Genomic DNA, 140,551 nt, shown 5'->3' on the forward strand with positions numbered 1-140,551 from the left:
CAGCTGCCTTGCCCTTCCTGAAACTTACATCAAGATTTCAAGAGAGTACCCATAGCTCTCTCTGTTTTTCAATACAAAATTGAGTTTTAAGTAGTTAAATTAGAGATGTAGTGGGGGCTTTAATTCCAATTGCACCATTAGTCCCGCCTACATTATTCGTCATACTTCAGTTGTCATATATACGTTGCAAAACCTAAAGCGTGCAGGGAACAAATCCAGCCATTGAAGTTACAAAGCATGTAGTGATGTTGCTCTAGGCTGTGGGCATGGGGAAAAACAAAACATACCCTTCGGAAAACCATCTGCAAGTGCAAAGAAACAACAGATTAAGCATGAGGAATGTATTCTAGGAAGGTATTGTAGGAAGAACTAGTGAGGAAAACCATCTGCCCCCTTTTTAGGTGAGATTGATTTCAGATAACTGGGCTGCAGAGTGTAAAAAGCTCAACTGTCAGCTTTGAGTTTTACAGTGTTTATGGTAGGAGGAAGATGAGAAGTGCTAAGAGATTTTTTGAGGTTGATTAAACACATCAACAAAGTGGAAAAGAAGCGTGCAAAATCCACACGAGTGCAAACATAGCATTACAAGGTTGTGTTATTAGATAAAGCAATAAACAAAAGTAATTTTGGGTCTGCATCCTGGCTACTAAAACTGCACTTAGTTTCCATTTACAATACTGTGGTTTAGGGACATAAAGGCTTATATTTTAAGGAGGGTGAAGCTGGATGCAACAGGAAATCAAGCATTAAATACTTCTAATGCCATATTTTTTAGAAAAAGAGGAACTAAATAGTGTAGCAGAAATGCTAAGTCACAGCTTGAACCAGTGATGGAGCACCTGGTGGGAAGGCAGGGCCAACCCAGGGGAGCTCAGGTGCCTGCAATGCCCCTGAGTGACTGCAAAGAGTGGAGCCAGGACCCACCCCTTCCCAGCCCTCATTTAAGGGTTGGCAGTGGAGGCAAGGGTATCTTGCTGGAGATCCCTGGGTACCTGAGGTCTTCTCCAGGTAAGCAGCTCCTTTCCTTTGTTTCTGTGTCCACAGCAGTTGCATTTGAGCAAGTCCTCCCTTACTGCAGCCTAGGACTTTGCTACTCTGCTGTCATTGTCGCATCTGCCTTCGCGTTACGAGTTCATGTACAGATTTTAAGTGTCGTTGAATTTTAGGTAAGCTTAGCTCACTTTATTTCTAGCCAAAAGGAAATATAAAGGCTGAATAAATATCTAAGCGAAATCAACTTCAGTCTATACAAAACAGATATAAATTACTGAGACAAATTGCTGTTGGATTAAACTTCTCTTGGACAAAAATCTTCTGAGTAACTCATTAAGAATACCTTATGGGTAAATTTCCTGTTAAAACCAATATCCTTCAGAGAGAAACTGAAGTAGTAAGCACTCGAAGATTCTGTTTTTCCTGTCCAGTACAAGTTTAGTCCTGATTCTCAGAGGCAGAACTTGCACCTCTGTCTATTTGGCTGAATTTCTGTTTTTATTTAGTCTGCTATGAGGAAAAAAAAAATGTTGACTGAACTGCTGTGTGTACTGTAGAAGCACCTGAGGATGTTGCCTGCCTCTTTCTAATGCCTTTAAACTTATGTTTTTCTCTCTGCAATGAAAGCAGGTTACAAAACAGGTATTGAAACAATGCCTGCAACAAAGGGGAACCACCTGGCTATCATCTAGCAACGATTGCTGTCAGCAGGCTGACATCCCTCGTCTCTTCTACAGACAAAGTGTTTTAACAACATGGTTACTTAGGGCTTACAAAGCAAACACATGGGCTTCTTTCTGCATGTACTTTCTGAACATCCCATTGTTTTGCCCTGCAGCCTTTTTGAAAATCAGAGTTGTCCCATTTGTGCTCCCAGCTGAAATTAATACTAGACCTCATCTGAATACCTAAACGTAATTGTTCTCTTACACACCCTGCCTTGGAAACAGTTCTTACTTGTTATCGTACGTTATTTGCACAGAGGGCATAGTATGCATTTATGAAAGTTAATCTCAGTTATTAACAAAACTTTCTCCTGTCATCTACTAAGTTTTCCTGAACTCTCCTTGACACAGTTGAGCAGAGGTCAGTAGAGATCAAGGTCAGCTGAGAATCTTCTGACAAAATACCTCTGCATGTGAAGAGGTGTGTACTTGTAGTATGGGAATTTTAACCAATGGAGCCAAGTCAGTAAAACTGCACTCACTCAGTTTGTTCCTCTTCTTATCTTAACTCTTGTTTGGAGTCTTTCTGAAGCCTCATGGTGTCTTAAACAAGTCTTTAGAAACTTGTGGTTTCTCTGAGGAATTGTGTCAATGACCCTTGCTAGCTCCTTTTGCACAACCAGCTGTCTGTCCCATGAGAGGGACAAAATTATTCTCTGGACTTGTACATTCTTCCAGAATATCTTCCAGCGCTATCTGTTCAGCCTGTATTTATGAGAGTGAATATGGTGTCTTATGCTATTATTTATATGCAATTATTTGGATATGGTGTTTCTGCATCTGTGAAGATGGTGATAACCTTTGCTGAAGGTTTCCTGTGACTTATAACTGATAACCAAAGAGCCTGCAAGGGGAAGGGACTCTCCTTACCACTGGTCCCACAGAGAAGTTGTTCATCAAAGATAAGGGTGAGGGTAAATCTTGGCCACCTTGAGCTCAAACTAAGTGGTTATTTACAGGAAACAAGCTGACCTAATTTGTGTCATGGTTAAAGGTACTCAAATGAAAATAGAAGGTCAACACAATTCAGAAGTAACAAACCAGGGGGTTCCGGAAAAGCAGTGTTGGAAAAATGTACTCTCTTATTTCCAGCAGCTGTAAACTACCAGAAGCTTAGAGACAGTTTGGTGTGCTCATTTCAATGGGAAAGTAAATGCTCCTCCAACCTCCCACTCCAGGGAAGAAAGGAAGGAAAAAAATTCTGGAGTTGCTACTGTTCTTAAGAAGAATGAATGGATAATAATGGAACTTGACTGTTTTCCTGTGTTTGGTGCAAAGATGAAGTTTTATGTCTAGAGAAAGAAGGGCATTCTAACTGTGTTAGAATTAGTTAGAACTGATTGCTGCTTAATATTAGTTTTACATGATTCACTACTTACCAGGTATCTTCACCAAAGCTGTCAATGTTAACTTCTGGATGTGTCAGAAGAGATAGGGATAAATTGAAGGCAAATAAGGAGAGCAGATTTCTAACAATCTGTTGAATGCATTAGTATATGCTTGTGCTGTGAATGTACAAGGCTGGCAAGCAGATGGCATGGGGAAAAAGAAGCTGTTTATGTGAAAATAGCAAAGGCGGTGCACTACTGGTGACTTGTAGTGACATATTAAGATACAGCAAAGTGATTATTAAAATGCCATCATAAACCTAGAAGAAATGTGATTTTAAACTTCTGATGTTATGGTTTTTTGTTCTCTTGAGAAAAGATGAAGCAAAGCTTGTGTTTATTTGACTACCTGGCATTAGGGGGAAAAAAAGGAGTTAAATTTAGAGGTCTGATATTTGTAATCTTAATGTTTGATGATGATCAAAAAGCCTTAGAAGCAACTGGTTTGACATTCTTATTTCTCTTCAAAGTGTACCATACATCCTTCTAAATTGCTTGTAACGTAATCAGAAAGCACTGACCCATAGCCTAAACAAACACTGTAAGTAATAGATTCCAGCTTAGTGAGTCTTGTTCTAGAGACAAGCTGGAGTGATAATGCATGAATTAGCTTATTCTGTCTTCTCTGAGATCTGGTTTGTAGATGTGGCAAAGTAGTACAGTTCTTCACAGCTTCAAAGCATTACATGCACAGTATAGATACAGATATCCTTGGTGTTTCAAATATTCACCTCATTCAGCAAACCAGTGTCCATCATGTATATTTAAGAATTTAAATAAGCACTGTTCAAAATACTTATGAACTAGTGTGGGACATTCTTTGTGAAAATAGAGCAGTTTTCTAACATTTCAATTTTAGTTTTTCCATTTAACAGAAAGATGCCTTGTTAATGGAAGTCATTAGAATAACTCCATATACAGCATAAGTCTCCTTTCTGCCATTTATTTTTTCCCCAGTTCTCATTTTAGTATACTTCAGACTTCAGCGTGACTTCTACAGGGCTAACAAATGTGTGAAAGTGACAGTGTGATGAAGAATGTAGCAAAATCCAACGAAATCCAGATATAACAAAACAGTTAGTAACTTTGCTGCATTGTATCATGAAAATACTATTTCAGAATAAGAAAGCCATGAAAAGTGTTACTATTCTTCCAAGCAAAAAAAGGAATCTTTTTTTTTTTAATGTACTGTATCCCCTGTCTGCAGCATATATAGAAAGGTATGTTACTTTTATCATAGCTCTTCACAAAGTGCTTGCCCTAGGGGAAAAAAAAAGTCATTCCTGTGACAGATAACAAGAATTATTTTTAAAAATATGCTTACGTAGCTTTGAAGTGGGGAAAAATACGTGTACATATATTTCACTTTCACCAAAAAATTAATAAAATTTTCAAAGATATACAGAACAGTATTTAATTATGGTGCCTCTGGGTTTTTAAAATACTGTAGTTTTCTAATTACAGAGCCTCCAGAGTCCTATTCTGACTTGCATTCAGAGGGAGGGATATAACTTTGCTAAGGTTAAGAGAGGTGACAGATAACTCTGGGAGAGGGAAAATATATCCTGAAAGACTTTCACGTCACACGCATAACGGATAATAACACCTAATAGAGTAAAAAGCACATCAACTTTTATGGTAGGTACAGGAAAGAAATATTACATACTTTCTGTCTAGACTTTGGAGAAATCTCTAGTGAATACATCTGAGGATGGAAAAAGAAAAGGACAAAGAGGGTTAAAATGTGACTACCCATCCAAAATGGATTAAACGTGTGTTTTTTTTTTTTCAAGGCAGGGCTGAGTACAGACCATGTTTATCTAGTGATGTAGTACACAACAGTTCAGTGGTTTGAAAAGAGGATCTGTTTATTGGAAGTAACTGGGATTTCTTTTTCCCTCTTTCTGATCCCTCCCCCCCCACACACATTCCCTCCAAGCTTATCTCAAACCAATTGACATGATCCAAGAAGGTAAGTAGAGCTTTTCAAAATTTGACATTAGAACACTTAGCTTCTCACCATCTGCTCATCAATAAAGGATAACAAAGTATGTGTTTCATACTGTGTTTCTTTTTACAAGGCATGAATAACATAAACATCGTAGAGTAGGCAATAGGAAGGTTAGGAGCAATAGAAATCTTCATCTTCTTCCAGAAGATCTTGAAAAATTGTAGGAAATATGGTGCCTCCTATAGAAACTTTGCTGGTAATTCCACCATTCGTGATGTGATTCTAGTTTTAGAAGTCGTGCTCGATTTGATTCTCAACTGTGTTTCAGATGAGGAACTGCAGTTTATGAAGTTCTGTGAATGAGAGGAAGGTGTGTTTACAAATGAAGTTCATTAATTGTTCGTTAACAGAGCTGAGCTGGTCCAACACCCAACAAATCTGTCTATTTTTTTGTTTGTTTCTTTCTTTCAAAGGAACTTTTTGGTTCAAGTGTAGTAAATCTGTACTGTAGCCCAAGTAAAATTCCACAGAACAGAGATAATATCCAATTTCTTGATCTGAATATGAATTCTGAATGAGTATGCTAATTAAAAGTCAGTATGGTTACTGTATGTATATTCTTGAGAGGAGCCTGACAGCTCTATGAATTATTGTCCATAGACATTTCTACTTCTTGCCCATCTCTGCCTGCTTTGTGTACCATTCAAGGACCAGAAAACATTAGCAAGTTATATTAATGAGATATAACACGAAAGAATGATCAAATTATTCTTCTCAAAAAAGTGAAAATATATGGAACTTATGTGCAATGATGAGGTAGGGTAGAAGCTGTGTAGAATCTGCTGCTTTAAATTAAATGGGTCTGAAACAATTACTGTTCGCCTCGGCATTTTGAGAGTGGAAAGGTGGAAAAAAACATGTACACGTTCAGTGTCTGTAAAGCATGGATCACTTAAATAAATGTGACTGAAAAACATTGTATCTGAACAAGGGGGGGGAAAAACCAACTTGTATTGTAATGTAGCAGTAAGTGGATAAACATTCAGTTGTCTCCAATGTTGATACCTGGTTTCCCATGGTACCAAAAGGTTACATTGGGCATGTGTTTAGTTCCTACCTTTACTGTACTGCTACTGATTTCTATTGGACATACAATATCACTTCTGATAGTGTACACATATCTGACAATTTAAAAGCCAATATTTAAAAAGAAGTACTCCATGGCGTGAATATGTGAAACTCCATTTCAGGAAAAAAAGCGATTGGATCATTGAACTTAATAGTGAATGTGTTTTCACCATCTTTCATATGTTTAAGTTTGCAGAAAAGTGTAAGAGATGGAGAGGGGAAAAAAATAAAGAATTAGGTCTTTCAGTTTTTAACTAGGTGTTTAAAGGGATCTTTTGGAAATGGGTTGATGGTGGGGTTTTATTCAATTATTTTGGTTGGCTTTTTTTTTTCTGGCATGCAGCTTCAAAGATTTCCTTTAGTTTTGTCCTTGACTATGTTGAATTGCTGGTGAATTTTCTGCCTTGTTACAGCCTTGTTGTACGAAGTGCTTCTTACAGTGCTCAAAAAGGGGATGGCCTTTTCAAATGCAGGCCGTCCTGCTTTCTGAGGAGGAGGGTAAAATGTAATTCTCAATGCCTCTGAAATTCAGTTGGAGCCATAGTTTTTTTTTTTTTTTTTTTTTTTTGCAGTGTTCCTGCAAGCATGGAGCACTGCTGTGTAACCACTAATGCTGAGCAGTTGCAAGTCACTACCAATCAAACTCTACTTCCATCCTTGTAATGCTAAGGTGATGTTCTTTTCAGTGTTTATATATAGTTCTGTGTTTTATGACACTTGGGTCTTGTTTCAAGCAAATTTTTAATTAAGAGCGCTTTATCGATGATGAAATATTTGCGTGTTTGACTATTCCTTTCATCTTTCTGTAATAGTCTTGCTTAGGCAAAGCTATGATCTCGGTCTCTGCAGGCACTGGAATATGTGAAAGAAAGATATTGTGTGGATTCCAACAGCAGGAAAAGATTGAAGACTTTCATTCACTTTGCAACTTAGCAAAGAAGTATTGAGCTGCAAGGCACAACTCCATGGGAATTAGAGAACTATATCTGGATCTTCAGAAATCATCAAGTCCATCTTCCCATCCGAAAGCATGACGATGTAAATCGATTCCACTTTTTTTCTATCAATGTTTGTTTAAATATTTGCACATTGAAAGACCTGCAAGAATGGTAACATCCTTCAGTGCTTCCCTATTTCTAGAATGCCAAAAACTGTTTATTGCTCAGGCACCATTGCTTCTGTTGCTGATAGAGCCTCATATTGCTTCAATAGGTCCTGACAAACTTGCGTGCGATGTTACTTTAGAGTGCAATGAAAAGTAATAAAGGCTTCTACAGGTACATTAGCCAGGAAAAGAACGTTCAAGAAGGCATACCACAGCCTAGTGAGCAGTACAGGCAGGCTGATAATAACAGAAGAGGAGAAGGCTGAGGTACTTGACAACATTTTTGCCTCAGTCTTCGTTGTCAGCTGCTCTTCACCCAGCCCTTGAGTGGATTGGTTGGAAGGTGAGGACTGTATGTAAGCGAAGATCAGGTTTCCAACCACCTGAGGAACCTGATAGGTCCTGGAGAGATGCATTCCAGAGTTCTGAGGGAACTGGCTGATACAGTTGCCAAGCCACTCTTGATATTTGAAAAGTTGTGGCAGTCAAGTGACTGAGTCCATGGTGACTGGGAAAAGGTGATGTCACATCCCTTTTTAGGAAGGGCAGAAAGGATGACTCGGGAACTACCGACCTGTCAGCCTTGCATTTGTGCTGGAGCATACTGCGGAACAGATCCTCCTGGAAGCTACGCTATGACACGTGGAAGAGAGGGAGTGATATGAGACAACTAGCATGGCTTCACCTAGGGCAGATCGTGTCTGAACGACCCACTGGCCTTTCTTTCTAAGGTGGCATAAATGGACAGGAGAAGAGTCACTGATGTCAACTATGCGGACTTCAGTAAGGCTTTTAACATGGTCCCCCACAATATCCTTCCCTCCAAATTGCAAAGATATGGATTTGATGGCTGGACTGTTTGATGAATGAGGAAAATGAGTCAATGTCTGGAAGCAAATCAGTGAGTGGTGTCCATCAAGGGTCAGTACTGGGACCAATGCTCTTCAATATCTTCATCAATCCCATCAACAGTGGGATCAAGTGTACCCCCTGCAAGTTTGTGGACAACACCATGCTGTCTGATGTGGTCAACGTGTTTGAGGGACAGGATGCGATCCAAAGAGATCTAGACTAGCTCAAGCAACGGGCCATGTAGAATCTCAACAAATCCAATGGCAAGATCTTGCACCTGAGTCCCCCGGTTCAGCAATTTCTGCTGTCAAAACAAGCTGGTGGATGAAAGGATTGAGTGCAGCCCTCCCAAAAAAGACTTGGTGGTACTGGTGTTTGGGAAGCTGGACACGAGCCAGCAATGTGCCCTCACAGCCCAGAAAGACAACTGTATCCTGGGCTGCATCAAAACAAGTGTGGTCGGCAGTGTGAGGGAGGTGATCCTGCTCCTCTGCTCTGTGTTGAGGAGGCCTCCCCTGGAGTATTGCGTCTAGATGTGGAGTCCTCAGTACAGGAGGGACATGGGCCTGTTGGAGCATATCCAGAGGAGGGCCACACAAATGATCCCAGGGATGGAATGCCTCTACAATGACAGACTGAGAGCTGGGGCTGTTCAGCCTGGAGAAGAAAAGGCTGTGAGGAGACCTGATATTGGCCTTTCAGTATCTAAAGGGAGGCTGTAAGAAAGCAGAGGGCAGATTCTTTTTCTTTAGCAGGGTCTTTCCTCTGAAAGGAAAAGGGGAAAGTGTTTCAAACCATGAAGGAATTCAATGACAGAACCTTGTTTCATACACACTTCCATATCAGATGCTAATTTGTAAGACTGCCCTTCTGCTCCCATCTATCATGTGACAAAAAAGTGTAATGAAATATTGTCAGAAAGGTTCAGGCTTTACTGTCATACCACCAACATCCACCTCTGATGTTGTGGGCCTACACAATACAATAGGAGGCATTACTTCTGGAGCAGCTGTTGTATGTTACTATTATCTAGTTATTTCACAATACCTTTGAAAAACTACTAGCTGAGCTCGGTGTTGTACTGTATATATTTATGTATATAGTAATTAAGCTTTAGCTACTTTTTTCTCTGTTAGAATGTGCTACCGGGGACTGTCTTTTCATTGTGAACATTTGACATGTAGCAGCAATTGCGATCTCTTGTTATTACCCAAGCCATGCATGGTCAAGGTGTATAGGAAATACCATAGCCATTTTATATGCAGGGAGCTGAAAATGCCAAATGCAGTGAAAAGAACAATCAAATTTCTGTCTTTCTTTTTACACTGCAGTGAATCACTTTTAGCACAGGGCCAGTCTTTGCCTCGATGGAAACTACGTAAACATTCAGAGCGATTCATTATCACTTTGTTAAGTATCCATATCCACATATGAATCTTGTTGCAAATGAGACAAGAAATAAAGATGTTCTGTAGTGAGCTTATTTAATGCTTTTGCTGTGACATTGTGCCAGTCGTGCTTTGAATATATATTTTCCAGGTGTTTCATACTTTTGTCTCTTTACACTTGAGGAGAGGGAAATCGTGCTGTCAGACTTACGGGCTGCTCTTGAAAATTCTATGGGAAATTCAGCCTAGCAAGAATGGGTGCATTTTAAAGATCTAAGGCAATAAAGGAAGTTTGCTTAACTCCAGATATAACTTACTGTCCGTTCCCTCTGTACCTCCAGCTCAATTTCCATTCTCTTCTGTTTCAAACTCTTGGTCGTCTTCATAATTTTTCAGGTATTGGACTCTTCTCTCAAAGTAATCGAGTATGTTGACCTGCTGTTAGCACAGTAACAAATCTTGTTACAAATCTAGGGACCTAGAATTATTGCTGAGGATCTGAATGATATTAACTGTTTTTCTTTTTTAGGATTACAAATCCCTTCATATTCATCCAAATAATTTTCAGTAAGATGACACGCACATTTAGATTGATTTAACCTTATGTATATTTGTACCCAAAATTAGTTTGTTTCATTTTTGTTACACTGACTCTGAACTGGTCATCCTTCAGGCACCTGAAGAGTCAGAGAGTTAGAGTCAGTTGAAGAACAATAAGCCCGTCCTGACCCATGGCATGAAGAAGACAAAAAATATCATTCTTCAGTATTATAATATGCATGTATCTCTCTGTGTCAGGCTCTGTTAGCCATTTCAACAACCCAGTATTCTAAGGTGAATACTTCAGCTAGAATGGCTGTAATCTAAATGTTAGTGATTGTTCCTGGCTTAGTAACTCTGTGCCCTAGATTGTGTAGGACCAAAACACACACAATTTGGGCAGAAGCAATGTTTTTCCTCATGCTATTGCACTTTGTTTGCTCCTACCTTACTTTTGAGAGGGTTTTACTAAACTGTGACTGCACACCTGGTGTTTCACTTATACCTCTGTGCATTGTATGTAACGATGCAAACATGGAAGATTTAGAATAAGGATAAAAGGAGAATGTTTTGGGGTGTAAAAATAACAAACTAGGCAGAAGACTAGACTTGATGAGATGAAGATCTTAGCGTGTTCTTTGGCTGGGAGGTGGGAAGAGAAAAACAACTGAAAATGATGTGGAAATAAGGAGAAATGAAAACTCTTTCCATTGTTTTCACGGCCCTTTGGTTCAGATAGTTTCAGTTTCAAAAGAGGATGAATGAGTGGTAATGTTAGTAATAGTTGGCAAAATGTACTTTAATTAACCTGGAACCAGATATTCAGATTTGTGAATAAAAGTGCCAAATTTACAGGAAAAAAAAAAAAAGCTAATATTGTCAAGAAGATAAAAAGAGGGAGAAACTCAGAGTGCTTACATTACTGTGCATTGAAAAATATTATTTTCCTGTATGAAACCAGGTATTATTTTATGCACAGGGCAAAAAATGTTGAACTCTTTATTGCGTTTTCAAGTAGGTAGTTTAGAACCCTGGGATTCTGCCAGCTGTCACTTAGGTTTTCTTTAGGTGCCTCTTAGGGGATCTGGGCAGAGTCAGGTTTCCTGTGAGTGATCTTTGGACAATGTGGCGTATCAGTCTCAAATTCATCAGCACCCATTGGATGGGAAGTTTTTTCCTGCTTCTATTTTGGAGTTTTCAGGATAATGTGTCAGAGAGATAAATGAAAACTGTTACCAACCTCATCACTGGAAGGGTGACTTAATGTCCGACAGATTTCTAAAATGTGCAGTACTCCAGAATCATCGGAAACAGCTAAAAATTGCTGCTTTGCTGAAAGGTATTTAACAAAAATGTATTAAAAAATCTAAATTCCAACAGTAATACATTGTGCTTAAGCGTGAAATGTCTTTGTTCTGATATGAGATCTGACTGTCTCTCTTCATATGGATAGCACAGAGAGCTACAAAGGGTTTTGTTGGGGTCTTTTTAGTTTATTGTTGACTGCAGCAAAAAGCTTTGTTGCTCTCGTACTTTCTTAACAATTGAAATTCTCTTTAAGTTTTATACTTTTTCAAATTCTTTTTTAATTTTAAAAAAAGTTTTCAGTTGCTTTATTCCTTACTAGTAAATTTAATATAGTTAGAATGTGATGCATGAGCCTTTCTATATAGTGCAGTGCTAAAGCAGTAGAACATACCTATCTTTTACATAAGATAGCATGCAGCAAGATCAGTGAGAATTGCAGAAATGGGCCATTTTACAAACAAAGTAAAGCATAGTGAAGCGTGATCACCATCAACTTACGTGAGGCGATCCAGGGGCTGATGCAAGTAATTGCTGATTTAGAGATGTTCTGTATATGAGATGGTTTATGAGTTTCCTTCAGTAAGTCCCAAATTTCTACTTTTCCTTCATCTGTGCCAATGTAGAAAACTCCTGGTCTTGTTAAGGACCAATGTCCTGCTGTGTATCTTTCTGCTGTGTGGTTTGACTGGAGGATTGGTCCATTCTTAATACAGATATATATTTGAAAACCAAGAAAAGACAAAACAATCAAGCAGTAATATTCATTCACTGCTTCCAATTTTCTATTTGTGAACATTCACTATTTAAACAATCCCATTATAAAGTAGTATTGGTTGTAGGCTCAGTATCACCTTCTGCATTTAGGAGCATCAGGGGGCTTAAAAACAACCCTGATATCTCACTTCCAGTCTATAAAGGTAATCTATCTGCTGTTAAAATCTCTGGCCTTGAGATTTTGAGATGTGCAGCTAACCTGGATCCCTACAAAACAGGAACTGAAACAAAAACAAACAAACAAAAAACCCCTATGTATTTAAGTCTTCAGCTATTGAAAAGATTGCATCCTAAGTAAGAGTTCTTCAGACCTGCTTAGCACACATTGCCTTTGTTCCTCAGTTTCCCTATCGGCAGAAACAATTTGATGAGAAACAGTGGCTTTTATAAAGATGGTACTAAAGAAGGTTGTGCCATTCTTTCTGCAAGCTGCAAGTTTACAAAGCCATTTCTAAAACAGCTTTTCTGATGTGAAGAAAGTTTTTTTATACTTAATTTATTTCTAAGCTGTCAAGCTTTGTGATTTACAAACAGTTCTGAAAAATACTGTGAAGCTACTATTGTAGCTATCTCATTTATCCTTACTAATTATTTTACAGATGTTTTAAAGTAACTTACTGTAACACCTTCTTTCCAAATGGCAAAATTCCAGCCTCCAACACTGAGAATGATATCTTTAAAAAATGGAGATCTCTGGACAGTGTTCACAGCTTCTTTGTGGATGGTGTATTTCTCACCTAGCAAAAAGAAAAAAGACAGTTGCTTGTAACTACTTCTTTCAGTGGGTATCTTCACAATGGGAGATACACAGAGGGAAATAGAGGGGTAGTATTCAAAGATACCAGACTCTTTTGCTTGCAAGGTGTTGGAATTGCTGCAAATCTAGTTACCATGAAGCATGACTTCCATGCTTTGTGCCAATATGTACACAGTGATGCATCTATGGTACTGGAGACCTTGCTGCTCTGCCATGAGGGCTGAACTGCATGCTACATTGAGCATGTACTGCTGAATCCACGTGTCATCAGTGAGATAGACTTACTAGAACAGATCAGCAAGAACCTTAAAAATACAGGGTATAGTTGCAAATGTTTTAAAATTAGCGGTATATTATGGTTTAAACAGGCATTGAGAAACTTGAACTTACTAGCTATTTTTTCCATGTTAGTATTGTTCTTCATTTCCCAGTCAGAATAAATAATTTCTCCATCCTGTGATGCCAGAAAAATCATGTAAATGTTAACATTAGAGTCTGATGGTGTACAGCAACGTGGCTTATTTTAAAGCTGTGACTTAATTATAACCTTTATTAAATTTGTCCTGGGTAAATTAAAACAAAATTTTGCAACCCATGACTGAAAAAGCACAATGATTTTGGATCACCATCACAGTTTTTTATTGCCAAAACGGCTTTACTTATCCTGATGTACATAGGCAGCCTTTCCTGTGGAACTGGGTACCCAAGTATCTGGCGAAAGGGTGACAGAAACAAGAAAAGCAGCTAGAAGACAAATATTCATTTTTGTACATACTCAAAACTGGGAAAGATTTTTGAATTTTTAGTGTGTAGGATACATATAGGGCTATGAGTAGCTGGGATTATCTTAGTATAAATAGTTGTGGATGAAATTGTAGTGTAATCTTCACCTGACATTTGTGGAAACACTGAAAAATATGGCTCTTCTTGCAATAAGGCAGTACTGTCTGGTTTCTGATGGCAGGTAGATAAGTTCAAGATATTTTGGAAGTGTCTTCTAACTACTCTTGAAGTAAGGGTTGTAGTTTACTAAATACAGTCTTTTATTATTATTTGAAGCACATTGCTAAATGCATTAAAATTGGATTAAATTACAGCATGTCCAGAATGATCTCTTTAGTTAACACCCAAAGAAAACATGTAAGCGCACACATTTTTGGAAAGTATATGATTTAATTGTTCAGCTTTTCAGAGATCTTTGATTAACATTTTCATAGTAACCTATCATTTTAACTTACTTCAGTTCCAACAAAAAAGTTGTTGGAGATGTTCTCTCGCAAATTCAGAGTTTTATTTGAAGAAACACCCATCTGTGTATATGGGCTGTCTTTGATGAGCACTTGCAATTTGTTCAGAGATAGCGCCGTATCTGGGAAACAATATAGATTTGTTTTTATATTACACCAAAGATTACCAAATTAAACAACTGCTTTGTGTGAAGGGGAGTTTCAAGAGCAGAGATGAAGAAAGACTGCCAAAAAAGCTGAGTCCTGTGGGGTAACTGCTTCCCTGGGCAATCTTCCCCTGCTTCTGGGGCTGTAGCTGACATGAATCCTGGAATGGGTCAGTTCCCTCAGTTAGAACAGGAGCGGCCCAGCCATTGGAAAGGTGCTGGCTGCTGTGTGCAACCTCTCCAACAGGTGGTTGCTCTCAGGTAGTGTGTCAGCATGCCAGCTTTGGAGAGGGATTGGTAGCGTGTCCCTACCACAAAGAAACTGTGGATATAGAACAGCTCTTTTTGTATTGTTGTATTCAGTATTTCTATATTGCACTTTGAGTACTGGTATATTTAAGAAACTTTCTTCTCCAGCTGTGTTCAGCTATGGATATTTTGTTGCTTAGCTTTCAGTATATATATACTGAAGTATAAACATATTAAAAACATTTTTCCCAATGGGGTGTAATAAAAATATTACCTGTGATTTTATAATGATAATGCTGTTCCTGTAGACTAATTTTGGTGGGACTGCATTTCACAATGTGTTCTTTTTCCTTGTCACACAGGCTTATCTGTTCAGAAAAAAATGTATCTGATAACTTATTTTCTCAGATCTTTGTTTGATCTTTTGTACCTACAAGACTACACTACTTTCTGCTGTAATGGAAGAGGTCTTTTCAGTCTACAGAATGTTTGTAATACTCCACAAAAAACATTTGCTGCTTGCTCTGTAAGTGCAGAGATGCGTAAATTTGTAGTTCCTCATGTTAACTTCTCCCTATATGACTTTTGCTGTGTTTCTAACAACAACAACAAACAGTTCCAGTGGTCATGCTTTTTCAACATCTGCACCAGCTGCAGCTATTCTGGGCAGAACAGGTCAACAGGTCTTTTTTTTTTTTTTAACTTCATCTTCAGCCCCTTTCTCCTTTCCCACTCCCTGCTGCAAAAACAAATTAAAAAAAAAAAAACAACCCACAAAAAAACCCAACCAAATGCATCCTATGACTACTTCATTTAGACTGACTGTTGGATTGCCAATAATTCTGTTGATTATGGCTGTTTCACAGTTTGGGACAGTGAGATAGACAGGATGAAAAGGCTGACAACAACATACAATATTACTATATCTGCTTTTGCAATGCTGCAGTTTTTAAAAAGCAGTCATTCTGCTTCTTATGAGCTAGCTTCTCAAAATACATTTCATAGAACTTTCAGAGGAACTTTAAGGTGTTTCATCATTAAGAGGAAATCTATAGGAAAATTGCAGTTCTATGGGAAAATTAAAGGGCTGGGAAGCAGAAGAACAAGTTCTTGTGGGGCTCCAGCCATATTTATGATTTGATTTGGTCCTTCTGTTCCATATTTGTGTGCAGTACCTTCATGAGAGGTTTCCAGATGAGATCTGGATCCTTAGAAGTATCTGAAACTTCAGGGAGCATATTGAAAATGTTTTCCTTTTTTACTTTCTCAGATGAAAGACGGATGGGAAGTTTGGTGTCTCGAATATCCCAAAATAATATTAAGCTGCAAAATAACTGCATGTTATTATTCCCTGTTTTACTTTCTAAGTCAGACGCAATTTTTGTTCCCTTTTAAAAATATTTTCTTACCCCCTCATCTTCAAACTTTACGTAGCAATAGAACTCTCAAATACAGGCAAATGATAGGTACGTAATTGCTTCTTTTGTAAATGATGACTTACATTCATTTATTCATCATTTTATCAGTTATAACTCTACCAAAGCAGCCAAACAGCATTCACAGCTTGCTTATGAGAAGTTACTGGTACTGTCTGGATGAAATTTTCTTGTCTGTGACCTGCATGATTATGTGCAAACTTACTGACAATTCTATTTGCAACAAATCATTCTTTTAACTTAATTCTTTGAAGTCTTCTCTGATTTTGATTGGGAAAAATAACTTTGTATTACTAACAGATTTTGCTCTCTCAGTACTGACCTCCTTTTGAAGTAACTATCAAATACTAGGCATAAAACTTTTGCCATCATAAAAGCTAAGCATGTATTTCCACTTTTTGCATTGTGTCTCCTTGCCCATCTCTCACACATTTCTTCATGACCTTCATGATTATTTATTCCCCAAGAAATTCATGCATAATAAATTTGCCAGCTAAGTCTCTGAGCTTAAATATATTTCAAAATATTTCTGTGGCCTAAAAATCTTTAACAGCATTTGTCTGAGATTCTCATACTCCTAGGTGACTCACACATAAAAGATATAATTGTGGTGGTGTGGCTCTCCAGGCCTCTGTATTTGTGTGACCAGCACTACTTAAGGTATATGCAGAATGTATAAGTGTACGTGTGAGGCCATTCAGTTAATGAGCTCTAAATATCACCACTGGAAAAAGCTTAACTGGTTGAGAACTTGATGTGCCTGTTTTCTGTGTACAGAATTTCAGCTCTGCAGGCCAGGCTGATGGGAATCCATGGGGTATGCGTCACAAAGCTTTCCAAAGGAAGTTGGAAGGCGTCTTGTAAATCATGTATTGCATATACCTGTCAGGGGAACAGGTTACAAACTGCGCACAAATCCCAGATCTGTTTGCAGAAGTCTCACCCATTTGGCTGACCTAAAAATAAGAACAATAACAGGGGAGAGGAAAATGAGAGGATGAAAATCATGCTCTAATTAAATGATTCAACACATAAAATGGTCTTTTAGAAATTAAGTCACTGCTTTGGCTTGGGAAAGGTTTGACAATTAGGACTTAGGAACTTGCAGTTATAATAATAGCTAAGGAGTTTTACAAATGTATTTCAAGTGAAATGATATCATCTCTCCCTTGTAAACACCTGAAATTCCACACAATTTAAATACAGAAATCTTATTAAGATTCTGAACTCAATTTGGAGTAAAACCACAGATTTCTTTCCCCAATAATAACAGTATCATATCAGAGTGAGAATACAGCACAGTTGTAAAGCACAAAGAACAGAAAAGGTAACAGGTTAATTAACATTTACAAATAATTGAACTTTTAACATTTTATCTTGAGTTTACACAATGATTTCTGAAGTAGTAGATTAGGAACACAGTAAAAAGAGGGAAAAAAATTAAAGTCACCTCAAAATAATCTGGCAGCCAGTGTATATCTGTTATCTTTTTTTCATGGCTATGGTTCATGGAGGAGGATGTGCAATATCTCACTAAAATTTGTCCTTTATCACTCTCGTAATCTTCAATAAATAATAGCTAGAAATTTTTAAAAAATAGATATCTTAGTGTATTTCCAAAATTAAATTGTAAATTTGTCCAAGAAAAAAGATTATATACTGATAATGCTTCTTCACATATTTCAGAACAGCCTATAAAATTTCACTGATGTCTAATATAGAACCTTCTGAAAATGGAAAGCCTTGAGTCAGGTCTTTGGATATGAACTCTGGAAAGAATTCCAACATGCCTCCAGGGACACGCATCCAGTTAAGTTATTAGTTCCTTCTCTGCTTTTATGTCTCTCCCTTCTGTAGTTTATTTCTACTGAAGTCTACTTTTCATCTTCCAAGCTACCATTTTTATATCCGCACATTTCCAGAATCATTTTTTAGTATTATATTTAACAACAAATACTATACACTATTTGATAGACTTCGTATGGCAAGAGTTGAATAAATGTTGATGCCCATTCGTATTGAAGCCAAAGTCTGCACAAAATACAATTAAGCTATTAAGCTGTACTAATCAAGTAGAAATGTTGCTGTGATAATGGATTTATTTCGTGAACTCATCAGGTTTCTTATCCTACCCAGTCTCTCAGTGCAGAGAGCCAGGGTACCTTCACCCCATTTTTGGCTCTAACCTATATTCTACGTTTCCCTTTCTTTACCTCAGACATATCATCATCCTCCAGTAGATTTAGGACAGAAGCACTATCCATATTAACAACTGTCTTTTTGATTCCAACAGCAACACTTAAAGCATTTTGCAGTTTTTCTTCATATTTAGAAACATCCCACATTACAACCTACAGTGAGAAAGGAGTATATTATGAATTATTTCATTCTTTGTATTAATATTCATTTTTCAAACATTTTTTTTTGGGGGGGGAGGTGGGAGGGAATAAGAAATTCACTATCAGTACTAGAACTTATGAAGACTTTTAAAGCATTACCTCTTCAATGTGATGCCATAAGTTGAAAGGCTATACTTAAGTCAACAGCAACAAAAAGAAAAAAGAGTTTGACATACTTATCTGATTTTTAGAGTATTTTATTGATGTACTGCAAACAGCTATCTTGAAGTAATGGCTCAATTTTTGAATAATCAGAACATAGCAGAATTTCTATAATCCATTTCACAAGAAAAATACAGGGAACTATAAATTCTCTGTCAGCTGCAAAACTGGAGAGAAAACTTCCCTACTCATAGAAATGACTAATTCTCTTATTTGAGTTCTGAATTCTTGAGACTCTGTGATATTTTTTGTGACAGTTATTATAGATGTTGAGTACATCTTTTCAACCCTATTTTCATACAGTAAAAAATACAGAAATATCTAATTTTATTCTTAAACAGAAAATTAATACCTGTCCACTGATGCAACCGCCAGCAATAATATTCGGATCACTTGGACTGAACTGAAAGCAGGAAATTTCGTCAAGACACTCTAATATTAACTAAGAAGAAGGAAAAACCAATAGTTAAGAAATACAGTCACATTTATTTTCTCTTGTTGTATGAACATTTGGAGCATGTAAAAGTCTTGATTATATACCTGAGGGTGGATAGGGTCAAAAATGCTCCAAAAAATAATTACTGAGTCATGCTGTAGCTTAGTTCTTTCTTCTTCAGAGGGCTGCGTTGTTGCTGACTCTGCTATAATCCCTGATTGAGAGAGAGAACAAACTTTCTCAGTGACGAATCAAATTTCAGTGTGCTATTACTTACGCTGGGTAATTTATTTATCACTGAGAATCCAACGCAAAAACAAACAAACAAAAGAACCCATGTATTTATATTTTTGTTGTCACTGATCAGCTTTGAGGAGATTACTTCTATTAAGCTTCTGTCGATGTATTGTAGAAGCTAAGGATCAGGATAAAACTGAACTTTTTTCCTTCTACTCCTAAATGGTGTAATATTGAACCCAAAATCATATGGCAGGCATACTGTCTTGACCACCCATCATGAAATCAAATATTTTGTAGTCAAATTAATTTCCTACACAGGCAGCAATGCTGGCTGTAAGTATGCTGTGCAGTGTAGACAGACATACTGAATACGTTTTCTTTTTTTTAATTAGTATTATTACTATTTATATCCTGATGATTTTATGAAATATGCATGTTTTATAACTATCATATAACACGTCATTAAAGACTCAATCATTACCATAGATGGTTGGATGCCAACAAACGCAGCTAATGCTTTTGTCCTTGAGATAGTGTAGATCTGTAAATGTTTGGTATGCTTTAAGATAAACGTCTGACTTGCCACCAGCACTGCTTTTGTCTTCTAGGGCTTTCCAGTCATCAAAAAAAGCATTCATAATTTCATTCTGCTGCAACGCAATTTCCATTCTGTTTTGTGAAAGAACAGTTAACATTTTCAAGAATCCAGATATGACTACTTGGGTGTAGAATCACAAAATATTTCTGTAAAGACAGAGCTTTTGTTTTACAAAATATTAGGATCATGTTATTGAAAAAATAATGAAATCCTCTGTGATACATCACCATTGTAAGAAATTCTTTCCCATTTAAAATATGGGAAGAATTTTGGAAGAATTTAACTCCAGTTCTGTGTATATCAAGTACAGTAAAATTGTCCAATACTTGTGCAAAAGTCATGACTGCATGGGACTTGTCCCATGACTAAGGGTTGTAGGACAGCACCTTTGCTCTTCTGCATAAGCTTCTGCTTGAGTGAGCAGTGTTTGAAAGACTGGCTTTGCAGTTTGTTTGAAAAGATTTATTGCTACCAACTGTAACAGGTCTAAGCTATACTTAAGCCACCATTCAAATGAATGTGGTATAGATTTCATGTTCATTTTAATAGAAACAAATATCAAGTTAATATTTGATAATAGTAAGATAATAATTGAGAGAAAGTACATAGGTAAAAAATATTCAGTATTTGACCAGACCGATGGTCCACACGCTAACATTCTATAGTATTTCATATTCATAATATGCCTTTGAAGCGTATAGCCGCAGTAATGTTACCTTAAACATACTGATGTGAGAAACTGTTTCAGCACCTCAGATGACAGAATCTGTTCTTCCTCTCCGTTTGACAGCTGTCTAGGAAAATACTGTGTGGCTGCATTTTTTGGATAGGTCCTAACCAATTGGAATAAGTTTGAATATAAGTATGTATACGCTTATTTTAAAGACAGACATTTTAAAGACAGAAACCCATGTAATGTGTAAAATTAAAAGCAAAGTATATTCAGTTTTTCTAGAATGTCTTCAAAAAAGTGAAAGAAGAGCAAACAGCATTCAATTCTGTTCTCTTAATTTATAACTGAGCAAATCCAGAGGTGTTAATTTGCATAACTTTAGGTGAAATCAGAAACAGTTAATAGCTTAATAAATAAGCTGATAAATATTTCTCGCACTTACCATTCTGTCTGAGTACTAGCTTCTCTTACTTTGGGAACCATTTGTACACCCACATCCTTTTCAAGCACTTTAATAGTAAAAGTTTTGTCTTGGTAGGAAGTGCATTCAACATAACTGTCTTTTAAATGTGAAGCATTCCTGTCGGTAAATCCAGTCGGTGCACCAAACTCCCTGTGTGCTCGAGAAAACATGTACTTAATCTGGAAAAAAACATTTCCGAAGTTACCAGAGGAGAGAGTTTTTTAAGGTCCATTCTGTAAACTGGCAGCATTCGCATAATTGTAGAACCGGTTCAGCTGATGGTTTCTGTGCTGGGTTACTTACATTTATGCATTGTGAAATCTTGAAGCACTCTTTGCAAGTCAGCTACATACATAATAGATGACGTATTTGTATTTCCAAAACAAAGAGGTTGCCTTTAGGGAATGTTTTGGATTACTGCTAGCTGGATAAGAGAATTACATTTTCTAATTCAGGCAATATCAAAACTGCACCTTTAAAGGATTGAGGAGAAACTTCCTGCTAAAACTCCCCCCAAAAATGTAGTCTTCTGAAGTGAGTTGTATGACAGTTCTAAAAATAGAGGCCACACAACTCTAGGTGGAATTACACTCCAGATTAAGTTTGCAGGGAGACCCCTGTAACACTGAGTTGGACTTCTAGGACCTAACTTTCCAGCTCATCTTTCAAAGTGCAGTTCTTCACTGAAGTATTTCAGCCTCACTTGCAGTACCTAAGGAGAGGAAAGTAACCCAAGGACCATCCACAAAAACAAACATGTTGAGTGAGGAGCTTCCTTAGTGACAACTAGAAAAGGAGGAGTGATGTGACTTGAGTTCCACTCTCAGAGAAAGTAAGGCACTTGATTTCAGACAGCAGAGGGGTATTTCTTTGTCTTGGATCCATATTCAAGATAATTTTCCCAGCATTTCATGGAGAACTGGAAAGAAATGTGGACTAGTATTTCCATTTTGTTCAACAGCCTGCTATTATAAATCTGAGAATTTTCTACTTAGGAAAAATTAGGCACTATGTATTATGTTGTAGTAGGAAGTAAAATTGAAGACTTCACGCTTTCTCCTCTGCCTGCCCCCACACCGGTAGGCTACAGTGTTAATTCCTCACCAGCCTTTGGAAATGTGCAAAATAATGGCCGGACAGGGGCACGGGCTGGGGAGTCAAGGCAGAGATGGAGAAGCTAAGACAACTGTGAGGGGGAGGAAGACAATGGCCAAATGTCAAGAATAATGCAAGACTGAGTGCAGCTGAAAATAGTCAGCAGAACTCTGGAGGGAGGGTCTGGCAAGAGGGTGGTGTTGGTTGTGCAGAGGTTCATTTCAACTGGGTACCTAAGATTCTTCAAACAGCAGGAAAAAAATCTACTTCCTACTGAGTTATTTAACTGCAGGATTTTCATATGAAAGAGTATCACCACTGCCTCAAGCCCCATTTTGTACAAAGCCTTGGTGATTAAGCATGCTCTGAGAATACTTCTGAGCAGGCCTTGCCATAGCGGTAGAATACAGAATATTGGAAACTAAACAAGGTTCTTAGAATGTAATTACAATGATTCGTAATCTGGGCAGACAGTAAATTGAGGAAAAAGTGGCAGAGATGCTAACAACCAAAGAGGATTAGGACTTTTGAAAATACAGTTTAAAAAATAAATAAGCTCAGTGCAGCCTCATGTACTTTATTTCCAGACTTAAATTGAACAGAGTTTTCCTGCAGCACTTCATTTTCATTGATGTTTGATAGTTCTCTCTCTCTCTTTTTTTTAAAGAATTCAAGCAAATCAGCTTTCAATTTTCTGACTTTTGCTTTTTAAGGGACTTAAGATAAATTTGTTTTTGTGATATTTGATGTAGGTAGATCTGTTAATTCTCACCTTTTTAACACGATCTTTAACAGATTCTTCTTCAACTTCCTTTTCACTGCCAAGAGAAACCCATGGTTTGGAGACAGGATGTTTGTAAGTACTGACTTCCAGAGTTTCCTCTTTTTCTTCTTCACTATCTATTTCTTCCGCAGTTTCTGGAGGCTGTGACACCAAACAGGGAAAAACAGTGTTTTTTCAGATTTTGTTGCTGAAATGTAAGTATGAACTAGAAACTCAAATTTCAGTTTTCATTCACACATTCTTTTGTCTCAGCACAATGAATTTGGCTTTAATGTGTCCCTGCATTCAATGCAGTTAGGACCCATTCATCCATTTGTGCATTAGAATTTGACAATAAATGTTACATATTTTAATACTAAAAGAGCATTATGTTATATTCGAGAATTGTCTTTGAAGCAAATCACTGTTCTATAAAAAGAATGTATAGTGATTTTCTGCAGTAAGCCTTCCTGTCTGGAACTGCAATTTGCTTTTCTGTTAATTGTTACTTCTCCTGCTGGGTGAGAAATTCATGTTGTAGAATGATATAATCTGTCAATGCAATGCACAAGGGGAAGTGTATATATATGCAGTTATCTAGAACTAAAAAACAAAGTATTATTTGAAGAATATATAAAAATGCATATTGTGAAAAATAAATACAATATTTATTTGAAGGTATCTAGTATATTACAATTTCTTAAATGTATGTCTTAATCAAAAACGTGGATGTTGGAAGAGAAAATTAACAAAAATGCAGCAATGGATTATGCTAGCCCTTGAAGTAGAACGCAAAATTTAATTCAGTCTTTCTCACCATAGAAGGTATATTTACAGCAATAGATCTGTTTTTCATGATTAGGTTATCCTTCAGAGAAACGTTCTGGCTTGCAAAGCACATCAGATATTAATGAACACAATAGTAATCCTGAAATATTTTTGAGACAAGATTCTGAAATGTTCATAGATGGAATAACACTATGGTACTTTTTTTTTTTTTTTTTACCTTCAGAAAGTTTTCTTTGGCTTCCTCAGAAGCAACAAGGTAAAAGTTCTGTCCATACTGGAAATTTGCATCAAAAACAATCAGAAGTTCTTCCCCTGGATATTCCTATTTCAATTAAAACAATTAGTGGAAGACTGAAAAAAAAAAAACATTCAAAAAAGACATAAGCTTATGACTGGCAAAAAAATGACTAACAATGTTGTGTAAAATCAGTATCTTTGTTAATCTCACAATCTTAGCAGAGAAAATCATCTGCTAATTGAACAGAAGAGATGAATTTTATTTTGTAATCAAAATGTGTGGCACAGAACTAATCTTTTCATATCCAGAATTAAACAAAAAAACTGTTTCAATGATTCTCGATAAGTAGGCAGTGTATCAGGGAAAGTGAAATACATGCAGCTCTGTCTGTTCACAGAATCAAACCTGGTAACATACATGTTACTTCTAGTATATTTCCAATTTAAACGTAGTTTTAAAGAAAAGTGCATGATGAGCTATGAGAAACTTCTAGAGTTGACTGTGGTCTGTGACCTTTGGCTATTACAGTATTGGTGTATTTTTGGAGTCAAACAAGGACAGACCTTACCTTTAAAAGACTATATGCTCTGAGAATAAAAGTCTTAAAGTGAGAACAAAAGAAGCTACGTACTAGGATAATGTTTTTGACAGGGTGGAAATCAGAAATAGCAGCTCTTGTTTTTAGGTCCTGAATGATGTCATCTTTTTTAATAAGCTTGAAACAATTTTCTTCAGTGACGTCCTCATCCACTCGGCAATTAAAAATTTCTTGGGTCCTGGTAGTGAAAACTAAGGGAAAGATTTCTGGATGGCCTATGAAAGAAAGAAAAAATGCATGCTAAAATAGTTTAGAGTGTTTAAGTATAAATGTATCCTTTAATAACTCTAGGACTTTACTGTTTCCTAGCAGAATGTCTTTGAATCTTTCAGCTTTGTTTTTGGTACTCTGGGAGGTGTGGAATACAAATTATATTACATTTGGCTGATCTTGGAAAAGACTCTACCTAATATTTTTTACTTAATGAGTATATGTTATTACTAGTATGAGAGATTTTTTCTCTTGATTAACAGGTTGTTATGAACTTTATTGAAAAGTGATTAGTGGACTAATTTAATAAATTAAGGACTCAGCTGCATGGATTTTATTTAAAACAGCCCTTGAATTCATACTCTCGTTCTTCTGTGTAAAGCTGCGCCATGTTAAGCCAATGTTTAATCGAAATATGGCTTCAACACCATCTCAAATGAGGATACTTTTCTGATTTTGTACTTACATGCTTTTCTCATCAGTTCAGAGTGTCACTGAGCATATTTTTGAACTAATTGGTGAGACTAAAGCAAGGTCACTAAGATTCAAACCAGATGCAAGACCTCATTTTCAGGTTTGCTGGAGAATACATAGTTTTTGGTTGCTATGCAGATGACCTCTGTTAGGTTTAGTTGTATCCATTCTGAACGAGACAACTATTCCTTACTCGAACTCTGACACTGTTATCTTCAGTATTCTTAGACAGACTGGGTGCAGTTAGGTAACCTGGGGATTGCGCTTTGCAAACACTCACAAACTGAAGATAATATATTATGCTTCTTGTTAGCCATATGTACACAACACTGCTCCTGCACAAACTGCTTTACATAATAGATAGAAGTGATTAAGATCAGTAAAGACCTGGCTAACTGAATCTTCTCTTGCTATGAGACTCTTCTTTCTTGGCAATACTACCCTATCAAAAATTAAGTATATTCTTCATGAAGACCCCTACACTTACATATGAGAAGGCAAGCAGATGTTTATTTTGAATGTTCAACTTCTTGATAAACAGGAAAATAGTAAAGATCTGCAGACATGTATATGTGAGATTTTTATTGTCTACTAAAATGGGCTTATCTGCTAATATGGGCTGACTTCCGTGAGAAGTCCTGATACTTTTGATCTTCTGAGTTTCATTCTATTTACTTTCTTTGAAATACTTAATATGTTACCTTAATTTCCAGCACTTGGGTGTTTTTTCTTTTTGTTTGTTTATTTTTTCTTCTGTGTGCTTTAAATTGGAGTTGGTACATATCTAAAATGATTGTGCTGATCAGCAGGCTCAATGTGTATTTGAGAAGCTGTCTCTAATATAAGCCGACAAGGACTGATAAAACAATAAGTCCTTCTTTATGTCTGTCAGCTGGGAAAATGAATCTCTGCATAAGCCTGTCACAGAATATGTGATGTTTGATGAATCTGACATTTATCCTTTAAACTCTTTCAGTGCCACTCTGTGCCCGTTCTCCTGTAATCATCTGCAGCAAGTAACACAATGTATGACAAGTCTGGTACACCCTGCATATACCAGGTATGATTTTCTTGGCATTCACTGTTTTGTAGCACACACAATAGGCACGTACAGTCCACTAGGTCACTTTCATCACAATTGTAGTCAATATTGCATGGCTTTCCTCTCAATATCCCAGAGATTTCCAAGATGTCAGTGCAGATGCTCCCAAAAGTTGCAAAATTATAGGCAAGTTGATTGGGAAAGACCTCTGAAGGTCATCACTATGAGTAACCCCAGACCAAATCCGCTCTCTGTCTACTCTCTGTGGCTAATGAGGCCAAGACTTAGATTCTTCTTTTGCTTATCAATTTGTCTATGAGAAAAGGTAGAAAAAAGTGTTTATTTCAGGGTGACTGAAAAGATTTAATCCTTCCAAGAAACTGTGAAAACTGGTCTGTAAGAATCCCAGGTCACCGTAGTCAAAGGTCTTATTAGAGAATACACTGAAATCCTACTACAACCCACCATAGTACAGTTAGACTTTACATTTTCTTATACATCGGAGCAAAAAATTAGGCCTCCTCTTGCAAACTGCATTTCTTAAAGCATACCTGATAAACCTGTTAAAAGGAGTGTGGGGAAAAAAACCCAAAAACCCACTAAAAAACAAACCACAAAAACAGTATTGGGGGTAAACCAGTCCCCTCTTGCTTGCAGTAAGAAACTTTCCACCTGGATGTACAACTAAGAGGGTATCCCTATGATGTGCTGTTGTGGTTTAACTGGCAGGTGGCTAAGCACCACACACTCCCTCCCCTTCCCAGTGGAATGAGGGAGAGAATCAGGGGGAAAAAAAGCAAATAAGAACTTGAGGGTTGAGATAAAACTACTTACTAAGATAGAGAAGAGGAAAAGGTTAATAGTTATGACTATATGTATATAGTAAAAAATATATAACAAGTGATGCACAAGAAGTTGCACACCACCCACTGACTGATGCCCAGTTAGCCCCCAAGCAGCAGAAGGAAGATGAACTCCCACCTCTTTCAAAACTTTCCTTCCGCATGATGTCATGTGGTATGGAATATCCCTTTAGCCAGTTTAAGTCAGCTGTCCTGATTCTGTTCCTTCACAGCTCTGTGTGCCCCTCCTCGTTAGTAAAATGGTAAGAGAAATTAAGAAAACCAAAGTATCTTTGGCTCTGTAAAGCGCTGCTCAGCAACAGCTGCAGTGTGTTACCAACATTTTTTTTTCCCTGAAACCAAAACATAGCATCATACCAGACATTATGAAGGAAAATAACTCTGTCCCAGCTGAAACTAAGATGTGCACTTTCATAAACCAGGAGGATAGAAACCTAGAGTTGCACAACGAAAAGGAATGCAGTTTCCATCCTCTGCCATGCACAACTGGCTCAGGACAGAATGGACAGGAAAGGCAAAGGAATTGCAAATCTGTACATATCACAGTCTTCAGAGTTGGCTGTGCAGCTAATGCAATTAAGAGGGGTAGAACATAAAGGAAGTTTATAAACATAATTTACTGATTCTTATGTGTAATTTTTGCATAAGATTATTCCCATGGATCGAAGCAAATGAAATTCTTCAATTATCTTTTTTTTTCAATAAATAAAAAATGCCAAGTTACAAATATAGGTTGTTTTTGCAAGAAGTTTCCATGACACCTTATTTTTAAAAAATGCTGAATCAGATGCATACCGTCTTGTCCACAAATGCTAACGCTAAAGAAAACTCAAAGAGATGTAGGTTTCAATGTCAAATTGAACAATTCAAGCATACATTAAAGTTAAGCAAAAAGCAATAGCATTATGAGAGAGGGCAGAGCAGGACAGGTAATGTAAGTGGTGTTTTCTTCGCTGCTCAATTGCTGTATGTCCAAGTTAAAAGCAAAGTAATCACCAGATTAAAAATACATACATATTTTAGTCTAAAGTATTAATATTCTATACTATGGAATTGTATCCCAGAGCATTCTATGTTGTAGGTAGGACCTGCATTGTAGATTCTTGGATCTGTATATAAATCTATATTATAGATTCATAAGGAACTGCTATTGAGTAGCAGTCTATATATTTAGAGTGCTGCTTTCTGGTAAAAAGTATGTAGCATCTAAAAAGAAACTTCATATTGTGTTCCAATAGTAAACTGTATTTATGTAATTCATTAAAATCTGTAGTTCTACCAGCACTTCACGAAGGGCAAAAAACGCCAGTAGAAGTAAAGAACATTTGTAAACCTTACACAAAGGAGATAGCACACAGACAGTTTAAAGCCAGCAGAGACAGTGAGTACACAGCAGTATTTTTTCCTGCTTCTAGAAACAGGTTAGATACTGCAGATCTAACCCAACTTGCCACCAGGTGAAGTTAAAATTCTCTCCTAGTGACAAAATTAATTATTTCAAGGAACACTATGTTTAGCATTTTTAAAGTAATGGTTTCATCATCTGGATAATCACTTGCTGTCCATTTTCATTAATTTCCCATTTTCATGAAGCTAATCAGAGCACAAATTTCACTTTCACGCATATTTGCACAGGGTTGTGTAGGAAAGCAAGTGATATATGATGTCTTTAAAAATTACCTAGTTTTTGTGTTCCTAGTTTGCCCCATCATATCTTAGCTTTTAGCAATAAAAACCATACTGTTAAAAACTAACTGAGAAAATAACCCTTTGGGCTGTTTCTGTAAACCATAAATCTTACATAGATAACAGTTTAAGTTATATCCAAGGAAGAATTGCACAAAAATGATCAGAAGAAAAATCTAACCAGAGATGTTAAAAGACATTAAAAGATGACTTGGTGTTATAAAATAGATAAAATATAAAATAGATTTTTAATAAAAGTTGTATATTTTCATATTTTAACTTGCAACTATGTCTGCCCTTAAAACTGCACAAAACTTCATTTTTCTTGCTCAAAACCCAAGGGAAGTGCTTAATATCTCGTGACTTCTAAGTGGCAGATGGTATTTCGTTCTGTTAAGCAAAAGACATCAGTCAAAGTCAATTGAGATCTACGGTTAAAAACAAAGATGATCTGCTAAAATAATCTCCTCAGTGGATTTAATAATTATTTGACTAAATCAAAGATTAAAAAATGATAAAAACGTCAAGTTTTTCTTTCAATTGTGTAGCTATTATGAAATGCAAACATTTTTTATCCTGTAATTCTGTTTTAATGCTCTTTATTTCTCCTGATCCCTGCTCCTCTCAACCCAAGAGACAAACATCTACAAAGCCGTACCTGCTTCAGCTTTCCTGATGCACAGCCTGCTACTCAGAGTGATACTGTCTGCAATCACTACTGTAAGAGATGTACTTAGTTTCTAATTTTCCCATTCATAATTTTTTTTCCTTTTTTGTTCCATAACATTATTAGTGTGGAAGCTTCAAAATGTTTAAAATATTCCAAAACCATTACTTCACAGCCCAGTCATCATAGCACTTACCTATACCAACCATAGAAAGATCAGCTTCATCTTCTTTCTCTGAAATATAACAAGATGTTATGAGAATTTGTTTCCCTAACAAAATAACTATGAACATTCAGTCCTTTCCTTGATAAGGCAATACTTAAAATCCTTATATACATTTAAAACTAAACTGTGAAGAGGAAATAGAAAATAAATTCCACTCAGCTCAAACTTAACATGAGAAATGAGGGAAGCCTTTTAAAATAGATCTGTATCTTAAGGAGCCGTTAGCATTTTTTTTAACTTTGGAGATTTAAAGCTCATTTTTATTTTGAGCAGGTGCTCTACATTAGAGAGAAGCCATAAGAAATCTGTCATCTTTTGTACACTGCAAGATTCCATGCACTGAAAACTTCCCGTACCATTACCTGCTAGCACCTGCTTGGGGCAGTTAACATTCAAATCATGTCATGTGCAGAGATGAAAAATGGACAAAGCTCACTCATGCTGTATGGTAGCAGAGCTGGCAGGTGTGTGGGTAGGAACGGATGTTACTCCTTTCTAATGTGGTGAAGTGGGCTGCATTGCTCTGGATGGCAGGGTGCTATAGGAGTTGGGCATTCATCAGCTCCTCAGAGAGTACATGAACTCCACAGAGGTGTAGGATAGGAAGAGATTGGTACTGATGAGCAGAATATTCTGTGCAGCACAACAGCCGTTAAATAAATGGGATAAAAATGTCATTACAAGGGCAGAACTGACTTTGGGAAATTGGCTGTCATCGCAAAAACAAATTTTCACCAACAAACTGTTTACTTGTAGCTAAGTCGCATTAACTGTGTGCTATGTATGACACAAATGAGAGTCTTTCATTGCATCCCAGAAAAACACAATAAAACAGGCTGCAATTAAATTGTGAGACTTTGGTATACTTTCAGACTCTTTCATTGTAACTTTACAGTTTAATCCTGAGCACCTAAACTCATGCTCTGGAGGAACCTCTTTCTGCCTGATGCTCTGTCCCTGGACTAAGTTTAGCTCTTACATCTCTCTCTACTTCTATGCATTAAGTCTCCCAGTTTCCCAGTCAGTACTATTGTTATAACACCAAAAACTACTAAATTTAATCAACCAGGACAAGGTATAAATACTGCAATGTTACTTTGTTATATACCACATTTTGGTTATGGAAACATAACCAGTAATCACAAATCACTCAGTCATTTATATAAAATACCATGTTCTGATTTATCTCGTGTTTACTTAAATGCTTGGGCCCAAAGTAATTAATGTATCTGTTGCGCAAGATCAGATTACTGCATTCTTCATATCTGCAGTACTTTACGTACCGGGCTGGTTTTGTTTTCCTTTTGAGGCTTGCTCAGCTTTTCCACCTCTCTGTTTCTTTCCTGGAGTTTTTGGACCTTTCGAGGTGGTCTTGCTGGATTTGAGATTTTTTGGCATGTTTTCAGACTCTCTAGAGAAAATGCGTATCATCAATAAATAGTAAACAAACAGTGGAATGTACTGTGCAGGAGTGAAAATTTCACACTTGACTTTATATAGTTTATTACCATAGTTTAATTTTCACCCACAGCCAAAGCTCCAGAATTAAAATCATAAATTATATTTTGACATGGTACATAGGAGTTGGAAATTCACCTGTCCAGGGTCGCTAAATACACAAGCTGATTATCAAGAACTGTGAAAGGTTAAGTTAGAACATGCATTACCCTTGAAGAAAGCTGAAGAACCTGAGCTAGGTGTGTAAAGCGTAGGTGAAGATTCCACAGCTGTACATATTTGTCCCAACCTCCTTAAAGTGTAAATCATTACACAGCTGCGCAAAGCATTTTTGTGCTTTTGCATTTCCGTTTAATTTTTCAGTGTAGCTCTGTGGAGGACAGATTTGGAAAGAAATGATGCATAATTACATGCAACAATTACACAGCTGGAGACTATACTGTGCAGAAAGCTACTTCTCTTTCATTTACTCCCCTCCTTCCCAATATCCAGTAGAAGGATAAGAACAGCAGTGTAATGAAGTCTCATTTCCATTGCAAAGCAGAAGAAACCCAGCCTGTCCACTGTACAGACCGGGCAGCACGCCACCAGCAAATACAGTCCCAGCACCACCATGTGGATGAAGTGCACATAGCACCCGGTAAAACTAAACCACAATGGTCCGCAAACTGTAATGAAAAGTACTGAAACTTGTTTGATGCTACTGTTGAACAGCTAGAGATATTCAACTGAGATAAGGACTGTGGGACTCCCAGTGTTTGTGCTACAGCTACACTTAGCGACAGGAAAGAAACATGAAGCCTCCCTCCCTCCATTGCATTTCACCACTTTTCTTAGGACTGAAAGATGACTGGCAGAGGAACTGTTTTTATTAATGTGTACAAAACACCTACAGAATTTGGGTGCTACTACACAGGTACCAATGGATTAACATCTCAGAATTCTGAAACTTTTGCCTTGCAAGAGTTGATGATTTTAGAAGATTCAAAAAAAAAAAAAAAAACATAAATCAACACAAGTAAATCATGTGCTATAAGGACATGTCTGTAAGGAGGAAGTTAGTTTTTTTGCTGCTCTCATTCGCGGTCATTTTGTGAAGTACAGGACTACAAACATTGACGATATATTTTGTATGTTTAACATTCAATGTTTTCCCAATTATTATCTTTCAAAGGTGCCTCTAAGCTGAGTAATGCCTAGTTTACAGTTCTGAAATACTTACGGCTACCTTAACTTACTGTACATCTTACTTCAGATAGGTCAAAAAAAGCCAATTTTCTCTCTTTTTTTGTCTTTTTTTTTTTTTTTAAGGTATTTGCTATCCATCTCTTTGTATGCTTTAAGTAAAATTTGTGACCAGCATTGCTGCCTCTGAATAAAGGGGACTGTGGCACCGGTGGTTAGGAGAGCCCAGATGTTTCAGAAGTTAGCTGAAGGACGGCATGAACCGTGTTCTGCATGTTACAGTCACATTGTCTTACTTGGCCATTTCATAATTATACACTGCGATAAAGCCAGTTTGGAAAATGAGTTCTGCTGAGTAACTGAAACCCTAAGTCACATGAACAGAGGAAACACTGAAAGGGCTGAGATAAATCACGTGTCTATTTTTAGCAGGATAACTTGCAAATAAAAACAACCTTTCTCCTTTGACTGACTTCAAGAATATTATACCTATAAAAACAATTAAAAATTTGTCTCCAGTAATGTGGTTCTTCCTCTAACTGGGAGAATCAGCTGTACTACACAGATGGGGAGTGCTGGTGAAGGTAGAGGGCGTGAGTGCGTCTGTGGGCAAATGCTCATACAAGAAGTGTCCCTGTTTAAGTGTTACAAATGAATAATACAGCAATCAGTGAGGACTGTTTATGGTTCCACCTGTGATGCACAGAACCTCACTGACTGGAAAGGTGATATATCCAGAACAGTCCGAAAGCACAAAGTAACTACCTCCTTTCACAATATCCCTAATAATATATTGCATCTGCCCGCTTGTCATCCAGCGGGCACGTGATTGTCAGTTGCCAGGAAACGTTTAAGGCCTCCAAAGAAAGCAAAAGCAGGACTTTTAAAAGACTTATTTGAAGGATAACTGAGCCCACATCCATTTACAGACTATGTATACAAATGTTTGGGTTCACTTTTTGTTGTTTAAACAGGATCATGCTACTAACTAACCTCTAGGTGCTCCCTGCAGGAAGCTGGCACCTGCTGAGAACTTTAAAACATGAGCTGGACACCAATCTTCCACTTGCCACCTCTTCTTAAAAAAAAAAGAAACAACAGTTGCAGTAACATAATTTTAAAAAATTATGCAAAAAATGTGAAAAAAATTAAAGTACAAAAAAATAGTGAAAATCCATTATGTATACACCACCTGATATTTTTTTGTAAGCAGCAATGTGTTACGTTCAATTTTTCAGTAAATATGCTCAGTCTAATTTCTCAGCAAATTTTCAGTGGGACACAGCGTTATGGTATTTAATTGCAGAGGCCCATGGGAAGCTGTGGGTGTTTGACACCGTGCAGCCTCGTTTAGCTGTAGCTGCATGTAACAGTCTGAATTTTAGAATATCGTAAAGAGTAAAATGAAGATCAGAATGTTCTCCTCCCTGGTTAATGGACCCAGACATTGACAGCTGTAGAACAGAGGCGTGATATTGCTAGGTGCTTCCAGACGGAGGGCACAGCAGCTGTCAGCGATGCAGCTGTTGCTGTCTGAACAGAGGACACGGAGTGATTCATTACTTGCTTAATTTATTGATTTAGATTTTAGTTTGTGTGCATTACTAATTTAAGACTAATTTACTCCAGTTTTAAGTGACAAAAATGGGGTTCATTTAACCGAAGGACTACAAGGAAATTATTAAAAACATGCTGTGCTTTTTTTTTTTCTTTTGGTGGTGTCACTGCCTAGCCCGCATTTCTGTCAGTAAACATTTAGAACATACTGAAAATACCATCTCAGTAAAGACCCACTTGCTACAAAAGTTCATGTAGAGCGTTCACTTTAATTTACTTTGCTCCACACAAAAAGCAAGCAAGACACCTCAGGTTTGTACTGCAACGAATGGTTGCACGTACTTGAATGCAGCTTCACTCTGTGAGCCTGGGCAGTAAAGCTGAAGCTTTGGCAACTGCCACATCTGCTCTGCAAGTGGGTGGACCTTATTGCGCACACACAGACCTTGAAGGAACTGAGCCTACTAGAGCCAGGTGCAGATTTCGTTACTTGGTAGGAATCCGCAGAGGTTTTTGTTTGCAGCGAAGGCGAGGAAGAATGAGCTCAGCCTTCCAACACGGAGCCGCCCGGCAGCCCGCATGAAGCCCTGCTTACCTGCTCGGCGTGCGGTTGTTATGGCAACGGGGCGGGATTGACGTTTCCGACAGGCAATAAGCGCGCTGCTTTTCGAGCCCGCCCCCCTCTGGGGGAAGTTGCTATTGGTTGATCTGCGTAGGGGCAGGAAAGCTGCGCGTCCCAGCGTGCGGTGCGTGAGGGGCTACCGGCAGCTGGTGGGGTTGTGCTGGGCGCCTGTCTGCCGGGGCGAGTTCTGGGTGGCTCGGTGCCGTCTGGTCCCCTGAGGAGCTGTGTTCCTCTGTCCGGTGCGCGGCGATAACCCAGTTTGCCCCAGCGTCATCCCCTGTGCCCGCTGCGCACCCAGATCACCGCGTGCCCCGTCCCGCCGCCTGCCCTTTGCAACTGCAATTCCGTAACCAGAAGGGTCTGTTGCACTGCGCTGTGTTTTGCTTTGTTTTGTTTAATTAAAAATTTGGCGCAGCAAATTGTAGGACGAGTGACTCGGCCTTCCCTCCCGCCGCGGCAGCCCGGACCAAAGCCGGGCAGGGCGGTGCCGAGCCGCGGGCGGTGCCTGCAGGCGGCGGTAGGGGTCGGGAGGCCGCCGTGCCGCTGCACCCCGCCGGGTGCCGGAGCGCGGTGCCCGCAGCGGGAGCATAGCGCAGGTATTTGCGTCAAAGCCTCCGCCCTGGGCTGCGGGGCGGGAAGTGGGGGCCGAGTTCGGCGAGCCCTGCGCTTTTCTCCCGGTTGAGTACGGGGAGGGCTGCGGGGAGGAGCTCCCGTGGTGCTCAGCCGGCTGCGGGGCGCGGGGAGAGGGCGAGGCGCGATGCAGTGCGGTGCTGCGCTGCGCGGTGCTGCAAGGAGGGGACAGGCTGTGTGCGGCGATATCCCCGTGGGATCGGAGCCCGCGATCGGAGCCCGCGTTGTCTCGGTGTGCCGGCTGGGTGGAAAACGTGCGTTGCGTTTGTCTTGGGTGTCTTCTGCAGCTGATACCGTGAGGTCAAGAAGTACTTTCTGGTTATCAAGCGCATGCACTGACAGCAGCGCAGCGGTGGCAGTGTGTAAAGGCCCGATGTGCTGAGAGGAAGGTGCCCGGCAGCCCCGCTGTGCTGGATCCCCCGGGCGGTACAGCCCTGGGGAACCGGAGCGGGGCTGTGCGGGGCTCACCCGTCCCCGGGTCTGCTTGTGGCGTCCTACCGCGGGTTCTGAACTTGTCGCCCCTCGACAGCTGAGCTCCTCGTGATGCTTACCGTTACCTTCGGTCTTATTGCCAGGTTCATGATTACCAATGGTTTGCATTCGGGCTTTTATGGCTGTAGCGATAGATAAAGTGGCGCTAAGTGCCGGTTGGTTGCTCAGGTAATGTCCCTGAATTGCACTTGGCACCCTGCGGCTCCGCTTCCAGCGGAGAATGATGCTAACACTGACGCCTGAGAAAAGTGCTGTTTGTCTTGAAAGCTGCATTTCTTTCGGGTACTGGACAGCTCAGGGGTAGCTGTGGGGAACGCCAGCTACAGAAGGAGATAAGTGCTCAGAGCACTACAGAGCAGCTCTGGTGCTCTTCTAGACAGGAGGAAGTGAGTCACAGTGTCCTGCGTATGTGGTGCTGGTGTTGGGAAGTGAGAGGGGACGAGGTTTTCCGCAAGTGACTGCATTATTCCAAAGGCACAGAAATCCCATTTGTAATTGAAAGTCAAGTTACCTGCATGGGTTCTGCCTCTAGAGCGTGTGCAGTATTACAGGTCAGCTCTTAAGTCAGTGTAACATGTGGGTACCTTCACAGAAGACAAACAGTTCTGGGGCCCAGGTTGTCAGTGCAGGCTGAACTGATGCTGCTGTATTGATGCTTGCACATTTTCCATCTGCCACAGACTTTTGTGATTTCAGCAATGGAGACTCCCGAAGTGGCTGTAAGCAGCTGCAGTGCTCTGGATGACGAAGGGCTCTGCAGCTACAGACGACACCCGTCGCTGCCACAGGAGCTGCTGGTGGAAGACCAGCTCAGGAGGAAGCTAAAGTTCTTCTTCATGAACCCATGTGAAAAATTCTGGGCCCGGGGCAGAAAACCTTGGAAACTTGGGATTCAGCTACTCAAAATAGCAATGGTTACCATTCAGGTGAGTACTGTGGAAGCAGAGACTCTTCTTAATTCAGTGAATTCAAATGAGGGGTGCAGATGACAAAGGCTTTTCCTTGGCCTAGTGTGGAGATTGAAGGAGGACAGACTGCAGAACTGTCTTAGTCACACAGATGTAGTGTAGATCTCAGGATCTTGGATGACATAGTTTTATCGTAAATTACTGACTGAAGAATAGATTTCCTGAGAGTGGAGATGTGGAGATGAAAGGAACCATCTTTAAGGAATTTCCCTCCTTTTTTTTTTTTTTTTTTTTTAACTTTTCCCCTCTGGTTGTCATCTGTCCCATTTTACAATTAGAAATAAAATTTTACAGTGGAAGAATCTAAATAAGATTTAGACTTTTCAGAGAAAATCTGCCAATAGGTAATTAAATCTTTGTGCTATTGATTTGTTAGTGTATTCCTGTGTGTCTTCAACATCCAGCCTGCCCACAGACTGCTTTAGTGTCTTTGTAACAGCTGGGTTACCCTTATCAAAAACTAAATATCCAGTTTGCCTCCTGGCTATAAAGCTGATCCATAGGCTTCTGGTTCAAACTTATCTCTGATGAGTTTCTTCACAATACTGCCGACACTAGCTGTGAAACAATAGGCACTGGAGAGAATTGTGAGCTCCTGCAAACAACAGAGCGCATTCTTCTGGAAACCTTTCCCAGCCTGGATAGCAGCTAGCAGAGTTTTATGCTAACTTCATGAGCTGTTGCAATATGTGATAGCTCCGAAGTTATCCTGTTACAAGCACAGTTTTCATCCATTACTCGCAAGGCACCTTTTACTCAAATCTGAGAGAAAGACATTTGCAGTTTTTTTGAGTTGTCCTCAATTTGCCTTTTCTGCACTGGAGTCAGGACTTCAAAGTGAGGTCTGGTTATGTCTTGTCCTGCCTTTTTCACTGAGGAACACTGATGTTTCCTAAGGCAAGTTGTATTAGTGTCACATTGAAGTAACAATTGCATGTAACAGTATATAGGTAGATTGAATTTGAGATAGTATCCTTTTCTTTGTGAAAATGCAAGTCCTTAGCCAAGAAGCTGGTCATTGTGTTAAAGGACCATTCTGAAAACCCACTGTTTCCTTAAAGTCAAGCTTTCTTTTGACCAGCTCTGAAATGGAATAGCCTGCATGTAAGTGCTGTGTTTCCCAGCATGATGAGAGTAACTAGCTGTTTGTAGGACAGAATTTGTCTGTTAATGCAGAAGCCAAATTTGAATTGGAACAGGAAATATAAATGTCTTTTTCAGCTGGTGCTTTTCGGATTGAGCAATCAAATGGTGGTTGCCTTCAAAGAAGAGAACACTATTGCATTCAAACATCTCTTTTTGAAAGGGTACATGGACAGAATGGATGATACTTATGCGGTATACACACAGACAGATGTCTATGACCAAATATTCTTTGCCATCAACCAGGTAAGGGTTTTCACTGCAATGTATACAATATACATGCTCTTTAACCGGGTGGATTTTCTTCCTCTTCTTTCCTGGATTATGTCTGAGTTTGAATGCATGTACCTGTTGCTTAATACTAGAATACTGACTTGCTTACATAGTTGGTTGTTTTGTTGTTGTTGTTTATGGTTGTGGTGTTTGTTTGTTTTGGTAGAGTGAAAAGCTTCTATCCCATCTATTGAATGAAAAATATAATGTGACATACAACAAGTAACACATTTTGAGTTAATGTTGCCCTGGAGTCCTACGTTTCATGAAAAGATGAGGTTCCAAACACTGCTTTTCCTATGCCATTTACAGGACTTTATGTTGAGGTAACAAATTGGGATTGCTGAGTATTTAAGATTTTTTATTGAGTGGCAGACTTCTCTGCTAGATTTTCCTAAACATGAAGCCCTAGACCTGTCACTTTTTAAAAATTATTATTTGTAATGGTTTCAATAACTGTTTTTGGGGAAAAAAAAAGAAAAAAAAAAAGAAGGAAAAAGAAAACTGTACCCAAGCATACTGAAGTAAATGCTGCACACGGTGCTGGTCACCAGAAAATCTCTGAAGAGGACTGGCTCTTTGGCACATCCATGACTTTGAGTCTTGCATAAAGGGCAAGTGTCTGAGGCAGTCGCTCAAACATAGTTGTACCTTAGTACTTACAAGGTGAACTTTCACGGGTCAGTCCCCATCCAGAATCAATGTACTTCTGCTCTTCAATTTTTCTTGCTGTGGGAGGCATATTCCCATACTGGCATTAAACTGACATGGAGTTAAATGGAGTAGGTACAGAAGACTAGGAAAAACCTGAAGATACTCAGATCTTACTGCTCTTCCTATACCATAAGTCATTAAGAAAAAAAGCGTTGCTAGATTAATTGAATAGCGTTAACACCTTAAGTAAAGCCATTTCTGGAATGAACTGGTGGAGAAATCTGCTGATTTTTCAGGAAAAGAAACAGACTACCTCTCATTGCCAGAGCACTGGACTTGCGCAGACATCCCTAGAGCTAATCAGTAGATTTTGTTCTCAATGAGCTGCTTGGATTTCAGCCAGAGTGCTTTGCAAATAATGAATTATGCTTTTAATAAGGACTGTAGAAAGAAAAATAATACAAAGCAAAAAGGCATTTAGAACCAAATCCTGCACTTCTTGCTTTTGTCAAATACCTTAAAGCAGACATGTCCAACTCTTGGCCCTTGGGCTGCATGCAGCCAGGCACAGCTGGCACTGCTGTGGCACAAGGTCAAATATCCCATTAGTTTTATATTTTTGTTGCTTTACTTATATACATTAACTATATTATATATTTTATGGGGGCTGCTCTTCAAGTAATGCCTCCTGTTTTATTATGTTGGCCCACAGCATCAGAGGCAGATTTTAGTGGGACAGCAGTAGAGGCTGAACCTTCCCACCAATTTCCCGTTACATGCTGTTGCTGTGTGACAGCTGGCAGCAGAGGGGCAGTCTGACAGAATGGTGTCTGGCATGGAAGTGTGTATGAAGGAAAGATGTGTCATTTAATTCCTCCATGCAGAAAAATGCAAGATCTTGCACCCGGGTCGAGGCAACCCTCACTACCGATACAAGCTGGAGGATGTAAGGATTGAGTGCAGCCTTGCCAAAAAAGATGTGAGGGTACTGGTGGGTGGGAAGCTGGACATGAGCCAGCAGTGTTCCCTTGCAGCCCAGAAAGCCAACAGTATCCTGGGCTGCATTAAAAGGAACATGACCAGCAGGTCAAGGAAGGGGATCCTGCTCCTGTGCTCTGCAGTGGTGAGGCCTCACCTGGAGTACTGTGTCCAGATGTGGAGACCTCAGTACAGGAGAGATGTGGACCTGTTGGAGCGCATGCAGAAGAGAGCCACAGAAATGATCCCAGGGATGGAACATCTCTCCTACAAGGACAGACTGAGAGCTGGGGCTGTTCAGCCTGGAGAAGAGAAGGCTGCAAGGTGACCTGATAGCAGCCTGTCAGTACCCGAAGGGTAGCTACAGGAAAGAAAGGGACAGACTCTTTAGCAGGGTCTATGGTGATAGAACAAGGGGAAATGGCTGCAAGCTCAGAGAGGGTAGATTTAGGTTGGATATAAGGGAAAAGACTTTTACAGTGAGGGTAGTGAGGCACTGGAACAGATTGTCTAGAGATGTGGTTGATGCCCCGTCCCTGGCAACTTTCAAGCTGAGGCTGGATCAGGCCCTGGGTGACCTGATTTAGCTGTGCATGTCCCTGTCCATTGCAGGGGATTTGGACTAGATGACCTTTAATTGTCCATTCCAACTCTAAAGATTTTATGATTCTATAAAAAACACCACCCACTGAACACTTATGGAGACCAAACAGTGGATGTGAGCACAGTGAGGTGTTGGGTTGTGCATTTCAGCAGTGGCAAAGGTGACAGTGGATCACCTCCGCTGGCACGGATTTTTATAAGCATGGCATGCAGACTCCTGCTCATTGCTGGTGAAAATACACGGATAATGGTGGTGACTGTACTGAAAGAAAGTATTTTATAGCTGAGAATGTGCTCTATTCCATAATGTTATTGTGCTCTTTGTATCAGTTTTAGTTTCCGTGGAAATAATTAAGAGAGATTACTTTTGGAGTGACCTTTATAGATGCAGCCCTATACAATTACTCTTCACTCAACACAGCCCAGGCAAGCCAAAAGGTTGGACACCCATTAAAAGTATTTGAAGACTCAGCTGTAGTATGGTGAACATTTCCAAGTTCTTTAGGTGACGTTTTAAATAAAAAGAAGGCTTACAGCACAGATCTAAACACTTGTTATCTTTTTTTTTTTTATGCTTGTTAGTTTGTTTTTCAAGAGGCCAATAGTTTTGGTGTCATCTAACTTGGTTAACCTCTTTGTTCTGAACTTTAGTACTTACAGTTGCCCAACATTTCTGTTGGAAACCATGCTTATGAGAAGAGAGGAGCAGAAGAGACAGCTCTGGCTGTATGTCAGCAGTTCTACAAGCAAGGAACCATCTGTCCTGGAAATGACACCTTTGATATAGACCCAGAGATTGTGACTGGTGATGAATCTAATCTATTGTATCATTTCTTTGGGAGGAGGGACCCTACACTTAAGATACATTCTTAATGAGTATCTGGTGTTGTATAGTTATATTAAATGATCTGTACTGAACTTGCTACTAGCCAAAACTGGTAAGAAAACTGTTGTGTAACTAAACTCTCTTCAAGGGAAACAGTCCTTTATATCTACTGCACAAAAAGTGATGGTGTTTGCATGATGATCATCTAATAAAAGGCTTATTTCAGGAGCCTTCCCAGTGAATTCATGATGAATAACTTGGCTGGTGTTCAGAAAGCCAACGTATTTGTAACCAGGACTCCAAAGTGACTCATCACTTAAGTGTGCTATCTTGACTACTCTAGTCAACCGCACTTCACAGCCTTGGGAGTGGGAAGGGCAGATTACAGTTAAAGAGCATGATAACCTCTGAGATATTATTGTGAGTACTTATCCATTGCAGACTGCTTATACATTGAGCCAACGATGTCTTTAGACAACAGAACAGTGGGAAAACACAATTTGAATTTCTCTCTGGATTTCCACAGGTAAGGAGGAGTAAGTACTTCCTGCATTGGTGTTTTTGTACATTTTCCTTTCAAAAAACTAATGTGAGACCCTGTTCCAGGCTAGTGGCAGTGCAACTCACGTTCAATCTGAAGGCAATCAACCTCCAGACCGTTCGTCACCATGAGCTCCCTGACTGTTATGATTTCACCCTGACGGTACATGGATGTCTGCCCTGTGTCTTTCAGTTCAAAAATGAGAAACCATTCATGCTTATTTACTACGTGCAGTCAGTGCAGATGTTTTCTGAGGAGTGCTGGGCACCATTCAGTGTCCTCAGTGGAGTCTGGATTACTCTGCCATGAATTAGTACCCTGTAAACTGCTGTCAGGTGTTACTGTAGGTTAAGCTTTGAGTACATCTGATACAGTACTCATGTGCGTATTCAGTTTACAGCTTTTGTAATCTAATCCTGTTGAAGTATGGGAAGAACATGAACATGTCTTTAGAGAGATGCTTCTAGGAATGTGTTGTGGTTTTTTTTTTTTTCAGATCACGGGGATGTGAGGCTGTACTTAAAAGAATTCCACCTGTATTTCAGTATCTACTTTATCAAGCAATACTAGATTTTGTCCAGAGTTTACTTGAATAAACAGGAATTACTTTAATCTTAAACAATTTTCATAACTTCTGCCTGAGGAGAATTACTCTGAATTATTGTGCATACTTAGCAGTACAATATACTAAATATATCTAATGTTTTAACAGTCACTTTTAATTAATTTTTTGTTACTACAGATAGTGTTTGATAATAAAGCCCACAGTGGAAGAATTAAAATAAGTCTAGACAATGACATAGAGATCAGGGAATGTAAAGACTGGCATGTTTCTGGATCAAGTAAGTGATATAACTTCAAATTTTCATGTTAAACTAGCATAATGTTTGTTAACCTTTCTTTATTTAAAGATGAGGCACTATTGACATACATTGTCTAATAGGTACACTCTAAATCCTGTTGTTTTTTTTTTTGTTTTTTTTTTTTTTTTTTTTTTTTTCCTGAAGAATTGTTCTTAAACAACTGTGAAATCTTGTACAATCGATACTGTTGCACTGAAATGTTTTCATCATTCTGGTTTTGGATACTGAGCTGAAGCTGCTCGCTGGTTACGGCAGGCTGTGAAGCATTGCTCTAGCACCAGGCAACAGAAGGACATGCGATAGTGGTGGAAAGTTGAAATTGATTTACTCTTATTTCAGGACTTAACAGCAGGCAGATAAGGAAGCACTGTTGCTAAGGGCCGCTAGAGTGCAATAGCTAGAACTACTTTTGACTGCTGCTTAAACGTAGTTTGGCGTGTATCTGAGTGTAACTGAGATGTTCCGTATGGTTGAATATCTATCTTAAATAGCTGCTAAAAGGAGTGCCCTTTGTTGGAAGCTACTATCTCCAGTCAAAACTTTGCCAGAGATCTTTGTAGATTAAAGAATCTCTTTGAACACTGGAAGCTTTGCAGAACTTCAAATTCCACTTTTTTTTTTTTTTTCTGATGAAAGAGATCTATTTTCTATTTCGTTGCTTTCTGTTTTGCTATACCTGCATTACGAAATTCCCTTGTGAACAGCTGGCATTAAGAAAAGGAGAGTTTTTTTTTTAAGATCCTGACTGGAATTAATTTTGTGAATTAAATGAAATGCATCACAGAGGATGAAACACACTGTTTAAGCAAACACATAATCTGCTAAACAGCCTATCAGCAAGATTTGCTGGATGCCATGTTATAAATGTACACCAGATGGCAAGCTACCTCTAACAGATTAATTGTGCAGTAAGATAAGGTTTTGATAGCAGGCCTCTATGATATTCCACATTTGACATTGATGTAGATTGCCTCTGTTACAGTTTTCAGCATCATCCCCTGATGTATCCTATATTACTTTTTGAAAGCCAAGGAAAAATACGAAAGCAGTGATGGCAAATGCTGCTGTTCTGAACTAGACTGCAGAACCATCTTAAATGGCACCAGTACATGTGTTAGAGGCTTCTAAACAAGAAGAATGTGGACCTTTTCTAAATAGTTGGTATCTTTGTGATGCCAACTAGAATATCAGCATCCCATTTTGGAGACTTGCTGCTTGCTCTTTCAACTTTAGCATAAATTTGCTTCAATTTTTTTCTCAAATGTAGGTACTCTTTTAGCATTAAAAATCAAATCCTTACACTAACTCCTTCTAGATTCTGCTGTTTGATAAGGATAAAAAGGAAAAAGTTGACTAGCAGTAGTTTTGGTACAAAAATTGGCCTTAATTGATCAAGAATGTTATTTTTAGTAACAAGATATGGAGAGCTCATGTCTAGTGCAGTGCTGGTCATAGCTATCTGAGCAATAGTGCAAGTTAACTGCATTACTCGAGCACAGAAGAGCCATCTGATAGTCAAATTCTGTTCTGGAAGAGAAGATGCATATTGTAAAATTCCTGAGATTGTTTTTTTATATAAATGTTGTGGCTCAAAGGGCCATTCCAGTGATTGCAAAATAGACAAGTCCTACCTCCCGTTCTGCAGCCTTGTAAGACACATTCACACTCTGATATATGACATTTTTGATGTGGCGTCAACCTTTATAAATTAACTGAAGTGGTATTGGTAGTTCAGATATACTTGTGTGTCTCTTGAAAATGTCAGACCAGCTTTTGTGGGAAAAATGCTAGGATTTGTCTTAATTCACATAAACATCACAAACACCAAAAATTGATTCTTACTTCAATACTCAAGATGAAATGCATCTGATTATAATCGCGTGTGTTTTTGTTCCTGCAGTACAGAAGAATACTCATTACATGATGATCTTCGATGCTTTTATCATTCTGATCTGTCTGAGCTCTTTGATCCTTTGCACACGATCAGTAGTAAAAGGAATTCGGCTCCAAAGGGTGGGTAGTACTCTTCCTTTGGAAAGTCTTCATGTTTTGCATAAGTCTAGTGAACTTTTCCCTCTCTTCTTTTCCCCTAGGAATTTGTAAGCTTTTTCCTATATTATTATAAGAAAGAAGTATCCTACAATGATCAGATGGAATTTGTCAATGGCTGGTATATCCTCATTATGGTTAGTGATGTCCTAACTATCGTTGGATCAACTCTCAAAATGGAGATACAGGCCAAGGTAAGATACTTACACTGTTCAGTGGAAACAATGCTGACTATTTCTGTCTCACCTAGGTTTAAATCTCCGAGGACTCTAGGCTGGCTATACTTGATTCCAACTAGCACAAAATTTTAAAACTCTGTCTTCTTGTCTGGAATTATAACTCAGGTGTATTGTTCCAAATATCACTATATATTATAGTTCTAATTCTCTTTGTTCCTTTCAGGTGTCTCAAAGGAATAAAATTATTTTATCTCTGAATGTTTAAAACTGTTGACTTCCTCTCTGCCCCATTTAGGACCAGTTATATTTGCTTATTTATTTACTTTTTTAAATTTAGCATTTAACTTTCTATACCACATTTAAAAACTAACTTAACTGGCATAGAGATTTTCTTCTTAAGCATTTGTTCGCTGCTTTCCCAGCTTCTGGTTTCCAGCATGTACATAACAGTCAGCCACAGCCAGGTTTTAAGTCTTCAATTGCTAAAATAAAGTTACTATGGAAAATAAATAAATAAATATTAAATGTTGGGCAACAAAAGTTGCAATATGTTATGCCGAAGCACTCCAGTATTCAGATTGTGCTGTTTTTTTTACTGAATCTGTATCAGACTTTGAAGCATGGCATTGCAACACAACAGACTTTGGATGGTAGTGATGGAAGGACAGAGCTGAAATCAATCTGGTGACAGCTTGATTATCACACATTGCTCTGTCTTACTTTAGGAGCTGTAAACGTAGAAGTAGAAAGGAGCTAAGATGGGAGAGAGGTCCATGCTCACTTAGAAGAGGTCCATTCTCTCACAGAAAATAATGAATGGTTTTTATTCAAGTCAGCTGTCCAGATGTGAGCATTTCAGAGAAGAGTTGCAGTTCAAGGGACAGAATGTAGGATAACACGGATGAAAATGGGCCAGTATGTATAGATGGAAAAAAGAAAAAAAAGCCAAGTGTTGATAAAATATTTATGAAGCTCTAGTTAGAACTAATTAAAAGCTAATTATACTTTTCCTTGACAACTTCCTACACCTCACATGTCCTTGCTACGTAGCAAAATCCTCCTTCGTATTTATCTGAACTCTGATGACGCCTCACAATATTTTAAAATAAAGCTTTACCTACATACTGGAGGAGCTGTTTTTACTTTGCAGATCTAAAATCAGGTTTACGCAGTATGTTGGGATGTGGCAGAGATTCCCGAGCCGGTATGGGGAATCTGCTGATGCAGTTGCTGCAGATTGTAGCAGCAGTGGCTGCAGGTCTGGGAGCAGCACTAGTTGTTGTCAGGGCCACGCAGCAAGACCTGTCGAGTTACACATTGAGAGGAGGTCTCTGCAGCTGCAGTCCAGCTGTGCTGTTGGCCTAGCAAATAAAGCTTAGCTCGTGGTGAAAATCTGTTTTATAAACAGTCATATTTAAAGGCATGTGGAATGAGTAAAGCTTGAAAGTTCCCTTACTCTTTGGTGACACTTCTGCTCTTTATGACATACTGCCCCAAACTAATTTCTACTGGGAGAGATTTCTAAGGAAAACCAAGTTTCTTAATAGATCTTTGTAGTAATGAGAGTTGCAATTTAAGACCTGTCATTTGTTATAATACTTGATTCCTTTTTATCTTTTTTTCCTTTAGAGTCTGACAAGTTATGATGTCTGTAGCATACTCCTAGGAACATCCACTATGCTAGTGTGGCTTGGAGTCATTCGCTACCTAGGTTTCTTTCAGAAGTATAATGTAAGGATCTCCTGAGATCTTCGTGCTGTTGGTATTTATTCTGCTTGCTGCTATAAGACAAAAAGAAGAAATGCCTGGTTGAATTCTTACTGTTTGCATTGCTTTCTGCAGCTTCTCATTCTAACGCTGCGAGCAGCATTACCCAACGTCATGAGGTTCTGCTGTTGTGCTGCTATGATCTATCTAGGCTATTGTTTCTGTGGATGGATTGTACTGGGGCCATACCACGTGAAGGTAATATAGTCAAGATAAAAAATACAACTTGAATAATAGATTCTAAATAAATGAGAGTTTACTACTGTTGTCTTCTAATTTTCCATGTCAAGGCTTCTCTTAATATAAAAATCATTCATCTTCAACATGATGCTACTGTTTGAGCAGCCTGACTGTCACATCATGGTCAGACTTCCCTCTGGTTGTGAAAGCTCTGAGTCAGGAGTGGAAGCTGCTGTGACTCCTAGTCATATGTTGGGAGTCCCGCGTGGTATTTTGAGAAACAATTTTGGTCTCACAGAACACTGCTATCAGACTAAAGCTTTGGAGATGTTATCCTTTTTCAAAGTAAAATTGGCTTATCAAATAGCAAGAGTTTACAGGAGAACAAATTGAATGCTTATGTGTATAGGAGGGGACAAACTTTGCTCATTCCTCAGGTGCATTACAGTTAGCACTGCATGTTGTCATGCTCTGGGCGTACAAAATGTTCAGAGGAGCCAGTCAACAGCCGTATATGTCCTTCAGGTTATGTGTAGTCTAAGGCCCCAAATAAAGTGGCAACGGATGTCCTTGTCTTTTTCCAGTTCCGTTCTCTGAACGTGGTTTCTGAATGCCTCTTTTCATTGATAAATGGAGATGACATGTTTGCCACTTTTGCAAAAATGCAGCAGAAAAGTTACTTGGTTTGGTTATTCAGTAGGATCTACCTCTACTCCTTCATCAGTCTGTTCATCTACATGGTGCTAAGTCTCTTCATTGCACTCATTACAGATACATACGAAACTATCAAGGTAAGAATGAACTCTTACAATTTGTTTGGAATAAAAAAGACAAGACTGGCGCTATCCTGACTCTCATCTCCCTTGATATCTTGACTTGCAGTGCAAGCCAGTTTTATGAATGAATGTAATAGCTATTTTTGAGGACATGGAGTGATTGCAAGAGATTTTTAATTCTTCCCTACTTTGATTTTCTTGTAAGTCTATCTGATTTCTTCTCCCAGTGGAAGCTTATTATCAACTAAAAAGTAGAAATTTCATATTCAGTTCTCTGAATCTTCTAATTTCATGCTTGAATAATGCCTGAAAAGTGGTCTGGGGAGGCAAGCCTTACTTTATGTTCTTATTATATTGCTTCAGGCTATTTTGTGCTTTAGCCTTGTTAAAGGTTTAACTAAATATCAATTTTTAGCACTACCAACGAGATGGCTTTCCAGAGACAGAACTTCAGAGATTTATATCACAGTGCAAAGACTTACCAAACTCTGGAAGGTACAGATTAGAGGAGGAGGGTTCTGTATCTCTCTTCTGTTGTTGTAGTGGTAAGTACCTACATTAAAACTATACATTAATGTATATGCAAATGCAACACACCACAAAATATCCCTGGTGTAATGTTTATGAAGCATACCTGATTTGGGGGGGACAAGTTAAAAATAAAACACTGCAAAAATAAGAAACTATTTGTACTGCTCTGTAATGAAACGCTTAAGTGAAAAGTCTGTCACTGTTGCCACTGCTGAAATACACCACCCACTGCCTCACTGTGCTCACATCCACTGTTTGGTCCCCGTAAAAGTTCAGCCAGCATCGATTAATATCAATGGGTGCCATTTTTTCTGCGTGGAGGAATTCAGTGACACACATTTGCTTCATACACACTTCCATATCAGATGCCATTCTGCCAGACCGCCCCTCTGCTGCCATCTGTCACACAGAAACAAAATGTAATGGCATTCTGGTGGGAGGGTTCAACCTCTACTGCCATCCCACTGACATCTGCCTGACACTGTGGGCCAACATCATAAAATAGGAGGCATTACTTTTGGAGCAGCCCTTGTAAATATGCACGGTAACTTGGGAACCCTGTACGTGTAATTTGCAAACATTAATCCTTTCTGTACCACCAGTCAGGACTTACTGAACTCACACTGTGTCTTCTTATCCACTTTTCAGTTATACTTTATCCAGAGGTTTCCAAATTTAGATGGTAGCAGGCCTGAAACTTTTGGAAAAAATCAGCTTGCAAAGGTTTTAAAATATCACACAGCTTAAGTATTATTATCACAGCACTTAGAGAAGGACTGCCTAACTTCCACTATGGAGAGCGTAATGCTTCAGTTACTTAACGCTTCGTTTCTTCAGGACTACCGATTGCAGGATATGTAGTTTATATTTAACCCGGCTGGCTGCAGCTCTGCACCTTGCTTGCAGAAGGGCCCCTTGGTGTGGGAGCCTTAAACACTTGCAGCTTCCTAAAAATATCCAAGACATTTGCATCTCCTTGTTATGGGATTTTCTGGGTGTGATGTGTTGTTAATTGTCACATATCTATGAAGGAGAGGAGATGGGCACATATTTTGGAGCCAGGACAGAGCAGAGCCTGCAGTGACACCACCCAGAGCTGAGAGCCCTTGTTCTGACTGGTTGCCTTGCTTGGGATGAAAGTGTGGGATGAAGCAGAGCAGGCCTTCTTGTTCCTGGATAAAGGGTGCTGATATTAGCATTTCCTTTTCTGTGCATACCTCTCAGCATAGTCAGGCAAGAGACTCAACATGAGGCAGGGATCAGGGTTCTAGAAAAGCATTGGAAAGTGAAAACCTGATTGCTCTCAAGCAACTTGTTCTTCAGGAGGACTGAGCAGCCAGCAAAGCCCTGGACGCAAGTGGAGCTGCAGGCACTGAAGTGCCTGGTTTTGGAGTCTTATTTCCTAACTGATTATTTAATTATTTTATTGTGGTGGCAAATGTGATCTGCAAGTGCTCCTCGTGCTCTGCGTGTTAAGGCTCCAAACTGATTATATCTGGACGTAGCACGATTCTGTCCCTAGAAGCTAGACCAGGGACCAACTTTGCAGGTGCCTAGAATTAGTGAACATTGCTCCTTCAGCTCAATGCTGTGTCCTTCTGGTTTTACTTTGAAACAAATGACCTGTAGGAATAAACAAGTATCTTAAGTGTTAAAGATGATATGGCTTTTGCTCCTTCAATAGTCATGTAGTCCTGCAATGCACATGTGGCTCCTCCTAAGTCTTTCACATGTTAAAAATATTTTAAGGTGGTTCATGGTAGTTTCTTATCAGCCAGATACATAATTAGATAGATCAGATGCATTTTTAAGGCTTCTTGTACAATTGAACTGTTATTTTGGTGTGTGCACCTGATGTTTTTTCCCCCTCTCCTGTACAGGTCCTAGTGAACATATCTGATGGTCTGTGAGAGCATACCATGGAGGCTCTGAAGCAGCACATTTTACAGGAAGTCGGTAGTAGAGTTGGTGGAAAATCTTACACCCTAAGTCTAAATGCTTTTCTCTAATACCAGTGTAAACCTGTGTCAAAATCTTGTGATACACTTACAGTCTTTCTAGTTAGGCGCTCTCACTTCTAGCTCAGGTTTGTTTGTTTTTTAGATTTGTTCTATTTGTTTCCTTAGTTAAAATTTGCTAGACTGCAAAGGGCATTAACAAGCTGTCTGTGTTCAGACTTGGCTAGACTATACGGGTTGACTAGGAAGGCAGTAACTTTCAACAAGAAGAAATGGTGCCAGACAACAGTGACTTTGAGCATCGAGCTAGCCCTCGGTACTGCAGGTATTCTCTCTCATGCACTGAGTGAATAAAGCAGGCTGGTGCCCTCAGCAGTTTTCTTTATAATAATAATAATAATGTAATAGTGAAAATAAACTAAAACTATGAAATTTGGTGGAACTTGTTTCTGCAGACAGTACAGTGGGTTGATGTACAAGCCATTCAAATATGGCTCTGAACATCAACTAAATATTTGTATGAAGAGAAGCACCACGTGAGGAATGTGTCAGTCTCCTCTCAGGGAGGCCTGGACATGAAAGGCTGGAAATGAAGTCGGAGGGGTGAGGCGAGTGGAGAGACATGGATGTCCTACATCCAGCTGTGTCCCTTGCAGCATTCAGCTGAGCAGTGTTCTGATCTTACATTTTTTAAGGAATAGTCAGGCAGAAGCACTTTGAAAATACATATTTTTAAGTAGAGAACTTCCTTTAGTGTGGCAGTCTGTAAACCTGGACTAAGGTAAAGACAGACTCTGAGAGTCACATCTCACCTCACGTTAGAAACTCTTGTTTCCTACAAACCTATATGACCTGGTACTGTCTGTGGCTATCTAAAACATTAGATCTTACACAAGTTCAGTTTTGTCAGCTTAGTTTATTTAGTTTGTTCTTTGTGCTACCGTGTAATGGATGCCTTATTTCCTATAGTCTCTTCATTCTGGGAGTAGAATAGAAAGACAAAGGAAAGTATATTTTAGACAACTTGCATTTTAAGCCACAATCCCATAGGTGTGTGTGAAATCATGTAATGAAATTCTGTATATGTGCTCCAACACAGAGGACACTAAACATCTTTTGTCTGTAAGTTTACATATTGCAAATGCACTACAATAAACAGCTGCAGTTGCGATAACTATTCTGTGTGTGGGTGTTCATTTCAAGAGTAAATATTTTGCCAGGTTAATATATAAGATCAAAAAAAAAAAAAAAAAAAAAAAAAAAAGATGTACTGTTGTACCTTATATTATTTCTGAAGCAGTACGAACAGTGTGCAGATGTGCACTGCCTGGAACCGGGCTCTTTCTTGGGGACTGCAGTGAAGAGCTGGTCTCCACTGGATCTTGGAAACAGCTGTGCAGGGTATTATGGAAAGCAGTAAGTGAGTGCAAAGCCTTACATTAAGCATGCTTCTGTGCCTAGAACTTCTCTGACAGCCACTGGAGGTTGCAGACTTCTGAATCTTTTCAAGGAGGTTCATGGCATCCTGGCCTTGAAAAGCAAACATTAAGCTACCGTGCATTCTGTTGACACATTCAACTGCTTATGGATTTTTGACAACACACAATGTAATAATGTGCTTGCATAAAAGCTGGTGTGGGTGGTGGGGCTTTTTAATCTTATTTCTCCTCAACACATCGTGTGCTGGCTGTCATCTCATCAAGCTAAGAGCTGTGACACTCTCCAAGGCTTTGCGGTGCCCGGGCACTGAGGAGAGTTCGTCGAAGCCGCTCCCGGCGGGCAATCGCTGCTCGGGTCGTTAGGGCCCGGCCTATGACGCGCCCTCCTCCGCCCGTGCCCTTTAAGGGGCAGGCGCGGCCGCGGCTCGGTGGGATGGGGTTGTGTGGTTGGGGTTGTTTCGTAGCAGTTGTTGTCCGTCTCGTGGTGAGCAGCGCGACCCGCGCTGCATGGAGATCTCCCTCAAGTGCCTGCCCGCTGGGCGGGCCCCCAGCTGCGGGTGAGCGGGGTCAGCGTGGCCCTGGGGTTGGGGGGTGGGGGGCGATGGCGGTGTGTGCTGTGCTGGAGTGCTGCTGTTCTGGAGTGCTGCTGTTCTGCTGGGGGCTTCCCCAGCTGTTCTGCGGAGGGAGCTGAGAGCAGCAGCGGCGGTGGTTCTCAGCTGTGCGCTGCGTGAAGCTGTGCAGAAGTGAAAGTCTATTGTTTGTCAAACTGTGAGAGTAGCTGCAGGGGCTTGAGGGTCGGCTTTGGAAAATCCCACTGTATTTTTAGGGTGTGTATGTGAATCTCTAAGGAAATAGCCCGTGTCAGAAGGCTCGTCGTTTGAGTTAAGGGCTGTCCTTTCAGATATGCCTTGACTGTAAGTTTAGGGGGAGGATTTTTAAGTCTTTGAGAAGTTTTGTCATACTTGTTTTAAATATAAATCAGACCCAGCTTAAGCCTGCATCCTCTTTCCTTCCCACCTGCTCCTGTTGCTTCTAGCCTGGGTCAGAACTTCATTGTTCATCATGTATGCGCAGCAGTGCTGCTTCTGCCTGTTGAGGAGAATCTGGCACAGGGGCAGCTGTTGCGGGGTGTCAGGGCTGGGTTACAATGCAAATATGCCTTGTTCCCTAGAGAGCAGTCCCAGCTATAATTATGGTATGTTTTTCTGTCAGATGTTTTTTTTTTTTTTTCCTTCCAAGTTTCTCTCTTATACTGGGCTAGCTTTAATAATGTTTATTTTTTTCTTAAAAGTCTAAGTAGGGCTGTACTCTTCAAGTTTTCTTTTTAAAAACCTTCCTGTGTTTCCCCTGCTTCAAAATCAAAAGCAGCCTGCCTCCTGTCATCTTTGTGAATGATTGATTTAAGGTGTAATAAAGATAACCTTTGAGGTCCGAATGTTAAATTAAATTTTTACTTCCTCCTGTGGAGGAATGGCACCATGCTGCCTTAGCTGTGTTCAGCTCATTCTCTTGCTGGGGGACTGCTGGTCCTGGCAAACCGCGTGTGCCTCGTGGCCTGCAGCTCAGGCAGTAACATTCAGGCAGGTGAGAACAAAGATGTAAAAATGCATTTGAAAACTTAGAATGATATTTTTGGTTTTGAGCTAGAGAGAAAGTGGTCACTCTTACAAAGTTCAGAACACAGGGAGTAGGCGGATGGCTAATGGGGCTGATAACCAGCATGCATGGCCGCTTCTGATGCAATTGCTCTGCTTTAACTTCTCCCTCCCTCCAAACGTTAACTGTTTGGTTCTGACCTTTGTGTGAAGTGGTGAAATTCTGACAACTCCAGCCTTGGAAAAGGGGTTGGAAACCTGGGAGAGGGGGAAAGCTTTCAATGTGGCATTTGGTTGGGAGGGAAAAAATTTCCAGTGATTCTAGGCTTTTACAACATCCTCTGTGCTTGTTCCTCTGATGTGTGTGTGTGTGTATATAACATGCCTAAGTATTTAAACAAATAAAAGTCTGTGACTTTAACCCTTTAAACTGTGTGTTTGTAACTCCAGTGTGCTGTGCTCGGCTTTTTCCAACGCCTGTTTCTTGTGGTGGAATGTGGGTTGTTCAGAGAGGCACTAACAGCAGCCTCTACTTGTCCCAAGCCTTCAGCTTTAAGAAACAGATAATAGCAGTAGCAAGTCTACTCTTAAGTGCTCTATTTAATGACTGCTTACTGAGAAATATCTGTTTAAACATTGCTACAATTGAATTATTTTAATGATGTGATTGAAGGGAAATGCTTCTTAAGTTTTGCGGTTTTAAAACAGAACACTGAAAACTCCACAGATTTTTAATGTCATGTGAATACCTAAAGTGAAACTGCAATGTGAAGGAATTATTTCCTGAAGCATTCTGCTGATTTCTAATTAACGTATTATTTATGTGGCAGAAATATGATGGCTCAGTCAGATTTAGATCTAAAAGAGACGGCTCTAAAAGAGGATTTGAAGTTTTACTTCATGAACCCCTGTGACAAATACAGAGCAAGACATCAGATACCATGGAAGCTGGCTTTGCAGATTTTGAAGATAGTTATGGTGACCTCACAGGTAATCTTTACCCTGTTGTTACTCTTAGAAAGCATAGTGGTGGCATGCAGGAGAAGCAGGTCTGTGGTCCTGTGCTCTGCCATCCCTGGGTTAGTCCTCACTGCCTTGGGCTTGCTGCTCTAGTCCTGAAAGAAAAAAGTGCTGTGGATGGTATGTGTTGAAGGGGAAGAATAACATAAACTAAATTACAAATGCCTCATGAAGGTTTTGGAGCAGTGTTTGACCAGATAATTTGCTGTTTCTAAGGTAATGCTTTAAAGCAAATGACTCATCTTTTCCGCTAGATCCAGCATGACCTTACCAAGTGCTTGCTGCCACAGTGCTGCTGCATGTTCTGCTTCCTATTTCATTCATATATAATTGCTTCTCTGGGCCATTTCAAAAGGGATGATTTTCAAAATGCAGTCAGTAACATCAAGCGTAAGTGTTCGATGTGAAAATGCTACAGTCTGCCTGGCGACGTTTGGGCAGTTGAAATCAGACGTGCCTCTTGCTTCTGTGTTTCAAACAGTCTGTGGACAGTGTAAGTAGAGGCAAAGAAGAGCAGGTATTTGAACAACACTGCTATTATGGTGTGGTTGGTTATCTTGCAGTCCACTGAGAAATGCTGACTGGAGGGTGAGGGTAGCAAGTCAGGACAAATGTGTGAGTAGAAAAATCTATCAGTAGGTTTTTTCTGGACCTTTGAAACATAGGACACTGTTGCCTGACACTTTGCAAGTATAGGTAAATATACAACTCCTTAAAACTCACTGAGTTAGAGGATTTCAGGTTGGTGTTTGGCTTACCTGATAGGACAAAGCCTTACCCTGCTTATGTGACCCTGCCTTCTGCTGTATGCTTCCACCCTGCAGATCCCTGCTGGAAAGATGGGATGTAGTCTCTGGCCTCACTGCTGTGGGCCTGGTGTCCCAGTGCAGCTCTGGCTGGAGGTTGGAAAGGTGGTTGGTCCTTCTAGATATGACCAGCTGAAATATAAGACTTGTGCCTGTTGAAATACGAGACATCACAGCTCCACAGGACCCGTCAGCGTTAGTAGACCTGTCCTAGCCTACAGGCTTAGTCCTGGGGAAGGCGCTGAAGGTGCTGTCCCAGCCACTCATGGCCATCTGTGAGCAGAACTCTGTTACTTCTGTCCCAGTGTGGAGAATGAGCTTTACTAAAAGCTGTGCTGAAATCCCCTGGGTAGTCCTCTGAGTAAACCCTGCTGTATATGCGTGTTTTCTGTTATACAGTTGGAAGACCCCTGATCCTTTTCCTGTTACCTTAAGTAGAGTACTGCAGACTCATTTGTAGCACTCAGATAGTAATTTCACAGTCAACTGAAGATGTAATTAATTTAAAAATAGGCTAGAAGTGTGAAGATTCCGTTCTTAATCTAAAGAGTATGTATACCAGGCACTGCTGGCATCCCCTTTTCTTTGTCCTGGCCATGGCTTTGCTGTGCAACTAGAAGGCCTTGCTCTAAACAGTACAGCTGGATGTATCCCTTTAGCCTGGCCCCAGTCTAAGCAATTACTGCCCAAGACAAAAGATGAAGAATCCCAGTGAAGGATGTTCAATTTCCATTCCCTTGAGTGCAGACATCTGAACGTTAGTGGAGCCTGCTTGCCTGCTTTGGGGGAATTCTGAGTTCATGGTCCCTTGCTTGCAGCTGCTCTTACTTCTCTGCTTCTTGGAAACTCCATGCAGTAATGTGCCAGTTTCACTTCCATTAGTAAGTGATTTAAGCCTGGGATTCAAATTAGCTTTTCGGAGCCTGGATATCCTCCAGATGCTACGTTCATGGAGAAACTCTTGTTTCTTGTTTGATTTCAGCTTCTAGACTATTTATTTTCCATGGTGGATGGAACTGGGGCATCCATACAGTTGGTCAACGCAAATCCTGAGGAGTAACTGCTGTCTGCTGCTGCCTCTTATTATAGCTTCCTTAAGCAGTGCCAGGTTCAGGGAGGCGATGCTTTTTGTTGCTCTGGGGTCCCATAAAGCTTTCCTCTAGCTATGTGCCATGCTAAGGAGCTGCTGCAGCTTGTCCTGTAGCAAAGCAGGGCATTTCTGGACTAGAAGGCTGCTCTTCTGCCCTTTGCACCATCCACAAAAATTGTGGCAGATTCCAGTTCGAGCTGCTGGTCGTGGATGCGTAAAACAGAGCAGTGACTTAGCTCTCTGTTTAGTTGCTGCACTGTAAGTTTTGGAATCAGTAGATCTTGTCGATTTCTGTTTTTCTTGCTCAGCATGTGGTAAGCTTGACTTTATTAGCCTTGTGACGTTAATCAGTATTTTAAATAGGTAGATTCTCTGTTCCCGTTGTAGCAGGATCGCATTAACGCATACCCTTCTATTTCATATTTATTATACTTCAAAGTTGCTCCCAAAATGTTGCTGCTTGAACAGCATTCAAAACTTCAATTTGTGTTTCTCTTGTCAGCTTGTCTTCTTTGGTTTGAGTAACCAGTTGGTGGTTTCATTCAAAGAGGAGAACACTGTTGCTTTTAAACACCTATTCCTGAAAGGCTATTCTGGTGTTGACGAGGATGACTACAGCTGCAGCATATATACCCAACAGGATGCTTATGACAGCATTTTTTATGTTATTGATCAGGTAAGTGTATTTGTTTATAATGAAGAGTATTAAAGCTGATTATAAAGCTAGTAGATTTTTTACTAAGCTTCTATTTCTCAGTTTCTGTTTGAATTTTAAGTTTGATATTTTGGTGAATCCCCTTAGGTGGGTGTTACAAAATTTATGTGTAGATGTCTGCATTTTTGTCTTCTGGAGATGAGTCCAGGACAAAACTTCATTCATTTAGTGCTGAAATCCAGAAAGCTTGAATATCAGTCATCTTCCATGAACTGCAACCTTTGTTTAGGTCTTACTTTGAAGAGCTATGGGCCTGGGTATACCTATGCATGGTATTCCAAAAATTTTCTGCTTACAGCCACGCTGAATCACAGCTTTGTAGCAAGTGCCAGAGGCCTTAAAGTGGGGAATATGGTACTTTCAGGAATGTAAGGGGTCTGGCCCTGGTTATGGATAGTATTTTGAAGAACAGCTACTTTACAATTGTGAGAAGAAGGTGAATAAATTTAGGGTGAAAATTCAGTGAATATTTTTATATTCATTTTGAGTTCATCCAAGAGTCATGAGATGAAAGATGTTGTCTGTGTGTAAAATGAGACCAGTCTCCTGCATTTGGGATGGTCATAGGCCCAGTTCAAATGGCGTGAACACTAAGTAGCTTCCATGACCTCATGTGAGGGGGTGCTGTGTGTGAAGGCTGTGCCTCCTTGTTAAATGTCCTCTCATGTGAGGGCTTGCAGCTTCTCGGGCATCTGTAGGCTACAGCAGAGCCATCAACAGGTGCAAGGTATTTCTGCCATGCTGGGCAAGGATAAAACACTTTCTCCTGATATATTAAAATGAGTGTTGAAGTAGTTTTCTCAATCCTCCTTTGAATTCTCAATATTGCTTCTATTTCTACTGTAAACTGTTCTTACTTCCTTGCTTGCTTTCTTTTACTTTCCTTCTTTTGTAGGCACTAAAGCTGAGATGAAGTCCAGGTAGAAGACAATAGAGAAAGAATAGCTTTATATCCTCAAGGATGAGTCAGTGTGTGATACAGGCATCAGAAAAAGGTCCCTTCATAATATGTCTATGTTGTATAAATGTAGACGAGTTGTTTAAGTAGCTTAAAAATTGTGTGATCTGGGTTATTTAGTGGCTTGTACAGTTCCCAAAGCTTAGTATTATGTATAAGTCTTTAAAAACTATCTTCAAATTAAAATTGAATGGGGAAGGGCAAGTAGAAGGATGTGGTATTATAGAAGATTATAATAACACACAGCTATTTACAACTGGAGTTGTAAAAATTCAGTGAATGATAGGCTTTAGCATGTATTACTGGGATATTTTCATACTTGATAGGGATAAGAAAAAAAAAAAACCAGACATCTGCACTTGGAAGAGTGCACAGCTTTCCACACTCCTGTGTTTGGACCGGTTTGGAAGCTTCTGCAATGAAGAAGCCAGTGGAGTCGTTGTGCACATGCAGTTGCACAGTGAGTCTGGAGGACCAGGGTACCCTGCTCGTTGCTCTGTCCTGGCTGCTTAGAAATGTATCAGTGGGAATTTTACTTACACTGTTCTATAGCGCTTATTGAAAGCGGTGTGTATGTGCAACTCAGAGCCAGGTGTTTCCCTGTCAAAGAGACAGGACCTGAGAACAGATGTGAACAGAATGACAGCTGCTAGATACAGTGATTCGGGGATGCCATGAGAGGGATGTGAAGCAGTGGTTAATGGCTGTTTCCGTTCACTGGACCTGTCTTAGTCAGATTTGGCTTCCTCAGTTTGAGTTATGGTCATGTTCTGACTGGGTACGGAGGGTGGCTTTTCCTCCTGACTATCCAAATGTATTGGGAATTGGAAGCAGCAGTGCAAAGCAGAGCTCTGTATGAGAGCAGTCCTTGGACATGCCGTATGCAGTTGTTAGTGACCACTGAGTGGTACTATGTGATGGGCCAGTGGGGAAAAAATGCCCATGGGAAGGAGGAAAAAGTGCAGCAGCAAGTGATGCATATTAACAAAATCGGTGTTTAAGGGGGAAAAAATATAATTTGTATCAAAACCTGCTGAACAAAATTCTTAAGGGAAGCGTTGTCTGACTTCCCATGCTTATTTATCATGAGCCTCATGAGAAGCTGAATGTGTCTTTTCGAGCTAACCAGTGCTTTGTGCTGCCCTGAGCTCTTTTGCTGGGCGAGGAAATTATTAAAATCTAATGAATTACTAGATTTTTATGCCGCCTTCTTTGAAGGGCTCCTGGTCCAACTGGCTCCTCTTGCATATGCCAGCTGGTGCTGGGATAGGCTGGCACATGGGCCTGTCCCTGAGCTGCTCTGTTCTGGGCTTCCAAAGTGGTTTTTGTTGTTTTTCAGCGGATCCATGCATGGCGAATGCTTGACTTGACACTGCTGCATTTGCTTGCATTTCTAGTCCTTGTTTTTAAGCTCATATGAAGAAACTAGCACAGTAATGCTTTCCAGTTGACTTGAGCTGTATTTAGAGTAAGGGAGAAAGAAAGAAAGAATCTTCTTCACAGACATGCTTTGAGTTGCCTCTGTGCCTGTGTAAAGTGGGCAGGTTAAATTGTTTTTGGAGGCTGCCCAAGCTCTGTGCACGCTCCATGGTTGCAAGCTGTACGGTGAAGGCTTCACTCTTCTGTAGTCATGCAGGGCATAGCCTTGACTTTGCTCCTGGAGTGGATTTTTATGGACTAAAATAAAAACTGAATTGGGTTGTATGTGCTTCCAATCCTAGCCTCTTCATAGAGGCAGTCATAATTAGGATACGCTAATCTTCTGCCTACTGTAAGATGGTTGCTTTAGCAGAGGGATTACTGTGGAGAAGGAGTGGAGCTCTGCAGATTACTTACTGGTTATTTAGGCCTTAACGCTGAACCTATGATCACGTGAGTCTTAAAATTTCTTAGTGTTGTACTTTTAACTGGCTGTCACACTGACATCTGGGTTGAAGATAGAAAAATAATTTAATTTCTACAGCACCAGATTTCTTAAAATATGTTGAATTTTGAACTAAGGATATTTAAGTTCCAAGTGATGTGAAAATGAACAACTTCATGAGCTTAATTCGTAAGATATCCCTGGTGTCTGCATGGTTAGTAGCAGGACTGCACTGAAGTCCCTACCAGACATATTAATAAAACTTGTCTGGTAAATGGCCAGCAGACAAGGGGTAGTCTTTTTTTTTTTTTTTTTCTTTTTTTTTTTGCAGGCAGCCTGGTGGGTACGGGGTGCCTAGCCACTGTGTAACCAGGATACGAAGCATTACTTGTTAGTGGCCAGCAATCTTAGTTTCCAAAAATCCATTCTGTCACATAAGTCTTTTACTTTAGAGTTTTTTTTTTTCTATGCAAAAATTACATTGGTACAAGTAACTGGAAGTTATTTTCTTTTGCAAAAGGGCACGCATCTCTGTTAACTTCTGGTACTGTGTTACTTTTAAACTAGTACAGACAATTGAAGAACATATCCCTGGGGACACTTGGTTATGAACATGATGGATCAGGCTTAAAAATTTGTAAACAACAATACAGGAAAGGTGGGATGCTTCCTTCCAATGACAAGCCGAACATAGATGTTTCTACAGAAACAGGTATGATACTGTTGTAATAACAAATGTCTTATTGTGAAGTATTTAAATTCTAATGCTATTCTAATAGCTCTCTTTTTGCATGAAAATGGCAGGAAAATTAACATGTTTTTTCATCCTTCCTTCTTGCTTTCTAGGAAGCTGTTCAGCTATCATCATTAGTAGGTTGTGGGTTTTTTTTCCCGTGTTTGTGGGATATTGTTTGTTTTGTTTTTTAAATTTCCATCCCATGTGAAAGGTTCAAATACAGATTTCTGGACACAGGTAAGGCTGTAACTTCAGTGGGTGAGTGTCTCTACCACCTCATGGTGCAGGGGCCACAATGAAGCTTCTCTCCAGCTGCTGTGCGATGCCCTGAGCTAGGGCTCTGTATGAGTATTTGTTTGATTAGGACTTGTGACTGAATCTGACTGTCTCAGTTTTATGCTTCTTTCTAGGTGATGTTTTTAACGCTACAGCTTTTCCTCTTTTCCTCACAGACTGTATTATCTTAAAACCCCAGGAGCTAGCTAGTAAGAACACTGAAGTAAAGTTGAACTCTTCATTCTTCAACCTTGAATTTTACAGGTAAACTAGTTTGGAGGGGAGGAGAGGAGGGGGATGTTTTGAGGGTTTTTTTTTTTTTTTTCACTTTTATATGACTGTGATGGATTTGGAATTTTTTTGCAGTTTCTGTGCTTTGTTCATATATATATATATGTATGTGTGTATGTATATATATATATATTTGTGTGTACATTTATACACTTCTTAAAAACATTCAGGCTTATACAGGTTAAAATCTCCTTCAAGCTGAAAGGTGTTGCCCTACAAACAATCCATGCCCGTGAATTGCCTGACTGCTATGCATTTCAAAACACTGTGAGTATGGAGTATGACACTTCGAACAGTATGTATAATCAGAATCTAGGGGCCCACAAGCATCATTATCATATCTAGACTGCAAGGGAAAAGCAGTTGAGCATGTCCTGGTCCTTACTTCTTCTTACCAAAGGCTCCTCAAGGTGTTTCCATGGTCCAATGCTGTTTCCAGCTGGTAATTTCATAGCCTGAGAAGAGGGTAAGTAGTTGTTAGACTTCTAAAGGTTAAATCTAATGTTTGACTTCTTGTAATACTGCTTTTGTCCTGTACAGTACATACTCTCAAATTGTCTACACAGCTGTCTTAAAACCTACCTGACTAGAAAGTACTGATGTATATTATGTCAAAGCACTTAGCAAGATTTGTTTTATTTATAAAATTTTGCTAGTTTTCTTTCTGATATACTTTTGTGTTTCCAGATCACTTTCAACAATAGAGCTCACAGTGGAAAAATCAAAATCTATTTTAACAGTGATACTGATATTCAAGAATGCAAAGACTGGCACATACTTGGTTCTGGTAAGTATGGTGCATGCTTGTGTGTGATGGCAGTGTTATGCGTCTTTTCCCATCATTTTCCCTGCTCTGAAAGAGTCAGGCTAACAAGACTTTCCCTATACTGTTTGTCCTGCCCACCCCCTGCCCCTACAAGAAAAAGCCTTGCCTAATACGACTCATTACCTCTCTGTAATTAGGTCTTGGAAAGTAATTAATTTCTGTAAGGGTATTGAGATAACAGTTATCTATGTATAGTGGTGTGTGTCAGCAGCAGGCTCTGTCTGGAAGGAGGATTTTAATTGTTCTGTTGCTCTGAGATTACTTGAATAATTCGCTTTAATGTACTAACAATGGTAAATTCCCAACTGAAACCTCTTACAGTTTTCAAAAGTATTTCTCTTTGAGTAATTGAAGCATGCTATTTCTGAAAGTATTTACTTCTTTTTTTTTTTTTTTTCTCCTCTGCTGTGGTTAAATTTAATGATGTATGTTGGCAAGGATGGTATTTACATAGTATTTCTATTGTTAAGGCTTTATTTGATGGCTGAGACTTGGGTATTAAAGCCTTCTTCACAGGAATAGTCTGTACTGTACATTATGCAGCTACTTTGCCTACAAACTTGCTGTAAAGGGCTGTGGCAGAGTAGTAGTTTTTCTATGTCCTATATAGGATCTCAGTTAATGGCAACGTCAAATAGCTTGCTTTTTGCTTGGCCAAAGCCAATGTTTCTCTGATAACAGCATGTTGAACTGATATTAGAGTAGTATCTTGTAGTATGTTCTGAATAACCACCAAATGTTCTACTGTGCATCTATGTACTTGGCAGCTCTCTTTCAGCTAGCTGTCTAGTTTATTTACATCTGATAACCAACTGAAGGACCATGCGTAATTCAGTAATAAAGTCAATCTAAAACACTATTTACAATGATTAAAAGTAAACTTTTTTACTGTATCTTGTCTAGTTTAACATCTGTGTTGTGAAACTAGTAGGAACAACTGAGTGTAAACCAAGGGGAACACGTGTCTTGGAAGCCACAAAATGGCTTCTAAACCCGTGCATAGAAAGAACACAATGCAGAAAGTCAAACAAGTTTCTGATTGCAGGTCAGGGAATGAGAAATGAGGCAGGATTTTTTTGTTTGTTTGATTGGCTTTTAAGGATGTTGAGATGTGTTTACCCAATGAAAACGCTTGGCACACAGATGGACAGATGACCTTAATGGAAAAAGAGGATGTCTGTATTAATATAATTTTTATTATACTTTTTTAATTTTGAAAAACAAAAACATGCTTTTCATTCTTGTGACCCATGTAATTCTCTGGTGAATTGTGCTACAGACATAGTTGCTCAGGAAGGAATATCTTTAAACCACATTGCTTCATGGGATGAGTGTTTAAATGCAAAATAAGTTATGTTTTGCAACATCTCTTTGAGCATATATTGTTAAAAAACAAAATCTATTTTATTTCCTTGACTTTTTACAGTTCTCCAGAAAAACAGTCTGTATATTCTAGTTTTTGACGGATTTGTCATCTTAAATTGCTTAGCATCTCTTATCCTCTGCTCACGATCTGTTGTTCTTGCCTTGAGACTACGACAAGTAAGTATAGTACTCATAATCTCAATGTTCATTTTTTCTCTATCATGTTAGCTAGTTTTGTGAAGTAATGTTTTGAAGTATCAGCTAGCATATCTGTTGCAAAACCTTGCTCTTACTGTATCTGCCTCTAGAAAGGATGTGTAAGTGCATATGATGAACAGTTAATGTCAGAAAGGGGTTTTACTTCAGGCTGTGTAGTACTGTAATATGAACTATTTCATTGCCTCTCTTGAGGGCATTTATTCTTGAGCAAAAAGAACAAGTGACTGCAGGTAGTATGGTGCAGAAGGTGAGACTGTTGGCTCTACTGGAAATGAGAACTCTTGCCTTATAGCTGTATTTGAGCTACAGTTAAGAATTATTATTTCACTCCTCTTGGGGGTACATGGAAACTGCTTGTGAAGGAGGTTGAGAAGGAGATAACAAGCCATGGCTAAGTTAGTAAGGACGAGTTAAAAAGTCAGCAGTTCTGTGGAAAGCTGGTTTTCACTGGTCTCAACCAACTTTAATATTTTTCTCTCTTGTTCATTTCTCTTGCTATTGCTGATGATTTTTAGGGTATTATTCCCACAAATACTGTGGGCAAAAAGTGGGTATGTGAATATTGAGCATTGCTACAGTACTGGGGCATCTGTACATATTTCTCTTCCAAGGAGACCTGTAACTGAACACCTAAATGCTTCTCAACAGAGGTTTGTTAACTTCTTCTTGGAGAAGTACAACCGTCCTGTCAGTTACACTGATCGCATGGAGTTCATAAATGGATGGTATGTCCTGGTAATTATCAGCGATGTGATGACAATCATTGGGTCAATCCTAAAAATGGAAATAAAAGCCAAGGTGAGAGGTGCTTTAGGTGAAGTACTAGACTCGTTAGAATCAAGCGTAACATGTTTGAACTTGGAGACAAATGAAAGTGAGCTGCAGTAGTCGCTTGTCATCTTGTTTACTTTTTGTTAGCTCTTATTTTTCTTACATCTTTGACAGCTGTACCGGAATACAGGCAGCCTTCTGGGGCCTTGTGTGTTTATCACTTGAGACTTATTTTGTATGCAGCATCAAACTCTTGGACTTACTCTTTTTTCTGAGCACCTCTTTTATGGGTGATGGGGGGATTCTTGCATCCACCAAAGTGGGTATGTGAGCGTTAACCATTAAAACGAATGCTGTGCTGGGCTGTTCTGACTAATAACTGGTTTCAGTTCCCTTTCCCTAAAGTCTTTCAGTAAGACTGTGTAAGCTGTCTAAACATTTTATTTCCACAATGCTAAATCCCCTAATCCCTGGTTTAAAACTTGTGGGTAGGCAGTGTGTAACTAAAAGCCTTGCATTATCTTATTCCTATAAGAATCATAGGATGGCTTAGGTTGGAGGGGACCTTAAAGGTCATTTAGTTCCCACCCTCTGCCGTGGGCAGGGTTGGCACTCACTAGATCAGGCTGCCCAGGGCCCCATCCAACCTGGTGTTCAGTGCCTCCCTTCAGGGATGAGACATCCACATAAAATCATAGAAGTAGTTATGCATATTGCACAGGGAAGGCAGGAGTCACCCCCTCAGATAAAACGGGTCTGTTTCCTGGGGCTAGAAATGTGGCTATTACAGCCTGTGGTCCTGGCCTGCCCAAACTACAGACACAGCCACTGTCAGCCGCTAGTCCTTGACCTCCTGGTCTGAGCTTGCTGATACTGTGTTTTGTCCAGCTAGCAGCTCCTAGCTTTATTAGAAAAAATGTGTGTCAACAATTCATATGTTTACAAAACTTTGTATTCTGGGAAAAACAGGGGAGGTTATGTGCTGTTACTGCTTCGTGTGTACTAATGCTCAAAGGGCAAATGCTCAGAGTGGCTTTCAGAGGAAGCATGTACCAGTGTCCAGCTTTAGGGTGAGGTAGGGAATGAGGGTGGGAAATCTTGAACTCGGTAACTATCTTGTGCTTGTCACCTGTTCTAGTCTTCTGCTAAAACTGAGTGCAACTAGAATTGGTTATAAACATTTCTGGTAGTGAAAGTGATGTTCTAGTTTGAAACAGTTGGCAATCTCTTCAAAGCTGTTAATGCTTACAGCACAGATAGGGCTTGTAGTCCCGAGTTTCACTTCTCGTATAAATGATAGCTCACATGTTCCTAAATAGTGAATGTAAGCTTGTTGACCTAACAACAGTGCACGTTAGCCTTTTTTAAAAGTGAAAATCTTGAGATATTCAGTCCAATTTTAGAACTCTACAGTAGCCAGAGTAAGGGCTTTAGTTCTTTCAGGCTTCATGCAAAACTTCAAAGATGTTGGTATAGGTGTGTTTCCATGTACAGCACTACTACATTACTTTCTAAATAAAGTGCAACTTGTTCTGGTCTGATTTTTGTGGCGTGGCAACATCCTTTCAATATGGGACTGCTCTGCTTTATTTTTCTGACATGCTGAAACTTGAATATTCATCAAGCTGGCATACCTGTTGATTTGTAACTTGACCACCTGCTCTCTTTGGATCCCTCAGAATCTCACAAGTTATGATGTCTGCAGCATTTTACTTGGAACATCAACTTTATTTGTCTGGGTCGGAGTCATCAGATACCTGGGATATTTTCAAACTTACAATGTAAGGCTGAAATAAAATATTCAGCTGTTAAAACGTATGTTTACATCCGTCACTCTTATTCATGTCTCTTTCACATGTAACTTTTCTCTTTCTCCTTTCTTCCACCCTAACTTACAGGTCCTCATTTTAACTATGCAAGCATCATTGCCCAAAGTGCTAAGATTTTGTTGTTGTGCTGGGATGATTTATCTCGGCTATACTTTCTGTGGTTGGATTGTACTGGGACCATATCATGAAAAGGTATGTCAGCAGTATTATTTCTTTTCCGGTCTAACTGTGTGTATTGCTCCCAGTTAGAAATTTAAGACCTGTTTCTAGTGCGTGTGTGGTGTGTGTGTGTGTGTGTGTGTATTTTTAGAAGCTCGAACATGAAAAAACATTGCTGTGTTTCTCCTCCCATGCACTCCTCCTGTCACCTGCTTCTTCTAACAAGGTAATTGTACTCTTTCTTCCACTATGTTTAAACTGTACTGTCCTGTTACCTCCAAAGCAAGGCTGTTTGTGATGATGCCTGTGTGGGCTATCCAGGCGGAATCTGGCTCGGGCTGGAGGTGCATTGCTCTGTTCTCTTTCGCCCTCTTCTGGCAATTCCAGTGCAATTGGGATGAAGTTCACTGTTACCGTTTCTGGGAATCTCATAGACTCTGACACTGTTTTCTAAATTTTTCTCAAGCAGTGTAACTTCAGCCACTAAATCTTGAATCAAATAGAGGAATGACTTCTTTTCTGTGTTTACTTTGCTTCCTGTGAGGGTATGTTTTGTTTGATATCAAGTTTAAACAAACAATGTTTGCCTAAGGGATTCCTCTTCTTGCCAGAAACCCGAGTACAATAGCAAAGCTTTGTATATTTCAAAATACATGTAAAAACAACTGAAAATTTGGGGTTCTTTTCATGGTGGATGCTCAATGTGAGTCGTTGGGGAGCAAAAAAAAGAAAAGGGGGGCATATGCTAATGTGATAAATTCTAACTATCCAGTAATAAATTAACAAATGTATGACTTCTTGTTCCTAATTTTTTTTTTTCTGATTACACACACTGTGTATAATAACAAAGATGCATGTTGCAGTGCTTGCTTCAGCTTCTTGTACCCCCAGGGTTAGAATTCCTCACATTTCTCAAAGGAGAAAATTATACCAAATTTAGATGTTCAATCTGCATGTATTTTAAGTTGATAGCAATGCATTTCTCTGATGTGCTATATTCTGTAGAATTCTCTGCAATCTCTGCATCAAGTACACTGGTTATCTGAGCAAAGGGAAGCACAGTTAATAATATACTTGACCACAGAAAATTAACTCTTTCATAGGTCTTTGTCAAGAGAAGCAACTGTAGCTCTGCAGGATTTGGGATGTTGCTTATGAATGCTTCTGCAGCCTTCCACTGGAAGGCAGTGTGGTGCTGTTCAGAGTCTGGTGGGGGGCAGGCAGCGTACTTGCTGCACAACCTGTCCCTTGTGAGCTGTGCACGTACAGAGGAGAGATGGTCTATACATTTTCATGGAGATTCTGAAAACCTTAGTTCAAAAACACAAGTATGGCAGGGTTTTCTTCTTAGTAACCCCCATCCCTTCTGTTACTGCAGTCAAGGAGAGAGAGAAAAAATCCTGCTTGGAGTGTAGTGAGGATCTAGAGGGCTTACAGGTGATCTCTGCTTAGCAGAATTCTCTGTGGTATCAGAACTCAGTGGCTGCTCAAGAATTACCCGTGCCATACCCCTTGTCTTCCTAGATGCAGATGTGCTGCTGGGTCTCGTAATACATTTAAAAATAAATAAATATATATATTTTTTAAAAAAGAGCAATAGGCAAGACCAGATCTGTTGTTCCTGTGCAATAGTATGTTTTTTTTAATAAGCATATGCATCTTGACAACTTGGTTTCAATGTAGGATTGCATCTGAAGTGACTGTAGTCATGTTACTTCATCAGTGATGGCAGTGTTTTAACATTGTGCATGAATTCAAGTTGGCTCACAATGTATTGCCAACAGACTTGGTTATTTGCAGAGGGGAAGCATACTTACCTGGCTGTTGTGTACAGTTCAGCTTCAGAGCTTGGGAAAAAGGAGAATCAGATATTTGAGAGAATGTCCTTGAAATGAAACCATGACTCTATCCAGACAGTTCCTCAGTAGCTGTAACTTGTAGCAACAGCTCAGACGGCTTCTGTATGACAGATGATGTTATTGCAAAATCTAAATAACTTAATTGACCACTACAGAGAAAATGTATTGGCTGCTTTACCTGTTGACAATCACAGAATGTTTCTTGAGAATAAATCTTCTTTTTGATGTTGGTGCAAAGTGCTCAGAATTGTGTAGCAATGTAATCATGGTTATTGCTGACATGTAAGCTTGTTTGAATGTGCGGAAAAGAAACAAAGTATGGCAGGGTTGGAATGTTTCGGCTGGCTTTTTTTTTTTTTTGCTTAAAAAAATACTTTTGTAATAACACCTTCATCTTCCCTTTAATCTGGATGAGTGATTGTCAAATTCTAATATGATTTTGTATTCATTATCTTCTAGTTTGAAGACCTGAACACTGTAGCTGAGTGTTTGTTTTCTTTGGTCAACGGTGATGATATGTTTGCAACATTTGCTCAAATCCAGCAGAAAAGCATGTTGGTGTGGACCTTCAGTCGGTTATATCTGTATTCCTTCATTATTCTGTTTATATACATGATCCTCAGCCTTTTTATTGCTCTCATCACCGACGCCTATGACACCATAAAGGTAAAACATCAGTATTCTATTGCATTTCTAACCAGCTTCATATTCATTCTTGTTCATCACTCAAAACCATAATATCCAGCATTAATTATGATGACTTGTAAGCATATTAAAATTGTGTAGCTCATCATGGGATGATGAACAGGTAACCATCCAAGTGACTAAACAATAATTGGCTTGGGAAATAATCTCAAATATGTGCGCCTGTTTTGTATTTCCTGCTGCTGAAACTGGCTTCAAAAAGGTAACAGCTGATGGAAACACAGAATCATAGAACAGCCTGGGTTGAAAAGGACCTCAAAGATCATCATCTAGTTTCAACTCCCCCCTGCCATGGGCAGGGTCATCAACCACTAGACCAGGCCGCCCAGTGCCACATCCAGCCTTGCCTTTAATGTTTCCAGGGATGGGGCATCCACAACTTCTCTGGGCAGCCTGTTCCAGTGTGTCACCACCCTCTGAGTGAAAAATAAACATTACTTCAAATATCTTCCAGTTAAGTGGGAAAAGTGGAAAGAGCCAAACTGTAAGTATGGCACACAGAGCTGGATAAGTCTTGTTTGGAGTCTCATGGGACCAGAAGCTGAGGTCAGGAAGGGTTTATTGGTGTCTGCAATAAAAGCTGCTTAGCACGAGTGTGGTTAGGGCCGAACAGGTAACTCTAAAGCTGTGTAGGTATCCAGACAGGGCTCATGTGCTGCTTGGGATTGTGGTCTTCTGTTTGTTTTTGTTTTAAACAAAAAACTCCTAACCAAGAACACTACTTCTGCAAGGTAAATTTGTGCCATCTATCTTGGATATAAACTGGCTAAAAGTGAAAGAGAGTTTTCACTTCCTTTTGTTCTTGTTTTCTGCTTCTGACTCCCCTTCTTGCTCCTGATAGCTGTAGTAACCAAGGGGAAGGCAAATGTGGAAAGTACTCTATAGGTCTTAGATTAGGTAAAGAAGCCAGCAGAATAAGGCCAGGTCTGAAATGAACCACAGTTTAAAGAATGAGCAAGAACTCCAGTTTCTAAGCATCTTCAAATACAACTTAACTGCCTGTGCTTCTGAGTTTATTGGATGCTTTGAACTGCAAAACAGTCCTTTACTGTTGCTCTTTCCTCTGAAACGTTTCCCTATTGATACACAATATGCTGAACTAATGTTTTGTAGAGCATTTCCTATGCATAGTGATGCTGAATGTCCACACTGGGACCTCTGGAATCCAGAACTGCAGTTTCTAGTCAAAATAACCCAGTGAGCATAGCAGCTAATGGGAGCAAGAGAGAATCAATGCAAGTATGGCTCAAGATTGCTTGCTTGGTCTCACAGACAGTAAGAAATTGTAAAAGAGAATCTGAGCAATATGAATTTTACATCACATTGAGTTTGCTCTATTCCCACTACGTATATGGCATTTATGGATGGAATTTTTTTTTTCTTACAGCAATATAAAACTAATGAACCAAGTAGCTTCTGGCTTTTGTTCTCTAGAGGAGACTTTAGAACATTTAATGCCTGATAACTTCTCATGTGTTGTAAGCAACATGCTTTATTTTTCAGAAATACCAACAAAGTGGGTTTCTAGCAACAGATCTACATGAATTTCTAAAAGACTGTGGCAATGTTTCTTACCAAAAAGAACAGACTTCCATGCCTTTTATCTGCTGCTGTAGAAGGTCAGTAGGGTGTTTTTGATGTGTGTAATCCTAACATGTACACCGGTAAGCTTCTCACTGCAAAATGCTTTTACACAAATGTTGGAGCACTCAGAATTCTTCCCATGGAATACTTGGACTCTGTTATTCTTCTCATGTTCCATTTGATGCTAGATCTTTAGTCTGCTAATGGTGAAAGGGAGATGATTAAGTATAAACACATTTAAATTGTTCTGCTCATACATAACTCGCCATGCAGAAACAGGTGGAAGTTGATCACAGGATGGCAGGTCATAATGTAGAGTTGCCAAAAGTCAGGAGCAAATTAAGTCTTTGTAGCTTAGGGTTCTGTAAGTCTTCTGTTTCTAAATAGCTTTTCCACCAAGCTGAGGGAAGTAGCAGACAGCAAGCGGATGTGATTCAGCAAGGGACCTGTACTTATTTTGAAAGCTCTGTTATGTTCATGAGGCAAACCAGTCCACTATAATCTGTCAAAATATTGGAAACATTGAACTTAAGCCTTTGGAGATCTTATTGATGGTCCTTCTTAAGCTGGTCTTGGTGAGATATGAAGGTCTCCTCTGAAACTCATCAGATTTGGAAATCTATTCTTTAATTCGGTTTCTGAGGAAATCTAGTACACCTCTGAGTGCCTGACTACTTGTGTGCAGAATGGCTGTGGGCACAGTCCACCTGGCAGGGAAGCCAAAGCTATAGGAGAAGAAGGAGTGCTGAATGTGAAAGCTTTGAGTCCTATCTAGCGTAACAAATCCTTCTACTCACATACTGAAGCTTTTGTGAAGTACAGCTTTGTACTTTTGATGTATTCTGGCAGAATGCTAGCAAGGTATGGCTTCAAATTTCACATCCAATTTGCTGTGCAAGATTATTATCTACTTGAGCATAATAAATGTGCTTTACTGTAGTATGCTGCAGAGCGTGGTAAAGGCAGAAGTTTGGAAGCTGGAATGCAAGCAGCTTTTGCTACTGTAACAGTTTTCTGTCTGATTGTCAACACACTGTGCATGTGTTGAGAGCTGTATCCTGAGTGGGAGAGTGCAAGGCAGAAAGAGCAAAACTCATCTTGACTTTTGCATGGGCAAATGCTTCCTATTCCTTACTGAGTGAAAAACTGAATTTTTGTTTTGCAGACAACAAAGTGATGACAACTTAATACTTATCAATTGATGATTATGCACTGAAATTCACCACTAACATGTGCAAAGGAAGCATAGTTATATGGAGAAAACTAATTCTCCAAACTGCAATGAAACCCATTATCTGGACCTGCCTCACTGTAAACAGCCCGATCTTACCTAACCAAGTAGTTGGGGGATGAAAAGCCGCTAATGTGATATCAGCTGTCTGACCAGGATGAGAGCCCAGAAGCTTTGTTTGGAGGAGAGCTGTCAAGAACTGCATTTGTGCCCTCAGCTATGTCACATTGAAGAAGACTGGTCCTTGAAGTGTCTGAGGGAGCTCTGTTTGCTAATCACCTCTAGGAGGAAGTGATTCAGAACCAACAGTTCGTCTTCATTAGAAATATATAAATGACATTTAAAAATAATTCCATGGTTTAAAAAAATAAAAAAAAAAACACACAGAAAGTGGACTATTGGCAACTACAATGATTGGCAAGAAGGGAGGAAGCATTCACTTCACTTTAGATGATGCATTCAGCATCGAGACTGTAATTAGCACAACTCGTTACCTTGAAATAAACTGATGTATAACTATAGAGCTGCACAGAAGTGCAAAATGATTACTGTTTTGATGTTTTGTAAATCTGTTTTAATATAAGTCATTTATAGATCACAATCTTTTCTTAACAGTTTTTACTAAAAAGCAATTTGTTGTTTTTGTTTTTTTGTTGTGAGGCTTCTTTATTGTGCTATTTTGCCCACCTTATTTGATGTATGTTGTGTCTAAATTAAACTTATTGCTTTAATTATAGGTAATTTTTTTTTTTTGCATGGTTAGAAACTTCCATGGTAGGTATAATTTCAAGAACAATGAAAAGGTTGTTTATTTTTCACAAGCAAATTGAAATTCTGTTCTACTTGTATGAGTAGGACTGGTGGCACCTTGGTTTAGGGTAAAAAGGAAATGATGCTGACAAAACCTGTACAGGATCCTGACATCACTGATAGCTGCTTCTTACAGAAGACTCATCTTCAAAATATTGCTTATGTTCACCCTTGCCATCTGGCACGAAGAAGGGTCTCAGAGGACTTGCCAGGAGATTTTTGTGTAGTAAGGTAATGGTTAGAAACTAACTAGAATTTGGTAAATTCATGCTCTGTTATTGCTGGCAGTAAAAAGAACTAAAACACAATGGTTAAAAAGTAAGGACTTGCTAACGGTGTTGTCCAAAGCTTCTGCTCTTGCTGACAGCACTACTGGCTTACCTGCAGTAGTTAAGGCCCTCGACATAAAAGTCTGACTGGCTGCCTTTGAGCAAAGGTATGAGAAGTTCAGTAACATTTCGCTTGATACTGTCTGGCACCTCAGATGGGACACAGACCATAACTGCTTGCTTAGGTGGCCAGTGCCTTATCCATTCAGTAGTGCTCCTATGAAGCCTATAATGGACATGTGATGGAAGAACCAAACCCAGCTGCAGCCTTCTCAACTGTAACTACTTCTGAGCTCTAGAGATGTGATCTTTCGTTGTACTGTAGACTGACCAGGACTTGACAAAAAAGGCAAGAGAGAAAATAATTTGTGCAGCACTGTCTAAGGCAGGATAGCATGTTGTAAAAGTCTGAAAACAATTGAGGCTCTAGAATGTGCAAGCCTTTGGATGCTTTTCTTGGGCCCAATAATGATCCTAGTGTTTGTGTAATTTGGGGAATAAGGTTAGAGGCCTGGTGGAGAATATTACTGTCGTTGGCTATGCAGGCTGTGATCCAGTGACACTGATGCTTGATTCCTGTGTGTTTGGACTTCGTGACAACACAGGCCCACAACGTATAGAGCCCTCCATCTGTAAACAGACTGGTTTTCTGTCATCTAAGGGTCAGCAGTTCTTGTACAGGTTCAGTTTCTACTGAGTACCAATGCAGAACTTGTACCTCCAAGAGCAGAACTTTGCCTTTGGTGTTGGTCTTCAGATGGTTTTATCTTTGAAATGAGTATCAGAAGGGAGAGGGAAATGCTTGCCTGCAAGAGCTGGAGCCTGAGGTCTTGGTGTGACATTGTGGCTAGGTAAGAACCCATGCAAAGCAAGCCCAGCAGCTGCCCTGGTAATAGGGCTGCCCTTGCTCCTGCCCTGAGGGAAGCAGAGACAGCTTCAGGCTGAACAGGAACTTCCTTCTGTCCATGTGGCAGCTCTGCCTTTTGTCTGGTGGAGATCTCAATGCACTTATATTTGTTCTAGCATGGGAGCAGTTGTATGGAGAGGCAGTAGTGGGAGCTACTCCTGCTCACTTCTCATATCTAGGAAAACAAGTTACTTGCTTGTCATCTGCTGGAAAGAAAGGTTTCCATTGTGTTATAAAGCAGCTTGCGTCTTTCAGTGCACTTCTCCTTGCACCAAGCAGTTGGAATTGCTGTGTGCCTGTTTCTGTGATTAGGAATAACCAGCAGAAACCTCATGTAGGACTTCAGTGGATGGAAGCATTGGACCTATGATGTGTTGAATCATTAAGTCCAGCCCCACCTGTAAGCTGGTTAGCTATTGCTTCTGTTGTGTTATCCTGTGTGTTTCTACAAACAGAACAACAAAAAACACATTGAGATGTCTGTAAGGCCTTGTTTGTGATGGCTGTCACCTGCCTCTGAGACTATAGCTGTCCCTGTTCTTGACCAGCACTGGATCTCCACCAGCTATGCCTAGTGCATGTTGCCTAGGCTTTTGGAGGGCTCAGATCCAGCAGCTGGAAGAGGCTGCTTAGAGGAAGTGGGCTGTGTCTGGATGAGAACTAACTCTGACTGGGGCTGCTCCTGTCTGACCTGAGTGCAACTAGGTAAAGGTTTCTTTGTGAGGAAGTCCTCAGGGAGTTAGGGTACCTATTATCAACCACAAGAATGTAGAAAACACTTATCATTCTTATTGCTTTTCAGGTTTAATTTCTATAATGCAATCATAAAGCATTCTTGCCCTGTATTGATTTTCTTTTTTTTCCTCTCCTTCCTAAAACATACGAGCTACTTGCTACCTACATTACTGTTTCAGCCCACCCGTATTTGAACAGATCACTAATGTATTTTAGAAACCAATTTGTCTTCACCACCTGGTTGCTTTGTTTTTGTTTTCTTTTTTTCCCCTTGCTTTTCTCTTGAAAGAAAGCTAAGAGCTGGTTGTTGGTGCTCCTCATTGGCTCTCTGTTCTGTGGAGGTCAACCTTAACAGGGAATCTGGCACGCGTTGGCTCCTAATTCTGTGCATTAGTATGGGCCTGAGTCCCCCTGCTGACTGATGGGTGGTGCCACACGGCTGTTAAGGAGTGATGCGTTGTAATGGAAGCAGGACCTGAGCGTGGGATTTTGTGAAGCGCCCTGAGAGCAGGCTCTTAGCTTTGGCTGTGTTGCACATGATGAGCTCCTCATTCCCAGGAAACAATTCTTAAAAGGAGAGAAGTGGATGGGAAGGTAGTGAACAGACAGACCTGGAAGCAAAGGGCAGGAGGGAGCAGGAGACAGCTTTCTGTGCCATCTGCAAGGTAAGTGTTCAGTAAGGGGGAACAGGGTGAGGTAAGACTTCAGGCTCTTATACTGGGCTTTTCACCTTATGGACAAAATAGGAAAAACTGCTGCGGTAGAGGTAGTGTGGCACATCATGTGTCATGTTAATGTGTGGGGCTCCACCTATTTCTAGCACTGTAGGATTTATGCTGTACTTGCTACTGGATTTCTGAGAAATGGAACAGACTTTATGCTGTGATTTTTCTTTTGTCAGCCCTCCAGATCCAGCAAACACGTGCGTGGCTCTGTGCACCTGGGCCATGTGCCTGCATATGGTGAATCATGCAGGTGGGCAGCACCAGCACAGACCCAGTGCTCCGACTTGTGGCACCTACACTGGAGCTTAGTTTGTCCTTCATGGCAAAGCTGTGGGCCAGATCCTGCATGCTGGGATGATGTGAGCCTTATGCTTTCTGAATCACCGTGTTGGGTATGGGATTGTTCTGTTCATTTGCTTTTATACACCTGATATAAACCCATCTACCTCTGATGCTGGAGGAAAGCGGGCTGTACACCTGATAGTGCTGTCCTCAGCTGCTCGTGAAAGTCAGCGCTGCTTTGTTTGGGTTTCGCTCCTGTGTTTCCCAAAGCGTGAGGACTGTCTCAGCCCCTGATGGACTCCTGGCACGCCGCGGCGCTTCAGAGAGTGGTGGAAGGCCTCCCCTCGGCGCCCCTGGAAGAACGCGCAGCAACGAAGCGTTCCGCTCAGGGGTGCTCCGTGCTAGCGGGGCCCGGGCCGGGCCGGGGCTGGACGGCGCGGGACGGGTTAAGGCGGCGCGGGGCGGGCGGCTCCGGGCGGCGGGCGCGGCTCCGGAGGCTGCCGGTGAGTTCCAGCGGAGCCGCGGCACCGGGCAGGGCCCCGGCACCCCGCCGGGCCGGGGGGCGGGCGGGTCGCGGAGACGGAGAGCGGAGCCCGGCGGCGATGGAAGAGCTGTGCTTCAGGCTGGATCAGCTTCAGGATCTGTGAACTTCGCTTCTCGTTGCGAGGTAGAGCGGCGCTTTTTGCAGTCTTATCAACTGTTGACGCCGCAGTGCTCGCCGTCCTTTGCTGCGAGCGGGACCGAGCGGCTCAGGGCTGCCAGAGGGGCGCAGCCCGGCCCGCACATGCTGCGGCCGTCCCGTGCGCGCGGGCTGTGACACGGTGTGGCGGCAGCGGGAGACCCGCGCACTCGTGTGGCTCCGCAGGTGTCACCTGGCTTTGCCCACCTCTACATGTGTACGCGCGTCGTGTCCCGCTGAGGCACTGGCAGTAGGTATGACACACGGATGTTTGCCGTGTTCTCTGAAGTTATTTGTAAGGTATGGTCTCGAGCTATGTGATGCTGTGAGAAATTCGTGAATGTTATTTTGCATGGCAGCTTCCAATCGTTCTTGCATCAAGGAAAAAAAATGCTCAAACTTGTACCTTTGCATTTCTACCTTTTGTGTAAGCGCACATCAGTCTGTTCTCCCTTCTGCAAAGTGAGCCCAGAAAAGGGCGATTCCCGTTACAGGCTGGTGATGTGCATTGCTGTAGTTTGCTCATTTGAGCACATGTGGTTTCTTGCATGTTCTTGTGGTCTTCTGAGAGGTCTAGCAGAAAGCACAACTGCAAGTGAGTTATATGGTGGAAAAACTCAATTTCACTGAGTTTATCTGTGTGCTGAAAATGAACTAAAATGAAAGAAGCACAATCAGAAAATATGTGTCTTTTATCTCAAGTAAAGCTGGCGGATGCATTTAGCTCTTTGCAGAATGGCAGGCTGCAGCTTCAGGACAGCTGAGCCGGCTGGGTCCTCTTCTGACCACTAACCTCTTGAAAGCACCCTCTGGCATAGCCCTTATACTATTGGATAACAAAACATAATCTCTGAAGTACTAGATATCATAGAGAATATATCCCACAGAGGCAGTTGGTCTTCAAGATTCACATCTCCAGATGAATTCCACTTGTTTTTAAAGCAATTAGGTCCACTTCCATGTGCCTGGCAGGTATGTCTCAGAGCCTACCATCCCTACTGCTTCCAGCAATGTGTGTGCTTGCAAACCAGGCTCTGAATCCATTACCAGGTCAGATACAGGCAGGTGCCTTTTTCTAATCAGCGGTGGACTGAGAATTAAAAATGAAAGCTCATTTGATGGTGAATGTGCTGAAAGGGTTTGCGTGCCCAGCGTTTGAGTTCTATGTGTTGGGCTACAGAAATGGATCTGGATGGTGGGAAAGGTCTAGAGAAATGGCCCGCTTTGTTTAGAAGCAGAGCAGGTATTTTCTAGGAGCATGTTTCACATTGTAAAGGCTATTTGAACAGTTTTTAAATACTTTAAGTACTGTGTCTGTTTCCGCATTATAGGATGACCTGCCAGCTCCTTCCAGAACCACACTTAAAGGAGACTTTAAATGAAAGCTTTGCAGTGAAGTTTTTAGTTTGGACTCCATATATAGATCTAGTAAACCATAATTTCAGAGAGTCTTAAATTACCGAAGTCTGAAGTCTAAACCTGTGGTAACTAGTGAGTTACTTGGTAGCTGTCCCTAACAACCGCTTGTAGGGATCAGAGCTTTAAAAGACCTTAGCGGTGGGGTAGCTGTTCTGGAGGAGTGCCAGGAGCAGGATGCTGAGCTTTGCTGGGACTCATGTAGGTGCCCTCACACTTCTCAGCCTGGCTGTCCTCACAGCTGGCAGCGGCTTCCAGGGCACCAGTGCTGCTGCAGGCACGCACAGGGTGACACTGCTGTGTGCAGTAGTGATTTCCAGCCTCTTATCAGTCTGTGTGTATAAAGCACTGTGGACCATGGCTGGCGGTACTACTTCCTGTCCTTGCAATTTAAATATTTATTTTTGAGGTCCTAAAGTTGTGGTACGTTTAATGCTTTACTTAAGACTCTTGTTTATACTCTGCATCCTGCAAACAACAATAAGGCTGTTGGATAACTAATGAAGCCTTAAGTTTTTCTATCACTTAACAAGTCATCAAACATAGAAGTCATTCAAAGAGAAATTATTTATATGTCTCAAAAATGTAACGTGCCTACAGAATTGTCTTGGCTTCCCTCATCCCACCCCATCCTGCTTTCATCCAAACTATGATGCCATCAAAATGGGCTGTTCCTGTATGTGATGAGAATCCTGGTGGAAGTCTGAGCATTTCCATCAGGTTAACATTATGGAGATGAAGCAGGCTTGGAGTGGAAATGGATGTGGCACTCTGTTCTCCTTATCTTGGTCTTCAGCTCCCTTTAGAATAATACGGTAATGCTGCTTGTGTATGCTCCATCTGAGTTTGCAGTCAATTATCTGAAGTTACGAAGAAAAAAAGCCAACCACAGCCAGAAATGGGTTTCTGTGGTAATAAGTAAGTTCTCCATATTCAACAGCGTACTCATTAAGCTTTATAACTTTATAGTAAGATTTTCCCGTCTTCTAGAGCTGCATTAAAAAAGAGTGGATTTTAAAATTGTATTCTTAGTGCCTTGAGAAGTGGGCAGTGTGGCATGCTGTTCCAAGTACAGGCAGTGCCCACAGAATTTCCTTAATAAACCAAACTTAAAATGGTTACTTCTGAGATAATTTGTCTCTGTAAAATCTGCCAAATGAGCATTGGCTTCCACCGCATCCTCTAATGGTACCAGATAAAAAGTCTTTGGTTTGGAGTCTGAGGTGCTCACAGATAACATTATGTTCCATGTGCATCACAAACTGACTCAACTAAGAATGGGGATTTAAGGAAAAACTTCATTTTCGTCCGTTTCTCTAACCTGATTTTTATATAATAGCAATTAGCTTTTAAAGACAATTCAGAGTGAAGTGAGAGCTTACCTCACCGGATTCCTGCTTACAGTTACATATTAACGTTGTTGGCTTGGGTTGTGTTACACACCCTTTTCAGCACTGGCATTTCTTTCTTTTTAAGCTGAGGTAACATGAATGGGTTTCTTGGGTTACCGTGCAATCATTTGGCTGTGTTGTTTCCCTCCATGGCCATGCATGTGTTCAGGGCGTGGAGTGGAACACGGAAATGCTTCCCTTACTGGGCTGGTGAACTGGTACTGCTGCTGCATGTGGCCTGCCTGCCTTCTTCCTTCCCTGCGGAGCTGCTCAGGAGGAGCTTCTTGGCGGCTGGAGAAACAGAAGCATGGGGGTGACAGCTGGCCAGAACCAGAGGAGATCTGAGGTGTCCCTGTCTGCCTACGGGGCAGAAGTGCTGCTTGCAGGGTGGTCTGCAGGCACCCACCCCCTCCTGGGCTAGTGCTGCTGCAGGGCCATCTGCTGCCTGTGGGATTTCTGTTTTAACTTCTCCTGCACAGGATGTGCAGATGGGCGGCTGCTGCAGCGTGGTGTTTTCCTGAAGCAACAGACTGGGTGTAGGACCCAGAGCTGTTTGCCTCCTTGCTCTGCCTGCAGTGCCTGCTACACATGTATGTCAGTGTGACAAGCCCTGTGTGCCCGAGCTGTTCTATGATTGGTCCCAAGGCACCTGCCAGGGCTCTGTGCTGCCATGCTGCACTGGGCCACTCTGCCCTCCTGCCCTGCTGTGGCCTGGAGTATGCCTTGCCTGCTCTTTGCAGCCTGTCTGCTCCTGTCCTGCTGCTCACACAGCAGTGGGGCAGCAGCCCCCCCCCATCCCCAGCTGATGCCAGCTTTGCCATGAGGTTATGGCAAATGCCTTGAAACAACATTGCTTTTAATGGACAGGAAAGGCAGGGAAGCAGTGGTGTGCACTGTGAATTACTCCGTGGCTTTCAGATGAAGTTTTAGGATGACCTCTTGAAAGTCTCTGACTAAAATGCTGTTTGAGTTTTCCTTCAGAACTGGCTGTGTTAATGATGAGAAGCTGATGAGAAGGCCAAGTTAATTTTGGATCAAAGTGAGACAAAAAGAGATTTCAATCACAATTTGAATGCATGGTTTGGTAACTTTCTTGAAAATAACTAGTTCTCCAGTAGAACAACTCTTAGAGTTTGTTGACTGGCAACCAGCTGAAGCTTTTGTCTGAGCCATTATCCAGGCAAGGGTTTATTTTAGTAACCCTTTGTTTAAGTAGTTAGTATGATCCCATAGACTCATGGCAGTTCTTGAGAATGTGAGGGATACATTCTGACTTGATACAAGTTGCACTTGCATAGAGAAATGTGGAACCAGCTCAGATATGCAAGCTGTCTTTCAGCCAACAGAGCGGAAGATGCCCTGGAAAGGGGAGCATTCAAAATGTATGCTTTTTACATTTGCAAACAGTTCAAACAAAACGAATCTTTTGATATTTTTAGAGCAGATAACTTCTCCCACTCAAAGCATATGCTTACTTGGAGCACTAGAGGAAAACTTACTTCAGAATCTGTTAGCTCCTGATATTTGTAGCCACAGTTAGTTGAACTGAACTCATTAAATAGACTGAGGAAAAGAACATTTTTGACAAGGGTACGCTTCTGGCACTGTTGAAGTTTTGATGTCTTCGTTTTCAGGTGACTTGCTGTAAGCAAATAGAGTAGCCCATCTGTAGAATATACAGTATATAGCTACTATATATTGACTGACTAATATCGTAATTTATTTAGAGTTTCTGGAGATCTATGTGGAGGTCTGTAAAACTATGAGTGGCACAGAGGAGATGAATGGAGATTGTTTACCGCCCTTTCCCATAAAAGCTGCAAGTATCAAGCTGGTGAAAGCTACTTCCAAAATAAAAGGTCTAGCTGTTCTTCTACTGCTTCAGTGTTTATTAATTTTATAACTTGGACAGACAATATTATGCCTGATTTTTCAATTATTTCTTTAAAAATAATTATTAGACATTTTAGATTTTTGTTTATTATTTATTAAGTTTATTTTTCTTCTTAAGTTTAGATCTGCCCTAATTAAGAAAAAGATCTCCAATTTGGCTGCAGAAGAGACGACCAGGAGAATCAAGTCCTGCAATGTGTTAACCTCTGCTACCCTGGGAAATATGGGATATCCCCTCATATGTGATGCATCACCAGTGAGGATACAGCTGCCCTGAGGCCAGCCTGGTTCTGCTGTGAGGACACAGGAGTGAAATGGAGGTGTGATATACCCACGCTCTGGATCGACACTGGAGTGACGAGCGCTCTGCGTGCATAGGCTGGTACAGGTAGCCCAGTGCTCTGCAGCACTGGAATGCACACAGGCTCCTGTTCAGCTCCCGCTTGGATGCTGCCTCTGTCTGGACATCTCCAGAGTCAGCTCTGAGACATCAGCTGGATGCTGTTCTGCTCCTGCTGCCTTAGCTCAACATCACAAGGCAGTGCTTCCAAAGTCATTCGTCGTTTGAGCTGTGCTGTGTGACAGTGAGTGTATTGTGATTATTTTAGTGAAGTACTGATGAGTGTTTTTTATTCCTTTTTTGGGGGGAACTGTTTCAAATGAGGCTGGCATCTCAATAATCTGTAGTATTTAGAATTAAAGTTCAGAGTTGATATTACAGATTTCTTTAAGCTCATTCCCCAGATAAGATGCAAAAATATGTCTGCAGATCTCTTTACTCTCCTGTCACTTGCAAGCAAGAGATCCACTTCTTGAGATGATTACACAGTAAGATGCATGTTCAGAAAACCTTCCCTGTAATTTTCACAGATTTTTTTTTTCCCTACTGCTCTTGCCCAAAATGCTAGTTCTATACGCAGGCACTTGGGTTGTTCCGCAGAAGCTCCCTGCCAGCCTCAGTAAGTCCTTCTCTGCCTCGATGGGTGAGCCCGGAGCCGCCTGCACTGGGCAGGGCTCCCAGCTCCAGTGGCTGTTGTCTGCAGCTGCCTGGGGACTTCTGGTCACTTACAGATATAATTGCAGCTTGTTCTGAGTAGCTTCTGAGTGAAAATGTGGAATTTACTGACTGCTCAACTCTACCGTGCTGCTTTGAGCAGGGCGAGGTAGGCATGGAGCTCTATGTGACTGCTGATGGTGGATGTGAGTTGCAGAAACCCCTTTATTTTTAGATGAAGAGTTCTCTGTAATATTTCAGTGCAGGGGATGATTTACTTGCTTCCTTCCGCTTCTTATCCTTAAACATCTGTTCTTACTTCTGGCTATCTACTTGAATTTGATGCTTTAAATAAGAGACTCTTTTATAAAATAAGTGGTTGAGGGTGACAAAGTAGAAACCAATGCCAAGTAGCTGGCCTTCCTGCAGACTACGAGGTGTAGGGTGGAAACCAGAAGGGGTGAGGATCCAGTTCAGACAAATAAAGTATTCAAAAAAATGTTCAGTTTGCTGCAAATATTAATTGTGGAAAGTGATTTAATATTAGATGATGTAAATACTGGAGGAGAGAAATAGCCAATGTAGCATAACTTAAATAACAGAGGACAATTATAACTCAAAGTATTTTTAATATGAATGTGAACTGTTAGCCAGCCTGTTGGGGGTTGCTTAATTTGCTTCTCAGTCACTATAGAGATGAAATATAACTGCTAGTCCATTATTAGCCTGTGGTTACCTAAGTGAACCTGATCTTTATCTGTATTCAGAATTAGTCACAGAAGGCAGCCTATGCCTGCCTTACAGCTCTGTCTGTGCCCGTTTTATCTGTTATTTTTCCCTCTTTTTGGCCCTGCTAAGCCTTCTGCTCTGTTCCACGTGACACCCCGAGGCTCCTGAGGAGGCTTATGGATCTAGCACAGTGCTTCCCCCAGCAGCACTGCATCCCTGTGGCTCCTGTCCTTGGGAGCTGCTCTGTGTGGTGTCTGCTGTGACCAGCGGTTGGGTTCCTGGGTTTGGTAAACCTTATATAGGATCTGTTAGTGAAGTCATTGCTGAAACACTTATTCAGATCCTGACAGCAAATGTGAAGCCTAGTGAAGATCAGACACATATTCTCACCCGGCTGCACAGCCTTTGCTCTGCAAGAGCAGCCACTGCCTATGTAAATCAGTTTGAGCTCCTTTTGGTTTGCAAAAAATGCAGACAGATTGCCCAGGCAGCTGGCATTAACCTCACTGGAGAAGCTGAAGTGTTCTGTCGTCTGGAAACCAGACCTCCCCCTCCATCATGTTCTGTAGTCCAGTGTCCAAAACAGTGCTGAGTGAGTGTAAGAGAACAGCCCCGTGCTAGTGCTGTGCTGGGGTGTTCTGTGTCCTGCGTAGGGAACTGCGTTTTGGGTCTGAAGATAATTGGTGGGTGTGTGTGTTGCTCACAGGGCTTTGGGTTGACGGCCCAATAAAATCTGTGGCTTCAGTGCAGTCAAACATATGCAGTATTTCTTTCCCATTTCTGCACATTTACTTAAATCTAGTAGCAGTAAATAACTGGCATGTGCTCCGAATATATATGCCTTTAGCATTTTATATACATATGTTATTATGTTCATTAATATATAATGGGAAAAAAAGATGTTTCCAGTAATAGGCTTTTCATTGTTTTACCAGTAAAATGGAAGAGTTATGATTTATGCTCCTCTGTCCTGACTGGATACACTGAGAAATGGAAATAATGATGGGGTTGTGGCTCAAACGTGGGATTTCACAGTCAGAAGGGCCTGGCTGTTGCTCAGATTTTCTTTTTGACCTCCAGGAAGTTATTTTTAACCTCTTTACTTCCATGCTGCTGCCTGCCCAGTGTGACTGTTAGAGCAAGGGGACTGGTGGGGGCTTGTAAGCAAGGAAGACTTTGGAAAATTCCTAGTTCATCATAGCATCATGTATTGCAATCCTTTGGTGGACAAATATCTCCTGCACTAAATTGTACAGTGTGAATGTTTCTCTTGAGGCCTGCAAACATATGCCTTCTCATACCCCTTCCTTTCTCCCCAAAAGAAGACTGTTAGTTACAGTGATCCAAGCAAGGACTGATAGTTAATTTTAATTTTTTTCTTTTTTCCCTTCCACCCTTCCTAGGATGCAGGGTCTGTAATCCAGGATGAATGAATGCTACTATGATAAGCGTATGGACTTCTTTTATAATAAGACAAACACTCACACAGCAGATGAGTGGACAGGGCCAACACTTATTGGTGTTCTGTGTTTTGGGACATTTTTCTGCCTCTTCATTTTCATTTCGAATTCATTGGTAATAGCAGCCGTGGTCAAGAACAAGAGGTTTCATTTTCCATTTTACTATCTGTTGGCCAACTTAGCTGCTGCGGACTTTTTCGCTGGGATTGCCTATGTCTTCTTGATGTTCAACACTGGCCCTGTGTCTAAGACATTAACTGTTAACCGCTGGTTTCTGCGTCAGGGTCTTCTGGATACAAGCCTGACGGCTTCCCTTGTGAATCTCCTCGTCATAGCGGTTGAGCGGCACATGTCGATCATGCGGATGAAGATCCACAGTAATCTCACAAAGAAGAGGGTCACCTTCTTAATTATATCGATTTGGGCCATTGCCATTTTTATGGGTGCTGTTCCTACCTTGGGTTGGAACTGCCTCTGTGACATTTCCGCCTGCTCTTCCCTGGCACCTATTTACAGTAGAAGTTACTTGGTATTCTGGAGTGTCCTAAACCTTGTTGTTTTCTTCATTATGGTGGTGGTTTACATAAGAATCTACATGTATGTCCAGCGGAAAACTAATGTCTTGTCATCGCACACTAGTGGATCTATTAGCCGTAGGAGGACCCCTGTGAAGCTTATGAAGACTGTCATGACTCTCTTAGGTAAGAGGCAACCGACCATGTAGCCAATCAGTTTGTACAAACAAACAAAATAAGAACTCACCAGACTTGTAAGCTCTGAAGTTGGTTAGCCTTCTGTCCAACTTAAACTGTGAAACAAATGTTGCATGAAACAGAAACCTGAAGTAGAGGGCCAGTCAACTCCTAGAAGATAAGTGTCTCTGTTTGGTAAATGCTCGGGCTGCTCGGCTGCAGGCAGCTTCTTACAAAACACAAATTATCCATTCTTTGTTGGTGGGGAGGGTGAGTTGCAACATAGCTGTGGAGGAAGGCTTAGGAAGGCTCACTGCTACCCAGAAAAATACTTTTCAAAAAATGTTCTTTTATATCTGCACAAGGTTCTGAATCCTCTTGGCTGTTTCCTAAATTTACTAGCTATTCTGCCTGCAAATGCACCTTCCCTGGGGATAGAAGAGGATGCTTGGTGGATCTGTAACTTTCTCCTGCCAGAGATTTGCTTTGTAAGAGGAAAATTCACCCTCATCATGAGATTTTACCTAGATTCTGCCCTAAGGACGCTCTGTTAAGCAGCTCAGTCCACTGCAGCTAGTTGTGATACAGCTGCTTTTCAAATAAATTAGAGGGGCCCAGATTGGATGGCTTTTTTGTTGGAAGAAAATGCTGGCTGGAGTGATTAATTTTGCCAAAGAAGACTTCAATCTGAGTGAGATGTTATGTAAAAACAGACAGATTTCACTCAAGTATGGCTTGTGTAGTTCACCATGGTGGAACTGGGTGGTCACTGTCTCAGGTGGTGGAGACTCTGAGGCCATGAATACGGCTTTAGTTCTGATGTTATACAAGCCAGTGTAAGACAGGTGGAATTTCAGGGGAAGTTGTTGTCCATATGTACATGGGAAACAGCTATGTGCTGCTACATTGGTTCTGACTTGCATCTCACTTGGCTGTGCTCCTTCAGGAGCAAGAGTAGAGATGTTTCTGATAAAATTTCACCCAGGCCTTCTGCTGTGCTTCATGCTGCAAGCTACTACCATCTCCCCTTTGCACTGACAAACCTCAGTTTTACCAGTCTTTTCCATTTTTGAGGTTGGATAGATGGTCCTTAAGACGAAGAAGGAAAGCAGAGATATTTATTTGTAATCATTCTTTAGTGAAGGCAATTGCTGTAATGTTGTATAAAGCAAAGCTGGAGGGAGCTGAGTAGAATCTAGGAATAACTCTATTAGACCTTAGTGCCAGTTTGTGTTTGCCCGGCAGAGCAAAGAGGTCTTTGTGCTGGGAGGAAGGCAATTGAGCTGGTACAGGCAGGGAGAGTGAGTGGTGTGGAGAGCACCTATACGATTAAGTCCAAAGACCAGAACAAAGCCCTCTGGGTGTGATTATTTACACTTGTTTCTTGAGGCAGTATGAATCCATTCCTGCTCCTTCTTAGGCATTCAGGAAAGAAATAACCTACTTCAAAGTTTGTGTCCTTCCTTTCAAGTTCTTTCTTTCTTTTGCTGGGGAGAAGGGGCCTTAGGGTTGATTTCAAGATTAACATCAGCTTTTTCTAACTTCTAGAATGCCTCCTAAGCCACCAGATTAAACTATGATTCAGGCAAAGCATCTGGTGGTATAGCTTGCTGGGACAGGCAAATTTAACTTAAAAAGCCTGAGTGCTGCTCTGTAGCTCATCATTTTTACTTTGCCAATCAGAAACAAAATCAAAACAGGGCTTGCTTCCATAGAAGTCAAATGAATGTATGTATCATCTACCCCAAACTCCAGTGTCAGAGAGAATGTCTCTCAGCATTTGCCTTCATACCAATTCTACAAATGTTAGCTCTGTGAGGCTTTTTATAAATTATTATTTCTAGGAATAAGAATTTCTTAGAACAGCTCGAATATGCATTCCTGGCCTAGTCATCCAAGCGTGCTATGCAAAAGGCATTAGAAACTGGATAGCCATGTTTTCTGGGCTTTCTGATTACCAAAAGAGCCCGCAAGTGACCATTCTGATGCTTTTAAAGCTATTCTTATATCCACTGATGCAACAACATATAGCTACATGCAGCATGTGGATCTGGGGTTTTCAGCTCAAGGCAGTTAATTTCAGTGGCTTGCTCTTAAACGTCTGAAGATGCTTTGCAGTAAAAGCATGATATAGTCTTAGCTAAAAGCAATTCCAGGAAGCTCTGTTGCTGGAGGAAGTGTGATGAGAACCACTACACTTGCTAACATGCCCTCTTGGTGTCATGGCAGCTTCAGGACAAAATCCTGCCGCCATGCATGTTGCGTGCAGCTGGGTGCTGCTGGCATGCTCTCCTCCCCAGGGAAGGAGGTGGAGGCAAGGCATCACTTCCAAAACATCACTGTCTTTTATGGTTGGAGTTCTCCCATGGTTCTGCAGTTAGGAGCTGGGGAGCCTGTGTTTCAGTTTAACTTTCTGGGTGCATGGTGATCTCAGCTGCAGACAGTTCTTTGCACTACATTTTGAGCTTGCATAACTCCTTCAGGGGACCTGAACTGAGGTCCATATTGTATCTCCTTTTGCCATAGCCCCTGTGATCCATCACAGGATAGAAGCAGCAGTAATGACATTCCTTTGGTATGCTAAACTGTGGGATGATACCCGATTGGAACTGGGAAACCTAGCAAAAGGGGCTAAAATCCTCACCCTTGCCTTAGTACTGGCTGAGAGTGCAGCTGTGGCTTAGAGGAAAGGCAGAGGCAGGTGTGCATGATGTCCAGGTGGGGTGTGTGCAGCTGTTCGTCTGAACTTGGCAGTGACGTTCCTGCTGAAATAGCCGCCTTGAGACAGATGACTTTCAGTTCTAGTGAATGTATAGTTTAATTGGTAACATGCTGTTTTAACTTGTGTGCACATGTGGCAAGGGCAACTGGAAGCTGCTGCGTTGGTGGTTGTTTTTTCTTTTTTCCTTCTTAGCCTTGGCACACAAAAAAGCAGCTTTCATGTGGGGAGTTTTATGGCAAAGCGTCAGTAGCGCTTCCAGGTACACAGGAATTCATTCATTTTTAAGTATAGATGATGTAATCTACAAGGAAGTCCATGTTTCCAAACTAGTGGAAAATCCTCACATTGACCTTGAGGCTCTGTGATACCTCATCTTCCCTAATCCAGCGCAAAGTCTCAGAATGGTTCTGGTTCATGCTGCAGCCAGGCTTTGTTTCGTGTCACGCTCTGAATTTCAGAGTCCCAGAAAATAAGTTATTTTTGAAGTGTGGATCTTTGTCAGGGAGAGGAGCTGCTATGAGATGAAAAGTCTGCAAAGAAAACTGCCAGAGGGACAAAAGAAAGGCTTATATTTTTGAATAACTATGGCTCCCCCTGAAAGGTCTGTGGTTAAAAATAGCAAAATCCTAGAAAGGCTGTAAGTCTGTCTGTGCCTTGCTTTCATTGGTGCTTTGCTGTGAGTAGGATGTGAATCACTTGGGTTATATCCCTGCAGAATAAAATGTATTTTGGGTGGAGTTGAAGTAGGAGCCCCAGCGCTGTCACTGTATTCCCCTCTGTACCCATCCTTGGCCATGTGTTGGGTGCAGACTCCCAGAAGGGGGAATTAAAGCTCTGTAAGCTGTGCTCTGGATAGCAGGGAGGTGTCTGCAGACGTCATCTCCCCTTACTTTTGCCTTTGCAACATTGATAGGTATCCCGCATTGTATCCTGGGAATTCATGGACTTAAGCATTCTGAGCTCAACATTTGTCTGAAGGAGGGATTTCTCCGTGACTTCTGTTAAACGTGGCTTTGGGGTCTGTTTCTTTTCCTGCTGACTTTCAGGAAAGCAGCGCTGCGTGTTACATGCTTTGGTACTGTAAAAGGAATGCAGGTGGTCAGAATGCTTTCTGTGCTTGTTCAGGGAAGAGCTTGCTGCCACATTAATTTCTGCATGGAGCAGGCGTGTTTGCCAACAAGTTTGCCCATGACCCTTGGTGGCCTGTGAAAGCACCATGTCCAAATGCTTGCTGAGACTCTTATGTAGTCATTCTGGTCTGGGTGGTCCAGTTCCAGTGCTGGTTGCAGTGGGTGGGATTTGCCCTTAGCCTCAGGACAGTAAATCAGTGCAATGTTTGCTCCACTGCAGACTGTAAGACTTAGTGTCACTGCTGCTTATTCAGCATGGTGGGGCTAAACCAGAGCGTAGTGTGGGGACTGACCAGAGAAGTGCGTTGTGGTGGCAGCCTGCTGCTCTTGGTGCCAGCGGTGCCGGAGGAATGTTACTGATGCTGACCATTAACTCTAAGCTAACACTATGAAACTGGTACTTAGCATCACAAACATCTTGGCACAGCAGAATAGAAAATGCATTTTCTGAAGGAGGTGGTCTCTTGCCTTTGCGTTCTGCATAGTACTTCTAGGAATACAGTAAACTCGTTGATTGCACTTCACCTGGACTCCTTGTGAAGCTCTTCATAAGAAGAGGAATAACTCCAGGAGGATCATTTTGCATCTAGATATGTACTGTGTTGCCCTGGATACAGTGCTCAGCACCCAGTTATAACACGAGTTTGTTTTACATGCTGTTATATGGCCTGCCCTTCAGATGGGTGCAGTGCCCACCAAATTCCTGGCTGGGGGCTGTTTGTGTTGCTGTGCAAGCAGATGCTGTGCAGGATGAGCACTGGATGCCAGAGGTGCTTCTGGGCCAGGTCCTGCCAATAGCTGGGCTGCCCTGAGGGCTGGGCACAGCTGGGGCATGGGAAAATCAGAAGTCTCCTGGAAACGAGCAGGACCAAAATGGCCAAACAGATAATGAGAATCCCAGGAGAGCTTCTTAGCATGTAGCTGCTATCATCCTTATGTGTTTCATTATTTTTTAAAGCCCAAAAAAGGGCTGTTATGTAAATGATTGGAATTTCCTCAGTATGATGTTTGAAATGAGCTTTCACACAGAGTTGTAATTTTCTATTTCAGTATGTCAGGCAGTAATTGTGGCTTGTGCTAAGTTAGCATTACCGTGGTAGGGCTGAGCTCTCTGTGGGCTCCCAGGCGAGGACCTGGGAGCTGGTGGTGCTGCAGGAAGAGAAGGGGCTGTGCTGGGACCTCTCCTGGGTCTGGGACTGGGCTGTTCCCCCTCCAGCCTCACCCGCATGTGGGGGCAACCCTGCTGCTTCAGAGCTGGTCTTTTGTCATCTTGTTCCACCACTCTCATTTTTGTTCATCTTCACTAACTCATCCATTATTTTTTCTCTATTCTCCCTTACAAGTGGTGGCAGAGAGAGGCCTCTGGCTACCTTCCAGCATACAAGAGAGAAATGGAGAGAGGACATCTTCTCTGTTCAGAGTGCTAGCTGTTATCTCCAGAGGTCTCTTTTTATCTAGCAGAGTGGATGCATCGCTGTTGTGAGGACCTTTCCCCAATTCTGTTCAGGCTGGGGCTGCCAGGAGCTAGATGCTCTCTCCCTGCAAGCTCCTTCGAGCCATGTGCTCAGGGCCTGGCAGAGAAGCAGTAGTAGATGCGATTTTGCTACTGAAATTATTTTGTCCACTCCTGTTTTTATCATTTCTCTGTAAATTTTTGGCAAACACATAGCTTCATAAGATGTAAAAAGAAATGCCCTAGCAGTCTGAAGTGATTTTGTTGTTGTTGTCGTTTTTGTTTTCCTTTCTCTCTCTCCTATATTTCTAGGTGCATTTGTTGTCTGCTGGACTCCTGGCCTGGTCGTCTTGCTGCTCGATGGCCTGAACTGCACCAACTGTGGGATTCAGAATGTGAAAAGGTGGTTTCTTCTCCTGGCCCTGCTGAACTCTGTCATGAATCCAGTAATTTATTCCTACAAGGATGATGAGATGTGGGGTACCATGAAGAGGATGCTTTGTTGCTCCTCGGATGATAAGAACCAGGAGAGACGCTCATCGCGAATTCCCTCAACTGTGCTTGGCAGGAGCACGGACACCACAGGGCAGTACGTTGAAGATGGCATTATTCAAGGGACAATTTGTGGAAAAGGAGATCTTAGTGAAAAGGGCAACTCCTGAGTGATTCAAGGGACTGACTTGGCTGAGAACAGGAGGGGGAAGGGAGAAGTTTTGTAAGAGCAGATTGACTGGCAAAGCTAGTAAACAATATATCCACTTCGTTCCAGAGCCTCAACTCCAGTGTTAACAAAAGTTCTTACAAATAATTGCCTGATGGAAAAACACTTTGTAATGAAGAAAACTTTCTGTGCTGCAGTCTTTCTCTTTTTTTTTTTTCTTTTCCTTTTTCTTTTCAGGTACCAGAAATTATTTTTGTGTGACTGGAGTAAGTACATCTGCGAAACTTCTTTGTGCATGGAAACAAAATGTAAATAACATAGTGAGACCCTTCAGTGCATGGCATTCACGCTTTGAAAGGTTTCTTGAGGAGGGCTGTAGGCTGGGCTGGACAGAATTGTGGCCTGTTTGCTTTCACTGTTTACAAAGTTCATGAAATAGCTCATACTTACCTTCTCTCTTACTCCTCTTACTTTCAAGATAGGTAGTTTGGTGGTTTATTAAAGCTGTGCCAGAAACCCAGCCATGATGGGAAGACCAAATACCTGTGCGTGTGTATATTCAAGTCAACCATAAATCGTCAGGATTTGACATTACAAAAAGCACAAGAGTGAATACTACTCCCACACAGGCGTGAGTGCTGCAAGGAGACATACTGCACACTTTGCTGCTGTCACGTAGGCAGCTGTGGAGGGTGGACTAACAGCAAAGCAGCATGGCTGGGTTCATTATGCTCACTTCTTACTTACCAGATAATATCAAATGGGTGGCTCACCCCTTTTTGTAACTGCTGTGCCACCGAGGGAAATGATACCTGAAACCCTGTGGTAAGAGGGCAAACTTTTAAGGGCTGTTTAACTAATATATGTTACACATAGGCTCCATTAAGCTATTTAAAACAAAAATTGAAGAAGAAAAATCTTGAAAACAACATAATCCCTACAGGATTACAAAGTGATCCAGACAGGGTCATGCAATCAATTCATATTTAGCCTCTGATTTACAAGCAGTTCTTCCTGGAAGATGCTTGAGGAATGAAGAGCCATGAGAAAATGAGCAATGAAGGGTTTTCAGCATTGTGACTGATTGTGTCCAGTGTGGATGCGTGCAAAGCTCTAGGGTAATGTTTTTAAATAGTAAACTTATCGTTTAATAATTGGAACATGAATTTCTCGGTGCTGTAATATAACAGGAGCTACCTGTGTTGTCCTAGAGAAGACCTGATCTTTGGTATTAAATCAGGCAACCACTTCATTTGGAAGTTTTGACCACCTGAAATTGTTAGAGAACATCAAGAGCATGTTGTATGAGTTTAAAAGATAACCAGTTGGTATGGTTTGGGCAAACTCTTGGCACAACTTGCATGCAGGCATCTGGATTGTGCTGGCCAAAGCAGAACCAGTGCCTGGCTTAAAGGTCAAGCTGCAGTTCTGTAGAAGGCACTGGGGGATTTCTCAGCAGGCCTAGGCTTACAAACACAGCAAGCCCTTGTTCAGGGAGCTCCCCTGTAACACAAGTTAGCTAGAAGGGGTATGGCCTAACATTTCAAGGTAAATGCTGTATTTATGAGTAATGCTGCAACAGTTTACATGTGTGTGTTTGTTTGTTTTTGCCATTATAATGCAATGTTCCTGTGCAATTACTACTTCATTAGTTTGGTGTTGTGCTTTCTAGAGCCAGTGACATTGCAAAGGGATATCATGAAAATGTTTGTCTCTAGAGCTACCTGCAGTGCACGGTTTTTGCTAGCTAGGCTGAAACTCAGTATACAAAGCTAATGGAAAATAAAATGCCATTTAAAAATAAAACACTTGTTTTGTTTCCTATTTCAATGGTGATTGAAAATTGCCTGGCACCATGAAAATGACGGTGGGGAAACCTTGTTTTTATTCTCAGATACGGGTTTTAGTTTGAATAAGATTGGCTAGTGTTGCCAGTAAGTGTAGCAGTGTAATGATTAGCTGAGTTGGGGCCCGAAGAGAACTTGCATGAAGACCTGGGCCATGTGCAGCTATGGAGAAAATACTAGATTTCTCCTGTAGAACTTGGGATTTGGGCTGCAAATGTAAACCACATATGGATGATCTTTCCAGGTAAGCAGGAAAAAGTGCATCCTGTAAAGGTAAAGGGCTGCACTGATTGTAGAGCAGCTTGCAAGGTGGACTCTTGGTGTGGATGAAAGGCTGAGTGGTATTAACCGTAGCTCTGGCACAAGTAGAAAGACTTGAGGCCTGCGCTTCTATTCTTTGTGTTTTCTCATTTAAAAAACAAAACCAACCAAAAATACTTTTCCCTGCTCCCCCCACATCCCTAAATAAATAAATAAACTGATGCTTTGTGAACAACAGTTTGTACTGTGGCATGCCTTCTATTTTGGCGTGATTCTTCCTTGTAGAGCTACTCCCTTACCCTCCATTACTGTAAGTTATGCTGGGGCAAGGTCAGAACAAGAAACTGATCTTGCATCAAACTTTCCTACAAAGAGACTGTATAGTGTTTCCTATATTAAACTGTCTAAACATCCAGTTACTCAAATAGCAGGGAATTTCTTTTTAATTCTATAAACATTTATTGGAAGGGTTTGTCTTAAGGAAAACACTAAAGCACTATTTGTAGTTGAGTAAGGAGGATAAAATGCAAGCAGCAGTTGGAGAAGGCATGTTATGTGGAGTTTCCCCGTTGTCTGAAAAGTAATATCCCCCAAAGGTTTCATATTCCTTGGTGTTGCACATCTTCTCCTACACAAGGCCAAGTAGCTATAAGGCTTTGCATCTTCCTGGTAATGCTGGAGTCTTGAAAGTTGCTGTACTGGTGTAAGTACTGAGCAGTAAACACATTAAATTTCTAATTTAATGCATTTACAGTGATTACAGTTTGAAAACCTGCACGTTATCTTCTCCTGTACTGTCTCCCAGCTGCTTGTCTCCCAAACCATATTTGATCTTCCATGGGTTTTCCCAGGGGTGTGGTCTGTCCTCTCTGGTCAGCTCTCATGTAAAGCATGCATGGTCATAATTGTTAGAGGTGCTTTTCAGAGAATTATTATTAAAAGCTCCAACAATGGGGTTTTATTTAACCTGGAAGAGTTTTTGGATCATTCTGGATAAGCTGCTCAAGAGGCCATTGCTCAGTAACTGTGTGTATGACAGACAGAGCTCTCATATCTACACTGTTGCTGACACTGAGGCGGTATGGATGAGCTACCTAGCTGGGAGGGCAGTTGGGCTGGCTCTCCAGCCTGGTTCTACCTCTGCTTCCGGGGCTGCTTTACCACAGCTCTGTCTCCCTCAGTGTGCGGTGTTTGGAAGTCAGAGGCAGGTGTTGGTGGGATGGCAGTAGAGGTTGAACATTGTCACCAATACATGTAATACATGTTGTTTCCATGTGACAGATGGCAGCAGAGGGGCAGTCTGACATGGAAGTGTGGATGAAGCGAATCTGTGTCATTAAATTCTTCTGTGCCAAAAAAATGGTGCCCATTGATCTTCATTGTCACTTGCTGAACACTGATGGAGACTAAAGAGTGGATGTGAGCACAGTGGGGCAGTGGGTGGTGCGTTTCAGCTGTGGCAATGGTAGGTCACCTCTGGAGGTGCAGATTGTTACAAGTACAGCATGCAGGCTCTTGTTCATTGCCGGTGAAAATGCACCACTCATGGTAGCGACTATGTTGAAAGCAGTGTTTTTAGGGTGAGAATTCTCTCTATCGAACCGTGTTATTTTGTTCTTTGTATCAGTTGTAGCTTCCATGGAAGCAAATGGGATGCATTGCTTTCAGAGTGACCTATGTATACTTTTTATGCTCTTTCCCTACAGTTCTGGCTATTGGCTGCTATCCTAAAAAGGATGCGCTGTGAGTGAGACCCTGGTCTTGCCTAGAGAAACCGCTGCTTGTAAAATGAGGCACCAAATTGAAAATATATGGACAATCTGAAAAGAGGAAAGTAGACAAATTGCATTATCTATCTTAGCTTGTAATGATAATTCTTAAATCACATGAAAGAAGTGATTCCACTTTCCCCCTTGCGCCCACTCCCTCCTTATGCCTATTTGTGAGGCCAGATGGTGAACTGTAGTGGGTAACCAATCTAGCTGAAAAACAGCTTTGGGTCATGTAGGCTGTTAGTAACTAGAGAAGACTTGCTACTACCTAGAAGCTGAATGATTTCATTTGTTTGTTATGTATGGTCACAAAGACGATTTGGTTACTAGAATTTTTTGTAAAACAGTCATCCTCGGATGCTATGCTTTGCTTCTGTCAGGAAAGACAAAAAGAGGAGGGGGGAAAATCCATCTTGAAACAAAGAATTAGGTCATGCTGGGCTTCCCAGCCCCCTCCTCCTCAAAGTCTTTTGGAAGATAGGGAATTCAGACACTTCTGTGCTTTGAGCCATTCTTCAAAACACCTAGCTTATCTTTCAAGTAGTAATTGGTCCCCAGGCTTCTTTTATACATATTTTTATAATATGAGGGTGTTTTTTGTCTGCAGCAGGCAGAAGCATCTGTTTCCTTCCTACCTATTTAGAAATTCTCTTTTGCAGCCTGTAGGTATGCTATTTTGGATTGTCTTGGATATGCATCTAAGTGCATTTATCCTGTGCATATTGAAATAAATTCATTTTCAAAATAACCAGTGCCATATTCAGCACACAGCTGTGTTAAGAACAGTTTATTTCTGAACTAAATTTCAATAATTTCTCCACTTGTGTGCTTAGGGCTCTAATGCACCACCCTGTGAGAAAATCAATGCGCACAATAAGAAAAGAACAAATCACTAATTAATCTGTTCTCACTCGTGGCTGTAATTTAATGTTAGCTTCATTGAAACCATAGACAAACATATCTCCTCTAAAAATACTCCTCTGTCCTTCTGTAGGCCAAGACTAAGTCAGCCTGCTTATCTACTCTGATCTCTCTACTTTCTCTCACTGGCTTTGACATACATGAAAATAAGGAGGTTGTGTTTCTGAGCACAAGCAATTAGTTGGGATTCTGGTAGGTGATCTCCTGCGTTCATGCTTCTCATCTAGGGAGGTCATTTTGCTTTCTTCATAAACCTCCTGTGGAAGAATATTAGATAGTGGCCTGGAAGAGCTGGTGCTCTCACCCCATATTGCATTTTGTACATGTAATGGTTCAGAATATGGATCTACTCCCTTGACGTGAGGTCTTTGTCTTGACCCCAAATGTTAATACTCTCCTGCATAGGCTAGATTCTTACAGTACCATGCAGTTAGTCTCATCTCCATCTTCCACAGATATTTATGCAAACAAATATTTGTCTCTAATTAGGTCTCTGTTAGAAGTATGTTCATAATGGATGTCAAAATGTTGGGGAGTAAAAGGCTTGACCTCCAGAGATCGAAATGTTATTAATGCTTAAATGATTCTATTCAAATTCCGGTTAATGCATCAGTTGTTATGAATGTCAGTGTGTTTGTTTGTACAGTGCACTTGGTGATACAGGGCTATCATTTTTCCCACAGGTATAAATGAGTTAATTTAATTAGAAATGTATGGGTTTGTGTCTATAAGAATAAAGGGTCTGTAGACTGTGAACTTGCAACTACTAATATGTGTGCTTAGCTGTCATTTTTACATAGTTGTTTTGCTTTCAGGAGACATTTCTTGTGAAAGGAGCCAAGCATGTGTCAGCATTCATGAGATCAAGATGTTAATGTCTGGTTTCAGGCTGCAAGTTTCTGCTATAGGACAAATGTTCCCATTGCACTGGTGGTACCAGCAGGCACAGGAAAGGCAGAGTGATGGAAGGCTGGAATGGTCTATAAGCTAATCCCCCCAGACACAATTGCTGATTTTAAAGAGGAAACATTTGGGCCTATAAACCAGAGATTTGCAGTGTTGGATTATGTCCAAAATTTGACCTACGCCATTTTGTCCCATTTTCTCCCATATAATCTCTTAGCAGTATCCATGTAATTTTTTTGTGTTCTGCTTTGTTCTTCAAAGCACACATTAAACCACTCTTTTATCTAAACAGATAAATTCCTGCAGCACTGGATGCTAGAGCAACCCTCCAATTTCACAGACCAGGGAGCCACAAGAAGAAATAGATACGGTTGAGCAGACATTTTTGTGTTGGGTTTTTGCAAGGTCAGAAACTGACAATAAGAGCAAAAAAGCCTAATGTTTACATATGTTCGTTAGATGCTGGTGAATGGTAAATACTTCAGCTAAATAAAAGTAGACCCTGTGCTCATTATTGTTTTTTGTAATTAAAATGTAAATTGGGAGCCCCTCTTGAGCTTCACCCCTGCTGCTTCATGGCACCCCTTATCAGCCCCTCATTACTGAACATCTGCTCACTATTTTCTCACCCAGTCAATGCCAGGAAAATACTGGAATCAGCCATCTTCATCCCAAAACACAGCCAGCAAAATTAAGGATTTGTTGAGGTGAAGTGGCTCAGCCACCTTTCTGTGCATTAGGAGGACCATGATCTGTGGTCCCCCTAAAGGTGATTTGTGCAGAGATGGACATCTAAGTGCCATCTACAAACTTCTTCTTTACTGAGTTATTGAAGCACCTTATAACCCTGTCAATAACTGTCAAACAGGAATTAATTCCATGTCCATTTCTTTTATACTAGGGAGGACACCGGAGGTTCATCATCCCTCAGCAAGGTATTTGGGCTGGCATCCCCTCTGGTTCAACTTTAAAGGAATAGCGAGACATGATATCTCAATATCAAAAGGTATCTAACCTAAATGACAGCCTGAGCATTGCCAGACAGGAGTCTGATGGATGGGAACTTGCTTCTCTGTCCTCTTTGCTGTTCCCCTCAGTTCCTCCTCACCCTTTGCAGGATCAGTGTGAGCTCCAGACTCGAAGCACAGAGCTTTCAGGGAGTAAAGCCAAATGTTTTTTAGGAGGGGTGCCCGGGCTGAGATTAAGCTTGGAGGAAAGAAATGTTTATACCAAATCCTTGCAGCAGTCACACCGAATATTTTGACTTGCTATGGTAATTTCCTATGTGCTGGCATACAATGATTTGATACAAATGGTAGCAACAGGCTCCATCAGGAACTGCCCTGAGGGGTTGTTAATTCACTCCAGTCTTCACTGTGAGACCTATGTCAAAAGGCAAGGTGAATCTAGTGCCTATTTGCATCAACACACTGGAGATGACACGCTGAGCCCAGTTAACTGTGTTTCTGCTAATTCTTTATTTGATCCTTATGTTTGGCTGGGAGACAAGCAGCACCTTTGTGATGTGTTACATTTATGAAAAACAAACAATACTGTCAGCAAAGAGCTGTCAATGATGTGTTCTGCACCTTTGATTTCTGTACACTTCTCTTATGCATGTGTTAAAATGGGAGGTATCATGGTGAAGTTATGGACCTTGGGGCTCCTGAGATGCTGCAGTGGCTGGGACTGCCTGCACACCAAATACACCTGGAAGCTTCCTACAACTCTTGATTTTATTTTTTTATTTTTTGGATGGGATGAGCAGAACAGGCAGCGGCTTGTTGGCGGCGCCCTGGTGGTACCGGTCAGACAGGGTGCAGCAGGCAGTTCCCAGCCATACTGGGGGCTCCCGCAGGTTCTGCACTGCATCTGGAGAGCTCACTGGCCCTCACTTATCTCCCAGGTATGGGGTTTAAATATTATCCCAGTGCTTTTAAGGGCCATTTTTGACGTTCTCAAAGTCAGAGCGACTAGAGCTTTCTTTGACCCAGGAGCTGCAGTTGACTCAGCTCTGCTTTGCCCAGTTTTATTTAAAGACCATGACTACCAGTTTTGAAATGCTATTCGTGAATGCTATAGCATTACATTATCTGTTTCTCCATCTGTTAAATGCCATGGTTCCAGCAGCAAAAATACTACTGTATGACAGTAGCAGCTGTGAAAGGTCTTATTCAGTAGTTTTCCTCAAAGAGTGGTAAAAGCCCATTACCAGTAAAGATAAGCCAATGTTTGTTACAATAGAACTTCATTTGGAAGTGATTTTAGGAATGTTACTATTCATAGGAACTCTGGGTTGTTACTGTTGCATACTGGGGAGGCTGTACACATCTATATTTGTAAATGTGATTATTTGTTTATTTCTGATTTAAACAATGCTCTGTCAGTGTTTACAACCCACCTACAAATGTATACCGTCTATGTAAATGTGGCCCCGGCATCCTGTGTGCTCATTCCCAACCCCAGGACACAGCACCCAGGACCAGGCTGCTTCACACGGGATGCATACAGCAGTGCTTGGGCCAAACCACATCCCATCTTCTGCATCACCCCTTGACCTCACCACAAGCTATAGCCGAACACTGAGCAGAGCCGGGGAACCAGGCACTGTCTGGACCATGTGCTGTGTGAGCTGAAGCCAGGCACAGCACAGCATGTTCTGGCATGGAACATGGTGCTCCCGCGGCTCCAGCATTGTTTGGTGCCTGCTGGCCTCAGGCCACTGAGGGCTCCCACACCACTCTGGGCCTGTGCTGCACAGCACGCACCTGCCAGGCCCTCTGAGCCCTCAGGCCGTGCTGGGCAAGAGGTTGGTGTGCCGAGGGGAGGGCAGGGGAGTGGAGTGGGGAGATGCGGCCATTGATAAGGCTCTGAGCACGAAACCAGTCTCAAAGCGTGTGATCTGGCACCGCGCACAGAGCTGTCACTGGCAACACAAAAGATGAAGGATTGCAGGTCGTGGCATTCATTCTCCCAAGCTGGAAACGACTGCACTCTCAGTCAGGGCAGGCAGCTGCAGGTTTGGGCTGCCTCCATGCCCCGACAGTGGCTGAGGTGGCACCAGTGTCTTGTGGAGCCATGTTGCCTGGCCAGCACCTGCCCAAGGATGAATTTTGGAAGAGGTCAGTGCAGGGCATGAGTGCAAGCCCAGGTCAGTGCCAAGGCTCCGCTCTCCCTTCTGCTCACTTCTCCCCCGAGTAGAAGAGGGGGTGCAGGGCTGGTGAGCTGAGCAGGGTGCTAGTGACAGGGAAGGGCCAGCACCAGCTCCAGTTGGGCGTGCCCAGTCCTCTGCCAGCTGTGCCGCTGTATTTGGAAACAGCAGATGGGTGTAACTGAAATGAAAGAGCTAACAGCCAGCACCAGGGAGATTTTTAATGCTGGGGCAAGGAAAAATACAAGGTCTGGCTTCTAATTAGCAAACCGTAGCCTCTATATCAAAATCTCTTATCAGGATTGCCTTACCTAATTTTACATTCTCCTCCAGTGCTGGTGAGGTGCTACTTGTGCCTACAGACAAACGTGTCCTTGAAACACAGAAAATGAAACAGTAGCTGCCATGTGCTGCTGCAAAGTGCTCAGACTGTAGAGAGAATCCTGAGGACATTGCTATTAAGTGTGGAAATATTGACTTATCTGGGTCTGCTGCTGTACGGTTGGAGCTGGGGGTGCACAGGAGTCCAGCTGTTCAGCAGCTGTGCCACGGTGCTGTTGATGTGGCATCTTAAGTCTGGACACTAGGAGCAGGAACTCAGACAGGAGGGAGTGAAACCAGAGGTGCTACAAAGTGCTCCTGTCCATTGCCTGCTGGAGGTCGTGTAGTCCCTTCACCACTGGAGTCAAAACATGGCTCCTCTTGCCCTAACTGGAGAGCATGGCTGGCACTGGATAATTTATTCTTCTCTTTTGTCTTCCAACTTTTTCTCCACCCAGTCCCATTCCACTGAGCCCTCTCTGCCAACCCCTTCAGTGGCTGTGCAGCTGCTTTCAAGGCACCTTTGCTGCCAAGCCTGCGGAGATGTCTCCCCATCTGATCCCTTGCTGTAAGAAGTGATGTGGCACAGACCTTCAGCAGCAGTACTCCTGGAAGTGAAATTTGGGAAGGTGAGCGGGGTGTGGAGGAGAAAGTGCCGCCTAACGGAGCACCTGCTGCAAATCAAGGGTGAAAGGGCATTAAAGAAGACCTGGGAAAGACTGGTGTTTATCTGTCACTTCCTTTGTCTGCACAGGGCAGGAGAAGCAAAGAGTAAATCAAGCAACAGCATGAGAGCAGGTTACTCAGTGCTTTGCATCAAAAGCTGCACCAACTACCAAGGCAGGCAATTTGCTTCCTATGAAGAGCAACTCCAAGTCATCCTTTACTGGGGAAGTGCAGGTAGTGTGTGGTGAGGCTGTCCAGAGCCAAATAACAACTTCAAAATGGAGGGTGGTGGGAAGTAAACCCACTGTGCACAAGGTACAGCATTCTCCTTACTTCTCAGGAAGAACCTCACAAAGGTTTTCCTGTAGGGCCACCTTACTGCATGTATCTGTACAGGAGGGAACAGTCTCTGCACACAGGCTATCAGAATGCATATGACACTGCATAGACATAGAACTCGTAGGAAAGCCTAATAAAGGTGCTCTGCCATGCACACAAGCCTCAAATTAGCAATCCATCTCCCTTCGATGTTCATCCTGTTGTACGAGGCTATGACACTGCTTCCAGGTGCTGCTGGAGTTGCAGACCTCTAGTTTTCCCTGTAGGAAGCTGAGGGCAGTTCTCTCTCAGTTTACAGGGGAAAATAAGGCCAAAAAGCCCCACAGAAATAATTCTGAGAAACCCTTGGCCTCTCATTGCTTATACGGAGTAGCATCTGTCTGGCCCATTAGCTCCCCATCTGCTTCATTGGCTGAGGAAGGTATTGAAAGCTACCAAACACCATCCTGCTTGGGACATCCTGCTTCTGAAAGCTGTGGCTGCCTGCTGATCATGAGTCCTGGCTAGCACAGAGATATTTGTATGTTTCACTGGATATACAGAGGTCTTTTCTTTAAGCCTTTGCTCTCTGTAATTTTGCAATTTTTTTTTTTTTTTTTTGAGAAAATAGCCTCATATGGATCATTCTTTTATTTTAAAATAAAAATAAAAGTGATTGTCCGAGCTTGGATCTGGAAGAACAGTGTTCTCCAGTGGCTCATGGAAATCTGAGAGGAGCTGAATTTAGTTTTCTCAAGGTAAGCAGGACAGAAGATAGCTTACTGACGCTGCTTGCACTGGGAGGCCACACCCAGGACCCCACTGTGAACTTCCCAGACAAATCTGTAAGTGACTGGAGGACAGCAGCACAGCTGGCAGCTGCAGGAAACCTGACCACCCAGGAAGCCACTGAGGACCTGGCTGGGTGCTAGAGCCTTATGATGGAGGACAAACAGCACTGCAGAGCGATGTGAGATGAGTGGGGACAAGTGTGTGGGGGAGCCTCCAGAGAGTGCTGCTCTGTCCATTTAGCATCGTCTGTTTCTCCAGCACTGTGGGGCTGCTGCAGACAGCTGGTCAGGGCTGTGAAACCTTCACCTCCTTGCTTTGCAGACTCTGGTGGGAGCAAGCACCAGGCACCATGTCCTGGTTTTAGCAGTATTTCATATCATGATGTCATGCAGCAGGACTCCAGCTTTGCTGCTGGTCCTGAGCAGGTGGTATCTGCAGACGTTAAACAACAATTCCTGTTCCTCCTCAGCGGGTTAACAGCTTGTGCTCTTCCTTGAAGTAGGGTGAGGTTTCTGTGAGCAGGGCTGAAGGTCTGTAAGGGACGTTGCTATTAAGGCTACTTGAGGGATAAACTATCCTGGCCCACATGTAAATATTTGCAGTTACAGACAGGAGCAAGAGTAACTGGAGAAAAATGTGAAAGACTCATGAATTGCTGCTGCCTGATAAAGTTTGCTTTGGTGAGATTGAATGACTTTTAAGTCATTTCCATAGCAACTGCAGCACAACAAAGCCCGAATCCCCGCAGTCAGTGACTGATCAGCGCCCACAGCCAGGCTGGTGACCAGGTCCCAGTGGCAGCAGGCATTTAGCCACATCCCAGCCATCCAGGAGCTGAGTCCTGCCTCGCTCTGCCCTAGTGAGAAAAAAATGTTATGGAAACAAACAGGCAGTTACAGCAGGGGAGACACAGAAGTAACCTGTTTTATTACTAAAATACAGCTCTGAGAATCCAACCAGTACAGGCCGCTCATCAATTAAAGATAACCTCCACACCATAAAGCAAGCTGTGTGCTATGCAATCCCATTTCAGGCAGTGCAATCATCACAGAAAACAGCTTAAAACAGATATTGAAAATAGTGATCAGCTGATTAACAAGCTTCAGGCTTGGGTACATCAAGAAATGAAAGGCTTGCCTGCCTGTGCAGCCTGTTGGCGTTAAGAAGTGACACAGTCTCTCCTGATGGGAGTCTCTCCTCACCCAGCTGGTGGGGGGCGAGCAGGCCTCCATGCTGCCTTCCCTCTGGGCAGGGCTGCTCTGTCACTGTGTTCCCAAGCATTATGTTCAGTTTAATTTTAAGTAACTTTGTCAGTGTGGCTGCCCCTGGGAGGCTCGGTTCATTAGGTCCATTAGTGCAATTAGGGACTTGACACAGCAGGCCACTTGAAAAACATTAGTCCAAAGGGCACTTCACTGGTAGCTGATATGGTTTCATCACTACTTGCAGGCTCCAGGAGAAGGCTATGTAAGCACAGCGGGGATGCCTGAAAGCGCTGCTGTGCCTCGAGGGACCCTGGCAGGAGAAACCCTGGCTGTGCAGCCAGGAGGGGAGGTGCTCTGCGTCTGAAGCACAATTCTCCATGTCATCCTGCTGGTAGTCATCTGCTGAGTCAGAGGACAGGCGGTGCAGTAAGAGGAAAATCACTGTCCAGGGAAAGATCTGTGGCATGTGCTAAGGCTGTCAGGGGAGTGTTGTCTGGCTTCAGACAACTAGTTTTTACTTGATGATGTGGGAGATGAGTATGGCCCTCTTTTCTGTTTCAGAATGGAATAATGTAAGACAGCACGTCACTGGGAAATGAGCTTATTTATGCTGGACACAATTTGGGCATGAGAAACCAGAATACCCATATGCTGCACAGTGTTATGCCACACTCCCCACGTACTTTTCTAGTTAATTCCTTACAATTCAATATGCTCTAAGTAGGGGCAGGCTGTGCTGTTCTTGTGGCATTTTTGCAGACAGAAAATCCTGTTAGAGGTACAAAGTCTCTAGGACATGGCCTGCACTTCACACACGCTGCACTGGCTATTGCTGCATGCTGCAGGGCAGGCACCAGGTGGGCCAGGAGGGCTTTGGTGAAAGTCCCTGTGGGTGGCTTTTGGTCATGGGGAAGGGACAGGACAGCTCCATCCAGCTGTCAAAATCATCACTCTTCATGTTGGAAAAAATGCTGGGGTAATGTGAGGTAAAATGATAAAACAACGAGGTTGTGGATGCCCCCTCCCTGGAAGCATTCAAGGCCAGGCTGGATGGGTCTTTGAGCAACCTGGTCTAGTGGGAGGTGTCCCTGCCGATAGCAGGGGGTTGGAACTAGATGATCTTAAAGGTCTCTTCCAGCCCAAACCATTCTGTGATTCTATGAACAATGACAGAGCCTGTGGGATATCATTTTTGTTGGGTTTATTTTATAGCTGTTTTACATTTGCATTTCTCTTGTAATTTTCTGGTCAAACATAATGCTGCCATTTGTAGTGCTCTTCTGACCACAGTGCTGAGGAGTTAGATTCTGCCCAGACCAGCAACAGGGAGAGCATCACTGGGAAAATGGGTTTGATGAGGAGAATCTTTTGCTGCAACTAACCAGGTGCATGGACACAACAGATCATTTCTTTTGTCCTGGCTGTCTGGCCATACAACCAATTTTTCTTTGTCCAGAAGTCCTTGATCTAGTGCCATTATAGTATATGACAAAGTTCAACATCATTACGTTGCACATTGATGTCCTTTCATTTTGCTGTGTTCAGCAATCTCAAGCATTGCCCTTGCCCTAGTTTCACAGGGTTCTTAGTTGTACTGAAAATGTTTGCTCTGGCGTCAGAGTAAAACCTTGCTAATCAAACGGTAATGATTCAGAAAATTATGCTCTGCAGATAAAGTTGACCATGACAGTTTAAACTGCATAAAAGTTAAAGCATTTAGGGTAAAACTGTGGCTGTAATCAAAGGCTGAAATGTAGGGCTGCAAACAAAGAAAATAAAGGCTTGGAGCCATCTTCTCAGTGTATGTTTTTGTGGAAAAACCTTCTACAGTCATCAAAGATTCCTGAAAAACAAAGTGTTCGTGTGCCAGTCTTAACTTTGGGATATTTTACTAGGTTGCTCTTAAGTTATTTACCTTTACCAAATTAGTAGAAGAGTATCTTTTACTCTAATATCAGCTCTTGAGGAATAGTATTATATACCAGAAACTGGTGTTGCTTTTTTAAGTTACTGACACTTATTACGCTCTTAAAATGCTTTTAAATCTGAACAGTGTGTATATCAGTGTATTGTAGCAAGATAACATGCTTTTACTTCTTGGAGAAGTCTGGTCCTCTTAGAGAATCTGCATACATCTTACTCTGAAGTAATGCCAATGCTATGGGTGTATAGATACTCCCCAGTTTAATTTCTATACTCACAGAGTGTTCATTTTAGTTATTTATCAGCTATTTTCTGTGTAGATAAATGGTTTTTGAGGCCATTTACACTCAATACATCCTTCATCTCTATAGACAAAGAAAACTCTTTAATCATTTTCATCTATTCCCCCAAATCTGACTTGCCTCCCCATGTTGTCTAACAGTATTATTCAGAATTATCCCCAAGTCTATGCAGAGAGTTCCTGCTATACTTGTTTAAAAGGATTCCTAAACTTTGCACTCTATATATAGTAGGAGCTCTGTGGCAGAGATTGGGTTTTTCTATTCAGAAGGGATGCTGGTAATGAAGAATATTATAGCTTCTGTAGTAGCAGCCATTAGGCACGCAGCCAAACTCGAATCTTGCAGTCCTCCTCCTGGCTGTGCTTGTTAAACTCAGAGTTATTTTGATTATATTGTTTCTTTCAGTAGATTTTACAGGGAAAGGATTGTGCTGTTTTCCTTCAGTGACTACTTTTTTCATTCTTGGAGGCCAAGTAAAGGATCGCTGATGGTTAATTAATTTCCGCAGAATCTTCTGATTGCTTTCATGTGGGTTTTGTATATGCTCATTTTAGAGCCAGGATTGCGATTCAGAGCACTGATCTGGTGCATATTGCCACTTGCAGAATAGGGTTGAAGTTCTCCAAACTACTGTCAATTTACTGCAGTCATTTCAAGTGCTAGTTACAGGCACTGCCAAACTGACATACAGATTTTCACTGCTTGAGAGACACTCAGGACTGCAGTAGACAGGTAAGGATGACCTTCAGGAGAGAAAGCCAGTAGCACAGCTCTGTGAAGAGTCTTTCACAACACTTATCTTTTTTTTTTTTTTCCCTGAATGATTTGAAACCTGCATCGCCTTTTCCTTGCATTAGTTCCCAGTTTCAGTTAGAATGAAGCCAATAGCAGATCTCCCACTGACTTCAAAGCAGTGAGTTTTGGTATTTAGAGGAAATCACTGTGAAGAATAACGGTGCCATATAAACACTTCTGTTACAAATGCAGAATGTAAATAACACTTTTTTATAGCATTTGTTTAAATCCCCAGGCACTGGTGGAAAATAGGTCTCCAAATAACCTAATAGTTTGGCACATTAAACTCTCAGTCTTTTACAAATACTGGTGCTGTTTCGAAGAATGCATTTTTAAGTGAACAATAAAAAGCAATTAGCCATGTAATTGTTGTTATAGAGACTTAATCCAATTCCCACTGCAATCAGTGGGAGGCTTTACATTTACTTCAGTGTGGACAGGGTAGGGACATAACACATTTCAAGACAAAGGATGGTGGTGGTGGGCAAATCTGTACAAAATCAGAATCCAGAATTTCATACGTCTAAATAAAATACATACAACATGTGAGATAGCAACAGATATATTTTATTATCAGAAAGCATTGACTAACCACAACAGAACAAGGCTTCCCCTCCCATCATTGCTACATCCCTTCCGCCGCTTGACAGCCATGTAATTAATTTAAAGGACAATAAACTCTTTTGAACTTCCCAAAGAGTATGTTCAGTTTTGTTTGTTTGCTTGTTTTCTGTCAGCTGCCCTGGATGTCATGACATACAATTTAAATTAATTGTATTTCTGTATTTGGCAGGAAATACAAACTTTGTCTTTAAGACAGTTTATAAATCTTTAATGTGTTAAACCTTACAGAGCGTACAGTTATCATTCATGTCTGACCTAAGGATAAGTTACCATAACAGACATCTAGAAAGCTTTGATTTATATTTTCTGATGTTAGTTGGATTGAAAGTAAAAGCTTGATTTAGTTTACAAGGTGAAAATTATATAGATAAACCATTCAGAGCATTCACAGCTATTTGTGAGAATCAAGGATGGAGTATCAATACCTATACCCCAGAGATTTGAGTATAGGATTATATGTACTTAGTTTTCTCATTGCTGGGCATGTGAATATAGCTTGTTTGTTAATGCAAAGATGGACGACTAAAAACCAAGCCCCTTGGATAAATATCATAGAATCATAGAGTCATAGAATGGCCTGGGTTGAAAAGGACCTCAAACATCATCTAGTCTCAACCCCCCTGCTGAGTGCAGGGTCACCAACCACTAGACCAGGCTGCCCAGAGCCACGTCCAGTCTGGCCTTGAATGCCTCCAGGGACGGGGCATCCACAACCTCCCTGGGCAACCTGTTCCAGTGCGTCACCACCCTCTGTGTGAAAAACTTCCTCCTAATATCTAACCTACATCTCCCCTGTCTCAGTTTAAAACCATTCCCCCTTGTCCTATCACTATCCACCCTCGTGAACAATCATTCCCCCTCCTGTTTATATCCTTCCTTCAAGTACTGGAAGGCCACAATGAGGTCTCCCCCGAGCCTTCTCTTCTCCAAACTTAAACAACCCCAGTTCCCTCAACCTTTCCTCAGAGGAGAGGTGCTCCAGCCCGATGATCATCTTAGTGGCCCTCCTCTGAACTCGTTCCAAGAGCTCCACATCTTTCTTGTGCTGGGACTCCCAGGCCTGAACACAGTACTCCAGATGGGGCCAAGTAGAGGGGGACAATCACCTCCCTCTCTCTGCTGGCCACTCCTCTTTTAATGCAGCCCAGAAGATGGTTGGCCTTCCAGGCTGCCAGCGCACACTGCTGGCTCATGTCCAGCTTCTCATCCACCAGGACCCCCAAGTCCCTCTCTGCAGGGCTGCTCTCAAGGAGTTCTTCCCCCAGTTTGTATAAATACCTGGGACTGCCCCCACCCAAGTGCAGCACCCTGCATTTGGCTTTGTTAAACCTCATTAGGTTCTCGTGGGCCCACTTGTCCAGCCTGTCCAGGTCCCTCTGGATGGCTTCCCTTCCTTCCAATGTACCGACTGCACCGCTCAGCTTGGTGTCATCTGCAAACTTGCTGAGGGTGCACTCGATTCCATCATCTATGTCATTGATAAAGATGTTGAAGAGCACCGGTCCCAAGACTGAGCCTTGGGGGACACCACTCGTGACTGGCCTCCACCCTGACACAGAACCATTATCACAACCCTCTGGCTGTGACCAGCCAACCAGTTCTTAATCCACCGAACAGTCCATCCTTCAAATCCATACCTCTCCAATTTGGAGAGAAGGATGTGGTGAGGGACCCTGTCAAAGGCTTTGCAGAAGTCCAGGTAGATGACATCCATCGCCCTTCTCCCATCCACCGATGCTGTCATTCCATCACAGAGGGCCACCAGATTGGTCAGGCAAGATCTGCCCTTGGTGAAGCCATGCTGGCTGTCTCCGTTGGTAGTATGTCTGAGGGGAAAATTACTCTGCTTACTAGATTTGCTTAGTGTATTTTTTTTCCCAGAGGTATGGCAGCATCTCATTTTCAGCATTTGTTTGCTGCAGAAATGTGACAGCAGCAGGTGCCTTGGTCACTACCCAGTCAGGGTCAGGTTCATTGCTTTAGCTGCAATCTAAATAGAATAGCAGAAGATGGATGTAAATGAGCTCCTTGGAGGTCTGGTGGAGTAAACACCACTTTTTAAAAAAATCTAAAAGACAAAATTGTGTTCTTCAGTTCTGTAGGGGCTGGTGAGCCAGAAGTGGCAGGCTGGCCAGGACCAGCTCCCACGTGAGGCGATGGGCATTGTGGTGATCAGCCTGGTGTGAAGGGAAGCTCTTCACACACACCTTAAAGGCGAGATTTTAAAAACAAACATGAAGGAACAACTCCTCTTGAAGTCTTTATTCGGTCTGGGAAGAAACAGCATAAATCTACTACATCCAATGATATTTTCCTAGCATAAATGATGGCCTGTAAGGAGACATGATGCAACTCAATTCAGTGATATGACAAAAATACATGTCCAAGGATTTACAGCCTCCCAAGAATTACACCTGCTGATTTATCAGGGGCACCAAACAAAACATGGCTGCAATGCCAAGTTCCAGTTTGCTTGACCTCATCACAAGAACAGGGCCTTCAAATCAAGTGCGTTTGCACCAGGGTTCACGATACCCTCTCTACAATTCCTTCGGGCCACAGAGAATTAACCATTTAATTCCTGGACTGTAAGGAATGTACCTTGCTGTGTTGGCCGGCCGGCCCGCCAGCGCAGCACACTGAAGAGGAGCCTGGCGGCCCCCAGCAGAGCCAGGAAGGACACGGCCCGAGGCCGGCCTGCCCCGAACTTCGCCGCCGGACCGCTGGGTGCCACTCTTGTTCCACCGAAACGCGGCGCCGCGTCCTCCTCCTCCTCCTCCTCGGCCGGCTCTCTGCCCCGGGCGAGGGAGTTGCAATACCGGCAGCGCATGCGATTTGCTGCAGAGCAGAGGAGGCTGGATCTGAAATTATTCATGGCTTTCACTGCACGCAGTCTCTTGATTTCCCTCGGAGCCCCTGCTCACCTTGATCTCCTTGAGACGAATGACGACGTGTCCCCCCCCCCTTCAGCGCTGAGAAATGGGTGCTCAGGTGTTCCCAGGGTGCACCACCACCCGCTAAAGGCAGAGGCTTTACTTCCACCTTTGTGCTAAATGACAGCAACAAAGCCTCCATGCTTCTTGTACCTGGTGATGCTGGAACTATGCAGGATTCTTTCACACGGGTGGTTAATTCCCCATGCTTTTCTCTCCCTGGAAACCTCTCTTCTAGTGCTGGTGCTGGGGGGAGCCGTTCCATTCTCAGCAGCTCTCACTGCTGTCCATGAGACCTCACCTCCAGCAAGGGGTGAAGACAGCAACTGCAGGCAGCAGTACCTTTGGTTGGTTGCTCTAAAGCTTTGTGCTAGATTAGCTTATAGTGTTACACACCAGTACTTTCCTACAGAAAGTAAAAAAGGGAAATATAAGTTTTTTTCTTCTTTTCCTCTCCTCATGAAATGCATGCACACCGTTATTCCTTCCTCTACTGGCAATTTCAAACATACACACAAATGCTGGATGTCTGAAATTAAAATCAAGATCGTGTGTTACTCCAGCCGAGGAGTCCCTAACCTCATTTTGTAACCATAGATTTTATAACTATATTTCAAAATCCAGCAGGTATAATTCAGTCAGCAGGGAGAGGTGACCGTCATCTACGCGCAGACAGACAAAAGTGACAGTATAACTTCTGATCTACCACGCTTCCTACTGTGTTTTTGCAATTTCCAGGAGTTTAAGTAATTTTGATATGACAACAAACTATTTCTACCATGTTTCCTGATATAATTTCTCAAAAAAAAAGGCCTTTTTTTTCACTGTGGGTTCCTTGTATGCTCAACCAAAGCTGTATAAACAGATTTTTTTGGCCTCATTTTAGGAGAACTCTTCAGTTTCTTGTAAATTTGGGTGTAGAGAGTAGAATGTCAGTCTTCATTTCAGAGAGACCTGGCAAAGTAACAACCTACATATCCCAGCCTAGTCAGCAGCCAAAGTGATGTGCAAGGGAGCTGTTACCATCCTCACAACACACAACCTGACATTGTTTCTACAGCCACTCAAAGGAAAAACCGAAGCTATGAGTGGGCTGTTGCAGTGTTTACTGGAATGCACCCTCAGACAGGAGTTTTACAAAAATGATTTCACTTAGGGATGTTTTTCAAGGTCTGTTTTTCTCCATGTGGTTTTAAAGCAGTTCACTCTGTACCTTCAAATAACAGAAAGCCTTTCTTGAACTACTTACCCACAAGAGCATTAAGAACAAGTTATAATTGTTTTTTCTAGTTACAGAGAGCAATTGTGCTAGCAGCATTTGCTATGCTTAAACCGGGTAGGTATAAGTTAAAAAGAAGTTTCTTTGAGCAGGTTTCAGATTAAGAACTAAGGAGAAAACAACTCCAAATTGTCTACAGTTACAAAGATTTTGATGTTATCTTTAAACATTTAGACTTTAAACTATTTTGCTTTTTTTTTTTGTTTTTGTCCTTGCTTCTCTTGGAGGCCCAGTGTGCAGGAGGCACCCCATCTCCTTTCTGCAGAAGTATGTCTCGGCAGAGCTGAGAGATACTGCTCATTTCCAAAATGTTTTCCTACATTTTAACCAGAAAATGATTTTATTTTAAGATGTCAACTTGAAGATGGTATTTTTGCAAAATAGTTTCAGCTGGTCATCTGTTTCAACATTCACTTTTTTTCTTACTGGAGAACAGTATTTATGCATGTAGGTACTTATGTGAATCATCATTTGCTAAACTGAGTAACATAGAACCATAGATAAAATTGTTTTTCTATGCTTTTGTTGAGCTCATCCTAAAGTGAAGAAAGGGATTTTGATTTAAGTGACTTCAAGTGGTAAGCTCTCCCCAGCTCAGCCTGCAATTCAGTGGTGCTACAAGGAGCACCCCTCTTAGGAGCAGAGTCATTTGAAACTAGTTGCAGCTGAGGACACTTAAGAACAGGAGTATCAGCTGTGTTAATAGTGTAAAACTGCTGTTTAATTGCTCTGCAAGCTGGTCACAGACCAGCTGAAGAGATGCAGGACTGAAATTGTCACGTTCTGTTGATTTTCTGACAGTCAGATTTACTTTGTGGGCCTTACTCTGAAAGGACTGTACTGTGGTGAAGTATGATTATGGAAATTTTATATTTGTAAATCTTTTCCCTGTGTGGTTCATAGTGGCACCAGAAGAAAGCTTTAATTCTTCTCTTCTGATTCTTGTGTAATACCTTTGCAGTCAATAAATGATGTTGCAGTGAATCTCCTTGTGGAAGCAGGGCATTTGTACTTGCATGCAGATTTGTTCCTGGTAACTCCTAGGCCAATGCTGCTCCATAGGAGTGGAAAATGAATGGTAAGCTTGTGTGAGAGAGTCAGAGGCATATTTATATTGACATTTAATTTAAAAGAAATTGATGATCTGAAATTGTAGCCAAGAAAATAAATTACATCTCCTGGTTGTGAAATGGACTCTCCTGAAAATAACCTAAGCCATTCTATGAAAATGCACTTAATACTTTGGTGCCTCCGTTCCCATGTGTTTAATATTATAATATTAATTATAACTTCTGCTCCTTTTTCATCTGATAAGCAGAGTTTGAGGTTCTCCATGTTATTTTGACAGCTGAGCAATGACACAGACATGCCTATTTGCTGACAATAAAATAAGTCTTGTTTTCATGACCAGGGAGGAGTCAGGTAAACCAGAGACTAGTTCTGTGGACATTGCACTTTGTTCTTCATTCACTGCTTTTCCCTGAAATGCTATTTTTCTGTTTTTCACAAACCATGTGTGAGCTTCTTTTCACCTCCTTGATGCTACTTCTGCTATTCCTTTTTACAAACACATTACAACAATTACAAATGTTTCTGAATGCCTTAGTGTTTGGTAACGATATTTGCTCAACTGTCTCAACTGCTCCTTTTCATCAGGATAGCTGCTAAGTGCACCAGATTCAGTGATGTTTAGCCCAGATTATAGTAATATCTCATAAGTGTAAGGACTTGAACAAATGTTTGTGAAGCTTTTTCTCATAGAGATTGAAGCAGGCATGGAAAATATTGTGCATGTTCTCATAAGATGGTGTATGTGTAGCATGGGAAAGGGAGTAAAGAAGAACTATTTCATGTCATGAGTTGCTATAAATGCTATGATCAATGTATTTCATGAAGTATTTCTGCATCTCTGAAGTCCTTCAATGTAGTTGAATTAAGTGCCATTGTCTGTGCTGTTCCTTACTTTGTGGAATTTGTTTCTTGAACTCGAAAAAGTCTAAAAAAGACTTCAGAAGTGAACCTGAGTTGCTACATGTGTTGTAGCCATCTGATGCATTCTCTTCCAGAGCACTTTGGGATAAATCCAATAAAAGGCTTCGGTTACTGCAAGCAAGGTGCTTATCACAGCTTACCCAGAGCATGTTTTGTTGTTGTTGTTGTTGGTTTTGGGTTTTTTTTGTTGGTTGTGGTTTTTTTTGTGTTTTTTTTTGTTTTTTTTTTTTTTTGTTTTGTTTTGTTTTTTGCTACATCATCATCCCTTTCGTATTGCACCTTCCTCAATCCTTAATGTTTAGTTTGCCTTCTGTGGTACTCCTTTGGCATGAAGATTAGGGGAGGATGCTCTTACCAGGCAACAACAGCTCATCCCCTGGATGTCTTAATGAATGTTGCTGTGCACTAGTTTGATCAAACCCCTGAGGAAGGATAGCTTCCTTTTATCTAGCTTTTATTATCAAACAGAGATTGGCCTGAAATGCCAGAGTCAGGCAGTCAGAGTGCAAGAGGCAGAGGGACTTTCAATGTCTTTTAGACAATGGGCCAATGGATGTCATACAGGGAGGAAGAGGAGGGTCTGGATCAAACAGGTAACCTGCAGTAGGTAAACTCCACCTAAATCCTGCTGTGGGTGTCTGCATCTTAAGAGATGGCTGAGAGCACTCAGCCTCCAATGGGCCCTGCACAGGTAGGTGTATCTGTTAAGCTCATTGTACAACCGGAGCTTTTAATACATGAGCTGCAACTGAGAGCAGAACTTAAAATGCTTACAGTGCACAGCACAACCCACAGCCTGGCTTATGAGGTTATTTTTATGCATGTCCACAAAAGAGACACGAAAGCCCTATGAGCTGGGCTTTGTTGAGATGCACTGGTCTTACATTAAGAGACAATAAAGGCGTTGCAGACTGCAACTGGCCTATTGCATAACGGGATCAGACATTTTAATGAGCTTCTGCTAGTCAGTTGTTCATCACTTGTAATGAAGCAGGACACTGCTATAGAAACCACTCCAGCAAACAGCATTTTTGAATGTACTCAAGAAGATGAGTTTGAATTCAAGTGCAAACACAATGTGGATCAGTCCATCTCTTTCTGAATTGTAGCTGCCTCTTTACTTTCTTGTCCATGTTACAGTTTAATCCTTCTTAAATTTAAGTTTATAGAAGCGCTTTTTGTATTCTAGTTCACAAAGCATCCTTTTAATCCCCACCCTTCCCAGTACTTCAATATCTTTCTTAATCCCACTTTTTTTATTATTATTTTTTAGCAAAGAATAAAGAATAAAGGATAAATACATGTTCTAGAAGTCTCTATTCATTTATTCTATAAACTGTGTTTATAAAAGAAATATGACAAATGAATTTTAAGAATAATGGTCTATATCTCAGAGAGTAACAGCTATGAAATACCAAAACTGGTTTGCTTTTTTTTTTTTTTAAGCCGCTAAATTGCAAAGCAAAGTGAATCTCCAGATCATTACATCAATTAGATTCAACTCAGGCAAGGAAAATATAAGTATGGAAAAAAACCGAACAAACCTGTTCAAGGAATTTCAGCCTTAAAATTTCAGTTACTGTCGAAAACCGGACATCAACTACAGGATATTTATGGTAAGTTTACTCGAGAGCACAAGAAATACTTGATGTCCCCTACTGCATCTCTTAAGAACCAAAATCTCCAATGAGACCGCACTTTTTTCCTCACTAAATCCTACCTACCTACTACAGTGTTGTGATCCGCTTTGAAAAGGTTTCATTCTTTTCACTGTTGTTTATGTAGTCTTATGTTACAATGAATTAGTGCATTATGAATAAAGAACATGATTAGGCTACTTTTTTGGAAGGAAAAATTTGTTCTGATTCTGTTGCCTGAAAGCATTCCGTAAAAACTTCCCTGTTTCTGGCCAGCCCTTTAAAACATAAACAAAACCCAGCCCATGATTCACAGCAAAGTGTTTGGGGATTTCTCATTTGAATAGCACCATCTACAGAAACAGCTGCTAAGATCAAATAGACAAAGGGAATTCAGCAACACCCATCCCATCTATTATCTTTTAAAGCTGCAGGAACTTAATCCTTCCTATGAACAATGTCTATCGTCCCACTTGCCACTACGATTAACATATTATATTGTGTAAGTCCGCTTTCTTCTAAGAGTGCACCTGCAGCAGTGCTGCAGCATAGAAGTCCAAAGTCTCTGCGATTAACCTGAGTCATAAAACATATATATATTGCACTGTGAGGATTTATTTCCTATGAACTAAATTTTAAAAAGAACACGTTATTAAAAAATATTTATTACTGTTACTGCCAAACCAGCAACTGGTATTTTTGCAAACATTGGGAATGTGCTGCCTACACAGCAAGAATCGATCAGTGTGCTAACCCTGTAATAGTTATTTTCTATCTGCATGGTGAAGTAATTATGGTCTGTCTACATAAAAGAGAAATGGCCTTAATTCCAGTCCCAGTAACAAGAGTAAATTACACTCCTGGGAGTTAAGTTTTGATGAGAACTTTGAGGGACTGGTTTTGACCTTATTTCTCATTCTCAAGCTGAACTATGAGAACCTGAAATGTTGAATGCAAAAGAATCTGGAAGCAGAAAAAGATGTGTATAGGAAATGTAGTGGAGTCACAGCTGTGTTTGTGGCAGGAGAACTTCTAGGATTCATTTTCTTTTGAGATTTCATCCCCTACTGCATGCCACAGAACATCACCGTCTGCTTTGTCACTCTGTCAAGGAAAATGCTAATTTTCAGCGATACAGCCATTACCACTTCATTACACCGACCATGGATAATGCTCATCAATATTTGCCAGCCTAGGTGAATAACTGAATTTATAACAGGGTATGTAATGATATAACTTACAAAAAATAAGTTGGTTTTTTTTTGTCCTAATTGATGCTATTTTCTCTTTGATGGTAGCTTTCTAATTGAGAATTAGATATTCTGGGTATGCATATGCATGATCACAGAATTTGATGTTGTTGGATTTGAAGCTATGAAGAAAAATCAATGAGGATGTGAGTGAAGGCTGCAATCTTGCAAGCCTAATAATGATGGCTATGGATATGACTATTCAATTAATTTTTCTGAGCTCTGTTGGGTAATTTTTATTAAGATCTTCATGGATTTCATGAGGTAATGCTGTATAATGTAACCTGGATACCCAGTCTGTGGGGTGAAGGGGGGTGTACAGGCTGTAAAATTGGAGACTTGGATCCTTACAGGTTTTTTTCCAACCCCAGAATTTTTCAAATTTTTTTTAATACTTGAAAGCAAAGAAAAATCTGGTCAAAGAAAGACACATGGAGGTAAAGACCCGTAGGTCTTCATTCTCCTAATTAATCTTATAAACTTATCACGCTCACAAGATAGCAATGGTACACAGTGTGTTGGTGCACTATACTGGGTTTGTGGTTAATCAACATTTTTCTTTTGTAACAGTGCAATGAATATGCTTTGATGTTATCCAGCACACGATGGAGTTGCACCAAGAGAGGTTCGGACTGGATGTCAGGACGAATATTTCTTCACGGAGAGGGTGACCAAATAGCAGATTTCCCATCCCTGCAGGTGTTTAAGAGACGCGTGGCACTGAGGGACACGTTTTAGTGGTGGGACTCAGTAAGCCAGCGTTGAAACGCGTTTCTTAGACGGGCTGACCTCAACATGGCACAACGAGGCGCTTATTACACTCTTGCGTGGAAACAGACGACGCTCCGGGCTCAGCCCCGCCCCGGGGCGGTCTCTGACGCAGTAGCCGCCCGCTCTGCCCCGCGGCCCGGGCCCGCCAACAGGTGCCCTGACTGAGCAGGTGCGGTGCGGCCCGTCGGGGTGGTGCGGGCCCACGGGGGAGGTCTCCTAGCAACCGCCCGACCAATGGGAGTGGCGCTGGGGCCCGGCGCGGGGCTGACGAGGCGGCAGCTGCGGAGCGCGGGGCCGCGCGGAGCTGGTCCGGGTGCCTGTCCCTCCTCCCTTCTTCCGTCTCTGCTCGCCGCAGCAGGTGGTGCTACGCGGGGCTCCTCCTCCTGCCCCTTCTTCTCACCGGCGGCGAGGGAGGCGGGCGCGGCGGGTAACGGGTGCTGTGCGGCCGTTGGTGGCGGTGTGGTGGTCACGGCTCGCCCCGGGTCCGGGCTGCCCGCGGGGGAAGCCGCTGCGGTGTGGCGGGCGCTCCTTGGCCCGCCTGGGTTGACCCGCGGGGCTGAGGGAAGCCCATCCCTGGAAGGCAGGCCCGGCGCCTTGGCGGTGTCCGCGGGGCCGCGAGCTGCGGCAGCGGGAGGTGGGAGCCCTAGCGCTGCTGGGGCCCTGAGTGCGCGGCTGTCCGCGGTTATAGCTGCGTTCAGCGCGGGGTGAGTGGAGGCTCTGCGGGAGGTACTGACTGTGCCGCTTTGGCTTGCTTGTGTGCTTCTTTAAAAAAAAAAAAATCTGTTTGCAGTAAAGCTCCGTTCAGTTTGAGGATCGAATGGTAACGCAGGATGTGTTCGCAGTATTACTGCAGCCCCTGTTAGTGTAGAGCGCTGTGCTGCCGATACGGTGGTTAGACAGAGCTCCGTGTGCTGCGCAAGTATGATAGGAATTCCAGAATTTCAGGGGACTGACTCAAAATGGGAGGCGTGCAGAATGAAACGTGAATGTGCAAGGTAAACGTTAATAGTAAACCTGGAACAGGATTTGATACCATTGATGCAGTTTTCAGAAAAGCGGTGGGGGAGAAAAACCGTAGTATCAGTCATTGGCCGGACTGGAGAGGGCACAGGAGGCAATCCCAGGTTCCTTGGGCTCGGCTTGTCTCTGAAAGCAGCAGGCAGCAGATGCTAAGGAAAAGACGATCAGTAGAGGCTGAGCGGCGATGCCTCTGTTAGGCTGTCCTCCCAGCATACTGCGCTGAGAAGCTGAAGGATTTCTGAGCAGAGCTTGCTTCTCTTCTTATACTAGATAGCTTTTGATGCATGTCTTTCATAGAATTTCAGCCAGCTTATATAGTTTGCGTTCACAGCACCTCATGGTGATGCCAGTCTATGATTTAACAATGCTTCACGTAGAAAAAATACTCTCCCAGCTTTCATGTTAAATGTTTCATTTCATTCTGCGTAGATGCTGTGTTAAAAGAAGCAATAACTTACTTTCTGTATATGTTTCTGTACATGTTTTTTACAGTTCTGTCCTATTTCTCTAGCTGTTCTAGCGGAAAAGTCACAGCTTATTAATTTCTTGTGGGGAAGCACTGGCTGACCTTCTTCCACCATTTTCAGATGTTTTCTGCCTTTTGTATAGGGAAGGTCGTGATGGTGTGTGATATTTCAGCTGGGGAAGCTCAGTGCTTTTGTGGAGCCATTATGACATTCATTTTTTCTGTCCTAGGCTCCAATGTTTTGTTAACTGCCTGTGAGTTGTTACTTTCAGAGGAGTAATCGCAGTGACCCTGTGATCTCTTCTTGCATGATAATACTTAACAGAGGCTGTTGGTTTAAGTACATAGCTGAGTTGGTGAGGTTTTTTCTCCTAATAATAATAGTTTATTAACATGGGTTTTTATTACCCATTTGTGTAGTATAAATACAACCTTTTGTGGTTCTTATCATTCAATCTTAGTGTTTATTTTCCTGAATAACTCTGTACCATAAGTAAACTTTCTCACTGACCTGCTCAGCACCGTTTGAAGTTCTCTCAACAACAGAAATGCTGGCACAGATCCCGTTTGTGACTCTTAAATTTTGTCCCTTTGAGGCTTTTGTATAACACTTATACAATACTTCAATATTTTTTCCTTCTTCCTTCTTTAACTTATTCCTCCCATTTCTCCTTCTCCACCAATAATCAGTCATTATTAAATCTCCTGACATCATAGCTTCAGAACTTTTGGTAGGAAGTGTGAAGTTTTTTGGAAATCCAGTTATGCTTTCTTGCCCAGGCATGTTGGCTCATTCCTTCTTCCAGAGCACTGTAGCAGACTTGTTAATGTTTCTTCTGGGTTAGTTATGGTGACATTTCACCAGTCATATTTACTGGCAGCTAACATCTGTTTTGTGACTCTTGTATTCTACAGGGCAACCATTCGTTGAATGGTTACGTGCACAGGTTACGTGCTACTGAACCTTGCAAACTGCATCATTTCTGTGAGCTGGAATGCTAGATCTGGCTCTGCCCTGTAAATATTACCAGCTTTAGGAACGAGTAAGACTTGTGCTCCCTCCCCTCTCTTCTTGAATGCCTTCTGCTTGCAGAGACAGCAAAGTTATGAAGTTTGATTAAAGCTGAGCTCAGGGAAAGGAGGAACTACAGAAGACAGAGTTCCTGAGGCTTTCTTATGTATTCGTGATATGGGAAGGTCTGGTAGCTGGAATGGAATATCCTGCTATGTGTAGCAAATGGTTTTTGAATTCCAACAGAGGAATAAAATTCAGAAGATTAACAGAAATAGATCTATTCTTTAGCAGTAGGAAAATGCTGATGTTCATACTGATCCATAGTATTAGCTCAGTGTGGGGTGGGACTTTGGGAGCCAGATGAATTATTTCCACATGTTCCAGTTTTTTCAGAGATTGCACTGATAATATTTATCAGCCCTCTGTGTATATTGAAGGTAGAGCTGAATGTTGAGGTGGTAGATAAGTTCTTGTAACTTGAGTGTTTGGGACAAAGGCAATAATAGAACACTTATCAAACATCACATTTTATCAGCTCTAAGGATATGTTTTTTTGTGTGTGGTTTTACTTATTGAATATTAAAGAAAAAATTATTATTACAACTTTCTCACATTTGTAAACCCATAATGTGATGACTAGTGTGCACCCTAAATTTACATGGACTGATGTGTCTTTGTTTTATCCGGATAAAAGCCATCTGTTTGGCATCTATGGATTACTAGACAAATGTAAAAGCCTTAAGCAGATTCACAGCTCAACTTGGGATGTAATTGTAGTTAGAAGGAATCATGTTGCCTTTTAAGTAAATGCTAACTAACATTTTGATTTTCTTTCAGTTTTTTAAGTCAAAGTCTGCATATGTATTGCAACTTGTAGTACTTAATATATGGAAGAGGAATGTTTGGTGCTTTCTGGTTGATACTGAACTCAGGGTTTTCCAAAACATTGTAACATTGAGGAGAGCTCTCTCCAAGGATTACGTTCCCTTATCCACCTTAACTTAGGGAAAAAAATCCTTCTGGGTTAGCAGATAATGGATTTTTCATGTATCATAGAATCTTTTTAGTTGGAAGGGACCTTTAAAGATTATCTAGTCCATCTTCGCTGTACTGAACAGGAGCACCTGCAGCTCCATCAGGATTTCTGGGCTGCAAGGGTGCATTGCTGGCTCATGCTCAGCTGCCATCCTCCAGTATCACCAAGTCCTTTTCAGCAGGGCTGTTCTCCATCCTTACACCCACCAGCTTGTGCTGATAGCATGTGTTGCCATGGCCCAGGTGCAAGACCCTGCACTTGGATTTATTCAACCTCATGGAGTTCATCAAGGCCCAGTGCTGCAGCCAGTCTAAGTCTCTCTGAATGATGTCCTGTACCTTGGGCACGTCAGACCGCACCGCACAGCTTCGTGTCATCTGCAAACTTGCTGAGGGTGCACTCGATCCCACTGTTGATGTCGTTGATGAAGATGTTAAAGAGCAGTGCTCCCAGTTCTGACTCCTAAGGGACACCACTTGTCACTGATCTCCTTCCGGACATCGTCACACCCTGTGCAGTTTAGAGATGGCCAGATGGTGTAATATGATCATGGTACTGTGCTACCACAAGCTTTTTTCTCCTGATACAGAGTTGCCTGAAAGAATTTTATAAACTCAGTTACACGTAGTTGATTTCAAGTTTCAAGGTGGTATTCATATTTCTTAAAGTATGCTGTGTTGTGTGAAGTTTATAATACTAGTGCTTACTGCTTGTGGTTTTCGGATTCTGGCGATCTGAACTCAGGCTTGCTTTATCTGATTTATCTTGAGTCTTGGCACAGTCATTGACAATCCTGCCCCTGTACTCCAGAATGCAAAACAGTGATTTTAAGAGCCACGTTTGGTTCTCCATTTGTAGTGTAGCTTTTGAAGTTCAGAGTAAACTTACTCTTGAAAAGAAAGATGCATATTAGTAAATCGTGTAGGAGTTTATAGGGCTATACCTGTGGTCTTCTTTAAATACTTAAAAAAGAAAAAAAAAAAAGCAAAACTTCAGGTACGTTTCCTAGGATTAAGTTCTAGTATATTATCATGATAGCTTTAAGTTCTAGGATTTTTTTTTTTGTACTTTCCTTTTAGTGATTCTTTGATAATTGGTATTCATCAAGCTGTCTGTGACTTTTAGTATGTGTATTGTGGGTGGGAGGGGGACGCTTTGTTTCTTTGTTTTCTTTTCAAATTTTTGTTGTAGTTGCAATGAGGTGGTTCTGCTGCTGTGTTCACCCATGTGAAACTGGGCCCCAGATCCTCCAAGGTCTTGTTCATCACTGGGACAAAAGTGACACTGCCAATAGGCAAGGTAGTATCTGGCAAGCACTGGGTCATTACAGATATTTGGGTGAGTCACCAACCCTGTTAGTGAAATAGCTGCATATGCAGAATGGGCACAGAAAATCATTAATTAGTTACAGCGGCTGTGGCTGTCCAGAGACTTGTTCTTTTCTCCTCTCTCCCACCCATGGATTTTTGGTTTCAGTATGAGATTCTGGGAAACAGCAAATGTCAATCTTTAGCTTCTTACTGTGTGTTTTACCAAAAGGATTTAAGGGGGTTGGGGATGGGGAGAGGGAAACAAAAAACAACTCAGTTCACCCCTCTCCCCTCCCCCCCTCAATAAACTAAAACAGGAAACATCTTAGCCCTTTTCGTTAGTTAAAGCCTTCCAGTGTTAAGTTGGATAGCTTAGAGAGATCCCCAAAATACTTTTAAATCTTGTGTACTATTTTATTATTTTTCCATAATTAAATACTGCTTCAGAGTTGTGCTGAACACATTCCTCCATATGTTGTGGTATTGAAGTGGAGTACTGTGGAGTACTAAAGGTGGACTTTCTTATGAATTCTTATGAATACAGTGTATCTAAGTTCATTTTGCATCACCACTGTCTTCATCAGGGCTGCTCATCTGTAGCTCTTGCATGTTTCAGTGAGTCTATTTTGAGCTGTGTTGTTCCAGAGAAATTGCCTAGATTGGCAAGGAAATGTAGCTGATGATTCTTAATCACGAGATAGCTTTAAAAATCATGGCTGAGGTCCTGAACTGGCAGCAGAAGCCATGTGGAACTGATGAGATGATCTTAGCACGGAACTAAGGGCTTGTGGCATTCCCTTCTGCAGCTGACGTGTGGATTGTCTCCTGCACATCTGAGTGTGGTTCTAAATACAGTATGTATGGATGATGCAAGTACAAAATGCTGACTGTGCTCTTAACTGATAACTACTTCAAAGCTAGTGCATTCTTCTGATGCTATATAACAAGTTACTTTTGGGTGTTGGTTTAACAGTTGAAGTTCTTCTGTTTAGCGCTCAACAGATAGTGAATTCGTGGTGTATGTTTGTGAGTCTGATGTATTGAACAGTATGTGCCGTACTGCTAATTGCCCTTTCAAGTCAAAAAGCTCTAGAGTCCGTAATGTGAGAAGAATATAGCTGCATTAACTAGACAGACGTTTTCATATTCCCTCTGTATTTTTGCATTCTGTATGATTGCTAGACATCTCTCTGAGCCTGTCTTTCTGTTCATTTTTATTGTATTCTCTTGTTGGTGTACCTAGAAACAAAGCTTCACAAAAGAGGAACTCTCAGAAAACTTTTTCCTGTGAATAACACAGCATGCAAATTGCAGGTCTAAAACATGGAGAATCATAGTATTCCACCACTTGGATTAGTCTCACTTCCACTTACAGTCAAGTGTTGCATGGATTAATAGATGCTGTGTCAAAACAGTGTTCTCAGTGTACAGACCCATGGGTTAGTGATATTGTACTTGGAGGTAATTTGGTAAGATCTCTTAGGGGTTGTGTGGTTTCTTAGAGAATAGAAGCCAGATTATTTGAAATTAATTGCAGATCTGAAGTGACAGTAGTATTTTTGTAGAATTTCCAACAGTCATTAGTGGAATTTCTGTGTTTTGAGTTTCAAATTCTTTATTAGAATGCAGAATTGCATTCTATATATACTTGTAGTTTAATTAGTCTTTTTCACGCTCTTTCGTTTGCAGGTTTCTCTATCTGATGGATCCAACAGAAGCCAAACAAGCATGTAAGAAGCGTCTTTATTTTGACTTTGAATTACATTTTTAAAAAGCACAGTTGACTTGGTTGGAATAAAAGGAAAGCTTGCCTTACAGACATGAGAAATGACAGACCTAAAGTTGGTCATTTCCTTTAGGATCTGAATATTCACTTAGTTTTTTTCAGCACCTCTTAGTTTTACAGGAAGAAAACACTGGAAAATGTGAATGGGCAGAGGGTTGGCATGGTTGAGACACGGTTAAGTCTGAGGCAAGTGTAGATAGATGCATCACGTGTACAGCATAATATGTACTGTGATTATGGTGTTCTTTACAGTGTAAAGAAGAAGAAAAAAAGTCACATGATTTAGGTCTAGTAGTCTGTCTCCTATGCTTGCTTTAATCTTCTAGCTGTTAATCTAAAATGCTCTTGCTATTTTAGGAGATGCCTACGTAACACAGATTGCCAGGAATTGTACTAAATGCTTCACTGCTGAACGGGTTGCTCGGGTACCCTGCCTGTTTTGTTGCTATGGGAGATTGGAAGACTGTTACTGTGCCAGTGCTGTCATCAGGTAAACTGGTAATATTTTAGATTTAGTAAATGTGCTGACTCTACCATGGTATTATAGATGCTAAAGAGAGATTAGGGTTTTAAACATGAGATACTTCACATTATTATCATCATGTTAGCCGGTCTAGTATGTATGGTGCTTTTTAATAGAAATGCTGCTGGAATGCAGTAGAATTTTATCTGTCCTTTTAAAATGATTGTTGTGATATGTTTATTATGTGTTATATTTCACTCACAAAGCTCTAGATTTGTGAACGTCTATAAATAATAATTTCAGTAAAGGGATTTGATTTTTTTTTAAGTTTTTTGTATGTAATGTCCTAAGCTATTAGCCCTGAATTGTTTCTTAATGTTTTTAACTTTTAGATAGCAAAAATATATTTCAGTATACCTCAGAGAAAAGGATATCTCCTCCAAACATGAACTCACAAGTGCTACGCTTGCCACTGCCTTCATCCAAAAGCATGCACAGCTTTTTCAGTGCCTTCTGCACAGAAGAGAATATTGAACAGAGTATATCCTATCTCAATAGGGTAAGCCACAACTTGTTTATTGGAGGTTTTTTGAAAATGTCTTTAAATCAGTTTTCGTAATGAAGATGCACTATATTTGGAAGGCTTCTTTCTTAATGTTCAGAAGCTAAAGTTGTCATGCAGTAGAATATATATATTTTTTGCCTTCATATGGGATTTCAACTGCTACCGTTCATCTGGAAGATTGATCCAGTTATTTATTCCACCCCCCTCTCCACCTTGTTTTTCACCAGGAATTGACAACATTGGGCTTTCCTTCTATTTATGTGGAGTCCAAAGGAAAGGAATTAAACTTAGTATCAATCATAAATTGCATGAATGAATTGCTTGTACTGCAGCATAAGAACCTTCGAGCTCAGGAAGAAGTAGAAATGCAGCATTTGAAACTGGGTAGCGATATGGATCACTTACAGAACTGCTATGCTAAATTAAAGGTAGAAAACAAGATAATTTCACCTCTCTATATAATGCAGCGTTTGTGTTTAACAGATACTGTACATTCTTAACAGTGAATAAATTTTTTTTGTCCTCCCCAATACTAATCTGCAATTGTACTTTTATGGACATTTTTGTTTTTTGATTTTTTTCATTTCTAAATTCCTTAATGAAGTATGAATTAATGAGACAACCAAAAACTTGCTTAAAGTTTTCTTTAATGATTTCTTTAATCAATTTAAACAGAAATGTTGAATGCATCAGTTCAGCTCATTTAGTATTGCCCAAAAGAGTATGCCCAGCTTTAAAAGATAAATCCATGATATAACTGTCAACAGCAAAAATAAAAACCCTATGTAGGCAACTTTTCTAGTACCCGTCATCGCTCTTTATGTATAGCTTTTTGCATTTATTTTTGTTGTTGTTGGATTTCTTGCATAACTGACCACAAAGCCTTTTTATAAAGGTTGCTCAGAAGCTATTGGTGAAACTTAGGTTAAGCTTCATTTTATGTAAATTGACCACAATAAAGTAAATGGGACACAACTTGCATATCTACGTTCATTGTTCCCTTGTTTACTTAAGAGAAATAATCCACTTAAATCGTTGATAATCGTTCTCAACCCATACAGGTTGCTTATTATTTCCTCTTACTCCTGAGGTATAGATGCTTACAGAATCCTGATTTCCTAAAAAGCAGTAACTGTATAAGATAAAATCTGTTGAACACCAAGCTAAATCTTTGTTTTTGATGAGTGGGAGTGTTTCTTGTACTGGAGAATCATAGTTCTGGGTCCAGAAAACAGAACTTACTAGTCGTTGAGAATGCAAGGTGATGATGAAACACTGGTGGTCAAATACACAGGAAGACTTGTCTAAAGTGAAGTGTTCTAGCCTTTTTTTGGCTTTATTGTTATCCTTAGCTATTTTTTTATCGGTACTGAAATGTCGACATTTTTTCTAGGAACAGTTGGAGTTATCTAAAAGGGAAATAGTTGGCCTTCAGGAAAGAGACAGACAACTGCAAAGCAAGAACAGAAATTTGCACCAGTTACTCAAAAATGAAAAGGATGAAGTGAGTTATGTACATCAATGCAAATCATTACATAGATTTTCAGTAATGATGATTTTGCAAGGTATCTGGTGGTTCACATGGAATGTTGTTTTTTTCTTGTAAATGTTGTCTCTCTGCAAAGTGAAACTGACACGTTGCACAAATGCATTCTATAAAGTTATGATTCTGTTGGAGAGCACTACAGAGGCACATACAATTGTATTATGCTTTTTATGCTTTTGATTATCCATTATCTTATGTTTTAAAAATATGTAGAAGTAAGATGGAGCTGTAGGATTCGGTTGCTTTCTCAAACTATGTGTGTGGGAGCACTTTTTTTTTTTCCTTATATTGTAGAAGTGAGCAAAAGGCAGGGGGTAGGGGGAGGCCCATGCTCATTAAATTTGAGAGTCTTGGAAGAACCAAAATCAGAAAACACTTTCCTTAGTTTGGGATTTGTTTCCCGGTAGTCCCCACTACGCTGTACTTACATACTCCTAAATTTCTTTAAATGTTTTCTTCATTCATAAATATTCAACTGGCAATCACAACATTATCTGTATATAATGAAGTGTAGAAGTTCCAGCTTAAAACCTTGGGCGTGTTGAGCTAGCTGTATGTTAGCTAGATTAAAACTGAGTCAAAATCCTCCCAGCCTATTGGTACTATTGTGCTTTGTGATCTGTTTTAATGTCCTTTTGGACTACATAGTATCATCCCTCTTTTCCCATCCTGCTGTCCAAAAAGTGCAAAGAGTTTATTTTTTGATGGAAGCTTAGGCTTACTAATTTAATGTGTAATTAGGTACTGAATGTCATTTACTGAAGCCAAAAACATGTCTTTCTCTTTGTAATGAAGACATTGGAGAAGATATTGCACGAATCGCCAAAAAATGTACCTAGTTCTTCATAAGGAGGACTGTAACATTATAATTTGTTCCTTACTATGTTGGTTTGTGCGTAAAAGCAACTAAATTTCCTAAGATAAGTCATAGGTCAGAATCTATAGGTTGGGAGAGTTCTCTTGATTTCTACTGTCATTTCCTTTATCCAGAAATAGTTTAGTGTAAGCTCCATTTCACATCTGTTTTGTTTTTCTGAAGAAGTGTCTCTGTATTGTGCTTTAGTTGAATAAATGTGTTTTCTTGTGGGATTCTTTTTAGGTTCAGAAGTTACAGAACATAATTTCAAGTAGAGCTACACAGTACAATCATGATATGAAGAGGAAAGAGAGAGAATACAACAAATTAAAGGAACGCTTACACCAATTAGTCATGAACAAAAAGGACAAAAAGATAGGTAAGTAGAGTACTACAGCAAAATTGTAAACTTTGTATGTTAAAAATGTTTATATGTGATTTTAGCTGTGTTTGTATCACTTTTCCCCAGTGCTTAAGTAACCAGTGGAACATAAAATATACTATGAAATTTTTGTTAGATGAAACGTGGCTACTGATGTCATTGGAAAGGAAGTCCTGCTCTTCTTTTCTTATTCCTCTTGCCACCCCCCAAAACACTCTCAGCTGTTTGCCGTCTATAGCGTGTCATATTTTAGTGAGCTGGTTTAGTCTGCTGAACCAGGAGACAGCTATTCATGTTGCTGAGTTGGTTCTGCTTTTCTGAAACCATGCAAGTAAACCAGACTGCATTAGGACACTGTGGCAGGAACACCTATTTTGGCAACAGAAAGTAATTTAGTAACCTCTAGAAGCCTCACGCTTAAGTGAACAAAACTTGTGGCATGTTTTTTTACTGAAATTTGCTAATGCTAATTGAAATATCACTGAGGTCAAAATAACCAGATCTTAAACCTACTTCCTGTTTCCTTGAGAGCTAATGAGAATTGAGTTTGAACCACTGTTCTGTTGTGATTTTAAAATAATTTATACACTATTTATATAAAAGCTGAAATAGAGGGTGAGGATGTTGTTAAGAGGTGTATAAAATAGGTGAGATAGAATAATATCCCCACCCTGGCTTTCCAAACACAATTTTTTTTCTTTCCTTGTTTATTTCACTCTTGCTTTGTTAAGCAGGGCAACGTGGTCTCACTTGGGTCTTAAGACTGAGGGGCATATTTGAGTAATGTGGTCTCTTGACAATAATTACATCAAAAGGTTAAAAAAAAAAAAAGCATCTCCTGGATATGTATGTACTTGCATATTGTTTCATGCTTTGAAATCTCCTTTTCATTTTAGCTATGGAAGTTCTAAATTATGTTGGTAGAGCTGATGGGAAGAGAGGTGCATGGAGGACTGATAAGACGGAAGCCAGGTGAAACTGTAGTTGTTGTTTTAAAACATTAATTGAAGTATTTGTTGTGTTGTCACCTTGTTACTGTCACATTTCTGCTTCCAGAAATGAAGAACAAATGTACAAAGTTCTGCTAAGTGATTATGAACAACGCCAAAAACAACTTTTATTGGAAAATGCTGAGCTGAAAAAAGTTCTTCAGCAAATGAAGAAAGAGATGATTTCGCTTCTTCCACCACAGAAACAAAAACCTAAAGAAAGGCCTGAAGATGGGCCAGTAAGTATTCTTCAGTTAAGATTAAGTCCGTGATTGTTTGCAGTGCTGGAGCCATTTGATTATGAAAAAGGTAAACTTCTTGGAAGGCTTGCAGTGGAAGGACCTGGAAAAGTCTTTTCAGTATACAAGGTTTTACTTTCCTTTGGTAAAATAAATTTATATACATATTTAAGTATGTTTTTTTTAATGGTAGGATGGCTTGCAGCAGACTTTGTTTCTATTTCTACAGGTACTTTCAGACTTGGAGGAGGACATTGGAGAGTTAAATAAAGAGAATATGTGGGAACTGTCATGTGAAACAGTGCGAGAGCAGCTTACCAACAGCATTAGAAAACAATGGAGAATGCTGAAAAATCATGTTGAAAAGCTGGATAACCAAGGTGATGTTTAACTCTCACATAAGTATAAAATGCTGCTGATAATTGCATTTGGTACCGTGCTCTTTGGATTTACATTACTGTCTGTCTAAACTAAATGGAAGGGATTGTGACCTGATAGACTTCCTGAAAAGGCTTGTGATTGTCATTTTCTGTGTGAGTTTAAATTGTGAGAAGTTAGGAAAGCAGTTGCCTAGTTAAGTCTGTTATCCTGAGAACAGTCACAGTTGTAGTTTGACATGGTAAACAACTTTCTGAAGAAATAATTTATTTTTCTTTTGGGAACACATGCCCTGTAATATGCAGGTCACTCCAAAAGTAATGCCTCCTATTTATTTCCATGGGAACTACTACAGATACAAAGAGCACAATAATGCTGTTTGATAGAGCAAATTCTTAACTACGTAAAACCATTTTTCAGCATAGTCATCATTGTTAGCTATGCGTTTTTGCCAGCAATGAACAGGAGTCTACGTGTCATGCTCACAAAAAATCTGCATTAGTGGAGGCGACCTGCTGTTATCACTGCTGAAACACGCCACACACCATCTTGCTGTGCTTACATCCACTGTTTGGTCTCGTAAACATTCAGCAAGCATCAGTGAATGTCAGTGGGTGCTGTTTTTTCTGCATGGAGAAATTAAATGACACACCTTTGCTTCATATGCATTTCCACGTCAGATGCCGTTACTGCGCTGCTGCTGCCATCTGTCACATGGCAACAAAACGTAACAGAACGCTGGTGGGAAGGTTCAACCTCTACTGCCATACCACCATCATCTGTTTAAGTTGGCCTGTGACATCAGGGGCAGGAAGCATTATTTTCAGAGCATCACTTATAAATGTTGGTTATATTTCCCCACTTTTCTGAGCTGTTCTAGTAATGCAGATATCCAGTTTCTTTCAAATTGTGATACGAGATATATAGATCCTTCTTAGAGTTTGTGCTTGTCACATCCGTACCTCTACTGCTTCTGCTGGCATTCTAAAATGAACTGGTTGATGGTATGATCCTGGACTCTCCTCATTTCCAGCTGTTAAACAGCATTAAAAGACAGCTAAAAATATATAAAATTCTTTCCTAGTATTATTTTCCAATGTAAGCAAATGCTGCTGCTACAACAAGGATGTTTGCAGTCAGGAATAAGAGTGAGAAGGTCATGAATGTAGTTGCAAATAAAAGAGCAGGTGGTCTCTGGTATAGACGTATTCTTATAGAAAGGATTTTAAGATCACTTATTCTGAGTAATACTTGATTCAGTATACTAACAAAAAAGTAATTGTAAGCATCAGGAGAAAAAGATTCAAGTATTTGCAGTTTTCTTGGAGTCACTTTTTTGTTTTTGGTTTTGTTTGATTTTTGAATTTATAGAGATGGCCATATTCTAATCCGTTAGCCTTTGCTTAGTGTTTAAACACTGTCATCAGGGGATCAAAATTTGGCATATTACAAATGCTGTGATAGTTGTATCTTTGTGCAACCACATTGCATTATTTAATCTCACGCACATTTTATTCCTCTCTAATTCCCTTTCTGGGTTAAAAATGTGCACACAGTGTTCCAACTGTTAGCTCTGGTTTTTCCTTCATAGAACGTGAGGGAAAAATCTTTCTTTTTTTATCTATGATATATATAGTTACTGCCATACTCATATGAACATACAGACCATTAAGTAGTGGGTTCAGAATAGGCTAACCGTATATCAGTGAAAAGAAATCTTCATTTGTTGTGATTTGCTTTTAAATAACTGCTGAAACAAGTTGTTGCATGCACAAAAAAAAAAAAACCACAGTATTGAAGTGCAGACTTGTGATTTACCTGAAGAAATGTAAAATCAGGGAATATTTTAATATTCCGCTCAAGAAAAATGACAGTAGTGCCTAATTATGTGCATAGCAGTAGTTCTGGATTGCTTGTCCTGATAAAAGTAATTTTGAGTGCATGGTGAATGTGTCTTTTGGAATGAAACTACTACAGCTTAAAAATCTTTGCTATTGCTCCGAGTCCTGAGTGTTGTGAGGAATTATTTTTAGGTAACTTTTTTCCCTTTCTCCCCTCCTTTAGTGTCACGTGTGCATTCGGAAGCTTTGAATGACAAAGATGTAATTTCAAGGGAAGACCATGAGCTGGAAACTGAAAAGCTAGAGTTAGAAATTCAGCAATGTAAAGAAATGATCAAAACTCAGCAACAACTTTTACAGGTAGCAGGCTTTAAATTTTGTTACTTTTCATGACCAAATCTGTGACTTATTTTTTTTATGTCACTTATCACTCAACTGAGTTCTTTTCCTTTTATTGATAGTGCTTTTTAAATAGAATGTCTTGGTGATTGGTCTAAGTGGGCTATTCAGTTGATTAGTAATTTAATGAATTTGTAATCCTGGTAGAAATTCTGGGGGAGGTTAATAGACATGAGAAAGGCTGATAAGGCCAGCTGCCTGAGCAGAGGTGTTTTGCTAGCTGCTTGAGACTGCCCCTACCAACTGTGTTGTTTGCTTATCAAACTTCATCTGTTTTTTGGTCAAACTGAATCTGTGGAAATTCTAAACAACAGTCATTCCAAAATTATTATTTCTGTATTTATATCTACAGCAACAGCTTATGTCTCCATGTGATGATGACACCACTCTGTTACTACAGGACTGCTATTTGTTGGAAGAAAGAGAGCGTCTTCAGGAAGAATGGAGACTATTTCAAGAGCAAAAAAAGAATTTTGAGAAGGAACGAAGAAGTTTTACAGAAGCTGCTATTAGATTAGGACTAGAGGTATTAGAAAAGTGGAAAGGTATTAGAAAAGGAACTCCTATGGAAGACAGTATAACAATAACTAACACACACTAAAAACTACCTAATACACAACGTCTGTTCCCTTACATCTCTATACAGAGAGCTCGTTCTCATACTCTGTAAAATACAGCTTTGGTCACTGCAGCAGATCATTCAGCTGGCACTTAAACAACAAAAAAAAAAACAACACCAAACTTCTGTGTATTGGAATATGTGTTTGCTGCAACTGGGATGAATCATTTTTCTTGCAGCTTTAGAAATATTTAGGCACTTCTGAAAGATCAGTCCACTTAATCATTAAGTCCTTGATTAGATGCTGTTTTAGTTTAGCTTCTGAAGACAGGCAAGGCTTATGCAAATCACTGTCAGATTTGGCTGCAGTATTGAATTCTCAAAGATTCTCAATTTCTAAATTTTCATGGGAGCCAGTTTTGCAGAAAGCCAAAATGTCTTTGCCTCAGTAGGGCCATTTTGTGTTCTTGTACTTAAGCTGGCCAGGAAACAGACATATATTGAGAGGGAATTGGGATGGATATTTCTCTAAATGTGCTCTAGCATGTGTGTCTTTTGATCGAGCCAGAAGTTAAGATCAAAACATGAAGAAGACTACAGATCTTAGCAGGGAGGAATGGGAAAGGTCAAGAAAATAAAATATTGAGTTTTACTTGAGATGCTGGTACAACAGTAGTTCATACAGTGACAAATATTGACTCAGGCCACTCCATATGTAATTGTGCATTCTCCAACTTTTTCATTTTATTTTACTTGCATTTTAGTGAATTCTTGAATTTAATGTGTGATCTTGAATTTAGCTTTGTAATTTTTGAGGGATAATAAATGATACGTCTGTCCTGAAATATTTAAGACCATATTACAACATAAATGTAGTTACCTGTGCTTCTGAATGCTAAAATACTTAAATTTGAAAGGAGAAATGGGAAAGTAGAAGCAATACTGCAAGCCTTCATATTTTATATGATGGGAGCATTCTGTTTCACTGATGGTTTTTTGGAGTTAGAATAGCTCGTCTCTTGATTCCGTATCCCTTGCATCTTTTTGAAGTTTGTCTTTAGACAGAGTTTTCTACTTCTGTGCTCGTAGAGTGATTGGAAGAAGAAAGATCACCTTTCTTTCTGCTCAGTTTTTTTTATGGAAGTAATCAGTGCTATTTTCAATGTCACTTCTGTTTCTTTATGAGAAGGCTGAGGACTGAGATTTAAGCGGTAATCCTTATTAGCAACTGTCTAGAAATGAGAGGTATCTCCAGGAGGTAGTGCAGCACTGTGGGGGCAGGGGGAGCACAGGAGACAGTGGTAGGAGATTGTGTCACTGAAGTGGAGAACAGTAAAATGAAAGGATTATTCAGACCTCTGAAACAAACCATGGAGTTTGGCTTGTAAATAAAATAACTCCTCAGCTAACCCTTGTTGGAATCAAAAGCTTACTTACATGACTGTAATTAGTTGTTAAACTGCTGGCTCACCTTAGTTGCATGGATATTCCATAACTCTTGATTTTTAGATGGAATAGCATTGATTTAATGTGGACTAAGCTTGTTCATGTGGTCATAACTGTAAATTGTCATTTCTTTTCCTAGAGAAAAGCATTTGAAGAAGATAGAGGAGCATGGCTGAAGCAACAGTTCTTAAGTATGTCTACTGATTACAAGCACTCTGAAAACGTGACAACTCCAAGTGCCTTCTTAGGAAGCAAGTATTTGGTTCAAATTATGTTACTGTAATATGCTTTTTCCTCCTCTTATCTATAAGATGGTTTGAATATAATTCGTTTCCATAGTAGAAAAACATTTATATTTTTAGGAACAGATCATTTGCCTTGTTGCCCTTGAAGAATGACTTGATTCTAATGATCTATGAGCAACTTGTGAGATTTATTTAAGACTGTGTACTAAAGCTTTTGGTTTATAATTGACTTTTCTACAATTTTGGTGTTTCTGGCTGTATTTATTATTATAGACATGCTGTAAATTGGGAGGAGGGTGTTTGTGCTGTTTGTTTGTTCTTTCTGTAGAAGACTTGAAAACATTTGAAGGATTAGATTTTAACTGTAATGTGAGCTAACTGATTATTTGTATGCCTTCCAGCTTCTGACCAAGACAATCGGCTAGTGAACTCAGTGTCTCAGCAAAGAAAACCTCACTGTATGCTGAGTGGTCCTGCTTCAGCCGAATCCTGCCAGACTTCTCAGTATTTTGCACATAACAGGTATCTGAAATGATGTTGTGGATGATTCTTGTAGTTTTTTTAGTTTTTCATAGTGCTGAACTCTATGTAGAACAGTGATGAATTTGTTATAAGACCTAGATTAGATCTTTCTGTGATTGATCTACAGAATGCATTAAACATCATATAAAAACAGTATTGTGATTCTCTCTGAAGTGTAATTTATAACTGAATGTGCAGTTCTTTATGCTGTAACTTTATCTTTTTACCAGTTTCAGTGCTGCATTAAAAAAACCTGCTGGAGACAGCAAACCAAATCAGTGGGAGGAAAGTGACAAGGAAGAAAATGAGTAATGCACAGTCACGGAAAGACTCTGGAGTTGGCACTCTGCTATGTAGAAACTTGCACGTAGAACAACTGCCTTAGACTTCCTAGGGTTGCCTGCTGTTTTGTTAGAGGTGTTCATAAACTTACTGTTCTAAAGTGAAACAGGATGCTGTGAGTTTGATTGTTCTTCTGAAGGGTTATGTGATAAGCTGAGCTGTGATGTGTACGTGTGTGTGCACATGGCTTCTATTATTTTTTTCAGACATTTCTTGCCTCTTTTTCTTGTGACTCTTGAAAGATGCTTATTTAAAAGTATATTAAAGCTTTGATATTTTTCTAGTAACAGAAGCTGTGATTCTGTGAATGAAGCAATGGTCTGAAACTTTGGCTGTAATGAAATATTGGATCCTAATGTTTCTTTTTATCACAGACAGAGAGCACTTTTAGGAATGGTTTAATTATTGGAAACACTCATTTATCTCTCAAGCATAACTGGCATTAAAACTTCTTTTGCCTCAACTTGAATGTACAGTATACTGTAGATTTTTAACAAAACAAGTTCTATATTTATTAATTTGCGTGATTTGAAAATACCTCTTTGATATTTCAGATGACCTAAAGCGCAAAATCTTTATATATTTGTAAATAGACAAAATGATTATGCTGAGAAACCATGAAATGAAACACATACATCCATAATATCATTTTACATGGTATTTTAAATTGTTTTATAGTGATACTCTGTTTACAGATGCATTAGGACTTTCAGTGGTTCAGTCAGGAATAAAATTATTTCAAATGTAAAAAATAAATGCATAAGTCTGTTTTAAGAAAATTTGGTTCTGTGATTTGTGTATACTACTTTTTTTTAATTATCGTGGTTGTAGGGCCAAGGTTCACTATCTGTTTGATGCTAGTTTTGTTTTGCTTATTTTTCATCTTAGTGGGCTCCAGAATTTTTGGTGTAGCCTTAACGAAATCTACTTTGTTTATAACTTTCTAAAAATAGCCTTGTACAGATGAGATGTCTCCTTCACCTGAGTCAATACACATACTTTTCCTTTCCCATTACACATCCATCTCTTCTGTTTTGGTTGCTCATGCATTTGTTAACGTGTGAGTATTGCTCTGGCCCTAGTCCAATTAATCTTTTGGAAGGTGCCTAAGAAACTTTTGCACTTCTTGAGGTCAGTGGAAGGAAATTAACTCTGAAACTTAAAATACTTCACTGAAATTACATTGCTGCTGTGCTCTTAATTTTCACAACTGGATGTAATAAAGTGACTGGGATACCTGAGAAAATAGCAGTAGAATAACAGGAAAGGAAAACTGAAATTCTTCAAGGAGCTAAGATGGAAAGTTTTGGAGTTTTTGCTGATCAGTTCAGCACCTTGAGCTACAGCTTGATTTGAAGTAGTAGTGCAAACTGCAGGGAATACTTGCTGTGTGAGAACGGTCCTACATCCATAAAGAAGCAGAATTGTGTACATTGATCTTGCTGGTTAGCTCTTCTTACTGCATGGGCAACCAGATAGGGAAGACAATACAAATATCATCACATTGTATTTCTTTTTAAAAAGACTATTTTAAAATGTATTTCTCCAGTTCCCACTCAATAAATAAGTGATCGTTACTCATAGGTTCTGCTGAGCTTATGCCTTCCCCACAACACTGGACAGAACCTGCATAAATATTAGTTACGAACAAATAAAAACCTGTATTCAAAATTATACTCAAGACGTAAGCTGAAGAATTTAATATATATTGACAAAAGCATGAAGCTGTCTAGGAACAGGTACGGGCTGAATATTAGGAGAATGTCCTTCACCAGAGAGGGAGCTGGGTACTGGAACAGGCTCCCCAGGGCACTGGTCATTACATCAACTGCCAGAGTTCAAGTGGCATTTAGACAATGCTCTCAGACAAGGTTTGAATTTTGGTAGTCCTGTGAGGAGCCAGGAGATGGTCTCAATCGCTGTGGAGCTCTTCCAGGATTTTCTATGATTTGAATGGGAGAAGAGTATTTTACATGCCAGAATCAGATTTTGAAACTAGTTTACTCAAGATCTGTAAATCCATGGTTGAGGCAATTATCAAGATGCCACTAGGGGCTGCTGCTGTTCTGAAGTGATTGTTCTCTGATGTTTTCTGGGGGCACTTAAACGTGTTCTTGCTGGATACTTTAATTGGACTGTTTTATTAAGCAATTTTTTCTTGGTGATCACTTTTAGGATAATAATGCCTTTGAAGAGCAAAATAATATATTTATTTATTTAATCTGTTGTGCCTATTGAATGATTAGGAACCTAAGTATGTTGTACTAACTTTTGTTTAAATTCTCTGTGACCCGTATCATAGAAGTGGAAATTTAATTGAATGCTTACATGGAAGAATCAACTGTGCTAGAAATATGTATGCAGTTGAGTCCTGAGCTGGCCTCACGGGCCTGTTCTGGAAGCCTGGATACAGGGTCAATTCCTTCTCTGTAAAGATGGAGAGCGTTGCCTACAGTTTCTGGATTACTCTGTGCAGTGATGAGGAAGCTTCTAAGCGTGCAGCTGCTGCTAATAATTGTATGAACATCGTGGATGGCCTTGTTGGTAATATGATGACATTGTTTCCACCATGGTGAAGCATTAGAACTTTGGGATCTTAATCAGAGACCGTTGAGGAGCAGAGGGAGAGACTGCTCCTATGAATGCCATGCAGGTGTGTCACTACACAGTGGCATCTATCTGAGATAATGGGGCAAGTGGCCTACTTAGGAGGGAGCAAGAAGTGCTAGCGAAAATGGTATGTACAGTACCTGTGTTTGATATTGAAAAGATGAATGGTTCTGTTACAATCTGCTGTTTTACTTCACAAAATCTTTAAATATAACATGCTTTGTGTGCTGTTATTTAGGCTTCTTTTTCAGACTACGTATTGTGAACGTGCTTCTACCATAAATGTAAGTTTAATTAGGAGAACTTATTTTCCAGGTTTAGTTTACAGTTGTTACGCTTTTCATTTATTTTCTTTCTTTGAGAATGATACAGAATAGCTTTTGCAAAACAGACTGCATAGCAAAAAATTAATAAATGAAAGTTTTACGTATGGAAATATTCACCCTACGAAACAGCCCCCTTCCATGTTTGAAGTACTGCTTCCAGTAACTGCTGCAGATTTGCTCTCCATAGATGCAGTAGGACAAATGCATTCCCACGTGTGTGGAAAAAAACTCAGACCATGTTCTTACTCTTCTCAGAGGTTATTGTATGCTTACTTCAACTGGGTCAAGGTAACTACCTAATAAATCTCCAAATTATACCAATTTAAACAGGTTGTTTTTGAATGGAAAATAAATATTTCCTGGATTCCAGGACAGGGGGAGTGCTATGTGTGTTGAATTCTACTACTTGTGTGCTTTTCTTTTTTCTTTTTGTGGGTGGAGTCATGCTTGATTCTTTACCGTCACTCCCACCAATCTAATCTGGGAGAGAAATAGATTACAAAGAATGAAAGGAAGATAAACTGGATCAAAAAACTGATCCTTGAAAGAACTATTCACATTGTTTGATAGTGTATTTATTACTACCTGTTGCAAAATGTCTGATCTCTTGCGTTCACTGTTTGCATCAAAGCTGCGGTTTAGTTAAACAAAAAGCATCCATCCATGGTGTACGTTATGCTTTACTTTTCACATTCACTGTACTCATATTCCTTTATTCAAATTTTTGATATTAGCTTTGGATTTTTTTTTGAGTTGTGCATGGTTTACAACTAAATGCAACACATAACAGATAAGTTTGTTATAAAGAAATAGTCAACTATAAAAAATAAAATTAGTTACAAATATAGGGAAGGGCTGGCCATGCATCACTGTGAAAAGTTTATTACTTGTGGCACAAATTATACTTGTCTGCTTGAACATAAATTGATAATCAAGTAAAAGGAGCCACTTGAGGCAAATCCCTGCAACAACAATGTAGTCTTCTGATGTGAATTCTGTGACAGTTCCCAAAACAGAGGTAGCAGAACTCCAGGTGGATTTGAAGCCCAGATGAAATCCAGTTGAAAAAATCGATATCTGTGGGACTGACAATCCAGAAAGAGCAGTTGCTAATAACTGCTGAAATAAAGTTAACGTACTGTGTTGTGGTCACTAAAACATTGTTTGCCACAAAGCACTCTCTTGTGCTAGGGGTACCGTGGGAACAGAAATAAAGTGTCCGAAGAACCAATATGTCATAGATTTTGAATTAGAATATAACTGAAGGTTTTTGTGTGATTTGAAGACCACAGTTTATTGCTGGAAGTTACACCTCCAAAAACATCCTCCAGCGCAGAAGACTATGTGCATTTGTTGTTGATCTAACTGCCACCCAGCTTGCTTTGGAGGACTAACGTTTTTGTAGGGTTGACAAGAGCCCATTCATACTCTTAGTTCATCTCCCATTTCTGAAGGTACCTGCCAAGCTGTTTCCATGATCCTGACATTTCTAGAACACACGATTTTGTGAATGTGTTCTTGTGCTATCAATATAAATCATTGTTAGTGATGAAGTTGGCTGCAAGCCTGCCTCAATTCAGGTACTTGGCTGCATTTTGTATTTGGTTCTGTAGGAAATGCTAAAGTTCTTGCTGACCTGCACTTCTATCCCTCTTGCTGCTGAGAATCTCTGCAGCTTTTAATTGTTCAAATTTAGCTGCCATTTACTTTGGAAGATAAAATATTTACAGAATGCTTATGAAACCTTTGTTCATTTAAAATACTCCTGGTCAGTGTGACCGGAGCTGAAAGGACACATTGATCCTGTGATTTCAATAAATATATACATTCAATATATTGTTTCTCAGTAGGATGTTAAATCCTGTGCTTTGGTGCAATATGAATACATGAATAGCAAAGGTTTATCTAGATTAGTCTTTGGCCTATAGGAATGGCCATAAACCAAAGCTGAGGGAAGAGAGAATGCAGTCGATGCAGATGACACTGACTGCTAATTGGGCTACTATCAGCTAGATAACAGCTTGGGTCAGGTGCCAGGTCAACCTAACCTGGGCAAAACCAATTTCATTTGTGGCAGGACCATGTACCAGCAGCCAGACATGACACAATCTAGGAAAGCAAGTAACACATCTATTGTAAATTTATTTTAAATGCCATAGTAAAAGTGTTTTTCTACAATACACTGAAACTTCTTGTCAATCAGACAAAGGTTTATTAATCAGAGATGCCAAGGTATTACTTGATTTTCTTTATTCCATGTAAAGAGAAGCTATAATTGCAAAAAGAGGAGTGTTTACATAAACTGATAAAAAACTTGAGAATTCAGCAGAAAACAGCCACGTGTTCTTGAGCATTCTTCCATAAAGGTCTCACTGCGCCTGGCAGAGCCCCATTCACCTTCGCTATGAGGGGGATCATACTAGCACTAGTGCTCACCCTTGTTGGTAAGCTTACATGTCCCTTCTTCATTCTTCTTTCCTGGAATTTCGTTGAGTTCACTGACAATAATTAGGTTTAGGCTGGATATAACTCATGTGGCTTTCCATCTCTTTTTGTAGGTAGCCAGAAGTTTGACATTGGTAAGTAATTTTCTACCTATAAACTTCTTCTGGTGACTTTGTTACGATGACTATTCTTTAGAATATGCTTACAGCTTTTGTGTTAACTGGTTGTTATTCCCTACAGACCCGGGTTTCAGTAGCAGAAAGAGTTACCTGTACAGCTATGAAGGCTTTATGTTGAATGGGCTTCAAGAAAGAAATCTGGGCAAAGCTGGTGTGCGCTTGAGCAGCAAGCTAGAGATCAGTGGGCTATCAGAGAATGCTTACCTCCTCAAGGTACTGACCACGTCTTGTTCAAAACATACCGATCAATACTGAATTTAAGTTCCATTCATGCGCTTGTGTTTTGCTCACCTGTGTTCTAAGAAGGCTATAGGGAACGGAACTGAAAACTTAGCACTGCAAGTTTCAGAGAATGATTTGCAAACTGAAGTTTCAAAATTGAGGAGTAATTTAGCATCCATTTGCTTACATGTGCTTGTTGGAAAAATTGTTTGTAGCAGTGGCTTCTCAAGACTTTGCATCCGAAGTAGAGATGTCAATACCAGGGATTCTGTTACAAAATGTTTATTTCTAATTTAAGGCACTCAAGCCTGCTCTGATTTTAAGATTTTATTCAATTCCCAACAAATGTATCCAAGTTCTGTGGGGAGAAAGGACTTGGGTATGTAAAATGCAGATATGCAGATGTAAGGTCATGCAGATAATTAATAGATTGTGTTTACTTGCTTGGGAAAAAACATGAGAAGCATCAAAAAGGACATCTCTCGAGGGTTTTAGAAGAGCTGTAGAACTTCTTTCATTAATGACGGTAAGATATCAAAATTATAAGTTAGGGATTATACTTCTCATTATTGTCTTCATCCTGAAATTGTTGTGTTGAGTGCTTTGGGAGACACACCTCAACTTGCAATAACTTCAACAAAGTCAGTAGAATTGCTTCTGATTCCTGTTGTGTTTCTGTACATGTAAAGAAACAAGCAAACAAAACGTTGATTTAATAAATTCAGAACTATGGGTTAAATATGGCAACTTGTTTAGTCAAAGCCATAAACATGTTGAGAGGGGAAGAATTAAAATGAAACATTCTAAGAATATTTTGGGCAGAGAATTAGAATAATTTTATTTTTAAATGTTAAATTTAGTCTAAAGCAGATCGTGGCCTAGTTATTGTAATCTAAGGCTGAAAATAAATGGAGGGAATTTCAAAATTTCATTTGATTTATTTGAAATTTTATTTTATTACTTTCTGAATGATCTTTTTCCCCCATGTAGTTAATGTGAGTAAACTGTTCACAATCTTCCCAAGAGTTAACAAGGATGTGTTAACTGATTCTCTACCACAAAAGAACACTACTGAACTCCCAGGACTTGTACCAATTTTACAATGTAAGCAACAGACGGAAGAATCAAATAATCAACTGCTACATGGATGTCTAAGCCTAAATTTGGAAGGAAGGAGTAGATAACTAGTGATTAGGTTAATTTCTTCCAATCTGTTTACACATTTAGTACCAAAGTAATTTTATTCACATCAATACCTTTTTTTTAACTTCTTCTCAGGTTCGCTCTCCACAAGTGGAGGAATACAATGGGGTCTGGCCCAGGGATCCGTTTACTCGATCTTCCAAAATCACCCAAGCAGTCTCATCGTGTTTCACCCGGCCCTTCAAATTTGAGTACAGCAGTGGACGGATCGGAAGCATTTATGCCCCAGAAGACTGCTCAGATCTGTGTGTTAACATAGTGAGAGGAATACTGAACATGTTGCAGATAACCATTAAAAAATCACAGA

The 140,551-nt window shown here is 40.7% G+C and overlaps 6 protein-coding genes and 2 long non-coding RNA genes across 40 annotated transcripts in view; 7 read left to right on the plus strand and 1 right to left on the minus strand.

The window, feature by feature from the left end:
- Positions 1 to 4,948: 4,948 nt before the first annotated feature.
- On the minus strand, positions 4,949 to 34,540 carry WDR63 (WD repeat domain 63). 7 transcript variants are annotated; one of them, XM_021382751.1, is made up of 24 exons: positions 34,405 to 34,540; positions 33,246 to 33,327; positions 30,893 to 31,020; positions 29,580 to 29,618; positions 24,475 to 24,656; positions 23,823 to 23,927; positions 22,826 to 22,978; positions 20,938 to 21,137; positions 20,539 to 20,655; positions 19,706 to 19,893; positions 19,089 to 19,198; positions 18,901 to 18,990; positions 18,201 to 18,338; positions 17,438 to 17,566; positions 16,870 to 16,943; positions 15,727 to 15,874; positions 14,826 to 14,919; positions 14,148 to 14,278; positions 13,300 to 13,363; positions 12,771 to 12,889; positions 11,877 to 12,093; positions 11,311 to 11,402; positions 9,848 to 9,965; positions 4,949 to 5,410 (listed from the first exon to the last, which is right to left on the minus strand). In XM_021382751.1, the coding sequence occupies exons 3-23, from the start codon at positions 31,005 to 31,007 to the stop codon at positions 9,873 to 9,875; spliced, it is 2,598 nt and encodes an 865-aa protein (XP_021238426.1). In that variant the 5' UTR covers positions 31,008 to 31,020; positions 33,246 to 33,327; positions 34,405 to 34,540; the 3' UTR covers positions 4,949 to 5,410; positions 9,848 to 9,872. The 7 variants fall into 7 exon arrangements, 5 of the variants coding, with proteins under 5 accessions (XP_021238426.1, XP_021238425.1, XP_021238424.1 ...); XM_021382750.1 differs by having other exon boundaries at positions 9,848 to 9,968; positions 34,405 to 34,538; XM_021382749.1 differs by lacking the exons at positions 33,246 to 33,327; positions 34,405 to 34,540 and having other exon boundaries at positions 9,848 to 9,968; positions 11,877 to 12,081; positions 30,893 to 31,055.
- On the plus strand, positions 24,663 to 30,406 carry LOC110391067. Its single transcript, XR_002433960.1, has 3 exons — positions 24,663 to 26,185; positions 29,351 to 29,436; positions 29,883 to 30,406. It is a non-coding gene; the product is annotated as an uncharacterized LOC110391067 (long non-coding RNA).
- Positions 34,541 to 34,689: 149 nt separating the features above from the next.
- On the plus strand, positions 34,690 to 51,016 carry MCOLN3 (mucolipin 3). 8 transcript variants are annotated; one of them, XM_021382758.1, is made up of 14 exons: positions 34,690 to 35,027; positions 36,234 to 36,479; positions 37,743 to 37,910; positions 40,824 to 40,977; positions 41,440 to 41,524; positions 41,605 to 41,701; positions 42,282 to 42,381; positions 44,303 to 44,415; positions 44,496 to 44,645; positions 46,260 to 46,361; positions 46,473 to 46,595; positions 47,162 to 47,368; positions 47,769 to 47,898; positions 49,765 to 51,016. In XM_021382758.1, exons 2-14 carry the CDS (start codon positions 36,252 to 36,254, stop codon positions 49,782 to 49,784), a joined length of 1,677 nt encoding a protein of 558 aa, XP_021238433.1. In that variant the 5' UTR covers positions 34,690 to 35,027; positions 36,234 to 36,251; the 3' UTR covers positions 49,785 to 51,016. The 8 variants fall into 8 exon arrangements, with proteins under 8 accessions (XP_021238433.1, XP_021238435.1, XP_021238429.1 ...); XM_021382760.1 differs by having other exon boundaries at positions 34,893 to 35,027; positions 36,250 to 36,479; XM_021382754.1 differs by lacking the exon at positions 34,690 to 35,027 and adding an exon at positions 35,115 to 35,315 and having other exon boundaries at positions 36,250 to 36,479.
- Positions 51,017 to 51,605: 589 nt separating this feature from the next.
- Positions 51,606 to 71,825, plus strand: MCOLN2 (mucolipin 2). 5 transcript variants are annotated; one of them, XM_021382738.1, is made up of 14 exons: positions 51,614 to 51,838; positions 53,707 to 53,866; positions 56,295 to 56,468; positions 59,897 to 60,041; positions 60,518 to 60,605; positions 60,803 to 60,899; positions 61,320 to 61,419; positions 62,885 to 63,000; positions 63,691 to 63,840; positions 65,493 to 65,594; positions 65,712 to 65,834; positions 68,120 to 68,326; positions 69,869 to 69,984; positions 71,115 to 71,825. In XM_021382738.1, the coding sequence occupies exons 1-14, from the start codon at positions 51,789 to 51,791 to the stop codon at positions 71,149 to 71,151; spliced, it is 1,665 nt and encodes a 554-aa protein (XP_021238413.1). In that variant the 5' UTR covers positions 51,614 to 51,788; the 3' UTR covers positions 71,152 to 71,825. The 5 variants fall into 5 exon arrangements, with proteins under 5 accessions (XP_021238415.1, XP_021238417.1, XP_021238413.1 ...); XM_021382739.1 differs by lacking the exon at positions 51,614 to 51,838 and adding an exon at positions 52,724 to 52,865; XM_021382740.1 differs by lacking the exon at positions 65,493 to 65,594 and having other exon boundaries at positions 51,606 to 51,838.
- Positions 71,826 to 75,477: 3,652 nt separating this feature from the next.
- Positions 75,478 to 92,012, plus strand: LPAR3 (lysophosphatidic acid receptor 3). Of its 5 annotated transcripts, none has more exons than XM_021382744.1 (4): positions 75,478 to 75,635; positions 80,466 to 80,931; positions 83,474 to 84,231; positions 89,840 to 92,012. In XM_021382744.1, exons 3-4 carry the CDS (start codon positions 83,496 to 83,498, stop codon positions 90,187 to 90,189), a joined length of 1,086 nt encoding a protein of 361 aa, XP_021238419.1. In that variant the 5' UTR covers positions 75,478 to 75,635; positions 80,466 to 80,931; positions 83,474 to 83,495; the 3' UTR covers positions 90,190 to 92,012. The 5 variants fall into 5 exon arrangements, with proteins under 5 accessions (XP_021238419.1, XP_021238418.1, XP_021238422.1 ...); XM_021382743.1 differs by having other exon boundaries at positions 80,471 to 80,931; XM_021382747.1 differs by lacking the exon at positions 75,478 to 75,635 and adding an exon at positions 75,647 to 75,901.
- A 6,753-nt stretch (positions 92,013 to 98,765) lies between these two features.
- LOC110391063 lies at positions 98,766 to 100,086 on the plus strand. 2 transcript variants are annotated; one of them, XR_002433957.1, is made up of 2 exons: positions 98,766 to 99,046; positions 99,826 to 100,086. It is a non-coding gene; the product is annotated as an uncharacterized LOC110391063 (long non-coding RNA). The 2 variants fall into 2 exon arrangements; XR_002433956.1 differs by having other exon boundaries at positions 98,766 to 99,017.
- Positions 100,087 to 115,938: 15,852 nt separating this feature from the next.
- On the plus strand, positions 115,939 to 134,038 carry SSX2IP (SSX family member 2 interacting protein). Of its 11 annotated transcripts, none has more exons than XM_021382768.1 (15): positions 115,939 to 116,023; positions 122,391 to 122,431; positions 122,845 to 122,977; positions 123,343 to 123,509; positions 123,743 to 123,943; positions 124,909 to 125,019; positions 126,161 to 126,296; positions 127,196 to 127,271; positions 127,356 to 127,527; positions 127,757 to 127,907; positions 129,970 to 130,106; positions 130,498 to 130,671; positions 132,290 to 132,401; positions 132,797 to 132,917; positions 133,148 to 134,038. In XM_021382768.1, the coding sequence occupies exons 3-15, from the start codon at positions 122,935 to 122,937 to the stop codon at positions 133,227 to 133,229; spliced, it is 1,683 nt and encodes a 560-aa protein (XP_021238443.1). In that variant the 5' UTR covers positions 115,939 to 116,023; positions 122,391 to 122,431; positions 122,845 to 122,934; the 3' UTR covers positions 133,230 to 134,038. The 11 variants fall into 11 exon arrangements, 10 of the variants coding, with proteins under 10 accessions (XP_021238443.1, XP_021238448.1, XP_021238447.1 ...); XM_021382773.1 differs by lacking the exon at positions 115,939 to 116,023 and adding an exon at positions 116,062 to 116,212 and having other exon boundaries at positions 132,290 to 132,341; XM_021382772.1 differs by lacking the exon at positions 115,939 to 116,023 and adding an exon at positions 116,062 to 116,212 and having other exon boundaries at positions 130,546 to 130,671.
- Positions 134,039 to 134,176: 138 nt separating this feature from the next.
- LOC110391068 (vitellogenin-2) overlaps positions 134,177 to 140,551 on the plus strand; it is a 25,428-nt gene continuing 19,053 nt past the window's right edge. Inside the window, exons 1-4 of the mRNA XM_021382763.1 lie at positions 134,177 to 138,639; positions 138,754 to 138,774; positions 138,881 to 139,032; positions 140,320 to 140,551. The exon at positions 140,320 to 140,551 is cut by the window's right edge and continues 20 nt beyond it. Of these exons, the coding sequence (XP_021238438.1) occupies positions 138,600 to 138,639; positions 138,754 to 138,774; positions 138,881 to 139,032; positions 140,320 to 140,551 (445 nt within the window). The 5' untranslated portion in view covers positions 134,177 to 138,599. The remainder of the gene's footprint in view (positions 138,640 to 138,753; positions 138,775 to 138,880; positions 139,033 to 140,319) is intronic.

This window comes from Numida meleagris, unplaced genomic scaffold (genome assembly GCF_002078875.1).
Source record: "Numida meleagris isolate 19003 breed g44 Domestic line unplaced genomic scaffold, NumMel1.0 unplaced_Scaffold286, whole genome shotgun sequence".
Classification (NCBI taxonomy): domain Eukaryota; kingdom Metazoa; phylum Chordata; class Aves; order Galliformes; family Numididae; genus Numida; species Numida meleagris.

Excerpts from the sequence above, each read along its gene's own strand:
- WDR63 (XM_021382749.1), bottom strand. The coding sequence starts at position 31,040 with ATGATACGCATTTTCTCTAGAGAGTCTGAAAACATGCCAAAAAATCTC. Across the intron at positions 18,991-19,088 it reads TTGACCCTATCCACCCTCAG|TTAATATTAGAGTGTCTTGA; the intron begins GTATATAATCAA and ends CCTTCTTCTTAG. Across the intron at positions 14,920-15,726 it reads TCTGGAAACCTCTCATGAAG|ATAAGCCTGTGTGACAAGGA; the intron begins GTACTGCACACA and ends TTTTCTGAACAG.
- MCOLN3 (XM_021382754.1), top strand. The coding sequence starts at position 35,189 with ATGCAGTGCGGTGCTGCGCTGCGCGGTGCTGCAAGGAGGGGACAGGCT. Across the intron at positions 40,978-41,439 it reads AGACCCAGAGATTGTGACTG|ACTGCTTATACATTGAGCCA; the intron begins GTGATGAATCTA and ends TATCCATTGCAG. Across the intron at positions 44,416-44,495 it reads AAGGAATTCGGCTCCAAAGG|GAATTTGTAAGCTTTTTCCT; the intron begins GTGGGTAGTACT and ends CTTTTCCCCTAG.
- MCOLN2 (XM_021382738.1), top strand. The coding sequence starts at position 51,789 with ATGGAGATCTCCCTCAAGTGCCTGCCCGCTGGGCGGGCCCCCAGCTGC. Across the intron at positions 53,867-56,294 it reads TAGTTATGGTGACCTCACAG|CTTGTCTTCTTTGGTTTGAG; the intron begins GTAATCTTTACC and ends TTCTCTTGTCAG. Across the intron at positions 69,985-71,114 it reads TTTATCTGCTGCTGTAGAAG|ACAACAAAGTGATGACAACT; the intron begins GTCAGTAGGGTG and ends TTTGTTTTGCAG.
- LPAR3 (XM_021382744.1), top strand. The coding sequence starts at position 83,496 with ATGAATGAATGCTACTATGATAAGCGTATGGACTTCTTTTATAATAAG. Across the intron at positions 84,232-89,839 it reads GACTGTCATGACTCTCTTAG|GTGCATTTGTTGTCTGCTGG; the intron begins GTAAGAGGCAAC and ends CTATATTTCTAG.
- SSX2IP (XM_021382768.1), top strand. The coding sequence starts at position 122,935 with ATGGGAGATTGGAAGACTGTTACTGTGCCAGTGCTGTCATCAG. Across the intron at positions 123,510-123,742 it reads GTATATCCTATCTCAATAGG|GAATTGACAACATTGGGCTT; the intron begins GTAAGCCACAAC and ends GTTTTTCACCAG. Across the intron at positions 132,402-132,796 it reads TCCAAGTGCCTTCTTAGGAA|CTTCTGACCAAGACAATCGG; the intron begins GCAAGTATTTGG and ends TATGCCTTCCAG.